At 37.9% G+C, this 121,896-nt stretch overlaps 1 protein-coding gene across 1 annotated transcript; it reads left to right on the top strand.

Annotated features, from left to right (window-relative positions):
* Positions 1 to 1,764: 1,764 nt before the first annotated feature.
* DTWD2 (DTW domain containing 2) lies at positions 1,765 to 76,519 on the top strand. Its single transcript, XM_018086137.1, has 6 exons — positions 1,765 to 1,881; positions 27,419 to 27,511; positions 33,519 to 33,613; positions 45,615 to 45,804; positions 70,283 to 70,411; positions 75,658 to 76,519. Exons 1-6 carry the CDS (start codon positions 1,798 to 1,800, stop codon positions 75,826 to 75,828), a joined length of 762 nt encoding a protein of 253 aa, XP_017941626.1. The 5' UTR covers positions 1,765 to 1,797; the 3' UTR covers positions 75,829 to 76,519.
* The last annotated feature ends 45,377 nt before the right edge of the window (positions 76,520 to 121,896 follow it).

The raw sequence follows: 121,896 nt of genomic DNA, 5'->3' as shown, positions 1-121,896 counted from the left end.
TTTTGGATGCAGAACAGAACACAGGAAACAACACAACTGGCCATCATCTGCAGTTATTAATTTCAGGAGAGAATCTGTCCTGTGGAGATTTACTGGTTACTGTATTTCAGTAGATTTCTAATGTAAACGGCAATGACTTTGAAGTTGAATTTTATTGTACTGTATAACAGACTCCAATACCTGCACCTTATTAACAGATCTACCTTAATTATCACAGTATAAACTTACATTTATGCATGTATTGCAGGGACTGTCCTAGAGCCCAAGGGAGGGTAAAAGGGATCCACGGGCATGGGAACTCTCAAACCCCTACTCTGCACCACTTGGAACAAAATACCAATTAAAACGGTCAGATAAGCACTTAACGAACAGAAGTTCGTGTTTTTTTTAATAAAAAAACGCTACTAGAATTTCAATCTCCACCTCCAGGGGCACCAGCACCAGAAGCTGGTTATCCGCGCTTGGTGGGGCGCTGGGGGCTCCAGCCCTTGGCTGATATCTCGCTCTCTCTCGGCAGCGATACCCGTGCAGGTGAGGACAGTGGTGATCCCAGACCCCCCTTCCTCGTTCCCGGCGGTTTCCGGGAAGGATCGCCACTCTCCGGGAAGGATCGCCACTCTCCGGGAAGGATCGCCACCCTCCGGGAAGGATCGCCACCCTCCGGGAAGGATCGCCACTCTCCGGGAAGGATCGCCACCCTCCGGAAGGAATCGCACTCTCGGGAAGATCGCCACCCTCCAGGGAACGATACGCCACCACTCCCGGGAAGGATCGCCACTTCCGGGAAAGGATCGCCACCTCGGGAAGGAGATCTCCACTCTCCGGGAAGGATCGCACCCATTCGGGAAGGATCGCCACTCTCCGGGGGGAACGATCGGAGCACCCTCCGGGAAGGATCGCCACCCTCCGGGAAGGATCGCCACTCTCCGGGAACGATCGCCACCCTCCGGGAGCGCCGCGCGCCCACAGCGCCCCCTGCCGGCCGCTCCGGGCATGGCGAGGCTCCCCTCGGAGCCTCCCCATTGGACGGAGCTCCGCGCGTCCCCATTGGGCAGCCCCCGGAGAATGAGGCAGAGTGCCGCCTCCCAAACACAGGTGAAGCGCGGGAGGCTGCGCGCCCCCCTTCCTCTGGCGCCCTCCTGGAAAGCCCCTAGCAGGGCGGCGGCCGCGCGGCGCGGAGGACGGCCAATGGCAGGGGAGCGGCGGGGGGGGGACCGGCCCGCCCCGGCCCACGGGAAGCAGAGAGGAGGAGAGAGGGCGGAGGGGCTGCGAGGGCTTGGGAGCTGCCGGTGGAAAGCGCTGCGAGAAGGCGGCCGAGTGCGGCGCGCTGCACGGGTACGGCGGGCCGCGGGCCGCGCCGAGGCCACGGCGCGGCGCGGTCGGGTGTACGCGGCGGGGCCGGAGCCGCCCCCGGGGACATCCCGCCACCGAAGCGGGCGGTGTCAGCGGCGGGGCCCGCCCGCCCAGCAGCGCGTGTGGCATCGCACAGTCACGGATGGGCCGGGCTGGGGGGCACCACGGAGGGCATGTGGTCCCACCTCCCCGCTCCGGCAGGGTCATCCCAGAGCACGTGGCACGGGATTGTGTCCAGATGGCCCTTGGACATCCCCAGTGAGGGAGACTCCACAGCTTCTCTGGGCAGTCTGTTCCAGTGGAGAGCAAAGAAGTTCTTTCTCATGTTCAGGTGGAACTTCCTGTGCATCAGTTTCTGCGCACTGGGCGTCGTATCCTGAGAGCATGTGCGCACCTCGTGTGTAACAAAATCGTGACATGAAGTAACTTTGTTATGGAGGGGGAATGACGGAGTGTGGCAAGGAATGTATAGAGGCTCGGCAGGGAGTGCTACACCTTTTCTCTGTACGAACACACCTGAAGAGCAAAAACTGAGGTGGGAGGGGAAAGGTGCGTCGCCCCAGTGCCACGCAGAGACTTCAGCAGGGCTGGGCAGTCCTTGGTGCTTTGTGAAAAGAAAACGAGAAACTACCCTTATCTAACAACTTTACAGCTAATTTTGAAATCGGTTCAAGCACCGGGGCATGGAGGGGTTAATATAACTTGTTGTGAATTCGGGTATCTCTCTAAAGCAGGCAGTCACTTCTGGTGTTATGGAAATATCTCATAACCTGATTTTATGTCTTTGTACATATGTCCTTTTATTAGAGTGAGTGGCAGGATGTCAGATGTTCCTTCACTGTGCATAACAGCCAAAGGAAAAGATTCCCAGCACCTACACTGATTTCTTCTGTTTCTGTTAATTGGTGAAACAAGTAGAAAGGCATGTAATTTTGCCAAAGTGTCAGAGTTCAGAAGCTTATTTTTGGTAAGATTCCTGCATATAAGTTGTCATAAAAAAAATATGTACCATGCAAGTCATAATATTTTTAAGTGTTCACTGTTGATAAAAGTAGTCATAGGCAGTAGTTGAAGCCCAAAGAACAGATGCAGGACACTTGCTTTTTGCTGCCCTTTTTTTTTTCTCCAGTGATTTGTAGCTCAAATAACTTCTTGAACTGGATGTGGTGCTGTGTGTATTTGTATGCCGCAGTAGACATAGGGTTTTTTTGGTTTTTTTTGGTGTGAATTTCTCCAATCCCCCTTGAACCCATGTAAAGTTTTTGTGTCAGCAGCATCAGGCTGGCAGGAAGACACCCCAGGCCTACAAACCCCAGAGCAGGGGGAATTACCTTTAGATTTATTTTTGTTATGATTTCTACCTTCTTCTTCTCCACATAGTATATAAGATATGAATGAGCCAGCCAGATTTATATCTTGGCTAATGTTCTGCTATAGGGCTGTTCCTCATGCTATGGCTGCTTAGCTTCCTTGTAACCTTTTGGTAAAGGACTTTGGGAAGTATTTTGGAAAGCCAAAGTTGATTTTGAGAACTACAGCACCCTCACCACTGTATTTATTGACTCTTTCAGAGATCTTAAATAGTTTTGAAAAGTAGGATTTCCTTTTGCAAAAGCCATGCCAATTCTTCTTCTACTTTTCGTAAGGGTCCACTAACCATATTTTTAATTGTAGCTTCTGTTCACACAAACAGTTTTATTTGTTGACGATTTTTATTTTTAGTTGTTTTCTGCTTTCCATTTCTAGTCCTGACACGTCAAGAAACCACCGAATGAGAGTTAACCCACTGTCATTCCTTATGGAGGTGTTTAACCTTGAGCTCTTTCAAAATGCCAATTTTGAAATTGGCATTACTGTTCATTACTGTTGAGGTTTTTTTGTCATTGTGTTTCATGACCTCTACCCTAGTTCCTTCAATTTTGGACAGATTCTCTGATCAGTCACCTTCAGAAATGGTTTCTAGAATAGACTTTTGTGGTAAATCTGATGAAAAGTATTTACTCAGCTCCTCAATACCATGTAGTAGTTGGCTTTCTGAAGAGTTGTGAATGAATTACACCTGCTGTGAAGAGCATGGGTACAACGAGCACAGACACTGAAGGAAAGGTAGGGGCAGAAAAACTAAGGAGGATGAAAAGACAACAGAGTTGCTTACTTTTTAAGAAAAAAAGGAAGTGGCATTTTTTAATTGAAGTTTTGGTGGAGATGACTACCCACGAGTAATTTGTGCACACAGTGTATTTTTGCAGTGTATCTTCTCTATTCTCTTCCTCAGGAATATAACTAAATTATGCTTTTCAATAAGCATGACATTCTGGGGCATGACTTGGAGTAGAAGTGCAGAATTGCTGAGTAGAGTAAGGCTATGACTTAGGGTACATCATGGGAAGAAAGGTTATCCTGTTGGCTGGGGCCAGGTATGTTTATCTGACTCACTCGTTTCCTGAACTATAGATTTTTACTGTTAGCACCTTAATGACTGTGACTTAGTTGTCATGATGATCTGAATTCAATGCAAAAGCATGGAAGAATGGCTTCTCTTTATGGTGGTTCCTCATGGGGACCGACTTCAGGTTCTGACTTTTTTAAAAATATGGCAAGACACCTGATTGACAATTTTTTAACCAAGTACTCTGGCAGTCAAAATGTCAATAGAAATGTGGGTGTATAGTAGATAAGTTTTCATTTTGGATAATATGAGTGACTTCAGTGTCCTGAAGGAACAGAATGTTTCTAACTATTAAGTATTTGAGACCTTCTATTGCCTGTGATGGTTGTGGAGAAAATACAACTATTTGAAATAGCTTATGGTGGAGAATTTGAGTGAAATAAGATAATGAGATTTTACATTTTGAAGGTATTTGTGTGTAAGTGCCAGTTCAAAAAAAAAAAGGTGTGAAATTACCCAGCTTGTAGTTGGTGTTTGAGATGGCAAACAGCTGATGCAAGTGAAGTATATGCAGTTGACTTTATGCTGTTTTATTCTTGAGGATACAATTTAATACATACTCTGTCTGCCAAAACCAAAAGGTCGGTGGTGATAAACTTTGAATTGATAACTTCTTAAGGCTTTCATAGCTGAATATTTGCTTTCAGAAGTTAAAGCCCCACACCCAAACATTTAAATAGGAGAATATGCTGAATATAGTTTCCTAGTTGCTCTAAACTTGAAAACCAAAATGAGGCAGGCCCCACAACTGAAGTAATGTAGGACAACAATTTGATTTTGAAACAGTGTCCTTCTGTGGGTCAGATTTCACTGTTTTCTAGATACATTGTGTGCAGTTAAGGAAAGAACCTTTTGGTAGTACAAGAGCCTTAAACAAGAACCTTAATGATTTCTTGCCACAGATCTTGATTGTGCATATGCAGAATTTTATTGTAGTAGGAGAACTTCTGGGAAATGTTTTCAGGAGAAATTAAGATTTTAAACTGAATACAATTTATGATCTCTGGGGATTCCTAGGTCTCCTGTATGCCATCACAGATCCCCACTGGAAACAGTCCTCTTTGTTTGCAGGACTGAGTTATGTTGTAAAGTTAGGATAATAAAAATTGGTGTGTTCTCAGGGTCTCTATGATATATGCTGCTGTACTGTATTTGTATTTCAAGGGGAGGGGAAGAGAAGGAATAACTTTAATCCTTTAATACAAATGTTTCCTTTGCCTATATCTAAAATATTACAGATATTCTGCTGAATCTGGGTACTGTCTGAGGGCTCTTGATAGCATTGGTAAATTGGTAATGACATAAGATGACAGAGTGCTGCTTCATACTTTGAGGAAAAATGTAGCATTCTTACATAAATGTCACATATTTGTTAATAATTCTGTTAAATCATACAAAGATTGAGTCTGAAGAAGCAATGTGGGCTTTTTTCAACACAAATATATGCAGTTGCTTTATAGCACACTGCTATGGTATTTAGGTGCAAACGTGAATTATAAATATTAATTAGCATGCATTAGCAGTGCCTGTTGCAAGAAAATAGCTTCATAGTCTTTGATTTCTTTTATGTTCTTAGAAATAAACTTTAAAGGCATTTATTTTCACTGCTCTAAGTTTATTGCAGTTTTTCAATCCCTGAAAGTATTGATTTGTAATCAATAAATAAATAAACTTCTTATGTAACTGAAACTGTATTTTCCTGTGGGTCTTTGACTTGTAAGAGGTGACTTATAGTTCTGTAGGATATTTTTCTAAAAGGTTTCATGTATTTCCTATTCTGTTTGCATTGAAAAAAAGGAAAAAAAATGCACAAGATTAGGTGACAGGCATCAGTTGATTGAGTTTTATTGTTCCAGGTTCTTAAGTGATGTATCAAGTGCAAATTTTTTAAAATGTTATTAGCCCTTTTAAAGATTGCTAAATCAGAGGAATATTTTTTCTGAATTTACTCATTTCCAGTGTAGTTAAATGCATAGAGTGGGTTTACGATTGCCTGTATCTGAGAATCTGCATATCAAACCTGCATGTTTTACGTGGATAAGTAAGGTGATTCTGCAGAGTTTAGAAGGAGCTAAATTTCTGCATCATCAGGAGACAGAAAGGATGAGGTGGAACAGATGAAACAATTCATGTCTTAATTTATCAGCAACTAAAACCAAGGTTGTGCCAGTAGTTGTTTTCCTTCACTGGGAGAGGTGGGTTCACTGTGTCACTGGAAGGAATCTTGCAGGATTTCAGGAGGGAGTGACTCTATCTCATAATTTGGTATTAAGTGGTTCCATAGAGTGTATTGGTGCCTGAGGTTGTTCTTCCTCCTATGCAGGACTTTGCTGAAATGTCATGAAATTCCTTCCAGCCTGTCAAGGTCCGTCCTGCCAGATGCCAGTATTCCCTGGTAAGGTTCTTCTGGATGTACCAATGGGGAAAGATTGAAAGTTTAATAGAAGATATCTGCTGTTACATGAATTTTAATTTAGCAGTATACTAAAATCATAATAGAATCACAATATGGCAGTTGCAGTCTACAGAGGATATTGAATCATCATAGAAATGTGATTACTGGTATCTATATGCTAGCTATCACTGTGCTTCTTAAATTACTGTAAAGGAGTGCATGGGTTGAACCCAGCTTGAGCTCATTGCTCTTTTCAGAGCTCATTTGGCATTTGCTCAGCTTTTGTACTGTGCTGAGCCACATAAATACTTTCTCCATGCTAGTCTGGCTGGGTTAGGGAGATAATAATCTCTATCGATTTTCTTAGGGGAGACCATTTAGACAAACAGTTGACCCATAGAGCAGTTTATCTAAAGCAAAGTCCCTCTTCCAGTCCCCTTCGTACTGAAATAAGTCCATCTTCCTTTGTGATAACACTGTTACACTACATTGTTTCCTGAACCACCTTTTCTTGAAGGGTTCATTTATCATTGGTTGCACCTCTGATGGCAGCACAGCTGTAAACTCACTACTCTTTTGGCTGTGATCCTGCTAAGGGTGCACTCTGTCCCATCATCCAGGTCAGTAATGAAGGGGTTAAGTAGTGTTCGCCCCAATATCAATGCCTGGAACACTCCACTAGCAGCTTGCCTCCAACTGGACTTTGTCCCTCTGGGTCCTGCCTGCAGCACCCAGCTGTTGAACCAGTTCTCCTCCCTGCCAGTTTATCTAAGAGGTACTTGATCAGCTTGTCTAGGAGGATGTTATGGGAGGCTGACACTGTCAGAAGGATTACTGCAGCTGAGGTAAACAACATCCACTGATTTCCCCTCATCCCCCAATTCCTTAATTGGAATGAGGCTTATGTAAGTTGCTTTCAACACAGATAAGCCTGATAAAATAGTTATGGGCCTTTTCACCTCTAGGTTGAATTTTTTCAAAAAATAACTAGAAGTATTTGGCAAAGATTTCTCATCTTACTGTGAATGTAAAATAAGTGTTTATTCCTGTTGTTGGGTGATTTTTATATAAATAAGTTAATATCTAAGGGTAGAGATGTAAATATGTATCCATTTTCATTAGCATAGGTGTATAGGCAGTTGAGAAAGTAAGAGAGACCTTGGTGTAGATCACATGTCTGACCCTTCTCTGGGGCTTTGTCAGCCCCATAGCAAATGCGAATGGCAAGAAGGGCTCTGTTCCCATGACTGTATTCTTTTTTGATACTTGATTTATACATTCTTAACCAGCTTGGATGCAGTAAAAAAGATTAAGATGTAACTTGTTTGAAATTGATGAACAGGATATAAATAATGTGTACCACATTTTAAGAAGAGAAGCTAAGTGGAAAAACTACCAAGCATTAGTTTTGAAGTTCAGTGCCTCTTATAATCTTAACATACTTTTATTAATGTTGCTTTAAATGATTGTTGGTTGCGCACTAAATTCTATGTTTTCTCTTGGTTAGAGTTATAAATATAAAGCTAACATTGTTAAATTTTGGTCTGCATGTAGCAGTTACTGTATGTGCAGTAGTTTCTCATGCTGCTCTTTCTTTAGCCTGTATTAACAGTAATGAGTGGTGCCAGAACTCTTGGTGAATTAAAAATTTTGTGACTTCGATGTTACTTATTTCTGTTGGGCTAAATTTCAAAGGTATTTATTAATTTCTTATTATGTTGTGTTCAGATTAATGAGTAGAGACCTTTTTAGGCCGCTTATTTTGTGCCTCAGCTGACTTGGTTAGCATGCATTTTGATCTGGCATTAAAAAAAAGAAAAAGAATATGACTGGCCACATAGTTTTGACTATAGACAACTATAGGCTAATAGAAACACAACCAGAGACAAGAACTGCAGCAGAGAATAATCTTGTTAATTAAAGCGATTCTAGTACCTTTGATTGGCTTTTCTGTAATTACACCAAGTGCAACTTTGCCTTGGGGATGGTAGTGTATTATAAGGGAAGCCAAAGATGTTTCAACATTGATCAAGCCTTCCCAATTTAATCATAAAGAATACTAAAAATACCAGTGGTTGCTTTACAAGAATTGCCATTGATTTTTATAAACATAACACAAAGCAAAAACCTAAAAAAAGGAACTTTACTTTTCACTCTGTGGGGGTTAGAAAATTAGGTGAGAGCTGAAGACTGTTACCCGTATACCCAAATAAAAGTTGGTTTAGGTGCAGCAAATCCAGTGATTTTTCATGTAGTTTCTGAGGCTTACATTTGATATTGGCATAGGTGAATTTTGCCTGCAGTGCTATCTCCTTTTGAGAAGAGCCAACTCTGACATATTTTAGCATTGTTTATGATGTAAAAGTACTACAGAGCTTGTCTTAACCTCCTGTGACTAATGTGGTCTTCAGTCAGATTATTTTCAGTTACCCTGATTTTTTTTCTTATTCTTTTGTTTTTGCCTCAGTCTGAGTTTCACTTTTTAAAAGAAACAAGCTTTCCTGTGATTTCAGGTGCACCACTCAAACCTCCTTCCCTTCTTGAAACTGTATGCCTAGAATGTCTTAGGTATTTGTTTTTTTTCCTGACTACCCTGAGGCTGAATTGTCAGGGTGATTTGACTTCATCCACCTGTTTTCTTGGTTGTCTCTCATTTACGAATTTTTTTGGTTTTCCATTTCAGCTGTGGAAAGTGGTTGTTGGAATCTTCTCTCTTCCTTATAGTGACTGTATTTCATTCCGCCATCTGATCTGCCATCCAGATTTAGCCTTTGCAATGTACTTGTGTGTCATATTCTCGTTTCTTTAAAGTCAAACAGTGTTCTGAGCAGGGGATGCAGTTTTTACTTGGCACTTTTATAGCTTTACCAGAGTGGTACTTTTGCTTTGAAAGCTCTGCTGAAATGTTTTTCATCAGTCTGTAATGCTTTTTTCTTGGAACAAATAATCCAACTTCAGACTCCTGGATGTGTCAGTGTAGTAGTTGCGTAGCTCTCCTTTGGCTTCTAGGACATAGTCCTCAGCTATTTTTTCCTCCATCTTTCTACATAGCATTTATGAGTTACACTGATGATGCCTAAAATTTATGATAAGAATTTCTTTTTAAATTCATGTCCTCAGTTCCTAAATCTATTGAGCATATCAATATTGAAGACTTGCAAACTGTCTGTAACAGGTGATTTTTATTTAATCTCAAGTTTAGCTCCTTATGAATGTCCACCTGTATTAGCTTAGTCACATGAAGGGGAATATGTCCTTGCTGTATAAAAATGCTGAGCATTTTTGTCTTACTGAGCTGTGTAAAAATGGATCAAATAAGTCCTGGCTCTTCTGACACAACAGTAGCAGATAGTAGATTATCTATGCTGTAAAATTAACATGAATTTTTCTTACCTAATGAGTAGTTGAATACTTACTGTGGCTCATCTTTATTTCTTTCTACATGTTTTTCTTAATTGTTGATATATTAATAATTGATAATACAATTTTTGAGAGTTCTTTTTGACCTTTTTTCCTTTTTAAGCAGTCAACCAAAAGGTTAGAAATGTTAAATAAAATTGAGTGTGCATGCTTCTTACATTTTGGAAGGATCACCTTTAAATGCACACTTGTATGAATTAACAGTATCTGCTTGTACACCCTTACAATATTGGGTATAAATTTTTTTTTTTCTTATGGTATCATAAAATAGGCAGTCTTCCCTATATTTCTGTTTAGTACCAGCACTTCAACATTTCTGTTTATTTCAGAAGTCCAGTTTAATGAATTTGAAAATAGCTGAATTGTGCACTAGGGAGAGAATAAATGGATCAAATTGGAATGGATGTGAAATATTCAAGAATTCTGTATTTTGATGCTCATATCAGATAGTGGAAAGAAAATACACCTTACTCAAAAAGCACCTAGAGTTTATAGGCTTGTTAAGGAAGCTAAACAGTCTCAGGAAATCCACTGCCAGAAAAGTTAATCAGAGATAAGTCTAGTTTTGTTAATACATATTTCTAATGACTATAAAATGGTAAATCAAGTGGGTGGTAGTTTATAAAGAAGAATTCTCAAAAAAGGGTGATTTGGGGGTTCTTATGGTTTGTTATGCATATGGAACAATAGTAGTGGTCCACTTCAGTTTTATAATGTATGGAATTTATTTTTCCTTATAGTTCTGAATTCAATATTACACTTGAGCAATTTGGGAATAAGCCCTTTAATTTTTTTCTCTGTGTTTATTAGAATTTGGTTCAGAAACTTTAGAAACTCTCTTTGTTAGAGTTTTCATCAAATGAAGTTTTAAGCCTGTAAAATCCTTAGAGTTTTAATGTGTTTTGCTATCTTTAATAGAAGAGCGTGTTAATTGTACCCTCTAATAGGGAATTTCTTCATTAAAATAACAAATGTGCTGATTCTCCTGGAGATCTATGTCAAATTCTTCATGAACATCTAAGTTCTTTTAACAACCATAATATGTGAGAAAGCAGGCAGCTAATGCAGTACATTAAGTAGATTTTAAGTGCCTTTTAGAATATGCCATCTTCAAGTAGGTTAAAAGAAAACCCACAGTGTACAACAAGCCTACTTATATGTATAGCCCCTTCATGCCTGACAAAACTGAAGCAGGGATGCTGGTGAATGTGTTTTAAACTCAAGTAGTTTTAAAGGGATCTAGACACCTAAATATCTTGAAGCTTAAAACTGGTTTAGTAATATTTTTGATGTTTATAATGGTACAGTGGATATAATCTGTCAAACCCTGTTAAGTTAGTTATCCTTTAATATAATTCTGCTATGAGCTACTGCTTTGATTTTGTGTTCAGTTCCTGTTTGCAAGTGCAGATTATGTAGCTGTTTGGAGAGGAGTCAGAGGAGAAATTTAGTAAGGGCAGTATCAGAGGACCGGTTAATGGATTTAACAGTATCTAACCGTGATGACAGCTTTTGGAGCAGGGGTGGTTACATTTGTCTGAGTGGATAGGAATACTAAGGGAACGTTTGGCAGTTTTCTGCAATATCCTGGTAGTCAAACTGGGAAGATACAGGCTGGATGAATAGGTCTACAAAACCAACAAAGAGAGCTGCCTGGGCTGTTGGCCTCAAACAGTTGACAGTTCAAAGTAGGAGAGGTTTTCGTGGGGGTTTATGCTGCGTGCAAAGCTGTTGGACATGTTCCTGGTGCCCAGGTTGGCAGGGTGAAGACTTACACAGCCAGCAGGTGAAGCCAGGTGGACGGAGCAATTGCTGTACTGCTGTAGGTTAGCGCTGCCACTCAGAGAGACGTTGACATCTGTCTAGTCATGAGGAAACTCAGCAGACTGAAAGCTCCGTGCCCAGGGCTGAACGAACCCATGCAGCACTGTCAGCGAAGGAACCACCCTGCCGCAAAGGTGGGCAGCGGGCTGAGCAGGGACCAGCAGCATCCCCTAGTGGGAGAAGATGTCAAGTGTATCCTGTCTGTTAACGAGAGTGTAGCTGTGTTTCAGCTTCAGAAAAAATTAATCGCGCTTTGTGAGAGGGGTTAAATGCTCATTGCCTGGTGAGCCTCTACTCTTAGAACGCTCAGATCAGGTGGTCCAAGTCCTTTCAAATTAGTCCTGCTTTCAGTCCAAATCTGTCCAATTCTGAGTTATTTTATGTGTCCGTTTATGACTTTGTACTGCTGTGTTCTGCCTAAGTTAATACCAGGGGCCTTTCAGATCAAGCAATGCTGTTTTCCTCACTGCAAAATCTTAACTGTTGCAGTCCTTCTTATTCCTGTCAGTCTCTTAATGAGGTACTTGGGTGCAGTCTAACCTTGTTTTTATTAAGTTTTACAAACATGCTTGTTAAATATACTTCATTAGTTATAAAAATAGTGTTTTCAAGTTACATAAGAAAGTTTCATCTATGCAGTGGACTTCTAGCTTTCTTATTTAAAAGCAAGCATTATTGTAAGGTATTATTCTCAAGGCATGCAGCCTGCAAAGTGCCTTGAGTGGTACAAATCAATATGGTTCTGAGGTTTGATGTGGTGACTGCTATATTCAGCATTTAAAAAGCACTTGTGCTTAATGGATTACCTACCTTATAAGCAGCATCTTCCAGTATCCCCGAAAAGCTTTAGAATGGCTTAATGAACTTGATGCCTGGTTAAATAAATTAAATATTCTGTATTCAGTAAAAATCAACATGTTTTGATGAAATATAATAACCTTTTACAGTTAAATAGCAGGTATAATATTTTAAAATACATTATTGTGTTATATTATACCAGGAAACCAATTGACTGCTTTTTAAAAATATTGGTGCTAGAGCAAAAACCAGTGTGTTCAACAAAAGTGCCGCTATTCAGAAAAAGGACACTAGAGTGTAGTGTAGCATTTATAGTGCTCTTACAGTGAAGCAGCATCATGAAGGCTTCTGAACAGAACACTGTTTGCAAACTGCCTTTTTGCATAGGGTGTTATAATGTTAAGATACACTGAAGTTTTCTGAATGTATAAACACAACTCTATTCTTCTACCATGTGTGGCAGAAGTTGATAATACACTAGAATGCTTCAACTGAAAATTTAACCATTTTCCTCATAGTTTTTAGGAAATACTGGAAGCTTTGTTAACTGTATTTTTTCTTACATTCAGTTGAAGATAAACTACAGAGAATCTATCTTTTAAGAAGAGTATGTACTCTTTAAAGATGTTTTGTCTGATAGAAGGTATCTGCTTTTATGTTAATGCTAAATATAATTTAGAATGAGCATTCTGTTGTGTATTCTGTTTTACCATAATAAATTAGAGCAATACCTTAATTTAACTGATTTTTTAAAATTATTTTTTATTTCTGAAAAAAAAAGCTAAAATTCATAGCTGTAAGTGACAGGATATGGCATTGTGGCATGGACTGAGAAACACAAGAACTTCTTCTTTTAACTTCTGAGAGATGCCTGGGTACTGAGCCTGCTTTCATTAAAAATCAATTGAAGAATTCACTTGACTTCACTTGGTGCAGAATTTAGCTTTTTTTTTAAACTCACTTTTCTCATCTGCTTGCTTCAGACTTGGATCCAGACTTGTTTTATTATTAATGAATAAAGTATACATGTCAATAGGCTCCATCTTTAAACTACTATATTAAATAAGGTGAAATTGCATAGGGAGACCTAAATTTCAGATTTTAAAAGGCCTATTGCTTTTGTGGAATTAAAAAGGCTGGTTTTCTTGAAACATGGTCAGTGTTTTTGGAACAAGAGAATTCTATGCATGTAACTTAAACTAACTTAAAATCAAAACTGAAAAAAAAAATATAAACTGGGACATGGAAATGTAGTGTTAGAAGTTTTTATTTTTGTGTAGGTTCTTGCAGTGTTACCCTTAATGACAAGCTGTAATCATGCTTTTTTTTAAATTAAGAAACCAGCAATAACAAAACAAAAATTCAGGAAGCTTTTAGGTAATTTAACTTTGGATTTTTTAGGCTGCATTTACACTACTTCTGTTGCTGTTTGAACCACTGAGTGCAGAGGACATGTACTGTCAGCATCTCCTGCTTGTGATGTCTTAATCCCTCAGTCTCTCCAGCTGCCTTTCCCCACTGCAGGGTTCATTATGAACCTTTATTGCGCAAGAAGTGTTAAGAGCCTGTATTCCCTCACATCGAGGTACCAGACTGAGAAGGAGAGGGGGAGAAGGACTGGCTAGCCACAGTTGCTGGTCTTCCATGGAGAGGCTCTTGGAGCAGGCTTGCAAGGGGCTAGCAAGTCTACCAGACCCAAGATGCTGACTCTGTATTGTTGGAAATCTTTATTTTTCTTTTTTGTTCTTGGATTGGTGGGTTCCTCTCTCCCCTGGGAAATTCTGAGCTTTTCTACAAGTCACTTTGGTTACAGAATTTTCCTGCTTTGTCTTTCCTTGTGATAGCCTCTAAACTTCTGAAACAGGTTGGGAATTATAGAGCTGGCGATGTAGGACTTCAGTTTAACTTCTTAATGTCTCAATGGCTCACTTTAAATGCCATTACTGCTTCAGTTCTTCAACAAATTTAAAGCTCTGCTAACTGTCTGGCATCAGGCTTGTCAGATTGCCAGCTATTTTGCCAGACTGTAGAGCCAAGATGCATGAAAATGTCAACAATCTCAGGCTCATTAATTTTTGGCTTTCCTGGCCTTTCTGTAATGACTGCAGTGCTGCATAAGCTAAATGCTGTTTTTTTTAACTTACTCCTTTTAGTTACAGTGGAAACCACAGCCCACTTTAATGGAAACATTTGAAATAGTTGAAAGAGTGTTCTCCTACTGATTTGTTAATTTAGGTTGTTTACAAGGAAAGCAGCCTGCCAAAGTCTCCTTACATGTAATAAGTTCAAAAGATTATACAGAGTGAATATTTTATTCCTTTCTTCTATGTACCTTTTCTCTTTTAAAGCACTAGAAGATATTTGTTGAATATGTTCTGTTTAACCTTGAAAAGCTGCCATGAACATTCCAGGCTAAAAAAATCCCCAAACTTACTTGTTTGTCCTTTATTTATGATTTAACTGGTCAGGCAAAAAGGTTATTTGCCTTGGGAAATGGACGCATGAGAACACTGCACAACTAAAATCCTTTAATAAGGTCTGTGCTGCTTTTGCCCACATTTCTGAAATATACTGATTTTTGTCTGTTTACCTTCAGCATGAAAATATGTGAAAGAAGATTCATTGAAGATAGCTCACACGTGGAGCATTCATACAGAAGCTGTGCTAATGAATCTACTAATTTTGTTGGGTAACCTGTTGCTTTGTTATAATGTCAATCTCTAAAGAAATGTCCAAACTAATTGAAAATACTCCTAGTATAATTGCTTGTCACTTTAGTGTTACCAACTTCTCCATAAAAGCCACTTCATCCCTAAATGGTAATTTTCTAGATACAACACAATACCAGTGTGCTGCTGTTACCTGCTATTACTGATGATGATGGTAATAAAATCTGTTGTACTATTTACGTAGTGTTCCAAACTACTGTGAAGAATATGGTAATGCAAAATAGAAGGGAAGTTTGGAATGATGTATAAGCTACCAAATACTTGAAGGATTTTTTTTCTTCACTAATTTTAGATATTTTTACAAATACACATTTTTTATACAGAGAAATAGATGTGTATGTATGTTTACTTACTTGCCTAATTACAGCACTAACTGATGTAATTTTCCAAAAGATAGTAGGGTTGTCGTTAACGAGAACTCAGAGCTTGTCATGAACTAAGTGACTTTCCATCCCTTACCTCTGGAGTGTTACCTCCTTTGTCCAATGTTAGTCTTAAATCTAGGAAGAATTAAATCTTGTAGTCTTTGTAAGTAAGGCTTTTCGAGTGTTTTGCTACAGTTGTTCAAAAGCTGAACTTTGACTGAAAATCATTACAAGTTGATCATTGCTTGGTGCTGAAAAAGAAATGAGTTGAGATGTAAACCCATTTCTGGTGGCTGGCTGTCAAGAACAGAAAACTCGAAGCTGAAAATCAGCAGTAATACAACATCTTCTTTGAAGGCTTACGTTGTGGATACTTCTTACGGTTTTGCTTTTTCAGACAGATGTGTCACTTTTTTTCCCAGTAAGAGCTCAGGACATAATCCCTGAAATGTATTTGGATTGCTTTGAAAGTAAATGTTAAAGTGGGACCACATATAGTCTTATGATCTTGTTTTGAACACTTATCTTGCCGAGCTTTATTTTCTCCTGCTGAGACTAGGAGCTGGATAATGGTGTATTGCCTTTTTTTAAAGTTTTTTTGTTTGGTTGGTTTTGGTTTTAGATCTGTGGCTCACCAATATGTTTGTATCGTTGTTCACTAGCAGTAAAACCTGCACTCATGCATAGAGTACTGAGGAAGACTGAAAGACCTGAGAGCTGCTTGGCATGGCCTGACAGCTTGTATTCTATTAAGTAGTGATTGTGCCAGTAAACCATGCTTAGAACAAACCCAAGGTTTGTGTGCTGAAGAGCTGAGCAATGAACAACAGGTACCTGGGAGTCAGCATAAGTACAGGGCACTTGTAGAGTGGTATTTTGTGGCTGATAGGAATAGTGGTTCTGTGATTTTCTGAACTAAAAAGCATATCTTCATGTTTTATTAACTTTTTATTGCTGTGAATTTCTCCCCCCCTCCCCTCCATCCTGTGATACATGTTCATGGAACAGATGTAAATAGCGTTTGTTTTTGAACTTGGTCTCTGCTGGTATTGCTTGATACCTCTACCAATTAACTACCTTATTCTTTGTTTGGGTTTTCTGAAGTCCAGTGGTCTGGGCAGAGGCCCAGGATTATTTCAAATTTACAAGAAGGCAATAGTTTTCAAATGGAAGGAGAAATCTTCAGTGAATATGATGGAAAACATAATCAGGTTTTTGATCAGGAGGCCATAATGCTGAGAGCAGAAAAGAAAATGACAAGGGATGTATGTTCTCACCATAGAATGTAGGAGCCGGAGAACTGCTGAGAGGTGGTGCCATGGGTATCTGAATGCTAGGAAATTTTTCTGTGATCTCTTAGCTGCTCATTAGTAGTGTATGTCTTGTTGAGAGGCAGGGAGATGGCTCTGTCTCCCTCTCCCCTTTCAGAACATCTTTCTGTACCTCTTCCTATACCTCTTCTCTGGCATATCTCTGACCCCTTACCATTGCTGCAGCCCTTGCCCATGATAGTTTCAGTGGAATACTAGATCAGTTCAAAGTCAGTCTTTGTCTAAAAATATTGTGTTGCTTTTTGGATGGCTCTGCTGTATATCATGCCTCTTTATACTGTGGCCTGGCTTGCTGTGTTGATAGTGCCTTGTGGCAAGAAGAAGTGTGCTCTGCTAACTTAGCTATGTTATGTTGACTGTACAACAACCAGGAAAGTCTCCTGGAAATGATCTTGTTGAATACAGTGGTAACCTGTATTCAATTGGTCAGTTTTATGGTCATGTTGGTTTGGAAATTTGTGCCACTGCCTTGATTATCTTCTGATCCAAAATGCTAAACCTAAACTGCTATATTTTAATGAATTTGATATTTATTGCTGCAGTGGCTTTTTCTGGAACTAGATAGAAAAGTTTTGGAACTTGTAACAGAATACATTGCAAGTTTGAATTGTAAAACGGCCAATGTCTTTAAATTGAAAGAGAGTAGGTTTATCTTAGATATTAGGAAGTAGGTTTAAATTAGATATTAGGAGGAAATTCCTTGCTATAAGGGTGGTGAGGCACTGAAACAGTTGTTCCAGAGAAGCTGTGGATGACCCATCCCTGGAAGCATTCAGGGCCAGTATGGGTCTTTGAAGAACCTGGATGGTGTCCCTTTCCAGGGCAAGAGGTATGGAATGAGATGGTCTTGAGAAACCCTTTCAACTCAGGCCATTCTGCTGTTGATCTAGTCTGATAATGCCCTAAATGCATGTTTGTAGGAGGATGCTTTTTTTTTCTGCCTGGCACTCTGAAGCAAGGAAAGGAGGAAGCTGATATTGATATGATGTTACACGGAGTCCTGACATTCAAACTCAGTACCAGTAGCTCACTAGCACAGTTCACATTCACTGTGCATTGGAAAATGATCGGCAAAATGCAGAGACACCAAGTGACTCCACAGCTCTCTCATGATACTATGAGAACCATGGTAGAAATTTTTATATGAATTAGAACAATATTCTAGATTTCTGAACAGTTGAGTTACTTTATTTCTGTGTTAGATTGCTTGAAGCTGCTGTCCCTAACTGTATTGGAAAGGTTATAAAAGCTTTTGTGCAGGATAACTGTAAAATTTCTTAAAATGGTTACCTCTTTACATCTAAAGGCAGTTTGTTTGTGAAGTAATTGATTTATATTGTCAGGTAACATGGAAACAAGTTTTCTTGTATTATGTGCGGTCTTTTCTTTGAACAGAAAATTTTACTGTGATTTGTATTTAATGCTTCTCCATTGAGATGCATTCCTGAGTATGTTTTTACTCAGGAAACTGGGATATATTCTGTGAAATTCAGGGGCTGCATTAAAAAAACTAAAACAACAAAATGAAACAAACCCATACACCTGTTTTATTTATTTAAAAGTTTTTGAGGGAAGCAAAACTTCACAATATGCCTTCTTTTTTTTCTTGTTTTTGATTTTGCTTTGCCAGGAAGCTGGTGCTATACAGATTATTAAGTGGAAAAGGAAGTGCTCTGTTGATCTTGGTACTCTCTCCACCTGTGTTTCTGATACTGTGGTTTTTATGTGACTGTTGACTCTTAATGAAGTTTGTAAGAATTTAATTTTACATTATAATACCTCATGACCATTGAGTTCCAAAGTCTTTCGAAAGAGACTGGAGGAAAGAATGGAAACTGGAAAACAATGAAGTCAGAGTAATTTTTCTATGCCTGATTTTTCTTAGGAAGCACCATTAAAACTAAGGCTTGAAAATTTTGCTTGAGCAAAGAATGTTCAAAATAAGCCTAGAAGAAATCTTGACAGTGCAGATGGCATGAGGAATTACTCCTTGTGTTTTTGACCTGGCTTCTCTAGCACTTAGAGTGCAAAACAGAGGTTTATATAGTGTCATAATAATGTTCCATGTTTAATTATTTAATCCTTTACTAGTAACACTTAACATCTGATCTGCGTTTTTGAGAACTGCCAGGCATTTTAAACTGCTATTTTCACAGAATTGTTTATCGTGAGTTCATACTGTTGAATTTTATGTCATGTAAACCATAGACGCTGTTTTTTTTTCTAATTATTGGGTTAGGATTGTTTCTTCCTAAATGCATAAATTTGTTTATCTATGTTTAACTTAATCCACTCATTCTTTTTTATGTTACCTCTATAGCTGTAGTGGTTAAGGTGGAGGATGCAAAATATAATCTTAAAGCAATTTTTAGTTTGTGTTTGTCCTGTAACATAAAACAAGCAAAAATAACATTTGTTCTCAAATTTTTTAAAAGGTATGGGCTTCTCCTTATAAACTTCCCACACAGCTTTGTAAAACTTCTGAATGTTGTTTTAATGCTTGTGTGTAATGGACTCGTGTCAGTATAAAACACATACAAAAGCATTAGTATAAAGCAAACATATGGTAACTTTGCTGTTTCTCCAGACTTCTCAGGTGGGCTTTGACCTTGAAACCCTTGGTGTTTTGACGAAAACAGTAGAGAAATCTAATTTACTTGAAGCAGCCGTTTCTATTTTGGCAGGCGTGTTTTTTTGAAAATATGGAGTCTAGGGCCTGACCTTGGCAATATGTGCTGGAACATGAAAATGTTGCTACAAGTGTTAGTAGTTTAAAAACATCAGCTTCTTCACATTGTTTCTAGAAGATGTGGTTGGCGCACTGGACCTCTTTATGTGTTTCTGTAGAAATGTCTATGTATGCTGAGCATAAAATTGTAACTTTGTTAGTCTTTGCTTACTCTGGTCTAAATCCTTGAATTTTTCTGAATATGGGTGTAAGGCTACAGCTGTTTGCATTCCCAGAATGATGCCTGTTTTCAGAAACTCTTTGGGCCTGTAACAAGGTAAAACTTAGTTCTGAAGCAAGGGAGGACTTATTTACAGGAAAATAATACAGAGACTTGGAAAGAGTTTCAGAATTAGCTCACTATTTTCCAGACTACTGCAAATTCACTTTTAGAGTATCTCTGCCCAAAAACTGGTAACCACACTAAATCTGACACCGCAGCACAATCCACTGTCCAGATTCAGTTCTCCTGGGAAGATAAACTAAATGTTGTTCTGAACATCATTAATTTAGATATGAATAATGGAAAGAAAGTTGTGAGAAGTCAGTGCATGTGCATGGCTGTCTCTTGCATATGAAGCACTTTGTGAGATGTGGAATGATTATTTTGGATGCCATTGTTACTTTGCCAAGGTTACTTTGTCATAAGTTTTTAAACTAGAAATGCTGTATTTAAAAACAATTAAGAATGCACTGAGTAGCTTTGAACTGTACTGAAATCACATACAGGTGAATGATACTATAAAAATTATACTCTTTCAAATCCTAATCCCTACCTACACACTTTTTCTTTAATGTTCTGAATGCTACTGTTCCTGCCTAGAGCTGATTGCTACTTTGATTTCCAGAAATGGGAAAAAACTGATGTTCAGCGTGGAATAGGTTCCTGGTGCTTTCCCTGCTCTTCGGTAACACCAGCTCTGTATGTAGGGCAAGAATGTAACAGAATCTTTGAACAAAAGAAAAAGACAAATAGCCTTTTCTGCCTAGGTGGCCTTTCTCAGAGCAAAGGCAGCTTTTGTGGTGGTGGAACAGAACTTCTTTTGTTCTGCAGTGCTTCCTGTCTGGCAGATGTAGGCTGGTAACGTCAGTTTCATGTAGGAATAATGTTTTTGTCTCGGCACAATAACCATTACGTTCCGAAGTAAAATCACAGAAATAAATAAGTCTTGTGCCCCAGAATGGGGTTGTAAACCTATGTATTCAACATAATTAGGAATCTAATAGGGTGCTTAAAGTTAGGTGATATATATGCATACGTAAGTAATTAAATTATATTGGAAAGTATTTTATTTGTCATAGTCTGTGCTCTGCTCCTTAGAATATAGGCAGAGTTTATTCTGCAACTATTTGTTTGCTTTCCAGGTAATTTCCTTCTTTTTGTTTACGTTTGGTGGTTTTTGTTGTGTGTATGTGGGGGGTTTTTTTGGTTTTTTTGTTTTGTTTTGTTTTGTTTTTTTGGTGAGGTTAAGAAAGCTTAAAAAACTACCTGTGAAAAATCCAAACCATTGTGGAAAATACAAAAAGTATATGTTAAAGGGAGACTTGAACATAAGTTCTGTTTAGTGAAATTTGTTGTAATTAAACACCCTGAGGTCAGAAATCACCGGAAGCTCTCTCTGTCTGCTTATAAGACCTAATGAGCAATGCAACTCATTGGATTGAAGTCACCAGCTTACTGTTGGAACTGCTTACTGGAACAGCTTTGTCATGTCCTAATACCTCCTCAGCAGAAAATGACATAATGGGAAGAACTTTAAAAACTTCTTTTGTTAGTGAAACCAACTATTGGGGAGAAACCAAGGAATCACAGTTGGTAAAAAATTGAGTTTCTGATGATCAAAAAGAGGATGAACTTCTACCTAACAATCAGGGCACAGGCAACAAATAGCCTCTGCAGTACTCGCTGCTTCCAGTTGTTAACAAAACCGTTTTCAGAAATTTCTGTTTAAATTGCTTACGCATGAGAAAATTTGGGGAAAAAGCAATGGTACAGCACTGGAGAACAACCCACTAGACCTGAAAGTGAGGTTGGTTTCAGTTCATTCATGATGAAGGTCCCAAGAGTAGCGCACTGAATAGTAAAATTGTTGAGTACTTAGTTCTAGGCTCACAGCCTGGCCTTATATAAGAGAATGTGCCAAATTTATGCAGAATTAGCAACAGGAAATTGCCAGCACCAGGAGTATGAACAAAAGACAAACATGGGCCACTGGAACAGTATCAGAGTGTATCAGAGTAATTTCCAATTTGTTATTAGACTGATTGCTTGCCTGTGGGCCTTCTAGTCTAAATATTTTAACATATTTAATTTTTATTTAATAATTTATTTTTATTTAATAATTTAAAATATTTTAAAAGTTATTAAAATATTTTCCCTGTGGAAAAGGGAATAGTCTCTCAGCCACAGTAGCTGCAGCTAGAAATAGGGAGTTTCAATTAACACAACCTGTCAGCTGATAAGGAGGAGCTTACCTGTTGTTACTACATTACTGTTTGACTAGGAAACAGTTGTACTGGCTTGGACTGCTGTAACAATACTTAGTACATCTTGTGTGAGTGTGTGCTCTTGTGGACGAACACATTCAGTGACAGGCTTGTCATGAATTTAATCTGAGCCTGTCTTTAGAATTCACTTCTGTGAATCATATCTGCTGCAGTGATTGATTGCTTACTGTCTCTGATATGTGAGCAACACGTGAACTGTTGCCAATGAAGACTACAAGGAGGATGCAGGTGGAAGAGTGCTCCAAGCCCCTATCATTGTGCTGAAAATACTGACTTTGTATTTGTTAAGCTCAAAGAGCTTTTTTTGCAGGGTTGGTGTGATTTTAGTTGGTGAAAACAGGCAATAGCTTCGCTGTTAAGGAAGTCCTTAATTTCTCTGAGCTCTTGAATAACATATGCAAGTAACCAGAGTGATATCTGTGCGTGCACGTGCACGTATGTGTGGTTTTCTGGAGTAACAACTTCAATTAGTCTATAACTTCAAACTTTGTTCTTTGCTTCTGTTTATTCTTGATCATTCAGCGTATCCATTTCATATCAAGCAATATTTAAGTTAATTTCTTTAGACACAATTCTTTAGTTAGCCATTCCAACAGCTTCATGAAGTACACTGAAGAATTATAGATATTTTTTTTCAGACTTACATTAGAAGTTCCTAATAAGTACTTCTCTGTTTTCATATTGAAAACATATTTCTGCTACGTATTTCAACATAAATGGAATTATAAAAAACTAAAATACAGTATGTCTGGGGTTTCATGTTTGGATAATTCTGAAATGTTTTATTTTAATCAATCTTATAAATATATAAATTATAGACATTGTTCTATTATAATAGTATATCAAATTGTTGAAACTAACTTGTTAGGAAAGCAGTAACAGAATTCTCTGATAGGGTTATAGATACTAGTAAGCTGCTCATCTTGAATATGACAAAAGGATTTTTAGAGTGCTTTAACTCTAACCAGCCCACAGGGAGGGTTTGTGCACTGTTCTCAAATGTTTCAATGAAAGCCTTGCTTCTTTAATTTTAGAAATGGAGGGAATTTCAAACAAAATTACATCAGGTTTATGGTCAGGTAAACCTAGAACCGAAAGGCACCTCTCGGGAGTAGGCTTCATGATCAAAAACTCTGTTGTTCCCAAACTCGAAAATCTGCCAACAGGCCATTCTGACCGCATTATCTCCCTATGTCTTCCAGTTCACAACAAGCAACACGTTGTCCTCTTTAGTGTATATGCCCCAACTCTCCAAGCTGACCCTGCCAAAAAAGATAAATTTTACACTGACCTGCGCTGCCTTATCCAAAAGGTTCCTGCAGGTGATAAGATCATTGTCCTTCATGATTTCAATGCCAGAGTAGGAAAGAACTTTGAAACCTGGAAAGGAGTATTAGGCAAGCATGGCATTGGAAACTGCAACGATAATGGTCGACTTCTGCTAGAATTCTGTGCGGAGCAACAGCTCACCATCACTAGACTATCTTTCAACGGAAAAACAGTCTGAAGACAACCTGGATGCATCCTAGATCCAAGCAGTGACACCTCATCGATTTTGTCCTGGTGCAACGAAGGGATGTCCGCAATGTCCACCATACCCACGTGATGCCCAGTGCAGAATGCCAAACAGACCATCGGCTTGTGCGCTGTAAACTCAACTTCAACCTTAAGTTCAAACCAAAAAGGGGCAATATCCCAAGGAGGAGATTCCAAGTTAACAATCTCCAATCAACCACGGTGAGAGACAGATTCCAGGCAAACCTTCAAACTAGGCTTGAAAACCATTCCATAGATTCTACAGATTCCTCTCCTGAAACAATTTGGCACCGCATTAAAAACAGCATCCTGCAGTCCTCTGAAGAATCCTTAGGGTTCTCCTTCAAGAAGAACAAGGACTGATTTGATGAAAACAATCAAGAGATCCAGGAATTGTTGAGGAAGAAGAGAACTGCTCATCAAGCACACCTTGCACTACCATCCTGTCATGTAAGAAAAACAGCCTTTCGTCTTGCCTGCAGCAAGCTCTAACAGAAACTTTGTGACATCCAGAATAAGTGGTGGATCAATCTAGCTGAGAAAACTCAATTATGCACAGATACAGGTGATCACAGAGGATTCCATGAGGCCTTGAAAACAGCATATGGGCCTGCATACCAGGTCCAAAGCCCTCTACTCAGTGCAAATGGTCAAATGCTTCTCACAGATAAAACCTCCATTCTGAATTGATGGCCCGAACACTTTCAGACTCTCTTCAGTACTAGTCGTGTAGTTCAAGACTCAACAATTCAGTCCATCCCACAACAACCAGTGAAGAATGATTTGGATACTGCCCCCACTTTGGGAGAAACCCTTAAGGCCATACAGCAGGTGAAAATTGGCAAGGCAGCTGGGGTTGATGGAATTCCAGCTAAAATCTGGAAACATGGGGGCCTTGCTCTCCATGCTAAATTTCACAAGTTTGTGGTGCGCTGTTGGGAACTACCATCAGGCCATCAGGCCAACTACCATCAGACCTTCGAGATGCAGTCATCATCACCCTTGTCATGGTTTGAGATCTCCAAAATCCTAATTCCCTAGCCCTAGCCCCCTCCCCCATCTCAATCTAATGTGAAATGGATTTTCCAGACAAAACACGCCAGACTCCAAATGGGGAAAGGGAATATATTACAATGACTGTACAAATAAATGCTATAACACATTATACACACAATCACAACTATCTCTACCATGACATATAGTATTTACAATGGATCAAATCTCTTCTCCCCTCCAAATAAAAGTCCAGGAGGGAAAAAGGATGGATCCCTTCCAGTCTCTAAGCAGGAGTATCTTCTAAGGCAGCAGGTTCTCCTCATCTCATGCATGCAGCAGCTGTGGCTGACTTTCTGCCAGCACTCATGAGGGAGGTATCCAAGCTCCCTCGGCCCCGTCGCCAACAAGCGAGGGGTCTTCCTCTGTGGGCTACGTTCACCCCAGACAAAGGTCGTTCCACCACGGTCATATCACGAGCACAGGGGGCTTCGTGAATATCTGGTATCTCCAGGAAATTCAAGCTCCTTGCAGGGCCTTGGTACCCTGCTTCAAGATGGCTGCAAGCTTCTTTGTAGCTTGCAGCAAGGAAGGGCCCCCAAGACCAAGTTCCCACACCGTCCTGGCTCAGCTCTCAGGACGACTGAGCTTCTCAGCTCCTCTCTCTCTCCAGTGCTGCTGTACTCCAAGGCTCCTCTCAAATAGGAGTCCATCTACTCCTCCTTTCTCGGAGGTCTCAAAGGAGTTTGGGGGAGGTCTGGTTCAGTTCTTACCCCCAAAAACTCTGTCTCTCAGCTGCAGGCTCTCTTTTTCCTGGCTCTCCTTCCAGGAGTCCTCTCTGCGGTGCATGCCGTTTGCTGTTTGTTTCAGTTCTTATCTGTCCTGGCTCTTAGCCAGAGTCTCTGGACGCTGCGTCTGCCGCTGCTGTCTCTGCTCACCCACAGTGGAGAAAACATCTCCAGGCATAACTACAGGCACCTAGCCCACCTTTATGCTGTTCCAGGTCCCCGCAGGCCCCCTGCTGGGGGCTGGGGGCCAAAGCCCCCTGTGGGGCTCCGAGCCCCTTCCTCGTGGCTTTACAACATGGCCACCTCTCCAACAACAACCAAACTACAACTCTTCTCTTCCATTTGCTTGTGGTATGTTTACATTTTGCAGGAGCACCCATTGGACAGAACTTCAAAACTTCCAAGGGTTTCCACCCCTTGGGGTTTTACCATTTTTCTTAGCCTCTGGGGGAAAACAAGATTCAAACTACTAGAACCCTATATAAGAAGAAAGGTACTAAATCAGACTATTCAAATTACTGTGGTATTACTCTGCTCTCCATTGCTGGCAAAATCCTGACAAGAATACTCTTGAACAGATTAATACCCGCTATAGCAGAAGGAATTCTACCTGAAAGCCAATGTGGTTTCAGGAGCACCACAGACATGGTATTTGTTCTCAGACAACTGCAAGAGAAGTGTAGGGAACAGAACAAAGGTCTCTATGTAACCTTTGTTGACCTCACCAAGGCTTTTGATACTGTGAGCAGGAAAGGTCTATGGCAGATTTTGGAACGTTTAGGATGTCCCCCAAGTTCCTTAAAATGATCATCTCACTCCATGAGGATCAGCACGGCCAAGTCAGATATGGTGATGCACTTTCTGAACCCTTTCTAATAACCAATGGTGTGAAACAAGGCTGCATTCTTGCACCAACCCTATTCACAATCTTTTTCAGCATGATGCTCCAAAGGGCCACGGCAGACCTCGGTGATCAGGATGGTATCTACATTCGATACCGTACCGATGGAAGCCTTTTCAACCTAAGGCAACTGAAAGGCCACACTAAGACCTAAATCATCTTGTCTGGGAGCTGCTTTATGCTGATGATGCTGCCCTTGTGGCCCACACAGAAGCAGCTCTGCAGCGTTTAACATCCTGCTTTGCAGATGCTGCTGAGCTCTTTGGGCTGGAAGTCAGCTTAAAGAAGACAGAAGTTCTCCATCAACCTGCATCTCAGGAAGTCTTCCATCATCCCCATATCACCATTGGTGAATCAGAGCTCACATCATTCTAGCAGTTTAATTACCTAGGCAGCCTCATCTCCTCGGATGGTAAGATTGACAGGGAGATAGACAACAGGTTAGCAAAGGCATATGGTGCTTTTGGAAAACTCCATAAAAGAGTTTGGCGTAACAAACACTTGAAGAAAAGTACCAAGATCAGTGTTTACAGAGCCATTGTGCTGTCTACTCTTTTATATGGTTCCAAATCATGGGTCATCTACTGCCATTACCTGTGTCTCTTAGAACACTTCCATCAATGCTGCCTCCGTACAATCCCAGATTTTGTGACCAATACATCTGTTCTAGAACAAGCAGCAGTCACAAGCATTGAGGCCATGTTGATGAGAACACAGCTGCATTGGGCAGGACACGTCTCAAGGATGAAGGACCACCACCTCCCTAAGATCTTGCTCTATGGTGAACTTGCCACCGGCTGTCGCATGAGAGGAACCCCGAAGCGGACATATGAGAACTTCCTGAAACAACATCTCAGCCTTGGCCATATTGATCATCATAACTGGTCTACTCTGGCCTCAAATCAAGAGATCTGGAGACACACCATCTATAACGCTGCTGCTTCCTTTGAGAAAGCACGCAGGATCACTCTCGAGGAGAAAAGACAGCGCAGAAACAACTGTGTCTTGTAGAATTTACCACCTAAGGAGTCTTTCTGCTGTGCCTTCTGCAATCAGACATGCTTGTCTCGTATTGGCCTTATTAGCCACCAGCGTGCCTGTAACAAATGTGGATAGAGCCTTCCTAAATCTTTGTTCGCGAAGCCTAGCCATGAAAAAAAAATCAGGTTTAGAACAGTGTTGTAAGAAGAAGTTCTCATTGTGCCTTCTGGGATGCAGTGTGTATTTGTGCAGTGTATTTACATCATCTTTCAGAAATTGCTGATTGCTTTTGTTGTTCTTTTGCTTCCTTTTGCCATGTAGCCGTCCTCAGAAGGTGTGTTTGTGTCCATTCCTGCCCGTACATCCGCTAAAGGTCTCCACCTGCTTGTATATAATCCAGCATCCAGCAGAGGTGAGTAAGGCTGTGCTAACTGTTGAGAGTTCATCTAGAATCTTAATGCAGCAAATGGTAGGCAAGAGGAAACAGCTATGCTGTTACCATCATTGTCATGCTTCAACCCCAGCCATCAGCTAAGTTTACTTTCCCCTGTGCCAGATAGGATGGGGAAGAGAATCAGTGAAAAAAGGGTAAAAACTTGTGGGTTTAGATAAGAACAGTTTAATAATTGAAACAAAGTAAAATATAATAGTACTAATAATTCTAATGATAATAATAACAATAATAATTGCAGTAAAAAGAAGAGAGAGAGATAAAACCCAAGAAAGACAAGTGATGCACAATACAATGCTCACCACACACTGATCAATGCCCATCCCATCCCTTAGCAGTAATTGGTGGCTCCTGGCCATCCCCAGTTTATATACTGGGCATGACATTCTTTGGTATAGAATATCCTTTTGGCCAGTTTAAGTCATCTGACCTGGACATGCTCTCTCAGGATTTCTTGTGCACCTCCTCACTGACAGGGCGTGAGACACTGAGAATTCTTTGTCTTAGGGTAAACACTACTTAGCACACTGGTGTTTTGGTTGTTGCTATCAACATTATTCTCATCCTGAATCCAAAACAGCACTGTGCAAGCTACTGGAAAAACATGGATTCTATCCCAGCCAAAACCAGGACTGTCATATCATGATTTTTCCTTTTAAATTTGATGATTGAATGCCAGTTCAGCTGAGTTACTGTATTTTTTGTTCAGTTCTTCTGAATTATTTTATCTTCTGAAATCACATCTTATTTCTGCAATTCCATGCATGCAAGACATCTCATCTTATCTGAATAGTCCTATTCGAATCTGAAATCTGCTTGCATTGGTACAAATTGTAAAAATTAATAACATTAATTAACATTAAATAACATAAAGGCACGTGGTGTGATTCTTGGGGTGTCCTGCGCAGGGCCAGGAGTTGGATTCAATGATCCTGATGGGTCCCTTCCAACTCAGCATATTCTAGGATTCTACGAACACAGTGTCTCAGAGAGGTGTTTAGAGTTGATATAGGGATGAATATGTTTCATTATGGCAGTGGTCTTTTATTGATGTTAGTGTTCTGTTAAAAATATGAATTAAGCAATTCATTGTAGTGATGACCTTAGCTATTTTAGCCAATGGAAAACTATTTAGCCTCAGAAGAGTATGTTTTGGTTTACCAATAGGAGAAAATATATTAATGTTTTTCTTGTCTGTGTATCATAAGGGTTTTGGAAATTGAACTGCAGCTACACATATCTGGGTAGATGGTGGGTCTACAGATAAGACTGTGAAGTTCAGAAAGCTGTTCTCTTGTGGTCCAGCTTGACATTTTACAGTAACTCGACCAATATGCAAAGAGTCTTTGCCTGAAGGAACTTAAACAGAATGCAAAAAAGCAAGTTTAAAAAAAGTATTCTCTCACAGGGAAACAAAACGGAGGCCATGACATATTTGGGCCCTAAATGGGAAAACTGTAATTTTTAATTCACATAATTATAATAGGAATACTCTTCTGTGTTACTTCTTATTTCAGAAGTACTTCTATATATGCTAAAGTAAGTTGAAGGGAAAAAAGGGTTTAAAAATGCGTCAGAGACTTTGAACTGGCATTTGAATTGTGTTGAATTTCCTATTCATAGCGGAAGGTATTAGAAAAAGTTGGCAGGTTTTTTTTAGATTTCATACACCATACCTGTGACAGTCTGTGACTGTCTACAATTTTATTAATCAGCAATCACAACAGTTGTCTGTTACAGTGGGATGCAAGTTTTCTGTTAGTATATATTGCATAATAATAATTCACACAGTATTGGAAGACCACTATCTGGCTATATGAGGGCACTTGGCTTACCAGAGATAAATCCAAACAAATGGTGGGAAGCTAAGAACATCTTAGAGTGGTCTTTGAAAGTGTTCACGGGTGATGCTTTTGATTCTATAACAGCAGGGGCGTACCTGACAAGAGGTAAGTTCCATTTGCTTGTAGTTGCTCATACTCAAAACAGAATCGATCTTGAATGCAGATAAGCCTTCTGATCCTTCAGACTGAAGGATCTGCGTCTGATCCTTCAGTCTGCCATTTCATTGCAGGTACACTCAGTTTCAAAAATATCTCATTGAATTAACCAGATAGTGAATGTTTTTCCCTTACTGCATGTCAGCCCCGGCTGTCATCCTTCATGTGCTTCATTATTTATTGTCTTTGGAAGTCTGCAGTGCGGTGAAGTAAGCCTTCAACTATGGTTAAATGATGCTATTGAGACTTGTATTCAGGCAAGATAGTAATGTAGAAAGTCAGGAGCAACATTCCTGGTGCCTGATTAATGTGACTAAGTCTCCACATTCATACTTTCCAGAGACCGTGCTGCCAGAAAGACCTGTGCATGTGTCACGTATTGTGAAAGAGAGAGGAACTCTGTAGAACAGTGGATCACAAGTGAGGAATTATTTACATAATAGGTACATGAATTAATTAGATTTTTATTTGTGAAGGAATCCGGAATTCAGCATTCCGTATCAAGGGGCAAATACTTGTTTTCAGATGGTACTGTTATTGTACCATTATTCGTTGTGAGAGTAATTTAAAAACTAAATATAAAGAAACCCAGCATCAGGACTAGTGCAAAAGTGAAAGATTTATATGCCTAGTAATTTATTTTTCTTCTTTGCATATAGATAAATTTATATGTAAATATATATATATGTAGAAGTAAAAAAAAAAAAAAAATTGTCATTTTTCCTGTTTCATGCCTACTCTTATGATCCGTAGGACTGATCAGTGACACAGCTAAGAGTATAAACCCCTGTACACTTTTGTCTTACTTTTGCCTTTGATCATTCTTAATGTGACTGCCAGTACAATGTAGGCCATTATGTGCTTTTCAAAAGCTGGATGATAAGTATAAGTTGGGACAGAACCCCTAAAGCATAGCAGAGGGTGTCTGTTTAAGTTGTTTTCATTCCCTGCCTTCTTTCTTTCTGTAAGAGTAAGAATTTTCGGTGTTAAGCATCTGAGAAGAAAATTTAGATTGTGCGTATTTAATGATTCTATGTATTGATCTAATGCCAGGAATTAGCTTTGACTTGCTCGTTATAGTACTTCTGCTATATAGTATTCCTTATTGAACAGCAGGAATCAAATGTAAGGGGGAAATTCTTGCTGCTTGTCCTAGCAATTCAGGAAAAAGAAATGGAAGAAATATATATCTCCTGGCTCTAATAAATGTTTTTATTAGTTTGAACTGTCCTATTCATTGTCAATGGATAATGCTATGGTAACCAAAATTACCACAAATCCCCAGAAAAGAAAAAGAACAACAAAAGTAAGTTGTTTTGAGTCCAGCTGCAATGGAATTAAGTTTCCACGTTGAAGTCACCACAGTAGCATGCCACTAGAGTTTGACTAGTGCTGAACAGTGCTCATGCAGCATCAAGGCTGTCCCTCCAAAATGCCCACAAAGGCCAGTAGCCTGGGGGTGGACAAGAGACTGTGAGGGGACATGGCCAGAACAGCTGACCCAAGCTGACCAGAGGGATGTTCCATACCATATGACACAGTAAAAGCTGGGTGTGGGTGGGTGGGGAATGGCATCTGTGATTAAGGCATTTGTCTTCTGTAGGAACTGCTACACCTGCTGAGGTTCTGCTTCTGAGGAAGTGGCTGGACTTGACCTGCTGATGGGAAATAAGAATAAAATATTTTTATTGTCTTTTGCTTCCACCCCTGGCCTTTTTTACCCAAGAGTTCATTTTCATCTTATTTTTTCCCCTCTGTCCTGCTGAGAAGGGGGAGTAATAGCGTGGCTGGTGGGCACCTTGGCTGGAGGCCAACCAAGGTCAGCCCACCACATAAGTCCCCCAGTCCTGTTTCTGTTTATATACTTTAATAGTCAAATAATTAATAAGCAAAGAGTTGCAAATAAGTGCTAGAACACTGAGAAGAACAAAGAGAGTAACTGCTCACTTTCAAACTAGTAAATGGAAAATTGTTGGTAGGATAACAAATAAGTTATCTATAGTCTAGTTAAATACAAATTCTTTAATGAAGAACGTTATAAACAAATGAAACCTTTTTTAGTGTTAGTTTGACTTAACTGTTCTTAAGCTTCTGTTCTCAATTCCTTTGAACTTTACATTTTATGTTCTATCTTCCTATAAGCACATATTGTTTTTAGATTGGAAAAATCAGTTTTCTATTTTGGTAAAAGAATGTATTTATTTGAATGAAAGGTAATTCTGAAGTAATGATGTGACATTGGACAGAATAGTTGAATAACTTTCTCCTGACTGCTGACAGCTCTTTTGGTTTTGCTTATCAGAGGCAAATAATTGATTTTCTTCCAGGTCCTTTATTGCCACTTGTTACATTCTTATGGAGAAGGGAGGCTTCTGACTAGTGAATTGGAATGTTATTTAATTATGATGAAATAAAAGCAAGTAATACTATGACACTGTTGATGGCTGATTCTGCTGTTCTGAGGTAGAAGAAATTGATGTCAATTTAAAGAATACTTCTCCCTCCCTTTGCTGGCACTTCACTCCCAAGGTACTTTGATCTTCATCTGTCCCTAGGAGACATTACGCTGCTGCTGCCATGAGAAATAGTGGTGGGTGTAGCAGAACAGCTTACTCCTTCAACTCCACGATGTTTTATTTATAGAGGATCAGTAGATAAGGATCAGAAAAAGCAAAATGAATAAAGGTTTTAGGCAACAGTAATAAAAGTTTTCACAAAACTGTTTTAACAGGAGTTTGGTAGCAAGACAATGTGAGAGTGCAGATGGCTGCACATTGATGCTTGTGAAAGTAACATCTGCCCAGAGTGAGTTAATCAGAGCCTCATGTTCACATGTTCACAAATATTGTGTTTTTGAGGTAAGGCTCTTAAATCAAAAGGCAGACCAAAAGCCCCTTGGGTTTTCGTTAATGAATCCCATAGTTTAGGGATTGATGTTTGGATTTTCATGGTCTGAGTCATGAGACATTCAGATTGTAAGATGTGCACTGTGTTGTAAGAACTCTTTCTTTTACTGGGTTTAGGGCTTTCATAATCCTCACCTGACATCTAGTGCCTTGCCCCCTGCTAGATTCAGCTATTAGCCTTCCTCTGTTCATCTTACGATAAATAAAGTAACGGAAACTTTCATTCAGTGTTTTAGTGTTGGTTTTCTGTTACTTCCATTTCCTTGATGGGAAAACAAAAATTGACATCCCACAAATGAAGCTCAGTTTGCATTAGTTCTTGTCTAGACAAAAAGTTTGTTCCCAGCTGTGTTAAATAAAGCACAGAAATAAATTGCTCTGTTTGACGAGTAGATAGTTTGTTTCAGCTGTTATTGCTTCACCCCTCCTCCACTTTCTGAAATCCTCCTTCCACGTTGCTCTCTTTAATGCTCTGAGATCTGAAGAGCCCCTGTGCCCCACTCAAGCGTGGTGGTCACCTTCCTCTCTGTGTCACAAAGATGTAGGCAGATGTCTGATCAATACAGCCTGAATGGCATAAGTTGGAAGGTTCATGGCAGCATACGTGTCATTGTCCTGATTACTGTGAAATGAAGTGACAGCGGAGTGGAGATGTTTGCATTTCACAGTGTCTGGTCTGACGCACCCAGTGCTTTTAATTTTAGCATCTGTTTGTGGAATTCGAGCTCTCCCCTCATTTTCTGGTATAGAGACATTAGCTCCCCAGACTGTTACATCATTAATGCTAAGGCTGTTTTGTTGCCTATTCTTTATTTGTCTGAGAAGTTTTGTTACTGTTTTTGATACTGTTAGCCTAGAGTTAAAATTTAAATGCTGTCATCGAAACAATACAATTTGTAGCATCAAGATTGTGTATTTTTCTTGTAGATTGTTTTTTCCTGTTATGTGGTAAGGTTCTTTTCTGTAACTGTAGTCAAAAGAATTTGATAGAAAATGAAAGCTTTAAGCATTCATAGAAGCCTTCCTTGATTTGATTCAAAAGTAAATTTTCTTTTTTTACAGGAAAGTCGAGTGTTAAGGACAGTGCCTTTGCTAGCAGCTTGTCTCCCTCCAGACAAATGTAAAATTTTGGTTGGTCGACGTTTTAGTGAAGACAGGTGAGCAGGATTGTCTGTGCATTTTCTGATTCTCTGTAAACTATAGAGATATTTTTTCAATGTCTTTATTAACAACCAACAGTGCTCCTAATTTTTATTTCAAGTGTGCTTATTCACTTTTGATACAAGCTTCTGATTTACCAAGGTAGTCAGAAACACTTGACATTCTTCCTCTAGGTTGTAGTATTTATGATCTCAGTTTTATGTTCTTGAAGGTTCGAATGGCTACTGTCAAACTCTTGGCTGTTTGCAGTTCTGTTCTTACCTGGTACTAGGTTTGTCTTGCTATTCTTGCTATTCTGTTTGGTTCTTTCTTTGATTTGCTTTGTCTGACTAACCATTTGGTGTCACTGAAGTAAAACTAATAGTTTTTACTCAAGTGTGGGAATTCGACAACCCCGTGGTAAAAAACTCTTAGTGAATGTAGTTTTTTCAAATTCTTTCCTCTTTCTCTAAAATTAATTATAAGAAAGTATAGCTCTTGGAGGTTTTTTAATTATTTTTTCTTCTAATATTCTGAGACCTTGGAAAATATTGCTCTCCCATGTAACATCTTTAATCTTCATTAGATGAAGCTAAGTCTTAGAAACCAATTCTTGGTACAAATGCCAGTGAAATTTTACTACATACATTTTCAGTAAAGCAAATAGAAATCATGAAGGAAATTGATTCTAAAATTGAGTTTAATCCTTGGAGAAAACTTTCTGTAGAGTTCAGTGAACAAAAATGTTGTGGAAGATAATTCAGAATGGTGCTTCCACATGTTTGTGCTGCCCGTATACTAATTAGAAAACATTAGAAATACGTTGCTTTTTTTTTTTAGTCTTCTATGATAATAACTCTAATAATTATCTGAAAAGTTCCAGACTACAGGGAAGTTATACTGTCTTCCTGTTAAAACTTGAAAATGAAGCAACTTTTCAAACTGATATGCGCAGGGTGGAATGCTGTCAGTACAGTCTGCTTCTAGTAAATCTCCTTTTTCTTTTTTTTTTTTAAGAAGAAGAGACAATTACAGTATTAAAGCTTCTTAAAGTTTGAATACAGGGATATTTCTCTAACCTAAAGGTTTGGCCTAACTCTTTAGGCCAAAACTGCTTGTAGGACATCTCAGCCTCAAAATAGTTTAAATTGATTCATAATTACTTAGTTCCTATTAATTTTTTTTTCCATAAAAACACACTGGAGATGGTGAAAGAAGCGAAAGTTTTCCTTGGGTTAATATGAATTTTGGTGATTTGGCTTACCCAGATGGAGTGCTAAAACTACTTAGGTGACAGTCATGGCTCCACTTTAAGCATCTGCACTATGACTACTTTACTCTGTCGATGTGAGACTGGAAAAATTGAGAGTGCTCAGTCACTGAGTTTGTGATCACCTTTTTGGAAAGAGGAAAGATGAGAAGAGGTGAAAAATTATTTTCCAGCTTTGCAGTGTGTTATTTCTACATACTTTTTTTTCTTAGCCATAAATACATTCTGTCGATGTGTTAATCAATATTCCTTCTTTATAACAGCAAAGCAACAGGCATCTGCAGATGGGTAGAAACATGTCAATGTTTTAATGTAAATGGGAAGGGCTGTAACCTGGTCCCTGGTCTTCTCTTAGGGTGAAAATCTCTGCTAATGGGATTTTTAAAACCTCATAAATTGCAGTGGTCCAGCTGAGGTTTTACGACATATTAAACTAAACAGGACTTGTTTGTTTTCTAGATTTCTTAAAAACCATGCTGTGTGTAAGCAATTTGGTAGCTGCTGTACAAGCAGCTTGATCAACCTTGCCCCATGTTCTTAGTTACTTTGAAGAAATAAATTATTAGAGAATGCTTGTTGATACATTTTAGAAGTATCATTGTTTTGAAGCACATTAAGGCCGCACTTTTGCTGTTTTTTTTTCCTGACAGCGTGCGATAGTGTTTATGTCATTTGCTGCTTCCACCATAAGTGCATGGTTTGGAAGGGAATAAATCAGTATAACTCAGAATCTCTGCTTGCGCTGATCTTGCATATGAGCAGTGCCTGCAGGTGGAGGGGTAACGTGGTGCACACATTGTTTCTCCATGTACATGTAGAAACCCTACCATGCAGCAGACCTGTGAAAGTGATGACCTTGATGGTTGCCCATATTTTTGTAAATTATCAGAATAGAATGGTAGTGCACATACTTGTATTATCATGGGATCCAGCAGCTCTTGGCATCAGATCTGTAAACTTAAAACACTTCAAGGCAGCCTTTGTGAACAGAATTAATTGTCATTATGGATTTGAGTGGAAACTAAGCTGTACACAGCAGCTGATTGTTTTTGGTCTCCATCGCAGCAGCTCCAGCAGTGGTGTGCCAACTGGCAGACTGACTGCTGTGAATCTGTAGCTGTCAGAGGAGGCTGCTTTCAGGGGAAAATGTACGTACCATCTCAGCTGGGCAGCTCTTTAGTCTTCAGTGCCCCTCTTTTGAAGGAGAAGGCAAGTTTGTTTTTCAAGTGTGTCTTGGTTATTTTTCCTATACTTTGTCATCAGCATCCAAAATGTATGAGGAGCACAGAGGGATTTTATGAGGAGCTCCACACAGAATTGCATCCTCTAGAATAAATGTCATGATTTGAATGAAAGCTTAACATTTGGACCTCTGATGTTTATGACAGTAAGACTGAAAATCAAAATTTTATTTTTTATTAAACTTATGTTTGGATGAAAGAGTAAACATAAAGCACTTTTTTTCCCCCCTTGTTTTTTAATCATTTCCTCTACTCAATTCCTCCTTGGGTACACCTTTTCTTGTGGTTGAAGCCGATAAACAAATTATGTAGATTAAATTTACCTTATTCTTGATTGACCTATATTACAGAAAAGATAAAGAACCAACTTTTAGAAGTCTTTCCAGAAGTTGATATCTTCAAGATATAATTGATAAAGAAATGGTAAAGATGAGAAGTGATTAATTTTTTAAGAGCTAATATGTCATCTTTCCCAGTCTTGTCCATTCTTCCTGTAAGCTGACATTTTAATTCTACTGAAAATATGCAATGTTTGCATGGTGACTTGGCTCATCAGATGGCTTTTCTGAAATAAAAGACCAGTTCTGTTGGTTAATTGGATTTTTTTTTTCCCCAAGTGCTGAAAAGAGTGACCTTTTTTTGGTATTGATTACATTAGTATCAGATACTTGGATGAATCTTTGATGTGCCAAAATGATTAAGCTAAAACCGAACAGTTTGGCATAAGTACTTTGCTGTGGTTTACCCCAGCCAACACCAAGCCCCAGGCAGCCACTCCCTTACTCCCCCACCAGCAGGATCGGGAGAGAATCAGGGGGCTGAAAGCCAGAAAACTCTTGGATTGAGATAGTGACAGTCTAATGGGGAAAGAAAAGGCTGTGTGCACACAAGCAAAGAAAAACAAAGATCTGATTCACTGCTTCCTATAGGCAGGCGGGTGTTCTGCCTCTCCAGGAGAGCAGGGCCCCATTATGTGTAACAGTTACTTGGGAAGACAAACACCATCACTCCAGATCTCTCCTTCCTCCTTCTTCCCTCCAGCTCTATAGACTGAGCATGATGTCATATGGTCTGGAATATCCATTGGATCATTTTGGATCACCTGTCCCAGCTGTGTCTCCTTCCAACCTCCCACCTTCCTTGCCAGCGCGACAGTATGAAAATCATATAAGCTCTGCTTATATGCTTATATAAATGTAAGCTCTGCTCAGCAATAGCAAAAACATCTCTATGTTATCAACCCTATGTTCAGCACAAATCCAGCATACAGCCCCATACCACCCACTGGGAGGAAAGTTAACATTACCATAGACAAAACCAGGACATACTTACACAATGTAAGTGGTGGTATTGTAAAAATAGCCTTTTTGTGAGTTCTTAATATTTGCTGTTTTCTTTCCTTCACTTAAAATGGAGTGTAATTGTTAGTATACATGAGCAGGGGCAGTTAATAAAAGGTTTTGGGGAGGATAGAAGAGTGGCTGGGGTATTCGTTGTCTTAATTTGTCTGGGTAATTATTCTTTCCTGGATACAGAGTTAAGAGGTAATTTATATTGCTGGATAGACGCTTGCAGTATGGTTTTCTGAAACTGCAGTTACAGAAGCATTTACATTTGAAGGATGTCTATTAAGATTCTTGCTATAAATAGAAATTTCAAAAAAGTGGAATGAACGAGGGCAGGGGAAAGAAGTGTGCTAATGCCTTTTCCTAACATTGTTCTTAGGATTGTATCTCATAATGGCAGCGTATTTCAGCAGTAGTTTTGCTATTCATTATGGAAATGTTAGGGCAAAAAACAACTTTAGTCTAATATTCATGAATAAAATATGATGTTCTTTTTAGGCTACTAATAAAATTTTGTAGGCAACTGATTTTGAATAATAATACTGTTCCACTCAACAGGAATTTTGGGCATATATTGAACAGTGATAGCAACTATTTCTGAAGTCTAACATGTAAAAAATTTGAATTATTTTAATTTGATATCATAGTTTTATAAACAACCATGGCACTATTGCTTTTGAGTTTCATTTTTTACTTTGTGACTGTTTGGTCACAAAGTAAAAAAATGAAAGTGGTTTTGCCTTATTTTATTTTGTTTATTTTTCTGAAAAGGTAATCTTATTCTCAGACCTTTCCTCCTTGCAAATATTCACACTTTGGTAATTCCGGATGCTGTGATTAAATTATGCATTCTAATGGGTGATCACTTAAAGGAAAACAGATGCAAATATCTCTGTGTCCTCCACCCCATTATTTAGGACAGTAAGAGGGCAGTTACAAATTTATCTACATTGCTCTCTGGAGTCTCTGGAGTCAAGTGTCAGATTCTGCACCTGGGATGGGACAGCCCTGGCTGTGTGTATAGACTAGGGAATGAGAGGCCGGAGAGCATTGTGGAAAGGGACCTGGGGGTCCTGGTCAATGGCAAGTCGAATATGAGTCAGCAGTGCCCTGGCAGCCAGGAGGGCCAACCGTGTCCTGGGGGGCATCAGGCAAAGCATCACCAGCCAGTTGATGGAGGGGATTGTCCCACTCTGCTCTGCAGTGGAGCAGCCTCATCTTTAATATTGTGGCAATTTGGGCACTGCAATATAGGAAAGACATTAAGCCATTAGAGAGTGTCCAAAGGGGGGCAACGAAGATGGTGAAGAGCCTTGAGGGGAGGCTGTATGAGGAACAGCTGAGGTCACTTGGTGTATTCAGCCTGGAGAAGAGGAGACTGAGGGGTGACCTCATTGTGGTCTTCAGCATCCTCAGGAGGATGTGGAGGGGCAGGTACCAATCTCTTCACTCTTGTGACCAGTGACAGGACTCAGGGAAACAGCATGAAGTTGAGTCAGGGGAGGTCTGGGTTGGATATCAGGAGAAAGTTTTTCACCCAGAAGGTGATTGAGCAGTGGAAGAGGCTCTCAAGCCTGATAGAGTTCAAGAAGCGTTTGGACAACGCTCTCAGCACCTGGTGTGATTCTTGGAGTGTCCTGTGCAGGGCCAGGAGTTGGACTCGATCCTTGTGGGTCCTTTCCAACTCAAAATATCCTGTGATTCTATGATATCTCAGTATAGTTGTGAGCTCTGCCACAGTTCAGTAGTTTGGATCAGAAATTAATTGGAGCACTTGGAAAAATTTGTAACTTCAGTTTTGGAGTAATAAAATGTAACTTATTTCTGTTGATTTTATAAAGTTGTTTATGGTAATTACATACAGTAGGTATAGCACTTTCTAGTGCTTGTTGAGAAAGAAAAATTCTTACTGTATCAAATTCTTACTGTATCAAAAAATTCGTACTGTATCAAATTCATACTGTATCAAAAATTCTTACTGTATCAAATCTTGCTACTTAACAAAAAATTTAAAGCTATTTATTCAGGTAAGCTTTTTTTCATGTGCTTTGCTGTCGTTGTGTTATCAAACTAAATTTACACATTTTTTTCTGCTTATCCCAGTCAACAATGACCAGAGATCATTGGCTTGTCACAGCTTCTCTTGGTTCTCTGTATGAGAGTAATTAATGCTGGCTAACTGAACATGTGTTGTTTTACATCTGAGACTGTACTTTACCATATCAAATTTCACATTCCTCCATATAATTTGGATAACACTCTCTCTGGCTATTTTTCCTTTGAATACTATAACCTTCAGCTTTGCAGTCAGTACATAGCAGTTGCTTTCTGCCACTCCTTCCTCCTCATACTTTTCCTCTACCTTAGTTTGTGTGCTGTCTATGGGCTGCAGCTCACTTCCAGGCATATCCACAGGGGACACTTGCAGCTTACTCTCTACCAAAACCTTGACATGAACCCAACACAGCGTATGATATATAAGGGGAGATGTTCTTGCTCTCTACAACTTCCTGAAAAGAGGTTGTACTGAGATGGGTGTTGGTTTCTTCTCCCATGTAACAATGAACAGACAGAATAAGAGGAAATGGCCTCAAGCTGTGCTTCCGTGAGAGCTTTAGATTGGGTATTAGGAAAATTTCTTCACCAAAAGAATGGTCAGGCACTGGAACAGGCTGCCCGGGAAAGTGGTTGAGTCACCATTCCCGGAGGTACTTAGAAGACCTGCAGGTGTGGAACCTGGGGATATGGTTTAGTGGTGGACTTGGCAGTGTGTCCAATTAGACTTGATTGTCTTTGAGGCCTTTTCAAATGTAAACAATTCTATGATTCCGTGATCCTTCTCCTAATGTTTCTGTTCTTAAAGGTTATGCTTCACAGTGAAGCATAGAAGGTAGAAGAGAAAGACTTGATATTATGGGCCTTTTGTTTTCAAATGTGCACTATTGCTGCACTATTTCTCTGCACTATGCAGCTAAAGAACTGTGCAAGTGAATGTAGTAACCAGGAACTGTGCTTTACCAGCTGTGTAAGATAATGTGGAGGTTCAAATTTGCCTTAGCAAGATGATGCCTCTGGGCCCATTTCAGCAACAGCTTTGTGAATTAGTGCCAAAATTTGCACTGAATTTTTTTTCTTTTTTCACCTTGAGTAAAAACGACAAGTTGCTTGGCATTAGTAATTTATTCCCCTTGTTTCACTTGGAAATAATTTGTTGTGAATGCTTTATGTTAATAGTGAAATTAATTACACTAGGCCATTAGAGATGAGAAACAGGTGCATTACTTCCTTGAAGTAAAATATGCAGCTTTTTCAGAGAAACAGTAATGGATGCTATTTATGTTAGTGATATAGCATTTCTAGATACAATAATTGCTGCTGCTGTTTCAAACACGTAGTTTATTTCCTGCACTTCGGTTTCTAATTTGCTTCAATATTTTAGCTGTTTTTAGAAGTTTTGATCTGAACTCTTTTCTCTGTAAAATTCTCTGCTTTGTTTTCTTGTTATACATCAAGCTAGAATTAAGGTGTGTGCGTATATATGTGTGTGTGTGTATATGTGTATATGTGTATATATATATATATATATATATATATATATATTTCCTACCAAGCTGGACCTGTAACTTTAGGAATTCCTTCCCCTCTTCCCCTCCTTGCCATTGCATTCATTTTCAAAACTAATCTGCCAATGTCACCAAAGATGATTGTGGACATACTGGTTGGAATAATCAGGTTTTTACATGTTGAGATTGGTTGAAAACCATTTTTTCTAGAAAAGTATGTACTTTGATAGTACAGGCAGGAAATAGTTTTCCTTTTATTACTAGCTTATGTTCTGTTTTTACTTTAGCACAGTATATGAGAAGGGAGAAGTAAATTGAAATTGAAGTAATAGAAGACAATAAAAACAACCCACTATTACCTATTATTCCTTTTTATTGTAGTTTATTAAATGTTGCAGGCCAGCTCCACTTGTCACAGTAATATCAAGCGCTAGGGTACCAGTACAAACTCACCTTTGTTTTATTTCCATGTTATGCTGTAAAAGCGAATGTTATTTGGAGGTGGTAGTAATGATGCTTTTTTTACAGGGGAACTCAGTAGAACCTTTGCTAGAAAAGTTTTTTATATACATATTTTCATAGAATAAAAAGGGTTATTTAATAAGCTGTATTTATGACCTCTTTCCCTAGTAAATGTTAAAACATTTAGTTATAAAATTACAGGTTTCAAAACCTTAAAAATATATGTCATTATTTGATCTTTTGACCAAAGATAATTTGTGTATACAATTAACGTGTTTAAAAGTGAAGAACAAAAATACAGAGTGTATTAGAGAGTAAATGTCATTTATCTACAAAAAAGTAGATAAATGATAAAAAAGTAGATAAAAAAGCAGTTGATATCTCTTGCTGGATATCTCTCATGCTTCAGTCCTGATCCTAAGGGCATCTTTCTGAATGGAGAAATGACAGAGGATAGTTACCTTTATTTTTATTCATTTTATTACTTGATGGGAATTGCTACCTTATGGGAATTATGGCAATCAGCATTCCTACATTCTCCCAAGCACGGGAGTATTGAGAAAGGCCAAGGTACCTTCTTATGACTAAGGTGAAATAGTAAAAATGACAACAAAAACTGAGAAGTTCCCATTAACGTGATAGTTTTCTACAGATAATAAATTAGCATCTGTTCTTTAATATTTGTATTGTTTGCTACCAAATGGCAGTGTTGGATTTTTAAAATTTGAATGCTTGCCTTTCACCTTGGCAAAGTTTAATACATCTCTGCGGAACTAAAACCACTTAGAGAGTTTGAGAGCAACTGACTGTGCATGTGTAATAAAAATGTTTATGATACAAAAACGGGATTATGAGATAAGATAGTGTCTAAATTACGCATCTCAAGAGCATGGATCCCAGAAATAATGAAATGCTACTTGTCTTAAGTACAATCATGAGAATGTATAAATCTGCTATGACAAAGCAGTTGGATATAATTGAGGCACGAATGAAACATCTGAATAGTTCTACTCTAGCAGAGATTGTTATCAGACTAAATGGATTATAAAGGCTTTCAATGCCTGCTGCATACCAAACCCAAAGCTGAACAGTGGTTTGTATCAGAAGCAAGTATTGCAAGTATTTCTTTTAAGAGTTCAAGTCCATAGTTGCAAATTACGGCATGTCTTTTAAATTATATCATCTTGAACTTTACATTAACTGTTGGTCATGGAAAGATGGCTAACAGATGAGAAATTCTGTGTTGCTGTATTTATAGAAAGAAAGTGGTTATCTTCAGACTGGATTACTTCAACTGTAAATGATAAAAATTGATTTCTCTTGGGAATTCCAGCATTTTCTAAAGTCTGCAAACTGCTAATGAAAGTACTGGAAATGTCGTGATATATGAACAGATGATATTTCTTAAGCATAGTCAGTATAGAGGATATTCCTTCAATTACTTGAAATCATTGTGTTTTAAGAATAAGATCAGCTAAAGAGCAACACTGGCCATTGATATTCATTATATATGTACCATAGAATTATAGAATACCAAGGTATAAGGGGATCTCAAGGATCATCTGGTCCAGACTTTCTTGGCAAAAGCAGAATGAGTTAGTTTCATCTCTCTTGTTGTTTTTGCTAGTGGACTTTCTGCAGAATTTTGGGAGGGGTTGTTGTGTGTATAGGAAAGAACATTGCATTTTAATTGCAGCAGAGGACTTTTTGAGGTGGTCTGTATTCTAATGTATGAGCTGACTTGTGGGTTGATGCTGCTGGTGTTGCCCACATTATTCCATTGAAAAAGTCGACGGTGAAATATGATTTTTGAGATTCTACTTATTGCTAATTTTATTTATTACTAATTCTTTCTCTGAATTGCAGACCAGTGTGATGGTTCTTGTAGTACTCGTTTAGTCTTGTGCTATACTTTCATAGCCATCTTTAGTGTCTTAGAGAGTCCCTGTTGGATCTGTGTTCATGTTTGCTTATACTTATTCTATTTCATACAGTTTATGACATCAGTGAAGTGTTCAGGATATGGAAAAAGTTCTCATTGCATTGCTGTATTTTGTTTTCTGATTTGTTTTTTCCTTTCATACTTATTTGTAGTATTGCCCATCAATTCTGTGAATAGCTTTTGTTTTTAAAATTCTGTTGTCTTGGTTAGAAAAGAAAAGTCCAAGCCATCTGATTCTTCATATGCCCCCACTTTAATCTTTTGTTCCTTAGTTTTTACTTGGAGACACACAGAGAAAAGAACAAATCTTGCTCTGCCTTGCAGGCTTCAGAAAAAGTAAAGCTTCCTTTTACCTGAGTGTATTTTTCAAGTAAGCTCTTTTTCTTTAACATCTAGCACATATAATTTAAAGTCCTTTTAATTCCTACCAAGTGTCACTTCCATCACTTAAATCACATTTTAGTAATTATTTTTCACATAATCACAGAATATTCTGAGTTGGAAGGGACCCTCAAGGACCATTGAATCCAACTTGTAAGTGAATGGCCCCTGTGGGAATCAAACCCACAACCTTGGCATTATTAGCACTGTGCTCTAACCAACTGAGCTAATCTCAGGGTTTGTATTGCTTAGTACTCACTTAACACTAATTAAGAGACCTAAATCATGCCTTTACAGGCAACTAAGTCACGTTCATTATCAGGTCCTTTCAGATGACATCAACTAAAAATTATTATAAACTCTTGTAGTTTATATAGTTTATGTATCATGGCCAGTCTTCGCGAACAAAGATTTGGGAAAGGTCATTACCCCTCGATCCTGCGCAGTGGATTTTTTAGGTGAGACACAGTGTGCGCTGAACTGAGCCCACCCTTTAATCCTGAGGTTCATCTGCTGGGACCGAGCAAAGTTTGGACGGTGGCAGCGAGGTCCTCAGGACGTAGGTTTGTTTAGAGTGACCTTCTCTTAGATGGATGGCCTTACAGGGCTGACGAGCTCCATCTGCCCGGAGGAGTTCCCTGACCGGGAATCGAACCCGGACCACAGCGGTGAGAGCACCACATCCTAACCACTAGACCACCAGGGGTCCTCAGTTTATGTATATGGCATATATATACATACATATATATATTTATATAGAGAATAATATTTCTGAAAGAAAAACTCATACTGTATTCTTCTTCCCCCTCCCACTCACAATTAAGAGCTCAGTCAAATGATTGCTTTGGCTAAGGGTGGAATGTTACATATCTTTTTTCTTGTTACATATGTATGAGTGAATTGGGTATATTCCTAATTTCATCAGAGATTTGCTATATTCTTTTGAGATTGTTACTTAAGGATACAGATTCATGGCTTCCAAGTCTTAATCATAACAAATCTACATGAAGCTTTTGATAAGTGTTTTTAATAGTGCATGAATACGTATAATAAGTAAATGAAGACTGTGCTTAGTTGATTGTCTTCATGGCTTTTAAGTTAACATAGGACAATTTTTGTATTTGAAATTCTTTGTGATCCACTCTTTGAATGAAAAAAGTTGTTTGTGAAGTAGCTTGAAAACAAAGTAATTCTAAAGCCTACAGAGTCTGGAAATACACTGAAGTACAGTACCTAAATTAAGAAGTAAGTTCACATTGTCACTCAGGGGAAACAGACTGTTTAAGACCTTCTTTTAATTCTCATGTGGCAATGTTCTCTCTCTTTTTTGCCCTGGCTGATACGGAATTTTAAATTCTTTAAAAGTCAACCTCTGATCTGTAGGAAGAAAAGTACTTTTTTAGAAATTCAGCTTCTCAATCTCCACTTGAAATTTGGTGGCTTCAATGAGTTTGCCATCAGCATGGCAAGTGCTTGAACAAATTTTGCTAGATACATGTTAAATTTTTGTAAACAATTCAAAACATCTTTGGTTCTAATGGACGTTAGACTTAGTGATTAAAGTGCTGGAAAATATTCCTGATATATTGCTTTATCAAGGTTTCATTGATTACTTTTGTGTGTTTTTTCCCTCTTCACAGGAGAGAGAACCAACAGCTTCTGAGTTGTTGGAAAAAGAAAGTGGTAGCTGAGAAAGGAACATTTTAAGTACAATTTGGGGAAAATGAGTGGGAGCTAGTAACTTAGAGTATCTGCAAGTATGTGTCTGTCATGAAAACCTTCAATAATTATTTTTTGTTTCTGTGCGTGAAAGGTATCCTGAATTAGCAACTGTGTGCAGGAATCCCAATACTCTAATTTTATATCCTGGAGCTGAAGCAACCAATTTGGAAGAAGTTGCAGTGATGTCTCCTAGTTCATCTATTATGATCATCATTGATGGAACATGGAGCCAGGCTAAAGATATATTTTACAAAAATTCTCTCTTCCGTCTTCCCAAGCAGGTGAGTTAAAAAATGTAAAATAAAAAAATTAATTTTGTCTGGTAGCTGCTTGCTTTGATCAGCCAGAAGGGAGTGGTTTTTTGAGGCTGTAACCAGCTGACAATAGAATGACAGCTTCAACAATTATATAAAGCAATCTGTAAGACTGTAAGAAAGATGATTGTAAATATTGAGGGTTTTCACTTCCCCACTTAAAATTTGTTCTGAGTCAGTGTATCTTACTTCATAGGGGATCATTGTTTTGCAAATTGAAAACTGATTTGTGTAGAAAATTGTAGCATGTTGTTTAAGATGTTAGAACATACAGATTGAAATAACATTTCTTGATTGAAATAAGCATTTCTTTTCCCCTGCATAAGTATTTTGCATTGCAGTAATAGGAAAGCTGAAAGTAGAATTTTGTAGCTTCTTACAAAACTGTCACACTCTTCCCCAATGTGTGGTCTCCACCATACTAAAAACTTTCTCTCTTGGCAAATGGTTGGCAAATACTGCCCTCTGGGTTGTATGAACAATAATTTTGTGTCTATTTCTTAAGTATTTCCGTAAGACTAGGATTGCTTGTCTTTATGCTATGGTATTTTCTTTGACACGGGAACTCCTGGACCATAACTGCAGAACCAGAGAATGGCCCAGGTTGGAAGCAATCTCAGAGGATCATCTGCTCCACCCTTTTGTGGGAAGGGAAGCCTGAATGAGTTTGTGCACCACTTTGTCCAACGATGGGTACTCCATCACCGCTCTGAGGAGGTTGTTCCAGCATTTGATTGTTCTCACTGTAAAAGAATAATTTATATTTCGATGAAACTCCTACCAGTGTAACTTGTGCCAACTGCCACTTGTCCTTTCCTTGAGGCTCCTTGTGAAGTGAGAATCTCTCTACTCTTTGTAGATACCCTTAAAGTACTGTAATACTGTGATGAAATCCCCCTGAGCCTTCTCTTCACCGTGGAGAAAAGACAAGAAGTATTGCAGAGCTAGATGAGATAGCAGTCAAATATTGAAGGTGATAACTGTCAAGTTTGAAGAGACTCCAGTGTTTAATTCCATTTTCAAGTGTTGACACTTGGATCCTAAAAATTATAACTGTGTTGCACTTGAGAGGGCTGTTTTCCTGATTATGGATATGTCTTCGAGACAGTTTTGAAGCAATTGATTTAAACTAGTCTCTTACTTAAATCTCAGTATCAATCTTAGCACAACAGTTATGGTAACAGCATGTGCTGTGTATGTGTATGTGTTGTTGTGATCCTGGTGAAAAGGTTACTTAAACCAGTGCTGTTAAGTACTGTCTGAATGAACCTAGCTACATAAATGCTCATGTGGTCTGAGCATTTGCTGAAAGTCAAAGGGATGTGGTCTAAAACCATTAGTATTTTGGCATTTTACCTACCTAAAATATTTTTAGGCCTTGTAGTGGAGTATAAAATGTAATTAGTATCTCTGAGGCTGTTAAAATGTTTATTTTATTAAAATAATGGACAGCAAAATTATGGGTCATTTTACATACAAATGATAATTTTAAAATTATGAAATCCTACCTAATGCAAAATGAAACTGAAAAAGACTTTGAAGTGATAGAACAAATAAAAATAATGTAATGGAAGTAAAGTAAGACACTACTCCAAAAACTCTTGGGAAAGTGAGCAGTAGTATTAACTATGGTGCATGAAACCTTGTTTAATACAGCTATTAAATATATAAATAATAAATACTTTAAAAATCTCATAAACCCCAGTGTATTACTTTACTTTAGATTTACTTTACTATTACAGGAGATTTCATCAAGATATTCAAATGTATTTGTCTACTATGGCAAATGAAAAAGCATTTCCTGTTTTCAAACAAATGTATTCCTACCATGGGAGTTTATTACACCAGAAAGATTAGGTAGGAATCACATCTACATAGGATTTTATAGACCCTTAATTTGCCCATAACTGTTTTTTGTATCCTGTTTTGTACAAGATTTCATGGCTATAGGAGCAAACGAGGTGTAGCAATGTTAAGCTATAAATCTCTGTACATGAACATGGATAAAACCATGTAACTACCGGACAGCCCTGAGAATCTGTCTTGGAGATGGAAATTGTTAACAGAGTACCGTGTGCCTTCCCTCCTTGCAGTGTAAACCTCTGTACAGGGTTTAAGGCTTTGCAGAAGTGAAATATCAGATATAGTTTGGCACTGGGTTAGTCACAGACTTGCTTTCTGAAAAAGTTCAGAGGCATTGGTTTATGAAACAGTGATGCGAAGGGTCATACTTAAAACTCTTGAGGAAAACATGAGCAGAGAGCAGGAATATCAGAAACATTGTTAGGAGATTTGCTTCTTTGTGCGTACTTGAATTCTCTATTTCAGTTGCAGTTATTAATTAACACGGTACTTTTTATCTGGTCCTTTTTTTTTTTGAGGAAAAAAAGTATTTGACTCTCCTTATCCTTCTTTTTTATTGGAATTGCATTGCAACTCTTGTTTTAAAGGGTTTAAAGTCTTAGTTAAAATGAAAAATACAGTGACTCTTGAAGTATTAGGTTAACACAAGTATTAATTTTTTAAAAATATGATGGATGGATGGCTTATTACTAAATCTATGACAGCTTAAATCAATATTTGGTTTGATTTTTATTTTTATATGCTAGTTGATACTTGCTATGATTCAAATCACATGGAGCTGTTTCAGTGACATTATTCCCATACGCAGAAATAGCTTCCTGCAGGAAAAAAAATGTTTTCCTATGATGAAGTGTGACCTGACTGGCTTTAGTCTCTTAGATCAAGTTTAAAAATTATACTTAGTGGTTTGACTGTTATTTCAGCTTTATTACTGCTGTCCTGTGCTAAGTCAGAACTTGTGCTGCAGGCACCTGTGAGACAGGTGGTGCTCAGCAGAGGCACCAGCTGAGCGTGGAGCAGTGCAAAGACTACATTTATGCGCTGTGTACACAACTGTGTATTACGCTAAGTTTGGTTATTTTGTGCTGAAATGAACTAGAGGTACTTGTGCAATCCACTTTAACTTCTAAGTAGTTAAAATTAGCAGTCAGGTGTTAAAAGGTTATAATAAAACTGCCTTCAAGCAAACACCAGCACACTTACAGACTGAATTTTGTTCACCCTGTGATAGAGTTTCACCTTTCTGATTGAGCTAAATGCCATGGCCAACACTGTAGGGTTTTACTGGCTTTTTATTGTTTATTGTTTTCTACATTATAGTTCATATTTAAATATTTTGTAAATGGTTCTCTGTTTCAATAGAGTTTTTGTTGATCATATCTTGAAACTTTGGATTTGATAATGCAGTTTTGTGAGATGAAAATGAGTAGAGTATCATTATATTTGAAATATAAGAAGGCAAACTTTGGTCCCAGAAAGAAGATAAGATGGACATGACAATAGCTAAATGAAGGGGATATTCAAGGAGAAGAGGATTGATTCCTGCAGACATTATCTGTGATTTAAAAAGAAACTAAAATTATTCAATAAATAGTGATTGGAGCTTTTAATCAATATTCTGGAGGTAGGAAAGAGCTATTTTAGTAATGAAGAGATTAGCAATTCTTAATTGCAAGATATACTACAAAGACACAATAGATTGGAAGCATTGAAAGAAACATTTAATTTTGTTCCTTCACAGCTTTGCTGATTTTGGGTAATAAAAATTGCTATGTTGAATGATTTTAAAGATACTGTAGGATATTTTAATAAACTTTGTTTCAAACTAGTACTAAAATCTCTAGATCTTCAATAAAAACTCTTTTAATTAATAGCTAGAGCAGAGCATTCTCCTTTGAAAAAAATATTTGAAGATTTTCAATAGAGCTCTTCCAGAAAGCCCCAGAGGAAATATATTTATGAACCTAAAATATTTAGCAGAGGTGATACAGAGAAAGTATTCAGTTAACTAGGAGGAGTTGACACAATTAGTTTGAGGGAATGAGTGCCTGGTTTGCACAGCAGGCATTGTAGGCACTATTGGTGTGGTGGTGTGTTGTATGAAGCAATCACAGACTGCTGTGGGTGAAGCTGCCTCTGGTTATGAGGAGATAAGTAGAGCACTGTGGGAACAGATGGCTAAAAAACTCAGTTTGTCCTTTTACTCCTTCAGCACCAAAAAAAAAGATTGAAAAAATTTACTTACTGACAGCCACACTAGACTTGCTAGTCTGGAGTGGAAAAGGATTGCTGGGACATCATAGAACCATGAGATCATTAAAGTTGCAAATGAACTCCAAGATCATCAAGTCCAGTCTTCAACTGAATACCACTGTGCCCACTAAAACATATCATGAAGTGCCATAATCTCCCTGTTTTTTGGACGCTTCCAGGGATGATGACCCCGCCACCTTCCCCATTCTTTCAGTGAATAAATTTTTCCTAATATCTAACCTGAATGTCCCTTGATGCAACTTGAGGCTGTTTCCCCTTGTCCAATCACTAGTTGCCTGGGAGAAGAGGCTTTACAAGTTGTCCAGCTGTGGCTGGATGGGTTCATAGTGTGCTGGGTGAAGAGCCAGCTGGATGGCAGGACTCAGAGGGTTCCAGTGAATGGCCACGTCTGGCCGGTGAGCCATCACCAGCAGTGCCCTCAGGGCTTCATCCTCACCCCTGTGCTGTTCAATATTTTGATCCATGATCTGGATTCAGGAGTTGAATGCCACATTAGCAAATTTTCTGATGATACTAAAGTGGAAGGTGTTGTTGACTCTCTTGAAGGACAAGAGGCTTTGCAGAGGGATCTGGATAGATTAGAGCACTGGGCCCACATCAGTGTGTGAAATTGAACCAGTGCAGCTAGGAGGGAATAACTCCTGGCACAGGTCTCAACTGGAAGAGGAGCAGCTGCAGAGCAGCCCTGCAGAAAGCAATGTGGGTATGCTGGTCAGCAGCAGGCTCAAGGAGAGTCAGTGGTGTTCCCAGGCAGCTGAGAGGGCAAACTGCATCCTGGGCACATCAAACATAGTGTGGCCATTGGGTCAAGAGAGGGCATTGTCCCAGTATGTTCAGCATTGGTGCAGCCTCATCTGGAGCTTTGCTCAGTACTGGGCCCCACCACTGGGAGAGTATATGAAGGTCCTTGAATGCCTCCAGAGGAGGGCAACCAACCTGCTGAGAGGGCTGGAAGGCATTTCCTCTGAGGAGAGGCTGAGACTTTGGACTTGTCTAATGTGGAGAAAAGGAGGCTGAGGGGTGACCTCATCACTCTCTGCAGCTTCCTGGGGACGAGGATGCAGAGAAGGAGGTACTGATTTCTTCTCTCTGGGGTCTAGTGACAGGACATGTGGGAATGGCTCAAAGCTGCACCAGTGGAGGTTCAGACTGGACATCAGGAAGGATTTCTTTACTGAGAGGGTGGTTAAACACTGGAACAGGCTTCCTCGAGAGGTCATCAATAGCCCAAGCCTCTGTGTTTAGGAGGCATTTGGACTGAGTTCTTAACAACATGTTAATGTTTGGTCAAGCTTGAAGTTTGGGTTCTTACTTTTTGCTTCTCTTTTGTTTTTGTCCTTCTATCAAACAGAATAACTTTCTTTGTCCCCTGAGGGCTACAGGCAGTAGTGGTGCAGCTCCAGATAATGGTAGTTTTGCATCAGAAACAATGCTTGGGGTGTGTCAGCGTGCCAGGCAAGACTGAGCAGCAGTGGCACCAGGAGCTGCACTGTGCCATGGTGATGCCAAAGGGACTGTGCCCACCCAGGTTCTAGAGTAGCTCCCACCACCCCAGTCAAATCAGATGTGATTTTGAGAATTTTGGGGGTGGGGCAGAATTAATGTACAGGTATCAATAAATAATTCTAAGTGAATGTAGAATTATGTATGAAAACTCTGTTTCTTTCTGTTTTTAAGCTGATATCTGTTTAGCTAACAGCCAAGAAAAATTTGATTTTAGAAAGTCAGGAATGGGGCATACAGTGTTAATTATTTTGCTTTTTCTTCCTATATTGTTATGCATAACATTTATACCTAACAATCTGTAATTCCTTGACATTTTGTAGTGACAAAATACTTTGTAAACATCTTGGAAGACTAAAGAATGTTTTCATGAAGCGGTAATTCCAATTGTAATGTTACCATTTGCAGAGATTGTGTAACTTTCTGTTTCTGGCTTAAATCATTGTTGATCTGAATGCTGTGCCTTCTTGTGGATGAGTGACCTTGGTTTGAGGCTATAGGTAGTTTCATATTCACTGTAACTCTATAATTCTTTGTTGAGGCACTCCTCTGCTAATTGATGGGCATAATAGTGTAAGCAGCATTGTGCCAACAAATCATTCTGCTTATGCATTCATCACAGTATCCCTGTTATTCATGTATTCAACACCTCATTTTTTTTTCCCATCATGCCTTCACAATTTCTGACACATCTAGTTTGTTTTCCTTATACTTTCTTTGTTATATGAAAATTGGTATCATCAGCTGAAATCTGGTTTCTCAAATTTTTAACCTTTGAGGTTTACTGTTCAATTCAGCTTGCACTGTATGCTTAAATCTGCTTGACTAGTGGTGAGTGGTTGTTAGTGTATGCTTGTACTGTTTCAAGCACTACTCCTCACACAAGTTGATATTTTCATATCCAAGATTATGTTTGAGATCTCTCTTGCTCTTGCTCTTTCTCCCTCCTCACCCTTCCATCCCTGAGGTGGAATTTATTTTCCTAACCAGCTTCATCAGAGCTCAGGATATGACTTTTAAAGATTTTTATCAGATCTGCCTGCAGTCTTGCTAGAGCTTTTAAAAAATAAGAGGTAGCTTTGAGATCAGGGAATCATCAGTAAATCTGACTTACTGTAACTAGGGCTTAAACAGTTAAAAGTGATTTGTGTATTTCTTCTTCTGAAAGAGAGGTGAGAGTTGCAAATACCATCTTGAGAATATAAGGCAGAAGCACCCAGAAATTACAAGAATGTATGTGTACAGACTTTGATTGTAATTCAGAGGTTTTGACAAACACTGTCTATTGCAGTAGAAAATCTCTATACAGAGATTTTGGATGCTGGAGTTTTTTATCAATATTGAGGTAATCTATTTGCAGTAAGCCTTGAGAAAAACAACCTTTAATAGTCAGAAATTATTTCAACTAATGCAAAGCGGGCTCTCTATATAAGCATTTTTAATGAGGGCCATGTAATTTAAAATTGTTAGTATAATTTTGTTGATGTATACATGTATCAATACTTGGCACACAAAATGTCTGTATCAGAAGAGGTGCTAATCCCCTGTGTGTTAGACTGCATGATATGTGTGTAAGGACATGCATCCTGCAAAGTCATTCCTGCCAGTGCTTTAAACTTTAAGGACACTTGATGCAAAGGAGATTCTTGAAATAAGGGTAAAGTATCCCAGAATGATCTTATGGCCACAAAGTTTATGTTCAGATCTAGGTCCATCAGTTTTCTGCAGACAGTCATGCCTCATTGCCGTCTCACCCTGTCAACACGGAGAGTGTGGGCAAGTGTGAGCACCAGGAAATCTCAACATCTCCGCAGTCTAAGATTATCACAGTCCCTGATTATTCCTCAAGTGCTGCATGTTATTGGCTGTGTTTCTGTGTATCTTTCCACATATCTAGGTAGACTGCATTAATACCTGTAGCAAATAACTTAATGTAAAATCTGATAAAGAATAGAATTAGAAGATCCAGGGTTATATATGCAGTATTGGGCTAGCTCAGTGCAGCTGTTGGAAACAGGAAACATATCTCACGAGTTTACTGGAGGCTTTACCCCCCTGCTTTGTGGTTCCTTCAGAAGCAACCTTACTGAAGCAGTGTGCAGAGGTCACTCTTGGCAGGTGCCCTCATGGAATACCCTCAATAAAACTAGGTGTTGTAAGAAGAAACACTGTCTCATAAAAAAAAATGCTAAATAAGACAACAGTAACTGGTCTGTTTTCAGAGTGGTTGTAATTTTATTTTACAGTTTGTAGAGAAAAAACCAGTGGAACCTGCAGTGAATCCATGCTGTTTAGCATATTCTGAAGTAATACTGAAGGCTTACTAGTTCAGTGATAAAATTTCATCAAGATGTTAAGTTATTTAGAGTGGTAGCGAGAAGGACCATCTGTGAAGAGTTGTAAAAGACTGTGAAGCTTAGTAACTGGACATTAACAAAGCACAGGAAATTCCCTGTAGAGAAATGTTAACCAGAGCATATTAAAAAAAGTATCTTAATTTTGTTGGTTTTTTTTTTTTTTAATACTTCTTAACTGGGCACTTCACTCATCAGCAATGAGATTTTTGGATTATAATAGCAAGTTCTGTCAAAACTTCAGTGCCCAAGAACATTGAAATATTACTTAATGTTAGATGTACATCTGCTTGCTTGAATGCATGCATGCTTTCCCTTTCAGGCCCAAAGCCCTTCTATTAAAAAATTGCACAAAAATTCACAAACAGCTATAAGAGGTTCAGAGAAAGCCTACAAATGATCAAAATATGAGGTGGGCCGCATAGAAGAAACCCCAAAGTTCTTCGCACAGGTATAAAAGCACTGGAATTTTTTACATTTGGAATTCATATATTTTTGAAATTTGGAAGTTAGCTGGACAAAATCATGAAAGAAAAATCCATCAAGGATTAAATTGTTGTTAAATGATAGGGGCTCACTTCCAGCCTATGAGACCCTGGGTTCTTGAAGGTTAGAAAAACATTCAGGGGAAGTACTTCTGTGTGTACTTTTTTATAGTCTTCTGCTGTTAATGTTGGGTTATGTTTTTGTTTTTCCCATTAAGGACAGATGTAAACCCATACTTTACAAAATAAATATTTTCTTACTCCATCCCTCTATCCATACCCCAAAAGAGGAAGTAGTGAAACTAAATTGGGTGAAAAGGTGGAATAATGTAGGTGACAATGAGCCAGGAGGAGATTGATGCCCAGGCCCTGAAATCTGATGGGGTCTTAAGTGGGTGGTGTCAGTGTAACTAAGAAGTAGCAACTGATGGTGAGAACAGATACAACCCAATCCTCAACAGAGAGACAAGAAGTAAATTTTACAAGAGCCACCAGTCACATAATTTTGGCATGTTTATACAAGTACTGTTACCTTCTTCAGTATTAAAACCTGTTAAAACTGACAACCTGTTGCCTATTTTTGTTTATTTTCTTGTGGTATTTTCTGCACAGTAGTGCCTACTTCTCTTCTGCAGAATCACTAATTTACTTTCATCTTCTCTATTCTATATGCCATTGTCTATATAAATTTTTGGTATAAATTACTTCTAACAGAAGTATTTCTTTTTTGGATTCCTATCTCTGCAGCCACTTTTTGACTTTTCTAAATCAGCCTTTCTTTTTGTTTAATCTTTTTAAAGGTCTTTTGTGCTACTTGGTCTGTCTATTGTTTTTTTCACCAACTACCGAAGTATTTGACTTCAAAAGTCACTTCTGTGATTTTCCAGATTCTGTAATTGGTCACATTCCTCTTTTTATTTGAGATTTCCACTCCAGTGCAGACAGTTTCACTAGCTCTTCCAGTATCAATTTATTTTTAGAATAACCATTTATTTTATTAAAGTCATTTATCTTCAGCTTATGAGAAAGCTGAAGCAAACTTTTTTTGACCTCACCACCTGAAAGTTCATGAGGCCAAAATCTTTTATAGAAACTATTTTGTTTCACATTTTTTTAATGAAAGTTCATGCTGTTGATAAAGACACTTTTCAACCATTCTGGAGGAGTGGTAGTTCTTCAGGGTTTATTGAGTCAAGGAGACAATTAGATGTGTTTTTTATTTTTAAAAGCGAAATTTTGAAGTGAGGTCTCACTGTGTTAGAAGAGAAATTAGGAACAGAATTTGCTTCTCTTATTCATGTAACAAATCAGTTACATTTATTTAAGTTGAATTTACTTACTATTTTACCATGCAAAAAAAGGATAGCAGAATTTGGTCCTTAGTTTTAAAAGTTCATTCCATAGTCTTTTTCATACCACTGAGCAATTCCTTAATATTCATGTAAGATACTACTTAGAAGTGTAAGTAGTGGCTTTTTTGCAGTCCTTGTGCTGGTGAACTTGGGCATTTGATAGTAATTCTTGCATTTACTTAAAAAGATAGTCTCATTTAGGGGCTGAACTCAAGCATCTAACTACATTATCTATGTATGTTTTGGATTTTACATACCCAGAAGACAATATTTCAAATTCAAGACCTGATTTGGAATTGTTAAATTGGCATGCCCCTAGGCAACACCACTGCCAACAAGATATTTCCTACTTTGAAATCTTTTCACTAAATACAACTGAAACACTTCTTTACTACAAATTAAAAAGGTATTTGTCAGTCCAGTGCAGAAATTCTTTTGAAGTTAATTGGAAGTGGGATTTCAATTAGTTGACATTCTATTTAGTAGTAGCAATCAAATATGATGGTAGATTAACTTCAAACAACACTCTCAACATGCAGCCTTTTTAGACTTATTTCCGTGACATGTAATGTAATACCTTCTGCAGCATTTATTTGTACCTGAGTCCATTCTAGCTGAGTGGTCTCTTTATCCTGTGCAAATCTTACCTGTTTGTATTTTACTGCCTTGGCAAATCATTCAAGGTCTTCTATAGTGCATACAAAAATTTGTCTTGCAAACTGTAGAACCATAGGATGATTTGGATTGGAAGGGACCTTAAAAGATGTCTAGTTCCAATCCCTGCTACAATGGAGAGACTACATCAGTGGACAGGGGAAGGGCTATGGATGTCATCTATCTGGACTTCTGTAAAACTTTTAACAGGGTCTGCCACAACATCCCTTCCTCTAAATTGGAGAGAGATGGATTTGATGGATGAGGGATTGGTTGGACAGTCACATCCAGAGGGTAGTGGTCAATGCCTCAGTGCTCCAGTGGAGATCAGTGACAAGTGGTGCCCTCAGGGTTCCATATGGGGACCAGTGTTATTTAATATCTTCACTAATTACACAGACAGAGGGATCGAATGCACCCTTAACAAGTTTTCAGATAACACCAAGCTGAGGGGTGCAGTTCACATTCCTGAAGGATGGGATGCCATCCAGATGGATCTTGACAAGCTTGAGGAGTGGACCTGTGGGAACCTCATGAGGTTCAGCAAGGACAAGTGGGGAGGGTTGGACTAAATGACCCATAAAAAGTCCCTTCTAACAAAACTATTCTATGATTCTATGCAAATAAATTAATTAAAACAAATACCAAACCCCTGAAGTTTTTGTCTTCCCACGTGTGATAGGCTTTTAGCTCAAGTATCCTAGCCAAATTTTTCCCAGAGTGGTTAAACCTTTCCTTACATTCAGTTTCTCTTCCTGATTGAATGGGTGTTCTTTGATACGCAGTTTGATGGACTTGAAATGAACTAGAAAAAAATGTGACCTGCTAGGTGAGGTAAATGCTGCCATATGTTTTCTTTCATAAATTTTTTTTTACTATCAGTTCTTCATATTTATATAAGATCTTAGGAATCCTATGGTAAAATGCATCATAATAAAGCTATTAAAATAGGTTGTACATTAGCAGGTAAACATAATGGTTTTGAGCCAAGACCTTCAGGGTGACTTATGAACTTGTTTGTGGCAATAAAGTGCAAAGTTTCAAGGTATCATGTGAATATTCTTACTCAGCACTGCATTTATCAAAGGGTTATTCCTTCCAAGTTTATTTATTTACTCCCTTCTATATGACCTTTTCGTAACATTCTCACTCCACGCATAGGATGGGCACAAGCTACTGAACATGCTTTAATTTGCAAACAGTATAATCAGGTTGTTAAGAAAATTTATTAGTAAGTTAAAATACCATAATACTCCAGAAAAGCCCTTCAAAATACTTCATTGTCTTCAATAGAAAGGAAAGGTTTACCAAAGGTGCTGCCGATGACAAGAAACTGGTCTTTGACCTCATAAACTGGTTAATTAAAAGCATTGTTGCCAGTTTATAGTTGATATGCTGTCTTCTAAAAAGGACCTAGAATTTGAAATGTCAAGGTTATCTGCTATCTAGAACTCCAGTCAGTGAAAGAGAACTTTGGCAATATGTCAGGCAGGGGAAGCTTTTTTCAGCTTCTGAGAAATGTGGTCCACATGTTTGTTACAGTTTGGAAGATGGTGTGATTAAATATTTATGAAACACTTAGGCATTTCTGTTTCTTTTCAAATGTTCACTGACCATCTTGTAATATGCCTGAGGAGTTGTCAACACAAACTGCTCTCTGAGTTTCCAGAGTTTTGGTCTTTCACCAAAGTCAGTCACATCAACATCTGCTTTAAGAATTTGTTGCCAATTTACCTTGTTGCTCATGTCAAAACTTCATGCTGTGCAAAGTGAGTGGCACTTACTGGATTATGTTTGTAGTTTCTGTGTTGCCTCTGCTGGGTGAGCATGGGTTCACAGATGGCATGGGATGCCTGAGAGTAAGTCTTATCAAGCACCTTGCTTGAAATGCTGTCATCCTAGGGACTCTTTGGGAGGGCATACTCATCCTTCCTCTGTAGGAACTGGTGAAGGGATGCTCAAACTATTCTCACCACTTCACTGAGCACTGTGTCAGTAAGAAAGGAAGGAACTCTCTTTCCATGCTCTTGGAGTATGGAAAGCAAGGTAAGGAATCTTTGTTCAAATGAGCCTGCTCAAAACACTCTTGCCACTCTATTTAAAAGAAAAGAAAAACAAAGTTAAAAAAACTGTTCCTTTAGAGATCCACTTGCTTTTCAATTCAAGTGGTGCTGCTGGAGTTTCTACGTAGGAGAAGCCCATGAGCTTCCCCTGAAGGATTAAATGCAAAATAGGAAGTCAAAAAATACCATTAAGTTTAAGGCAAACTCTGTGGCAGATGAGATAAAATGCAAAAGTGTCAAAAGGTATAAGACATTGAATTGTGGTTGGCTGTAGGGTCTTCTGTCAGCAATTCAACTTGAAACAATACCAGAATTATCAATACAAAATTGACAGCGTGCATAATCGAGCAAAAACTGAATTTAATTCTGTTATTTTTCTGGTAATGATAGGTAGAGTCATGAAGGAGTTGGTAGACAAACTGTAATGATTCACAAATTATGTAAATAGTTATATTGTGCTTTTTAACAGAAAGTAGGTTTTGTGATCTAGTCCTCTGGTGCGTTTAGGTTATAAAACTTTATTTGGGGATTTGCCATTTTCAAGCCTAGAGGGTTAAGAATGAGTAGCAGTTTGTTTCTGAAAGCATGTCCAAAAATCAGAAGAATTTTGTTGATGGGGCAAGCAGTGATTCTAAAGTGCAATCTACTATTTAGATAAATTCCTTCTAGAGGAGGTTAAAACTTCCTACTATTATATGTAGTGCTCACAGACACAGAATTTAATACAGTTTAACTTGTATAGCCAACTGTCTGAACACTTTGAGAGAGGATTACAATTAATGTAAAAGTAGAAATATAAAAAATCCATTCATCTGCACACAGAAAACACCCAGAAGAGAAGAAAAGGCAAAATAGCAAGAATCACTGTTGTCATCTGGCTGTATCTTAGTTTATTCTTTTTCTGATGTTTGCACTTTGAATTAATTTTTATTAAATCTCCTATTCAGTGAGCTCAGGAGATGCAGAGAAAAATACACTTGTTCATCTTCCACAGCTATGAGACTTGGGGAAGTGATTACATGAGGACTAAATATTAAATAGTGCCAAGTAGTAAATGCATTTTTTACTGTCCCTCTTTATCTATATTCTTTCCTATCTCTGTTTTTATTTGTTACAATTTCCAATTTGCATGATAGAGAGAGATTGAATACCAATTTTTGCCATAGAACCTAAATAAATGGACAATGCCCAGTTAAATTCTGCAAGGGAAAGAAGTATGGTTGTGAATGAGGGGTGCAGGTGGGCAGGAGGCAAATCAGAACCCAAGGCAACAAAGGTAAGCCACAATAGTTGCAGCAGGAAAACTGTAGTAAAGTTGGTCCCAGAAAGTGGTATACATTCATCCATACATCCTCATACTAATGGAAGACAAATACTCCATTTTCACTGACTTGTTTTAAACATGTTTTTATCTATATGTGTGTGACACTGGTGATTTCACTTACAATCCCACAGGACAAACCAGTTATCCTTAGAGTGGAGAAGTCTTTGTGAGCTTTGATAGTAAATTTTTGTTTGTGAGTTATGTTGTTTTTTTCCAATTGTGTAATTTTTGATGTAGTAAGAAAACTTGTTTTCATGGAGTAAGTAACGCACATCCTCTCGTGGCTATGATGACTTGTAAAATAAATATAATCACTAAAACCTGTCGCATACTGGGAAATGTTTGATGTGTTCAGTTTTTAGCTGCTGTCTCATTACAACTTAAACATTAAAAAAAATATTTTGAACTCTAGAGAACAAAGGATTGGCAGAAATTGCTGTTTGAGAAGGCTGAGATCAGATGGAGAGAACTGGGAATTATTTTGGGTCAAGATTGACTATCTCATAGTTGAGATATGATTCTGAGCAATCAACAGCAGCCTGTCCTTCTGACATTTAGGTTAATTTGAATGACATTGGTCCGTTTTGACATTTTTCTAGTCGTAAGTATGTATTTATTACCTCTCAATACAGTGACATTTTCTTTGTGACTGAAAGGTAATTTACCAGATGTCAAAAGCATATGCTTTTTTGGGGCAGAAACTTTGCTTTTATTTTTTTGCTATTTCTTTCATAATTGCTGTCAAACTCTTTGACAAATATCTGAATATCAAGTTGCTAAAAAAACTCAGTATCAGTTGCATATTGTGTACCATTGTACCCATGTTGAAATTCTCATGGGATATGAACATTTTTTGAAAAGTAAACTAGAAATATGTTTCATTTTGATTGAGTTTGCTTTAAAATAGCTAAGTAATTGAAGGCTTTTTTCTCGTTTTAGTCTTTCTTTTTATGTCCTCTTGTGCCCTTGCCAAAATTCTTCTCAGGAGCTTCTTCCACTGCTTTTTCCCCATCCAAGAAAGTGCCTACTACTATTCACGTATAATAAGAAAGAAAGAAATCACAGAAAGCAAAAGTAATTAGTAGATTCCAAAGAACAGTGTCATTGCATTGATACTACATTCTGACACTGAGGTATTTAATTTTCCTTTTCAATTTTCTGATATTTGCAGGTAATTAAAGTTAAATGGCTGTGACAATGCACATAATTAATTTTTCTTCCTTCATTTCATGACCCCATTCTCTAGATCCATACTCTGTTCACTGACTGAATTTATTCGCAGCACTTTCCTGTTTTATTAATTATTAAAAGAATAGTGCTGCATAAAATATTAAACTGTTGGCTGACATTAATTTTTTAAATGTAAGCAGAACAAGAGAGGTATTACCAGAATAATTTCTGGATTTTCCCTTCTTTAAGTACAAAAGAATTGCAAGACATGCAAATTAGCTGGAAATGCATAGTCATTTTACAAAGTACCAGGTATACCCTATATGACTTGCACTTAAATGTAATTATTTTCATATAACATAGAATTATTTCATTCCTTAGTTATAGATAAAACCATGCACTATCAGAACTGGAGACCATAATCAGACGGTATTTCAGTTATTTGTGCAAAATGCATAGTCCAGACATTACTGGGTCAGTCCTATCTTCTGTAATGCCTTAGCTGTGAGGGTTTTCCTCTCCTTACAGTTTCATTGTCTGTTAGCTGTTAATTTTTAGGATATTTGAGTCAACCTTGTGCTGCCTTCTCTTACAGGAATTAGAACTATTACTTTTAGATTAGAACTACAGCTTGTCTTCATTGGGCTTTATTTCAGTTAGCTATTTTAACTGAAGGCAAATCTATTTTGCTTTTTGTAAGGATAGTAGAGCCTGCTGGTTTGGTTTTTTTTTTTTTTTTGGTTTTTTTTTGGTTTTTTTTTTTTTGTTTGTTTGTTTTTTTTTAAAATGCCTCTTGTACTTGGAAATATTCATACAAGAAACAAGGGGGAATGTATGTATCCCTCAGGGATTGGTACTGGGGCTGATACTGTTCAACACCCTTGTCAGTGATGTGGACAGTGGGATCGAGGGCACCCTCAGCACGTTCAGTGACAACTTCAAGTTGTGTGGTGCAATTGACACACTGGAGAGAAGGGATGCCATCCAGAGGGATGTGGATAGGCTTGAGAGGTGTGCATGGGCCTGTGTAAACTTCATGAAGTTCAACAAAACAAAGTGCTATGCCTGTGGCAATCCCAGACAGACCTGCGGGTTGGTTGGAGAAGTGATTGAGAGCAGCCCTGTGGAGAAAGACTTGGGGGTGGTGGTTGGTGGAAAACTGTACATGAGCTGGCAGTGTGTGCTCACAGCCCAGAAAGACCTTGAGAAACCTGGTCTAATGGGAGGGAGGGTTGGGACTAGATGATCTTTAAGGTGCCTTCCAACCCTTAACATTCTATGATTCTGTGGTTAAGGATCAAAGTATACAGATGGGCATAAGCATCTGAAGTAACTTTCAAAAGCATTGTTTACTTTGGTGATGTTCCTAAACTACTGAAGTTTGCTGGTGTTTCTGCTGCCTTATTTGACAATTGAAAGAGAAGACAATTGAATTTGACTTTACAAGACGTGACAAGTGCTAAACTGTTGAATTCTCTTAGCATCTTTGAGAAGATGCCAAAAATTTGAATTCTTACAAAAACTTTAATGTGGGATTCCTGGTTAAAACACTTCAGAAATTATTGCATAAACAGAAAGAAGAAGGGCCCATTGTAAATAGTTTCGTAGAAGAAAAGTACCAAGAAGGTCACTGAAAACTATCTTGTGTTTTTGTTTAGACCTTTGATTTCATAGTGCATTTAAACCAGAACTATGTAGCCTAAGGAATGATTAAGTAGTTGTTGGACTTTGTCAAAACAGTCTGCATACATGGTACTAAGTATTTTGAATTACCAGATTCTCTTTCAAGCAGAATTGGGCTTTGGAACCTGAATTTTCACTTAACTTCATATAGTATCATGTGTAAAGATGATCAATGTAGATATATAGATTAGATTAAAGATATATTTGGAAAAGTGAGGTATCTATTTTGGTTGCCATTTTTTAACTTTAGTAAATATTTAGCTTGCAGTTCTTTGAACTGTTTAATAAATGGAAGTTTCATGTTCATGTATCAAATTTTCTGGTCTTTACACAGAATAAATTACAAAGTAGGAAGCTTGCTAGGTGAGAAACTTGTCTTCCTTAGATAAATTATCCTATTAGTAATGGGTTTTTATCGGTGTTTTTTCTGTCTTGGTTAATTTACCACAATTTTTTACATGTAGAAAATGTAATGTTATCATATCATACATGATCATAAAAGCTTTGTATTTATTCTGATTTACTTTTAAAGGCAGTATTTCCTTTTTACATTCATCGCTTCCTTGCCCAGCCCAAGAAATTGGCTGAAGCAGAGTAGGAACAATCTAAAAACTCAGCCTGGCAACGGTGGGGTGGATAAAGTGCATGTGCTTATGTTTGGGTTTTTTTCCCCCCAAATTTCTCTTCTTTTGCTTTGTTTTGTTTTAAAAAAATAAAAATTCTTAGGAGTGTGATGTAAGAATCTCTGTTTGTGAAGGACACGTTCCTTTTGCAATTTACTTTATCTTCTTGTCAATCAGCTGCATCTGAGAGTGAAAGCAAGGAACACAGTAGAAAAATACTCTGTGCAATCTGAGTTATTCTCATTGAAAAAGATGTTTTAAGAAGGGTCAGAGTATCTGGAAACACTAAAACTGATTTTTTCCCAGGATTTACTTGTGGCGTTCTCAAATATTTTTCTATATGTCAAATTACAGGATACTTATGTTATTTTGAACTTGTTTATACAGGAAAGAGACATAATGAAGTACTAGAGGTGATTTTTAAAAAATATTTGTCATTTGACATAGTCATGGACAGAGAGACATTGTGTAGGATTATATTCAGATTATGAACATTAAGTCATTCAGTGAGTAGTTCTACTGATTTTTTCTGGACCATTTATCTTTATCATATAATAGCCCCCAGCAATGAAGTATGGTTCTTAAATTGTTTTGGTTCCAGAAGCAAAGAAAGGGCATTCTTGAAAGCACATAGAGGTTTAATGTATTTTCATACATGAACAACATACTTGATGAAAGAAAATCTGGGCACTGATCTTACAGAGATGTGTTTTATAAGGGTGTAAGAAGGCTTCTGATTTTGACCTGCAAAAGAACTAATTTGAATGGCAACTCTGCATAGGTTGAAAGGAGTGTAAGTAGGCAGAACCTACACACAGCCACTGTTCAGCAAAAGTCATTATGCTTCTCTTCCACACAGAGAATATTATATACTTACCACAGAATCCCACCATAGCAGCAGTGAGATATCCTGAGGCTTGTTGTAGTAATGAGACTCTGGAGTCTAACCTGACACCATAAATTGCCTGAGAGAAAGGGTTTATGGGATACCTAAAGAAATTGTCAAAGACAGTCTGCAAAATATTTCCTAGAAATTGAACAGATTGCTTCAGGTTTACCTGAAAGTCACCATATAATCTATGACATGTTTCACCATTTTACATGGATATTCCTAAATATTCAATCAAAATAGAATCATAAAATCATAGAATGTCAAGGATTGGAAGGGGCCTTAAAAATCATCTAGTTCCCACGCACTCTCCCATGGGCAAGAACACCTCCCACTAGACCAGGTTGCTCAAGGCTTTATCCAGCCTGGCCTTGAACACTGCCAGAGTTGCTGCATCCACAACCTTCTTGGGCAACCTGTTCCAGTGTCTCACCACCCTCACAGTAAAGAGTTTCTTCCTAATATCTAAATTAAATTTCCCCTCTTTCAATTTGAACCCATTACTCCTTGTCCTATCACTACATTTTCCTGACAAAGAGTCCTTTTCCAGCTTCCCTATAGGCCCCCTTCAAATACTGAAAGGCTGCTGTGAGGTCTGCACACAACTGTCTCTTCTCCAGGCTGAACAGCCCTAATTTTATCAGACTGTCTTTGTAGGGGACATGCTCCAGTCCCCTAATCAACCTTGTGGCCTCCTCTGGACTTGTTCCAACAGTTCCATGTCCTTATGTTGGGGACACCAGAAGTGGATGCAGTACTCCAAGAGCAGAGTAGAAGGGAAGAATCACCTCCCTTGCCCTGCTGGCCACATTCCTTTTGATGCAGCCCAGGACAGGGTTGGTTTTCTGGGCTGTGAGCACACACTGCCAGCTCATGTTGAGTTTTTCATCTACCATCAACCCCAAATGTTTTGCCACAGGGCTGCTCTCAAATCACTTCTCCAACCAACCTGTAGGTATGTCTGGGGATTGCCACGACCCAGGTGTAGGACCTTCCACTTCACTTTGTTGAACTTCATGAGGATTACACAGACCAGGTCCCTCTGGATGGCGTCCCTTCCCTCCACGGTGTCAGCTGCACCACACAACTTGAAGTTGTCACTGAACTTGCTGAGGGTGCTCTCGATCCCACTGTCCATGAAGCTGACAAAGGTGTTGAACAGTACTGGTCCCAGTACCAGCCCCTGAGGGACACCACTCATCACTGTTCTCCACAGGGACAAAGAACTGTTGACCACAACTCTTTCTGTGCATCAATACAGCCAGTTCTTTATCCACCATCTGGCCCATCCATCAAATCTATGTCTCTCCAGCAGCACAGTGTCAAATGCTTTGGATAAGTCTAGATGGGCGATGTCAGTTGCTCTGCCCCAGTCCACCAGAGCTGTAGCACCGTCATACACAGTTTTCAAGAGTATCCACTTCATGATCTTGCCTGGCACAGAGGTGAGACTGACTGGTCTGTAGATCACCAGGTCTTCTGCATTCCCCTTTTTAATAATGGGGTCTATATTTCTCTTTTTCCAGTCATCAAAGTCGTGCAAGGTGGATAGAGGGTTTTGTGACAGCTTCGTATGCTTTTCCCAGCTGTCCATTTGTGACAGTTGCATGGCAGTTATTCCCTCCAGTATTTTAGAAACAGAGTGCTCTTAAGATGTCACTTTAAATTAAAGCCAAGATTTTGAACAAAATAATTTATTTATATTCTTGATTTAAATTTCAGTAGCATGCTGAGACTCAATTTACTCAGGCTGTCTTCTCTGGCAGAAAGGTAATTTTATTTAACTGTATGAAATTTCGTCAAAAAGAGAAATTTGTTTTAGCTTACAGGTAAAAGGTGCTTGTATCAACTGGATACTGAGTGAAAAATCTTTCCATACCTGACACCCATCATCTGTCTGAGTTTGTTTGTGCTGTAGAACACAGAAAATGCTCTTCCCCCTCAGCACCTTAAAAGCAATTTTTTTCTTAGTTTCTAGAAGGACAGGGAAGATGGCAGGATATGGTTGTACTCTTTCTGGGATTTTTTTGTGCCTTTTGTTTAAAAAAATTCTGAAAGATACTTATTAAAGTAATAGAACGTATGAACAATAACTACTGCCTATGTAGTAGGACAGATGGTGCTTGCTTGCTTCATTCTTGGAGAGTTTAGCAGATTAATTCCCAAATAGAAATTCCGGTTTTGTAAAGACATGTAAGTAAAAAAGAGGGAATCTTAAGTACTAGGTTTTTCGTAGAAGCCACAGAAGAATATGTTGTGCTTCTGCCTGTTTTGAGATGCCTGTAGTGTTATTGCAGACAACAGGACAGGCAAAAATTGTTTAGTGTGCCCTGTGAGACAGGTGTACTAACTTTGTAGCCTTTTTGAGTTCTTGGTGATGCATGTTTTCCAAATATAATTTTGGATAATGCTGGATTCTATTTGGAAAGTAAAGCTAGTAAGAATAATGATGAAAAAATTGGCATAGAAAAGGTAGAAAGTTAAGTATATTGCCATTAAGGAGGGGACTGAGAAAAGCACTTAGAGCTTTCTGTGAGAGCTCCAGTTCTGTTATTTAAAATAAAAGCAGAAATCAATTTCCTGTTTTTACTGGCTTAAATTTTTAAAATTTCAAGCAGTGGGTTTTCGACCCCATCAAGGCAACACTTTTTCTTCTGTCAGCTTTGAACAGCTGAATGGGATCAGCTGGGATCGTTACTTGCCTGGGGTATGTCCAAAGAAGGCCCGTGAAGAAAAACTCAGCCCTGAGAAACACTGAAGGGTCCCTGTTTTTACTGTGGTTCAAATCCTTTGTAAATGCTCAAAGTCTGTAGCATTTGCTAATTGAGTGGTGCACTGGCAGATAAACCAGTGTTTATTAAGTTAATGTAACAGTTTGTGAGAATTACTGAAATTCAGGCTTTTGGAAACCACAGGTGTTGAGTTACAGTAGAAATAAAATTTGATTTTATGTGTTGCTTCATATTTCTGATGGCTTGGAAACTTAAGTCCCCAAACTCCCCTGAACTTACAGAGAATAGATACACTCATTTCAGTGTCTTGGCTAAATTCCAGAAGTAATTGCATTCAGTTTATCTAAATTACACTCTAGTTTGAATTGGTTGAGATAGTTTCCATCTTCTGTGTTATGTTATTGTTTATTTAGATGTGTGGTGTTAAATCAGCTGCTGTTTTTCCAACTTGACATTGCTATATTTTGTTAGAAACTAATACTATTTCAGAGTGTACATATGATTTGCAAATTTCTTTGAAGCAAAAGAAGAAAAGTAAATTGTTGTGTTGTGGTATTTGTTATTTAATGGAGAAGTGCTTGTAAAATATCATGATTGTTGTTTTGAAATGTTCTTGAATAGGATATTTATGTATGCGCATTCTGAGTTTTTAAAGTCTAATGTCAGAGGTAAGTAATGTGATTTTGTTTAAATTAACTGGAGATGAACATTTCTCTAAATCTGAATTAAACTTTTTCACCTGGATTTGAGATATGCAAGTGACAGACAAGGAATCCATATGTCCTTTGCATGAGGCTGTTGCAATACCCTACCTGAAATTATTAACTCCACGAAAGACAAGACAAGTTTTAGACCTGTTGGCTGAAAATGACAGAAGTCATCCTCCTACCCAGTCAAGTTTGAGAACAGTAAATGTTTCCTATATCTAGGCATTTTTTTTTTAAGAAGATATTCATCTCATGTCTGAAATAAGTATTAACTATACTAATTTGTTTTAGTTTCTGTATTGTTTTGTCTTTGTCTTAGCATTCAGTTTATACTGTGAGTTAGCAGCGCATTGTCGGTTTTATTGGTTCAGTGAATGTCCCTAGTTTCAGATAGAAACTTTGGTGAATCTGTGCAATTTGTGATAGATAAAGGCTACCCTGACTGTATTTCAGATGACTAAGTATCACTTATGTAGATACTGGGCTGCTCTGGATTAAAGACTAGGGTACAGTGTATACTGAAAGAAACCAAAGAGACAAACTGTAGCAGAAAGTTGTCCTGATCGGGTATTCTTCCTCTATCTCCACCACTGTCTGTGGTATTTTAATCTTATCCCAGGGAATATGTAATATTTCAGAAAAATGGATGGGCACCACTTGTTTCCATCCTTTCACATTCTTCCCAGGAAAGAAGGAATTTGGTTGCTGCTGCTGTTGCTATTAGAACTAGAAAGTTGCCCTTCTATACATTGTCTGTTGTTTGAGAGCTGAACTTACAGACCTTTGAGCTCCACAGTGTGTGGCATAGTGCAGGCAGCTTTTCTTCTGCTTTTCTTATCTGTAGAAGTTGTCTTGCAATCATGAATAATTTTTCTTTCTCTGGAGACAGCATGACACCCAAGAAATGAAGTATAGAAACCAGCAGACACAACTACTTCCAAACTCTACAAAAAAAGTGCCTTAAGGCACTGCCCAAGGAGGGGGAAGCCCGTGTGCTGCAGGTAGTCCATCAGGCGGTTTCGACCTCTGTAGAGATACTCTGTGAAGAATGTGGCTGTTGAGAAAAGGTGTGGGTATATGTCTGCTTTGCTGCTCAGGTTACATGTTGGAGAAATGGTGGACTGAGTTCACCCTGGTTTTTGATACCTGTCTGTAAGTTTCTAAGTAGGGACTATAAGCTTCCAGCAGCATAGATTTCTGTATACTTCAGATAACTAGTGTTCCTACTCTGTTGTGATGAAGATCTATACATGGTGCCAGGAGAGGAAGCATAAAACCAAAGAAAACCTTGAGGAATAACAAATGAAAATCTTAATTTAATTTAATTTTTAGTTTTCTTTTTAATTTCATTACATATACTGATGTCCAAATTCTACATTTTGTCTTCTAAATTCGTTTATTCTTTTCTTGTTTTTCAATACCAAATTAAAGAAGGTAGTTGATAAAGGCTAAAGTTTTCTGGTTTTTCTTGTATTTTAGTATATTGAGGTTTTAGAGCAAACTTACTTGTACTTTCCAGAGTGCATTTTCTCTTGTCTTGTTGCTTTCTTTTTATTTTCTTATTTTTTATTTCCATTAAATTGAGATCAGGTAAAGCAGTGGAATTTGATCTTATTCATTCATGTTTCTTCAGCAGCTTGGAGTTTTCCTTTTATAAATGAGCCACTTTGAACTTTAGAGAATGGGTAATTGCATGTAAAAGAGATGAAGGAAAATGAAACATTACAAATAAAAACAAAAATGAGAAAGTGAAGGGGGAAAGTGTTGAATGAAGTGAGGAATGTTGACAGACTTCTGGCAAACAAAATGGGAGCAATATGATGATGGCCATGGGAATCAGTCACTCGGTTTTTCAGGAAGAATCAAAAGGCAATTTTTTGGATGAGATTAAAAAAAAACCCTTGCTCTTTTAGAATAATTCATCAGGCTTTATGGTTCTGTACTAGAATTTTTTTGGAAAAGGAACTGAGAATTTTTGGTTAGGAATATTGCTAAAACATTACTTGTTTTGCAAATTACATTTTAGGTGTATGTGGAGATGGAAATCTTTGGAATAAAGGAATAATATCTGAATTTTCACATAGAGTCTAATAGTGTAAATTCTGTGGTGTTTCAACCACTGCTTATAAACTTAGTAAAAGCTTTTGGAGCTGATAAAACAGGCCATGGAGTAGTTGAATTAAGTTTCTTTTTTTTAAAAAACCTTTAACTTGCAAGGTGTAAAGTGTTTATTGCTTGAGGCAGAGCTGTTAAATAATTTTCAAACATGATTTAGGTAAGCAAATAGCCCTAATCAGTGACCTAGTACATTATATGAATAAGTGTAGTTTCTAGAAATCTTTAATCCAGAACTTGACAAATAATATTTAGCCAAGGTATATAGTGTTAGTGACTATATGGCCATTGTACATTACACGGGATTATGTATCTGTTTAGAGTGTGCAATAAAACAAGCATGAGTGAATAATTTTATTTTTGTTATAGCATATCTGTGGTTGCTAAAATTTAACTTAATCTTTCTGTAGGAAACAGTCGTATTTCCTTTACGTGTTTGTACAGTAACAAATGTGCAGTTTTTGTTTCCGATGGTGACTCACATGTGTTACAGTATTACACTTAACAGTAGCATAAGTTCATTGTCTACTGGGAGGCAAAACAGCAAAAAAAGGGCAAGTGACCACAAAGGGAAAGGGGATGTGTTTTGCTTGGTGTGGAGAATAGGTTTGCTATCCTGACCTGTTTATTTTACTAGAGTTTACTGTTTTTCAGGTGCAGTTAAAAACAAATCATTCAAGTCAATATGTAATTCGTACACAGCCAACAAACACCTGTCTGTCTACACTTGAATGTGCAGCTATTGCTCTTACTATCATGGAAAAGAATAAGAGCATACAAGAGGTATGTAACTTCAAACACCTGGGTTTTTCTTCTATGAATGGTAGAGGAGCAGCAAAGGTACTTTGCTATTAGTGTAACACATTTGACAGTTAAAATCTTAATGACATTGCAATGGTTTTGTTGAATAGGAAACTAAACAAGAGTGTACCAATGGAAACCATTTTTCTTCAATGTGTTCAGACTACTGTGATTCCTTCATGTTTGTCCATAAAGGCTCTGCGGTTTTCCTGTTCTTTACCCAACATAGCTGTGAGATTGCTAAGGAAACTTGTTAGGTACAAGCTGAATGTTTGTTAGCTTTGTAGCTCCACAGGCTAATGAGGCAACACCTGACACAGAGGGAGCTAACTGGGGCAGCCCAACCTGCTCCACAAATAAAGAAATTAGCAACTATTTCAACCAAGGCAGTGGGTGATAGTAGTGGGTGACTCTGCTTTATGAGATGCTCATCTCTTAAGGGCCTGACGTGCTCTCAAGAGAGGTGTGTTGCCTTCAGGGAGCCCAGATAAGGAATGTCACTGAGAAGCTGCCAAGCCTAGTTAAACCCACTGATTATTACCCACTATTAGTGTTCCATGTGAGAGCTTGCAGCAGTCTGGGGAATTACAGAGTCAGTAAAGGGCTCTGGAGCTCGAGTAGTTTTTTCATCAGTCCTTCAGGTTAAAGGAGAGGGTCTCGAAATGGCCAGCTGAATCTGACAGGTCAGCAAATGTTTAAAGTGATGGGACTGTAGTCAGGATTTTTTACTCAGACCATGGGACTTGCTTTCCTAAGCTTAATTTCTTGGGGAGGTAGTGGGGTCGGTCTGACAAGGGAGGGAAAATGTGTCTTTGGTTGGAGACTTGCCAATCTGGTGAATGGGGCTTTAAACTAGATTTTTCAGGAGAGGGCACCTATCTGTCCCAATGCTGCCAGTCAAGGAGGGGATGTAGCCTTCTCTGTCAAGGACCAGCTGGAGAGTATGGAACTCTGCCTGAGGAAGGATGAGCAACCAGCTGAGAGCTTCTGGGTGAAGTTTAAAGGGAGGACAGGGGATGTTATATTGGGGTCTGCTACAGGCCACCTGATCAGGAGGATGGTGTGGATGAAGCCCTCTCTGGGCAGATAGAAGCAGCCTTGGTTCTCATGGGGCTCACAAGCCCTGGTTCTCATGGGGGATTTCAACCACCCTGATATCTGTTGGAGGGACAGCACAGCAGGGCACAAGCAATCCCAGAGGTTCCTCGAATGTGTCAAGGACAACTTCCTTATACAAGTGATTGAGGAGCTAACAAGGACAGGTGTCATGCTGGACCTTGTGCTCACCAACAGGGTGAGGAATTCAGTGCTCTGAGGCAGCCTTGGCTGCAGGGACCATGAGATGGTGGAGTTTGAGATCCTCAGGCGCTCAGCAAGCTCACTACCCTGGACTTCAGGAGGAGCAGCCTGTGGCCTCTTCAAGGAACTACTTGGTAGAGTCCCAGGGGATGGAGCCCTGGAGGGCAGAGGGGCCCAAGAATGCTGGCTGAATTTCAAGGATCACCTCCTCCAAGCTCAGGAATGATGCATCCCAGCATTGGAGGAAATCAGGCAAAAATGCCAGGAGGCCCCCATGGATGGATAAGGAGCTGCTGAGCAAACTCAGACCAAAAAAGAAGCTTTCAGAAAGTGGAAATGAGGACAGGTGGCCTGGAAGGAACATGGGGAAATTGTACAGGAAGCTAGGGGTAAGCTTAGGGAAGACACGTTAGAATTGAGTCTGGCCAGTGATATCAAGGATAACAGGAAGGACTTCTGTAGATCTATTACAAGGAAAAGAAAGACTAGGAATACTGTTGACCCTCTCTACAGGGAAATGGGAGACCTGGCTACTTTGGACAAAGAGAAGGCTGATGTTCTCAACAACTGTATGCCTCAGTCTTCAACAGCAAGTGCTCCAGCCACGCCACCCAAGTCGGGAAAGGCAAATGCAGGGACTGGGAGAATGACAGTGTTGTAGTGTCTTCCAGTTCCTTCTTTCCTTCTATCTCATTCTTCTTTCCCATCACATTTTCTTATCCTGTAATACTCTCTTCCACACTTCTTCCTGTCCCTCTGAATATAATGAGAAGAGTGACTCAGATTCTCATCCCATATATATTACTTCTTTAAAAAGTTGATTTCAAGGTGCCAAATACATGCTGTGATTGCTGCAATACAAAATAAAAATCTGTAGAGAAGGCAGCTGGAGACTTAGACCCAAGCAAATAGAAGTACTGCTATGTATATTGCAGGGAAAGTTGTGTGGAGATGCAGTGTTGTAGTTATCTCTTCATGTGATGTTTTTCTAAGTTCACTTGACATTTTTTAGTACAAAACTTCAAAACATAGACCATGTACCAGGCATGTGTAATATACAAAATTGTACAAATGTAAGGTGCTAGACTGATTTTTTTAAAAAACACAGCTTTCTTTTGGGTATTTCTTAACTATAGTGTATAGAAAATTACTTTATTTTGTGTACTCTGTTAAGTAGCTGTTAACAACTGTTCACTTGTACTAATATGTGGAATGTACGTGTTGAACTCTTTATGTTACCCAAGTTATGCTCGCTCTAAAGTACGATTGGTATTTGTAGCAAAGGAGTATATTAGCAAGCTTGTCAGAAGTTATAGTCTAAAATCACTCCGATGTCTTAATTTTCATGAAGCCAGAAAAACATGATGATTATTTAGTTGATTTATGTTTCTTTGATACTGAACAATATGGCAAGCAGTGACTTTGACTTTCTTGTGTTTTTTCCTAGTGGTAGCTAAAATGTGAAGCCACTTAAAGTCAGGAGAGTTTATAATTTTAATTTGCACATCCTACAATAAATGTTGGGATATGATATGTATGTGTACACACTTTAAAATGTTTATTTACTTCAGTTGACAACAAAACTGTCATAGAAAAATTCACATATATCCCCCAATTTCTTCATATTCTACTAGTGAGGAACAGTATTACTTCAGGTACTACCAGATGAGGCTGTTGGGAATTTGTAAAATACCTTTGGATACAACTTGTTTAAAATTGAGCATTTTCAAGATAGGAGAAACTTGAGAAAATTTGAAGATAGTAAAGTTCCTGTCTCCCTTACATAGGACATTAAATTGTTCAACTCCCTTAAATTTAAGGTTAACTTCACTTAAGATCTGAATTCAAAATTACTGAGCTGACAGATGTTTGGAGTAGCTGGTGCTAGACTGAAAAGTTTCATTTAGTTAGCAGTCAGATAGGATTAATTTCCTTTTTAGCATGTGTTGATCTCAGAATATTTATTGAAGTCAAATAACCATTATCATTTTTAATAGATTGATAATTTTTAATTATCCTTTGAAGTTGAAGCACAGCAAGGTGGTCTTTGACTCTCAAAAACCTGATAACAGGTTGTGACAGGAGACTGAGTATAGTACTGCATGGAAAATAGTAAGGTTTTCTCTGCAAAAACTAGACAGCAGAGATGATCTGAATACCCACTCACAGCTATCTTGAAGATTAAATGCTGTTGTAAGACAGGGCCACTGACCTCCAGCAGTCCTGCAGGCATGGAATGCAACCCACTGGGTTATGTCTTCCTAGCAGCCAACTCACAACTCTTATATGTCATTGGAGGAATTTGGGACTTAATAGTTCTTGAGTTTAAGTTTATCCCAGGTCAAAGAATACTAAATCAACGTTAGCCTTTCCTTGTAAGTTGTGATCCCACTAGTCTGTGATGGAAGAGGTCATTAAGATAATGTCCTTCTTAATCTTTTGTTGCTGACATTAGTAATATAATTTTAAAAAGCCTTCTGAAAAACACCTATGAGTAGTTTTGCACCATAGGCCCTGGTCTGCAATCTGATCGTGTGCTCAGGATGTAGTACAGAAGGATCTGTGAAAAGCGATTTAAAGCTCATCCATGTACCCACTACTTGCTGCTGTTCACCCTTCATTGCTCATATATCTTTGCATCAGCTAATTAATATTTTGATACTCAACCTCTGTCTACTATAAAAGGTTCTCAGGTCAAAAACTACTCCTACCACTTGCATAGTGTATAGTGTGCCACCTCCATATCTGCCTCTGTGACAGTAGAGAGTTTCCTTAGCATTAAATCAATTGCATTTAAAACTAGACTTGGATAAAGTCTGTAGACACACAAGAAATTGGAACTCTGTGTAAAGAGGCTTTTCAAGAAACTTGTGTATATATGTGGGGGGTTATATTTATTTTTTCTTTGTTGTGCTACAACAACATATTTTTTCTTCATTAGGACTTCTGTCTTATTGAGGGTTTAGTTCATGTCCACAGTTACCCATCTGGTATTCTGGTACCTGTATTCCTTCATCCTTATCAGTCAGAACTGGCTCAGCCTACTTTTCAAAGACAAAATTACCTGTTTCTCAAAGTGTTGAGAAGTGTTGAAATGTAGCCAAGAGCTACATTCATGAAAGCTCTCTGAATTGAGTGCTATTCCCAGCATATAAGATGGTGAATTGAAGTTGAAAGCTATGGAAGTTAAAAACGGGCACTTAGTTTGATGCCTAGTATAAGTCACTTGATTTTCCTCTGTGCTCGTAAGAGTCATGTTTTTCTCATTAGAATCTTAGCTCCTGCTGACTGCAGTTACATTTGTGATTGTTGTACACATCTGCACATGAGGTTGTGTGATACTGAGTCAGGCAACCAGAAAATGAAGAATCTACGGTTAGGAACCTCTTGAGATAAAATTGGTTTGTGTGGCATCATTAGGTATAAATATTGCTGGAAACATGGATACAGTCCAGGATAGCAGTCCCGCTGCCTCGACCATGAGTCCCTCCTCTCTTTCTAAAACCCTGCCTCAAGGGACTTTTGTGCAAGCACAAACAGCTTAGTTATTGTGGCTTATTTTATTACCGCTTGTTGACCGAGCCACAGTAATTGATTGTAGTCCATTACTAAGGTCAAGTCAAAGCCATAACTTACAGTAATGTAGCTGGGGCTGAAGTCAGGATTGAGTGGATTTGAGGAAGGAGTGAGGGATGGCAGCAGGTAGGTGAATATATGACTGCTGTCTGGTTCTTTTCAGTACATCTCTTATTCAGCTGTGCTTTCTGTGTCTCCAAAGGTTATATTTTATCAGCATTTATCATCCAAATTATATTTTATCAGCATTTTTAAGTAGTCATTGAATAAAAATTGATGGAATAATTGATGTCTTTAAAATATCTTACTAAAAGGCTGGGTTTTTTGTCCCCCACCCCTTCATCTTTTTGCAGACTATACTCCATCCACTTCAAGCTTTATGCTCTTTCCAGCTTCAGCATGGTGCCCAGATCCATCACAGCAAGGAACATCTTCTCAAAAATGGCTTATATGACAAGCCAATGCCAAAGAATAAACGCAAACTCAGAAGAATGGAGCTTTTGGTGAATAATGTTAAAATATAAGAAAACTGTACTGACTGTGCAGTGGAATTTATTTGCAGCTCACAAATGAATAGGACTCTGGATTTTATCCAAATGGTTGACTGTACTATAATAAAACAACTTTTAGACCTTCATAGGAAAGAGTTTATCTACCAACATGACAAACAGTAATGGACAAGCTTTTTCATTTTTGCAGTAGGCCAGGTGCCTTTTTTCAGATGATGGAAGATCATTCTCACTTCCTGGAAAGAAGAGAAAGAAAACTCTGAACATAATTTAGAGTTACGCTATCACTTGAGTGTCAAATACGATCCTCAAAATGACTGGATAAATTTATTTTCGGGAGGCTTTTATCAGTACAAAAAGACAAGAAATATGAATATGAATGTGATGGGACAGTAAGGCTTCAGCATTTAGAATTATATTGAATTTCTGCTGAGCTTTTTAGCTTCAGTATCTAATTACAGTAGGCTTTCAAACTGTAATTCCTTATATTACTTGTTTCAGATGAACATAAGGCATGGTATTTGGATAGTTCTTTTTAACTTTGAGATTTTTATTTCTTATATTGTTAGAACTCCTTTTTGTAAATTTACATATATTTTACAATGCAGTCAGGTTTTGTTTCTCTCAGACTTAATTTTTAAATTAAGCCTGCAGATGTTTTTACCAGAAACTGAACAACTCCTACTTAAAAAAAAAAAAAAAAAAAGGCAATGTAGAAAAATGATTTTTGGAATTTTAACTGAGGTGCTTCACTCTTGAGTAAAAACTAGTCTTTTGCAAATGGGGAGATCTTGTAGATATGAATGTATCATACCCGTATCTTGACATGCAATGGTTATGCTACTAAAGGAATTAAACAAGTCCAATGTAAATGGCTCTGTAAGAAGTATGATGCAATGACAAATGATTATGTCTGGTTACAGCCTACTAACAGGATTACAGATCTTAGATTTCATGTGTTCTGTAGGTTTTCACTTCTAATGGTGATAGATAACTGTACCTCTTTCTAATGGGAATTGCTGGAAGCAGAAGAATTGGGTATTTTCACAAGTTTTCTGAAATAATATTCTATGATCTGGAGGAAAAAACAGAGTAAAATAAAGGGTCTGTTGATCCTTTCTTCTTATACATAAATGCCTCCTTCGTATAACAGATTAAAATGCTTAATGTTTGTCTTTACTGTCAGTCCCACTCTAGGTAACAACATGGAGCTAATTGGCTACTAATTAACCTTAAAAAAAGATGTTTTGTCTTTAATTTATGAGATGCAAGGCAAGAAACTACAGAATTGGGGGATGTAAACACAACTAATCAATATATTAACTGAAAGTTTTTCTGCGATTAACAGGAGAGGTCAAAATTAGGTCAGAGATTAGCTAAGAAGTTTTAGTTAACCCTGAGCTAATAGTGACCTTTTGTTTAGGCATGGATAAACAATATAATTTGTCTGGCTATGTTAGCAAAGTTTATATAACCTTTTTCTCTTCTCCCGGTCTAGATAAATCCGGTATCTGTCGCTATATTCAGCAAAGCTGAATTAGTTTTGACAAATCTGAAGCAAACCAGTCTCATATGATTAATGATAGTGTAGTTGCACTTTCGTTCACATTGGAACAGAGAAAGGGCATGTTTATTCCTGTAACACACCAATCTCCAGGCTAACTTGGAGTCTGAAGTTGCAATCTCATGCAATTTGCTTGCGCAGCCTTGTGTGTGATGCTGCCTCCAGTTCTGGGATTGGCATGACTCCTGCTGGGCTGGGAATCTTCTTTCCCTGTGCTGTGGGATGTGCTCAATAACTCCTTAAGGAAACAAGGGTATCAGTTAAGCTTTATTGTTAATACCATATTTGCATATATGGATGATGTTCACATTTAATGTGTGTGTTAATTTGATTTACCTTATTTTAGATTCATCTAGAACAGTAGTGTATCCTTTGACCTACATCGTGAAGATTATTTTCCTAAACAGAAGATTAAATGTGTCTTTACATAATATGTGAGTTTATATTATAGAAAACAGAAAGAAATTTGTATTACAGCCTGGAATTCAGAGCCATCTGCAAAATGCCTTAGAATTACAGGATCAGAGAAATAGTTGTCTTAATTGAGTTATAATCCTACATTAAATGCTCCCATGTGTGCAGTCTGTGCAGAGTTTTCATGTTTTTCACCAAAGGACAAATTCTGCACAGCTTACAATATGCACTTTTTAGCTTTGTTGATTCCTCTTGCTCTTTTAATTTTGCTCCCGTGGATAACAGGATTTGTAGGATCTCATGCTGGATGCATGGAAGCCTTTAATTGCTAATTTCCTGTGTTGTACGATACTAGATCAATCACTATGCAGCAGTTGCTGAAGAAATTAAAACCAATTCATTGCAAACCTCCAGGCATTTTATTTTTGGAGCTTTTTTTGTGTGTCCTGGCTCAGCTATAATATAGTGAACATTTAGATGCAACAGAGCAGTCACATGAAGTTCAGTTTTAGGTTTGTTTGAAGCTATTAAACACAAAACACAATACTTTTAAAAACTTTTTTTGGTGGAACTTTCATGATTTTAAAAATGTGCACAGTATAAGAAAAAGAGTTTAGAAAGTTTGTTTTCAGGTCTCTTGGATTCAAAATTTACCTATAAATACATTACCTCAAAGAAATGAGTACTCTGAAGTCCAAACTCTTTTGACTAAGTTGTGTGTGATGAACCAGCACTCTTTGTAAGCAATTCCAATAGAATGAATTTAATTTTCAGTTTTATTTTTGCTGTTATGGTAGATCTGTTTCATTTTTCACTTTCCGAAAGATTAATGAATGAAACCCACCAGTCTAACAAGATATTGATTAAAAAAGAAGGAATGTGTTTGGTTCTAATGTTTGGTCCTTTGTCCTTGTCCACTTTGTACTTCCAAATATTGCTACCAAGATGAAAACTGCCTTCTGTGTGCCCCAGTGTTGTGCTTTAGAAAACTGGTGACATGGATATTAGGCTTTTGAACAGGTATATATATTTTTCAAAGATGGGCGTTGTTAAGTTGCCATATTTCTATAATCTGTGAGACACAGTCTAAGAAAAAATACAAAGCTAGAAATCTTTTCAAGTAAGAACACACACCACATCTCCTCTTTCGTTTAGAAAGCTTTCGTATTAAGGAGGCGCTCCGGACAAATGTAAATGTATTTTTCTTCAACATTTTACTTTCATTGCCTCATAACCCCATACTACCAATAAATTACTATTTTATTAGGTTTTTTTTTGAAATAAAAAACAACCTGACTTCAAAAAGGGGAAACATTATTTTAAGATTAAGGAATTTTTTCTCAACTGCTCCATTAGATAAAAAATTGCTTATGCTGCATTATTTTGTACAACTTCCCTGCTTGTTTTGAAATATAATTAAAAACTGAATGGTTTAAAAGGGATAGTGTTTTGTGCTTTTCTCTTGGTGTTTTTGTTTTTTATATCTATGTACATGAATGCACATAAATTATATATTTGTTTCTGCCTCAGAGCAGTAAAAGATATAATTTACTGTGATGATGTGCCACTACATCTCTACAGAACTGAATTTGTTTGCATGTGCCAGTAATACAAAGTGGTATTACAAAGCCTAGTCCTTTTTTTGTGCCTTTTTAACACCATTCAGTCAGTTAATGAAGAGAGATGGCTTTGCCTACGCTGTTTGAAGGAAAAGGATTCCTTTGTTATCCATTGAAACCTCCATGAAGACTAAATTGCTTTGGCCCTTACTCAAGCGTTTCAGTTTTAGAGCTCTCTTCTTTATTTCTGCCGTGGTGGCTAACTCCCGTTTGCTGCCCCAAAAGCATGCACGTCTCCCTACGCTCTCTCTGCATCTCCAGCCAGTGTCCTAGCAGGAGTAATGAGCTGAATATTCTGTACCTCACCCACAGTTTTTCCTTCCCCAAATTGTTACACTCATGTTAAAAAAAAAAAACAAAACCAGAACTCCTTCCTTTCTTAATGCAGCCATTCCTCACCTTTCTGCTATAAAACCTGCATTTTAGGAGCTTCCATACTGCCTTGGTTACCAGGCTTGTTCCTTTTATCCCATTCTGCAAACCTTCCAAAGTTCTGGCCCTGAGAGCTGCTGCTTTTGCAGTGAAAGGACATATGACAGATGGAAGTAAAGAGGAGAGAAAAAGAGAAAGGTTTGTGTTTTAAGAAGTTGAATAAGAAACTGTCATGGTTTAACCCCAGCCAGAGCCAAGCCCCACACAGCTGCTTGTTCACTCCCTCACCAGCAAGATCAGGGAGAGAATCAGAAGGGTGAAAGCCAGAAAACTCCTGGGTTTTGATGAAGACAGTTTAGTAAGAAAAGCAAAAGCCGCATGTGCAAGTAAAGCGAAACAGGAATTAATTCACTGCTTCCCATGGGCAGGCAGGTGTTCAGCCTCTCCAGGAGAGCAGGGCCCCATCACACGTAATGGTGGCTTGGGAAGGCAGACACCATCACTCTGAACATCCCTCTTTTCCTTCTTCCACCAGCTTTATATGTTGAGCATGATGCCATATAGTCTGGAGTATCCCTTTGGTCAGCTGGGATAACCTGTCCCAGCTGTGCCTTCTCCCAACCTCCCACACACCCCCATCACCTCACCAACCTGGCAGTATGAAAAGCAAAAAAGGCTCTGTGCAAGTGCTACTCAGCAATAACAAAACCTCCTCTGTATTATCAACCAAAACACAAACCCATACCAACCACTGTGAAGAAAACTAACTTACCCCAGCCAAAACAAGTACAGAGGCTTAAGGGAAAAGTTGTTTCTTTTGCTAGGGTATGTCTGCTAAAAACCTTGGTACTCATCACTGTGGCTTCGTGTTCACTTAATACCAAGATTGTCCTAACAGTTTGACTTACTTGTGGAGTAGGGTACCTGCATTGTTTTTTTGGTTTAAGATTCATGCAATATTTCTTTCGATCCCTTTGTATTTCCTGAAAGATGCTAACTAGTTTTCTATGTGAGGAGGTACTTCTATCACTAAGCAACAAAAGATTGCTATACCTATGGGACAGCAATGCTCACAGCACAGTTAGGGCTTAAATTGATGTTTATACACCACTTGGTCTGGTTGGACCATGCATACTGCACTTTTTATGTCCTGGATGTAAGAGGCAGCAGATGCTCAGTTGGAAGTGGCTTTGAACTGTTCTCTCTGCCCATGGAAGTAGTAATTAAAAACCTCAGTAGCTGTAATAGACCATATGCTACTCTGTGGCCTACTGTGTCTATAAGGACAGGTAACATATTTTAGCTTTTATAGCTTTTTTAGCTGAACCGAAACTGGAACTTTATGTTACATATGCAAGATGCTTTTGGGCTTGAATACTAGAATTTGCTCTCAATGAGGAGATAATATCAGAGTATGTACAAAATATTTAAAGCACCTTAAGACAGACCTACTTAATGTGTTAGTGTAAGAAAGCAACAGAATATTTGGCAAATTAATAACATATAAACCATTTGCTGCTTATATATACATGCATGTAAATATAGATCATGTGTTTATAAAATACATAAGTTATTAGAAGTTATTGCCAATTAAAAAAAAAAAAAAGCTTTAAAAGGAAAATTAAATTTCTATGAAACAAAAGCCAGTGCTTCTAGTTACCTGTTTTCCTTTTGTTGCTGAATGACTCATATATATACATATATAAAATGTGTAGATAAAAATTTCTATTGGTATTTTTATGTGCTCTTTTTTTAAATACATTTTTAGGTGGATATGTTGAGAAACGGGTCATATACTTGTTGTGATTAAGCATTTGCAGAATTGAGGTCACATACACTGCCTTTGATTTTTTTTCATAATTACCAGCAGAAGGCAATGAGGAAAAAATTACACTGTACTATATTAATATATCAGCTTATGGTGCTTTATTATATTTAAAGCAATCCTCTAAGGAATTTAACTTTACCCAAAATCAAGCTCCTTATTCTTTTCAGGTATTAGATAGGATGTCTTCAGTCAGTGCTAGATGTGCTGGCGTATGCCAAATGTGGAATCAGTATTGTGAGGAATACTAGATTTAGATGAGAAGATTATTCATATAAGTTTCCCTAGAAAGATTATGTTAATTTTCACTGAAAATGAAAGTCCATGGACTAGTTTCTGTGCCTGGTTTGTTTGTTTGATTGTTACCATAGAGGTGTAATAGAATTGCACATAACTGGAATCTTACTGGTCATTCTCTTTCATTCTGAAATCTATCAACAAATGGATTTGGTAATGGAAAGTACTGGTAGTCAGGTATTTGCCAAAAAAAAAAAAAAAAAAAAGAAGAGCTGTGGTTTGTGACCCTTGCCTTATTTAAAGACTTTTTCTTTCTGTTCTTCTTTGAGCAGGCATTGGTAGTACACAAGATACACACTTCAGCTGATCTTGAAGCAGTTGTGAGATTCTTGTTCTCCTTGGCTCTGTTCGCCTATCTCCCCAGACAGCAGTTCTCCCCTCTGGGATTCGTGGCACTTGCAATGTTGTGATCAGTGAGAGCTTCACACTCTTTAGCCAAGCAGGCTGAACCTACATCTCTGCCTGCAAAACTAAATCCTCCTTGCCTATCTGTTCAGACAGCGGTCGTGTTTCCTTTTGACTCAGTTGTCACTGTGGAGTTGCAGATGATATTTTGCAGAGCTGTTGTGGCACTGTTGGGGCATTATGTGCTTTTGATAAGAGAAGGGAGAACACACCAGTTTCTGTTGCAGTTACTGTTTACTAGGGGTTTATCTGAAATGGAAAAAATAAAATGTCGGTATTGTCCAATGATAAAGGACAAATTATGAAAGCAAACTTTTAAGGATCAGATTTTACACTTTACCTAGGAGCTCATAACAGCAGGTCCTTGCTTATGTGACCTTCACAAGATGCAAGGAAAATCGCAGCCCTTCTGTTCAAGGGAATAGAAGAACAATTTTGTCTTTCTATCTCTAGAGGCATGTATCACTTCAAAGACAGAGAGAAAGGGGCATGACTGTTGTGCAGCTCAAAACTGTAATACTGAGTATGACTGCTATAAAAGGAAATCTGTGGATGGATGCAGCCTCTTCTTTAGGATATGTCCTCTTTAAAGTTTTTAAGGACTTTACATCAAGAGAAATTTAAATGTATTTAAAAATCAAATGAGAAGCGTTCACTTACCTGAAGTCAGCATTGTTGATCTCAGTCACCTCTGAATTATTTTTGTTGTTGTTTTCACAGTGTGTATAAGAGAAGTTGATACTAATTCAAAGTGATAACAAAGTGTGGGGACAGGGAATTGGATGTTTGTGGTTTTGTTTTGTTTTTAAAGATAGTTCTAAAATTCAGGAGCACGGGAGAAGTTGTTACCAAAGTTGAATTGGTTGTAAAGAGCAGTGTGAGTTACAGAATCAGAGAGTTTTCAACCCTGTAGTTTGCATCTGCTCTGACTTCCCAATACTTTGAAGAAAAATTGTAATGTGAATTTGATAAACTTTCAGAGAACTAAATCAGTCTTCATCTTTATATTCTGTTGAAATAAATAATTTTTTTTTAAAAAGGAACTTTGCTGCCCTTTCTAGAGGAACTCTGCCTTTGTGAAGCTTTGGATTAAATTTTAGTGATTTGGATTAAATTCAAGTTTTACAGTTAGCTTTGATTTTTTGCCTGTAAAATACTGAGTATATTCTGCCTCCAAAATTACTGAAGCAGCCATAGAAAATGGAAACCTAGTTGCACTCTGTATATGTTTTCAGCTTTCATGATGAAACGTCATCCTCCTGAAATAATTCTATAGATTGTGTCTATTCAATGTCAACAGGTAATTTTCATTTCCTTTATAAGTTCCTCTAAAGTTACAGTCATATCAGTGCCTTTGAGATAATTAGTATCTCCTAGAAGTAGATGTTTGGCAACTAGTTACTTATATTAAATTTTATTTATATCACAATGTTTTTAATATCTACCTCTTTGTATTTATTCAATTATTTTTAGGAACTTTGCCATGTGCACAACAGATTTCCCACCTTTCAGCCCAGGGTGCTATTTCTGATATGTGGCAGGTAACAGATGACCATGAATAAATGCTTCATACACTGTTTCTTTCTTGGGGGTAGAAATGCAGTGCTTTTGATTAACAATGAAACCTAAAAAAGAGGAAAAAATAAAATATGACAGAAGTGTTCTGTTGAGTGATTCTTCTAGTTCAATTGATGATTTCTACAGGGAAATGCCCCATGAATAATTCAGGTAAGATGGAAGCAAGTGCCTTGCTGACCAGTGACTCAATGAAGAAATCATGTTGAAACCAAAGTATCCTATGTAAAATGCATTATAGTCTTAATGCTGATCTTTAAGTATTAATAAGTTTTGTCCTGTAGGATAACCAGGATGCAGTATGGTTGAACCCCAAACAGGATTCATGTATATCGCTTGTGAAGCTGTCACAAATGCTGTCACGAATGTTTTAAAATGAAATGGAATGCAGGTTCACTGTTGCCTAACGTCGCTCCAGTTCTCAGACAGGCTGAACTGGTTTTTAAGAAAGAGTGTGGTGACAAAATTTTACAGATGGCTGTGGAAATTATAGCAAAGAAACCGGTACTCCACTTTATGTAGCTCTGCTTCCTGAAGAGAACAGGAACTCTTCCTGAAGAGTTAAATTTCCTTGAGTAAATAATCTGAGCAGCAACACAAGCAAGCTCGAATAGAAATATCTTTTTAAAATGATCTATGATAGCTCATATAAGAAATGCACAGTAAATACCAACTCTTGTGTTTTAATTTCCATATTTATTAAACAAATATATTTGTTGTGCAAGTATTCCCTGTTGTGAATGCAGCCTTTAGATGCTTGAGTTATACAGAGGATAATGACTTTTATCTGAGACACTTTGAGGGGTTTAAAAGATTTCTTAGTTTCTGCATTTTCACTGTGGTGCCAAAACCTGCTAACCTGCTAACATGTTTGCTTTATGCTTAAAATGAGATTTTGAAAAGTTAATGGGTTGATTGTGCTATTCCTATTTACCTGTTTTGTTAGGCCAGAGTTAATGCTGCAGTGATGGTGGCTATTGAAGGCCTCTCTGAGGTATGTGCAGCTGGAGACTGCTCCTTTTGCTTCCACCTTACCATTGTCATGGCATTGTGCATGGGCATAAGGACTTCACTGCAGCATGTAGAATTTGTTTCAGCATCCCAGAGCTGAAAATGTGTTTTAATGCGCAGTGACATTCAAAAAGTCATTGCAGTATCTGCAGAAGTTTTTTCCCTTTCTTAGTTGTGTTATCCCAGGAGTCTTACCAATACCACTGACAGGCTCAGCCTTGGCCAGCAGCAGGTCGATCTTGAAGCTGGCTGGAACTGACTCTGACATGGGAGAAGCTTCTGGCACCTTCCCACAGAAACCTCTCCCCTGTTCCCCCCACAAACTTGCCACAACAGCCCAGTACCATGAACATGCACTGCTGACAGCACAGCTGCAGGACAAGGTTCCCAGGCCCAGACCAGCACACACGTGACACAAACAACAGATCAGAGACAAAATTGCAGCTTTACTGAGTGCAGGGATGGCTGAAAAGTGGCAGCTCTGGGGATTCAGGGCACCTCTGGTGTCTATGCTGCAAGAACAGTGGGCAGGCTCTTACCCAAAATGGCCTAGAGATGTCCTGGCGAAGGTCTGTACCCAGTACTGCAGAGGAAGAAAAAACCCCCCAAATTTAGGACCAATGTCAATCTGACCCAAGGAAAAAGACCTTTCTGACTGGAAACTGGATTTCAGAAAAAGGTTCTTCACTGAGAGCGTGGTTGGTCACTGGAACATGTTCCCCAGGGAAGTGGTCATCATGGCACCAAGCCTATCAGAGTTCATGGGGTGTGTGGATGACACTCTGAGTTACAGGGTTTAGTTTTAGGTAGTCCTGTGAGGAGCAGGGGTTTGGACCCGATGACTGTTAGGGTCACTTCCAACTTGAGATATTCTATAATTCCATTATTCTACTACACGTCTAAGGTAATTGGTTGAAATACCACTCTACATTCTTTCCCCATCACCTGAAGACTTAACAGCTCTCTGTTTTTAAACAAGATGACAATTTCTACTTCACGGCATTTGTTAGAACTGATTGTGTATAGCTCTTGCATACTCTCTATGTTTTTTGCAGTGTGCCTTCTAGGGTAAAATAGGTTTTAATTAAACCTACTCAATTTGACAAAACGGATTTTAATGAATCTCTGTAATGCCAGAGATCTTACATTTAATGGCACTTAGAGCATATTGACACAGAAAACTGCCATGACATGTTTATGTTTCAGTGTTCCTTGAAGCAAAAGTCTGTTTTAATAAAACATGACACAGTATTTGTGATGCTGTGATACATAGGTCATTGATTCTTAAGGAACAGTATGACATCATTTTAGGAAAGTGGATGTGATCCTACTGAAGTGTAATGACAGCTTTAGAAAGAGTGTCAGTACTTCAGGCTCCCCATGGCTTTTGATTTCCTTTTAGCTAATTAATTTAAAAAATAGTAATTCCAGATAGCATGTCAGAGTCAACTTCTGCAAATAAAACCCAGGAAACAAGGGCTAAACCAACATAGATCACCATCTTTTAGTGGTGTACATGATTGTACATGATTGAGTATGATTTTTAGTTAGTGATATGACCAAAAATATTTCAGGTAATATGGTATAGTAGTGTTTCTTGATGGGTGAGATGTGGTAACTGGTCATGTGTATACAAGCTGCAATGTAGAGTAGTTAATGTTCAACATGGTTACAGGGTTAGAATCTTGTGATTATGTTTTTCAAGTCAGTGAGCTATCCAGTTAGCCTCAAATGCTCAGTGGAACAGCCTTTAAGTTTGTTCCTGCAAAAGTAAAACTAGCTAATTTCAGAACCATTAAAACATGTGATAGACTTTTGACTCCCTGTGAAACAGAAATCAGGTCTGCAGTCTTGACAGAGGTTTCTCACTCAAGCTGCAATTTATCCATAGCAAAATTGTAATTCTCGTAAATTGCAAGTAGAAACATAATTTGTACTTTAAAAAACATGAGATACTGCAGATATCCCTTCAGGACTGCTTGGATTTTCCAAGCCTTTAGAATTCCTTTGTTGTCTTTTCCTTGATTTTCAACATGTCCTTTATGCTAGGAATTATATTCTAACCTCCTTGGTGTCTCTTGAAACGTCTGCTTCCCAGTGTAGAGCATGTGTCAACCCACCTCTCTGAAACCCTATGTTTAAATATATTTCCTTTGGCTTCTGTCTGACAAGTTGCCACAAAACAGAGTACCAGTTTTCCCCAACTAATAAATTAACAGATTCTTTCTCTTATTTTTTATATGTCTAGTTTTTGTTTGGCCAGACTTAAGAATTGCTTCTCTGAGTCTCTGGAGTTTAATTGCATGTAAATTAGTTCTTTCGTTTGCCTTACTGTGCTAACTGATTTCTATTAACATTCCTTTCCGAGATCCATTTTCTTTACTCCACAGACCTCATATCTCAGTATAAGATTACAACATTTTCTGGTTCATATGCCTGTATCTTAAACTAAAACTGCAACATAGAATTGGTGCTGCTATGGCATCTGTTTTGTATAACCTGTTATGTTTTGAATTTGCTTTTCAGGAAGCTCTCACTAATGTACCTATTTGGGACCTCTTTGGCCTTCATGTATGTTAACTGACAATTTACCAGATCATAACTTCTATAAAAGTGCTATAAAATGCAAGAACCAGCTCAAAATTTGTGCAGTGTATTATAGGAGATGTCTGTGGATGAGTTTATAAGGTTATGTTGGTGCTCTTTTTTCTTCTTATGTAAATTCTGCCCTTGGTTGTCTATATATTCATACACAATAGGCCTTGGCTTTGGTTTGTGTCTACTTCCCTTTTTGAGGAAGCTATAGCTTTGGACATAAGCTCTACATAAACTGGAAACAAGCTTTTCTTTTTCCATTATGACAAAAACTGATGCATTCTAAAGGGGCCCAAGTGTACCGTAGTAGAGATGTAACTGGTATGCACAACACTCAGTGAATTTAGGTATAGAGGTGTAGATATTTACCAAGGTCTTTTCAGAGGTTGTTTTTGTGTCTATTCAGTGTGGTCACAGAAAGCCTAAGCCCTCCTAGTATTGTCTTTCTGAGCTCCACATGCAGAGCACACCCAGTACAGTAGGAAATGTACTTGATCCTGCTGACATGTGCAACAGGACCCAGCTACCACGAGGCACAAATGATGTGTGAGAACAGTAATTTTTCCTATCCCCCTAATTTTCCTCCTGTATCTTTGTAAAGCCTCTTTGGACAATGAGACAAAGATTGTGATGGCCAGAGGAAAGATATGTTAAGGCATTCCCTTTTTTTTTTAAGATGCAATTTTACTGCATCAGAAGTGACTGTAGTCTCACCAAAGCGATGTTATTCCTTCCTTGCTGAGGAGTTTAAACACAGTTTAGTAATGAATGAAGCTGTATTTTTTAAAAAATTTGCCTTACTGTTTGCTAACGTGGTCTAGTACAAAAGCATATCTTTCATTTAAAAGGAAAATTTGGGCTGTGATTTCTCAAAGATCTCAAGGGAATCTTATACATTTGAGCACTAATCCTGCTAAAAGTAATTTATACTACTAATTTGTTTTAATTTGTAGCGTGGGTATAAGATATGCAGGCTTCTGGTGTTTGCTCAGGTTTTTTTTTTGTGTTATCCTGTAAGTAATTTTTCAGTGGAATGGAAATATTTATGTAAAAGTTGACTATGCATGACAATGCTAATGTTGTCAGACCAGTGCCTGTTGTGAATTCCCTTGAACTAAATAAGAGTTAATTCAAGAGAATCTTTAAAGCTTTTGAAAGGTTTCTAAGACCTGTCTGTGGAACTGTCTAAAACTGAATGGACCTGCAGAATGTACTAAATCTGATTAACACAAGATGTAAAGTCTACTTATTTTTCCTTTTTCTGCTTTTAAAATGTTTCTCTGTGACAGTTCATGAATGTAGTAGGCTCCTGGCAGTGACTAAAGGAATTCCAGTTTTCCTGGCCTTTTATTGTAGATCTAGATAGCCTTATGCAGCAGCGTGAAGTATTGTCTTAATACTCTTTGGAGGCCATGGCTGCTCACTTCTGAATGTATGTTAGCACTTGAAGTATTGTTAAAAAAACTTGAGTTCATGGTGTGTATTTTAGGTGTGCTGCTCTTAGGAATGTTGAAAACAAATTTTGATTTTTCAAATAAGAGCCCCTTGCTAAAAGGAATGAGAAATAGCAAATAAATTGATTTGCCTCTTAGGGAATGACTCTTGTGTGGTGATAGAATGCATTGTTTAGTCCAGAAATAGCAGTATGACACTGGGGAACATAGAGATGGTTGAGAAGCAAAATCAGTTCAAGGGAAATGTGTTAGTGAGACATCAGTAAATGTGCAGCTGGGAGGGAAGGAAAATAGCTAGTAAATTTCCCAGGGAAAAGAAAGGAACTATTGAAAAAATGTGTTAGAGGTTTAGAGAGAGAGAGAGTACTAATAGAACAGTGGGAAACTGAATTAATTTAGAAGTTGAATTTCTAAATTGTATGCTGTATTTGCGCATGTAAAATGTGTAAACAATTTTGTGTTTGTGTAAAATATTGTGTGTGATTAGAGAGAGACAGAGAATACATGTACTTTGTCACTAAACTGTACATAAATGAAGGCTAAAATTTTGCTTTGAGTTCTTTTCTGCCTCTTGGTCTATAGTTTCTGGTGTTAGAAAAATCCCTTTTCAGGGCCTGTTGGAGGAACTTTATTCTTAATATATTTTCAAGCAGAATTTATAATTGGAAACCCTAGGCAATTGTTTTGTCCAAAGCAGAAACTCCCTGATGGTTGTTGTGAATGCACAGGGAGTTGTACACAGAAAGTACAATTTTGGAGTTTGTTTCAATTTTTTCCTCTCTTTTTTAAAAATCATTATTTTTAATTATTCCTCTCATACTGAAAATGATGTAATAGTGGAGTTTAACAGCTACTTTTGAATTTCTAATCTCAATGAGTCTATTTGGAGGAAAAGAGAGTCATAGAGCCCCAAGTAAAAGTAAACCTACTCGGCCTTTCATGTCCAACTACTTTTTCGCTGAGACATGGCCAAAACACAGTGAAGTATGTTCTGGTTTGGGTTAAGATTTTGCTAGACACTAACACTTGCAGTGGGATTTGGGTGTGCTAGATTCCTTAGAAAATCCAGCTGTCAAATAGTGCTTGCAACCAGTGTCGAACTTTGTTTCAGTTAAAGCTCAGCAGTGGTGTCTAAGCTAAGGAACACACACAAGTGGCTAAAGGAGAAGCAGCAACAGCAGTTGCAGCTACTTATGACTAGGGAGCAAGAGACATTTCCTCTGAAGGCTATTTTAAGTTAAGCTAAAAATATATAGGAAATATGTGGAAAAAACCCCAACCCTTTAAGATCTTGAAGCAGTATATAGCTTTTTAAAGGGTCTGAATAGTTATGTAGATAATCCACAGAGATAATGGGGGAAAACCAGAGCTGTAAGGCTATTTAGGATTTTGAATTACTTATTCTGGGGAATGAATCAGGAAAATTTTTACACCTTGCTATTTCAAGGAAACTAACGTGATGATTTTCTTCATCTCCGAAAGGAAGAACACATTTTGTCTAAGCAAAGTGTTAGGATTTGGGGTTTTTTTGGTGTTGTTTTTTTTCTGTCTATAATTCAATCCTTGTTCTTCACACAAGAACTGTTTTGCTATAGCAACTTTACTAGCACCCAGTAGAGTTCATACATAGCTCGTAAACAATTTTTTTTGTCTTGTAAACACCTTCAAAGCAAAGATTTAGTCATGGTTGGATAGAACTGCACATCACAGGATCAGCCATTAGACCTGAAGACAGACTAATTAGATGTCTGTCTTTTGCTGCATGATATTAAGACTTAAATTCTAGCACACCTAAAGTTCATGCAATTCTAAGCATCAGTCAATTAGACAAAGGAAAAACAGGTCAATTTTATTAGACCTCATGACTGAGACAGTTGATTACACTGAGAAAACACAGGACTTGGTACTTCAGCAGAAGATTTGCTTTTGTAATTGACTAACTGCTGCCTCCTGCTCTGTTGACCTTCACTAATTTGTAATATTGTCTGTCATTCTTTATCTGCAGTGGAGTGGGAAGGTTCATATGTAAACATCAACACTGTTAAGGTCAGGGAGGACTGCATCTGTCTCTGTAGCCTGTTCCTTTTAATTGTGTGTACAGCCAGACTGCAGGCTTTATGCCACTTAGTTCTGCAGATCTGTCTGCAAATATGCAGTTTTTGTCAGACTGTCACTGTTTTAATAATAATGAAACGAATAACATAACTAGCTATGGATCATTTAAAACCCTCAAAAGTATCTTCTGGTACAGTCCCTGTGCTGCCACAGTGCTGCAGGGGAGTGACATCTCCTGGGAAATGGGTCTGTTTAAGCATGTAGGATACACTAGTTTGCCTTGTGTGATGTGGTGGTATATTCCAAAGGGTCCTGTTGTGGATGTTGGGACACTCTCTTCCTTTGGGGTATCATTGTAGGGGCTGAAACAGAAAAAACTGCCCAAACTTTTACTCTCCAAGGTTGCATAAATACTCTCATGTTGTATTTCCCAGTGTTTTATATATGAAGTGGAAAAGTGTGTCAATGATTACAATGGCCTGAAAAGGCTCCAATGTTATTAGAAAAATGTCTGTTTAGTCTTATTACCAATGCAGCACTTGAATGTTTGCAGTTTTTCAACACATGGGCAGTCCTGCTTTGGCAGGACATGGCAACTAAAGTGCTATAGGATCACTGTTGTTCAGTACTTTCTATAACATCACATTTCTGCTGCAGAATTCTTAAAAGAAAAAATTTCTTTTTTTCTTCCTCTAAATAGTTATGAAGTTTCAGTTCTGTTCATGATATATCCCATATCCTGATGTTTTTTAGCACAAGCTATTTTTTGTAATAACCGTATTAAATGGCCTTATTTTAATTTCATCTCTTTGTTCAACATAGCTTTCTATTTCAGCAATTGATTCTTCTTCCTTTGATGTTTCTTCCTTTCAGATGTTTGCATCCACTTACTTTCTTTTCTCCTTACTTCACCTTGGCTAGGCTGATGTACATGATAGTCTTTTAAGAGTTTTTCCAAAATTCAATTTGTCCTCAGATTCGTCCTCTAGACTCTTATGCTGATACTGCTTAGCCTAAAGCCTATTTTTTATTTTTTAATTGTCTAGTTAAGTATCAGAAGTCTTAGTGCTTTCACTTTACTAGCAAACGACTGTTCCTTCTTTGCCCTGTTATGAAATGGGCAACCCAAACATAATTTTTTACTTCCTTGCTCTATATCCTAGTGAGCTGTCCAATCATGAGCTTCGTTCAAGTATTAGTATTCTGAATTATTTTGTGTGCAGAAGTTCTAGTTTGACTTTTTTTCAGGTTGATTTGCAATGTAATTTGTTTGTATCCCAAAGCTTCCTTGTTTTTGAAACAGTATATGTATGCATTCATAACCCCTACTGACATCATATCAGTCAGGAATAAAACTGACATATATTCATCCTAGTAAAGATTGTGAATGAGAATACTAAATAAGTGTGTTTTACCTAACTCTGTTTTCAGCAAGAATTACAAAAACAAAGGCAATGGATGCTTCAAGGTCTAGTTGTGAAGCAGTCTTGAATGTATGGAAAGATGAGTGTGCTAATGGACAATCAGCAGTTTCACTTTGCCAAAATTCAGTGAAAGTGTTTTTAATGACAGTGACCTACCTGATCCTCCCTCCAGCCTTGCTGCCTCAAAATGATCTTCAGAAAGCAGTGCTAACATGTATAGAATGCTGAGAAGCATTAAAACCCATTCTGCATGTCATGATGACTAATTGAAAGAAACAGCTTGATGAATTTTCTAGTTCAGTAGTCCAGCTTTTGCAGAGAAACAGCATTTCTGAAACAAGGCAAGCTGAGACCAAAAAGTTATTGCCTCTAGCAGTGGATCTTTGATCTGGCTCTGACTGATGTTGCATAGCTGTGAATTCCTCAAGGTGATGAAACATCAGTTCTGAGCTGTATTACTTGTAGATCTGGATGATGAAGCAGAAGAATAATCTGTGTACATATTTAACCCAGCAACTGTCTTACACTGCATTTCCTTGAGCACAAGCTCATGTTTATTCCTTGCATTGTTTTCTTCAGAGCAGTGCTGTTTGTGTATTTGCGAGCCCTAATGGCGATATGTCTTCTTCAGTGTGACCAAGCATCACTCCTGCCTGCTAAGGAAGTGTAGATGAAAGGAAACTAATTGATGCCCTTGGGAAACTACAGTAAAATATTGTCCTTTTGTGTCAAATTTGTGCATTGTTAAGAGTGCTAAAAGGGAGCAAGCATTCCACAGTTCTCTGTGAGCGGAGGAGATGGTGGTAAGATCAGCAATGAAAGATACTGTAAATCCCTCCTGCAGCTAGTGGAGAGAAGGAAATCCTTGAAAAGTTCATGTCCTAATAGTTGTGTATAAATTGCTTGTACTTTCTTGGGTGTTATTTCCTGCAATAGCCAGATGATATTTATCTCCCTGCCATAGTAACATTGCTGTAGTGATGTGCAGATTAAGAGTGAAAGGAAATGAAAGCAAGGTTAGCCCCCAAATGAAAAAGCATTCTGTTTCAAGAAGCCCTTTGTTCCCAGACAGAAGGGAAAGCTTTTTCCCTTTAAACTATGCTTCTTCTTAGTGACAAGTGACTGAAACACAGAGTGAAGCAGAGAGAGAGGTGGGTAATGGGGTTAGTTCAGCTTTTCCTGTATTTCCAAGATTTGATCAAAAACTGATTAAATTATTTGAGGGGAACCAGTTTGTTGTTTTATTTTGTTTTGTTTAATTTTTAACAAATAGTAATTACAATTGATAAGAACCTTGTCACAACTCCCTAAACTTATGAAACGTTGTGTGAGATCTGGGTACAGCATCGGTACAGATTGTAAATAAATATTACATTATTTATACAGTTAGGGCCCCCTGGTGGTTTAGTGGTTAGGATGCGGCGCTCTCACCACCGTGGCCTGGATTCGATTCCCGGTCAGGGAACTCCCGCGGGCAGATGGAGCTCGTCAGCCCTGTAAGGCCATCCATCTAAGAGAAGGGCACTCTAAACAAACCTACGTCCTGAGGACCTCGCTGCCACTGTCCGAGCTCGCTCGGCCCCGGCAGATGAACCTCAGGATTAAAGGGTGGGCTCAGTTCAGCGCACACTGTGTCTCACCTAAAAAATCCACTGCGCAGGCTCGAGGGGTAATGACCTTTCCCAAATCTTCGCTCGCGAAGACTGGCCACGACGATTTATACAGTTCATGTCATCAAGAATAGCTTCAGAGTGTTTTGGAAATGACTGTGGCTTATGTATAAACCTACACAATGCATGGCAGAGGCCAAAAGAGCGTAATGCCATCTTTAAAAATTACTTTGAACTTGCTGATAAACAAGAATGCTTTTATTAGATCATGGTGCAAAGGTGGCACTGGCTAGGGGAAGAGCTCAGCTGGAATTGGAGAGTCAGGAGGTTCTTGGGAGACTGACATTGGGACTGGGAGAAAGGAATCTATGAATGAGGTCTAGTGGGGAAAAAATACTGGATGAAAATCAACAGCTGATATTTAGTGTTATAAACCTCAGAGCATGTGCTGTTAGTGTAAGCGATTAGATTTTCTCAGATAAATCTCCTAAACCCACTTTACTGATTCTTAACATGTTGATTCATTGATTTCCCCATTTGATGTTAATTGTTGATTCTGATTTCCTCACCTTTTTGTCTAAGTTACTAGGAATTTAAGGAGAGAATGTTAGTATTTTAACAATCTTTACACTTTTAGGCCAGAAATCCGCAGCCTCTTTTACATAGAGACAAACACTGATGCAGAGCACTGGACAAGTCATAATTCAGAAAAGAGAAAAACCCACAACAACTGAAAATTTGCAGGGAGATTATGAGAGTAAAAGGGAAACTTCAAATGTACAAGCAATTTTTGTTGTAGTGTGCTGTTTTTATGTAAGTGTTGTCTTGCTCGGCTGCAAGTAAATGTGATACGTTATGGTAAAATGAAATAGTGCTGCTTCTTTATAAATCCAGGGATTAAGTCTGCTGCTCTGCTTCTCTGGCCTTCTCATCCATGAACAGAGGTTTTGAATAGAGGATGCAGCCATGGCCTTGTCTGAGCTACTTGCATTTCCTGAGAGTGTGATATGTTTGTTTCACAGTGTCAGAATACCCCAAGCTGCTGAAGACTCATATTGAGGAGATACTAGATAGTACTGATGGCTGCAGTTATATGGGTAGTTGTACCTGTGATTTTCCACACTTTATGAGCCTGTTTTTAACTAAGTATGACACTTTAGGTCAAATGTTCAACTATGACCCAGGCCTTGTCCAACAGAGTCGAATGGGACTGATGAGTAGGGAGATCTGTTGTCATCATCTCGGTTTCTGTTGACTTTTTTAGTGCAAGGGTGCCTTGAGACATAATATCTAAGAGGTCCAGGATGTGGTTTTTTCTATTTATTTCAGTTTTCTAAGTAGAATCCTACACTTCTTCATTTTAGTGAGTCACCAGTGTGAAACACCCGTATTTGTCATAAGCATTTTCTCTGTAGTTCAATTTGGGCATTGCAGTTCAATTTGGGCATTGCAGATAGATAGATAGATGTAGCCTCCTTACAAATTCTTATTCAAAGAAGCTAAAAATCCTCTTCTTTTCCTTCTACTTTAGTGTCATAGCCCCATGTAAACAAGATGCAGAATTTCAAAGGCTCCATCTTCTTTGATGTAATGCACTGGTCATCCAAAGACTTTTACTTCATTCTTGCCATTGTTAGGGTATCACTCATGACTAACCTACACTGGCTTACCTGGAAGCTGGTGTCACGATAGCAATCAAATGAAAAAATACATATGTAAATATCCTTCTCCTCCTTACCACAAACCTGTATTTAAGCTGTTAATTTAATGACCAGTTTTACTTTATCACGTTGATAAAATCATCAAGGATTTCTCCTTTTATTTTCCCTGTGAAGGCTAGACTTGGCAGGTCTTGGGAGATCTTAGTATAACAGAGATCCCTCTAGTTCAGTACTGCCATCTTATTGGGGGGCTGCAATAGCTGTTCCATCCTCCACTGGACCCACCACTCTCCTTCTGTGTTATATCCAAGTTCCTAGTTTTTCTGGTCTCTTGCAGTCAAACTTGAGACCAAGGATGAAAATACAGTGTTGTTTGTCAGTCTGCTGTTGAAAGATACAGGAAATAAAATACTTGTTTGGATTAGGGTAAGTGTACACTTAAAGGAGAACTTGTTTCATCTGTATTTACAAGACTGAGGAAGGCAGATGGGAAAGAATTCTGGTGCAGTGCAGTAGGCTTGATTATCCAGAAGGTGGCAGCTGAAGTACTCCTTTGCAGTTAGAGCAAAAACCAGCACTTAGAGCAAAAACCAGCCTGTAACCAGTGCAGACCCTGCCTCTCTGCAAGGGAAAAGGCTGTACTTCATTAACACTGTGCTAAACAGAAAAGTGGTAATGAATGTGTGCTTTTATGCTACCACCTCAAGCACCCCTCTCAGCCTTTGCATTAATTCTGAGTATTGCTGTGCAGTGGTATTCAGAATTCAAAGCTTGGAAAAAAGGTGCTTGTTTGCCATTTCATGGCTGTGCCTTTTCTTTTTTGACTGACTTGAAAATCTCTAGATAAATTTTGAGCTTTGAAAGGTAGGGAGCATGGTTTTGGTTTCTTTGGTACGTTTTGGTTTGAGTTCTTCCCAGAGGCTAATGTCCAAATTTGTTGCACTTATAGCACGATAGGAAGTCAGAATATAATGTTCCTCATGACAACAATTTTAATGTTGCCAGTTGGGTTTAAGTGGAGTGAACACAGCTTCCACATGACTAACAATCTAGTCTATACATAAATAAATAGACTTGAAACGTTTATTAAATTTAGAAGTTAACGAGTAAAGAGAAATCAAAACTCAACTCCTGGGGATTCATAGTTTTGATTAAATGTTTGGAGCAGCCAACCCTTCAACTGTACAATTTTCAAAAAGGCAGGTGTTGCAGCAAGTGAAAATACAATTGTATTCTGTATTAAACTCAAACTGACCAAAACCAACCAACTGAACAAACCAAAAACAAACCAACCAAACAAAACCCAACCAAAACCCAAACACCAAACCAAACAAACCCAAATTCTGCTGTTTGAAGTCGAATCTGTACTTCTCCACCAGTCTGGAGGATATCACACTGCTTCTAGGGTAAAGGACTTGTGTCCTGTAAGGTTCTGAGCACTTGCAGCTTCAAGGCCTGCACTTGCACATAGACCTGAAGATGTGTTTAAATCTTTTATATGTTGGAGTAAGACCTCTTTCTGATATACTTGCATACCACTGACACACCCGTGCTATCTCATTGTACAGAATAATAAGTCCACTGAAATGGATGCAACAATAGCAATGCACACTTGGAGAGCTGTAGTATTCAATCAGGCATCTTTTGATAGCCTTGGAAGTGACAACAGGAGTATTTAAGTTCTCTAACAAAGAGGTGGATGCACAGTAAATGTGGTCTTCACACTAAGTTTCTTCATCAGTTATGAGCAGGGTGTGCTTGTCTTGACTTCAGTTATTTGTGAGTGTCCTTAGAGATACCTATAGGAATTAACTGGGACTTACCCGTGGTCCAGAACAGGTGGTTTGAAAGAAGAACTTCTATTGAAGTTTCATGGTTCTTTATAGATGATTTTTAGAGAACAATGTCTATATTTGGGAGAATAGTAGTCATTAAATCCCACCTGATTTCAATTTGTCTTACAGTGAAAGATACATGCTGGTTACACCTGAGCCATCAGCAATGTAAATGGAATTTAAGTGAGACTCCTGAGGCCAGTTCAGGAGAGACAGCATGGATGTATGACATGCATGTTGGCCTCCCTAGACTTCAGGTATATAGTTAGGTCAGGTTTGGGAGACCACTATACTATATGAATTCAAATCTACCTTCAAGGGTAGATTTGTGGGGAAACTGAGGGATTATATCTTCTGCACTACTTCCTGATAGCGCTGCTCAAGAGTGGACATATTTGGCTTTAAGCGGTGGAGCCAGGAACATTGTATATTACTCCAGCCCTAGATTAAACTTTTCTTTGGGCTAAAAGAGATGTCTGGCTCTTCTCCAGTTAATGCAAGATCTCAGAATAAGGTCCAAGAAATTACTGTTCAATTACTGAATGGTTTTTCATCCTGGTGGCCTGGTTTATCTAGCTCACTTGCAAATTCCCATTGGCTTCTCAGCACACTTTTGTAAAGTATGTTTCTACTTGGCAAATATTGGTATCAGATTAAATGCTTTTATGTGAAATATTTGTTGAAGGTCTACAGAACGGCACCTGTGTAGCAAATTCATGAAACTCACTGTCAGTATATCTTTCTTTGAAGTATCCTCTCCACTAAGCTCATCCCCTTTTTCCTCCACTCTCCAGTCTAATGGGAAAAAAACCCCAGAAAAGTCTCCTCCAAAACCACCCTCCTTGTCCCTTATCCTAGTTCAGAATGCCTGATGTCCCAGCAGGATGAAACTTCAGTGCAGCATCCATCAGCTGTGCTTTGCACAGAAGCTGATTTTTTTGCAATCAAGACCTGTTCAAGTACTGGTTAGGAGACAAATCTAGACGAATCCTACATGCCCTGTAGTCTACTCTTTTCTGGGGCTCAGATGGAAATTGTACGTGTATCACAGACTTCCCAGAGGATGAACTGCAGCTCCAAAGCACTGCTCCTAAACCTCCTGACACGGTCCCTTTCAGTGCACACAAAAAACTAAGTGAAACAAGGGCGTCACCTGGGGGCACTATTGTAGCCAGATACTCATATCTTGTGTCATTTGCATTTGAAAATTTATAGAGCAGAATATATTTCTGGTAAAGCTGCTCTTTATGAGAAGATTTCTTTTAGCTCAACTACTGGTTATAATTTTAAATGCTATGTGCCACTGCGTAGCTGCCACAACAGCAAAAAATACTAATAAAGAAACTTGATTTCCTAGGTTACTTGCTGTTGAAGTTTAGTTAACTTTTTTTTTGACGAGCTAAACCTTATTTTATCTTTAAAAATTTTCGACAAATCAGTAATCATTTCCCTGTGAGTTTTGCCAAAGCAAATATTCACATCATTTTTTCTTGTGAGGTAAGCTGATGTTCCATATACTTTGTTTCTAAATATGATTTCTATGGCAAAAAGACAGTCTGTATCTTAGATGAGTTTCCAATATCCATACCTTGTTGCAAGAGACAAGAGAATGCTTTGAGAGCATTTATTGCACTCATTTCTGGAGTTAACCCTTACATGACACAGGTCTATTTCTGTTTTTATTTTTTAGTAGATAAGGGGAAATAACAGAGAAGAAAAACAGTTTCAGTTGTTTTTGTGACATTACATGTGCTGCAATAGGATTGCAGTGAAATAGTAAATAGGTAAATTAAAACTGTTGACAAAACAGAAGTCATGCTGTTTGTGATATCCTATATGCTGAGAATATTGTGAGAGTCACAGGAAATTGTGTCACTGGTACCTTATGCACATCTTATATTTGGAAAAACCAGGTAATTACCATGCTAAGATGGACCTATATAACACTGTGCAAAGTCTCATTCTCTTTCCTTCTATAGTTTTAATGTACCAAGTGGTATGTCAGAGTAGAACACTTGAAAAAGGAAGGTACTGAAAATATTAGCTAGACAGGGACATCCACTGTTCCTGCAAACAATTTTGCCTTTCTGCAAGGGTTTTAAGATTTGTGAGTAAATTTTTCCTGTGTGACTTATTACTTGTGGCCTTTTGTAGTATCCCTTTAGCAACTGCTGCATGACATGACCTTTTCAGTATATTTATCAGCCTCAGCCTTATGGATGATGCAGAGTTATGAATGTGGTTGCTGAGGGAGGAATGAACAATTTAAGAAGACTGTTCCAAAATCAGGATTTTTTAAGGGTGCTTTGAAACTTATTTGATAATTGAGCAGCTATTTTACTTGAGGGTTGTGCTGACTTATTAAATTGGTTTTCTGATACTTCCCCGTGGCATACCTTGCATGCATCTGTGAAGCTTCAGATAGTACAGTATACCTACATATCCTTGAAGTCAGTGACAAAACTTCTGTTGATCGACAGGAGGTACAGGGTGAAGACCTGGGTACCTGGGTGAATTGCCGTACTGGTTCAGCATTCTGCTTTTTACCCTTGAAAAATCACATGCACACACAGAGAGACACGCAAAATCTTTCTGCATTAATTCATTTACAGAAAAACTAATAATGTGTCTGTTTGAGTTCATGTGTTCACCTGTTACATTCCTGGCACTGATTGGTGGATTTTACACTCCCTCCCAAAACTTTCAGGTATTTCACTGACAGATATAAGAAAAGAAAAATTGTAACCTAAAGGCAGATTGTGATGAGACAGGAGAATGCCATGATCCAGTGTTTGTGATACTGGAATAAGGAAGAATAAGATGCTTAATCAACCACCTCACTTTAACCTCTAATTTCTAATAGAACAAGAGTTGTATATAGTGTCAGTGACCTAAGTGTTGCTATTTGAACCTGTTTTAAGTAGTTTTTCTGATAAAGTTGGTAAAGTTCTGATAAATTGTATACTTTCTTAGTGTATTTTATGTCTTTTTTCCCCCTCATTTTCTGTTTTATGGCTACACTGCAGGACTTAAGATTTCCACTGTGACTCAGTTACTGTCATTAGCACCTGTTTTAGAGCCTGGAACCTGTCCAGGACAGGATTTTATTTCATAGCAGGTGCTTCATCACATGGCTGTGAAATCTGGGATGTGAACAGGGAAGAAATTCTCATTGTTTATGTTCCTAAAGCTTTGATTTTGACATTTGTGTAGATAAAAAACACCCTTTACTCACTGGCTTCAAATCACTTAAATTGTCTCAGAGGTTTTTTAAGGCTTCTCCTGACCAACAAGATGGTTCCTGAGCTGGGGCCTGTCCCTGCTTACTGCTGAGACTTGCACTTTTGGGAAATAAGACACTCTAACATATGGAGTCGGGTACCTTGAGGTGCACAGTCTGATATTTGCTCATATTGATCACTGTTGAGTCACCTGTGACTGACTCATTGCTTACTGAAGGGAATTCCCAGTTATTGTTAGTTCCTTCTATGTTGCGTTCTCTAAATGAATATAAAATTGAGCAAACCTACTTTTGTTTTGTTTATGTACTATGCCATCAATGTGAAAAGGAGACCCCCAATGAGTCTGTGTTCTGCTGCCCAAAATACCTGAGACTCCCCAGTCCCAAATTGCAAGAGAAGATCAAGTGAAAAAAAAAAATCCATGGAGCCCTGACAAATTTCTAGCTTTATGAAGCAAGTGCCACAGAGGAGGAGTTGTGCATTACTGAAAATCTACCAAATGATCAAATATGGCCTAGGATATGTTTAAAGAATGTTTAAAGAATGACTTCTTGCAAACTTTATGAACAATTCCTCTACTTGTCTAGAACTGCCCCCTGAGGTAACTTTCAAAAGTCTTGCCAGAAGTAGCAGATTTGAATAGCAGACCTCAGATTCAAACGTTTTGCAGCTCATAAACAGAGCTATCTCCTTGAGAAGCAAATCATTTCCATAGAGACCTGCCATAGCTTGTGACATTATTTGAATTGTGGCAATACTGAGATTCTTGATAGTTTGAGGTTCTCCCCTGTTTAAGTTATGCATATAGAGCAATTAATTCTAGAGCAATCATCAACACTTCGATCATCACTTCAATAGGCAGTGATAGATATGTACCAGAAGTCTAGAAGGCTACATCTAGTTGAAATCCCCAAACTTTTTGAGAACCTCCACTCTAGTTTATCTTATAGTGAGGTTGTTTCTTGCCCCTTTTCTCCACCTTTTATTATAATTAAATGAGTTCTTCGCTTCTGGTAGATGCTGATCTGGACTGAGGACAGAAACACTGCTGAGTCCAGCAAAGAGGGGTGGGGATGGTCAGGAAGGTGCTGTATTAAAGACACAAAAACAGGTAAAGCAAGTTGATATGTGAACTTCTAACATGGTGGCAAGACTGGATTCAAACAGTCTATTTAAAAAAACCAAGAGTAAACAACTCTGCTATTCTTTTAATTTATTTTTTCCTTAGTTTTCTTTGTTTTTTTCTTCCTTTTTCATTCAGTTCTGTTCAGAGAGAATGTATCCTCAAATTTTGGATTTTAAGATTCTAATCCTGCAAATATATGTCTCAGCTAAGCTTTAAGTACTCAACAAATTATCTTTAGAGAAATCCACAGAGGTATACAAGACTGTAAAAAAATCTCCAGAAAAAAAAAGATTTCAATAGGATAAAATGTTATACTCTCTAGATCATGTTATGTAGGAAAGAAAATCAAGCCCTTGGACAAAATTAGAATTTATATTGGATTTTAAAACACTGGTAGTAGTTTGTTCTGAGCTTTTCATTTTTTTCCCATATAACACACCAAAGAATAGAATCATAGGATTGTTGAGTCCAGCTCCTGGTTCTACACAGGACAGCCCCAAAAATCACAGCATGTGCCCATGAGTGTTGTCCAAACAGTTCTTGAACTCTGTCAGGCTTGGTGCTGTGACCACTTCTCTGGGGAGTGTGTTCCAGTGCCCAGCCACCCTCTGGGGGAAGAATCTTTTCCTGGTATCTAATCTAAGCCTCTCCTGACACAACTTCGGGCCATTCCCTTGTGTTCTACCACTAGTCACTAGAGAGAAGAGACCAGTGCCTGCCCCTTGTGAAGAATTGTAGACTACAATAAGATCTCCCCTCAGTCTCCTTTCTCCAGGCTGAACAGACCAAGTGACCTCAGCAGCTTCTCATAAGGCTTCCCCTCAAAACCCTTCACCATCATCACAGCTCTCCTTTGGACACTTCCTAATATCTTTATATCCTTCTTATATTGCAGTGACCACAATATTCTAGGTGAGGATGCCTCAGTGCAGAGCAGAGCAGGACAATTCCCTCCCTGGCGCTGACTTTGCCTGATGCCCCCCAGGACATGGTTGGTCCCCCTGGCTGTCCTGGCACTGCTGACTCATATTCAACTTGCCATCGACCAGGACCCCCAGGTCCCCCATACAGTTTAAAGTCCTTTAAAATAAAGAGTGTCATTGCTTTAAGGAATGTGAAAAATAATGTTATACTTATTCACTAATCAGAAAAAATTGTAGTTTCTGTTTGATTGCGAAACCTGTCTGAGACCAGCTGTCAGAGTGGTCAGATTTAAAATTTCAGGTAGCATTTTTTCTCCTCCCATGAGATTGAGAAAGAAGAAGGGAAATGAATATAAATTGTAACATGTGCTGTTGAAAACAAATGCCCTAACTGTGGAAAGAGTACCAATCAAAAAGCCTCATGCTTACTCCATACTCTAAGGCTTCAAAGAAGAATGTACACCTGGAACTTCTGTAAATATAGATGAAGCTGAAAATGTGATAAGTGGAAGTAATAAAATTACTCTATCATATTCTATATGGCCATTGGTATTTTTATTGAAATGTTTTTGAATTCTGGTTTCAGTCCATTCTTGCTAACAAATATGGTTTAGGATCTATACTTTTAAAGACAGTACAAAGGATAGAAAAGGAACGTAACTGAGTTTGAAATGCTCGTGGATATGCTTGCTCAGTGCTTCTGACAGGTAGAGAAGATTGCATACCATTCTTTTATTTAAAAACATGGAGAAGCCACAACATAAAAACTTCAGTGATTTATGTAAGTATTTTGAGGAATGTATGAAATTGAATAGCATTTAGTCCTGACTTTAGTCTGTTCCAGTGAAGCTCCAGTGAATTCCAGTCCAACTTCAGGAATGAGGCAATAGAGCTCAATTTAATTGAGCGATTGAGTTACTTTCTATTTGAAAAAGGGTTTTTCCAGTATCAGTCTTTTTGATCTAAGACAACATCCAATCCAAGCAGTTTCCAAGTACCTGAGGATTCTCTTTTAGTAATAGTACTATTAATGGCTGTACTACTAGGCAACTCTGGCTGCTTTATGTCTTTACTTAAAATACAGGAATTCTGAGCAGCTCAACACTAAATGATTGTAATTTCCTGGTTAGAGATACTGTAGGAATACAACCATCCTTTTCCCACAGGGAAAGAAAGTCATATCAAACAGATATGAAGGATCCTCACCAAAATCTATGGTACCAAATGTGTGTCACAAAATTCTGAATTTTGTGTCCACCTGCTATTACTTAGTATTTGCACTGTGGTAGTGCTGGGGATGCCACCTTGTGAGCTCTAAAAGACTGATGTTCAGTGTTACTTACATCTGAAGTTAGTATATGTTCCAGAATGCCTGCAGACTAAGTTGCCTGCACTAAGTTGCAACCAAGCACACACACCCAAGCTTAGCCCAAGCCAGTGATTACTGCTTTGTCCTGCAGAGACTTGAGAGAGCCTGGGCATGGAAGAATCCTAATTGACAGAATACTTTGCTGATTGTGATACAAGTTCTGTCCCATGGGTAGCATTGCTTTTTTAGCAGAACTACCTGAAATTTGTCTGGACATTTTCACAGGCTCTTGCTCCTGGAGTGGTAATATTTAAAATGGTGTATCAGAGCAAAATTTTGTTTATTTCTTGACACCTACCTGTGGGAAATGCTATGAATGCAGCTCATTATACTGAAATAATTTTTCCTGCCCCTATTGAAGTTCTTTGGTAGGTTGTGTCTAATTTGCATTGTGAATACTGCCTCTACTCACATTTCTTTTCAGGTTTCACCCACATTTCTTTTAATGTTTCCCCTTTATACCACCCTTTCTTCATTGTCTTTTTAGGCTTGATAACCTTTTTCATTCTTACTGCAACCTGGATAGAAAGAATGATTTCTGACTCTGAGTCCCTAGAAAAACAATTTCTGACCTTTTCAGCATGAATGTGAGGAAGTGGAATAGAAGCATATGAAACCCTTTATGGGCTAGATCTTGACAGATAGTATTATCTTTCAGAAAGAAATGAGTATGCTCGCTGCCAGAATGTGCTGCTGTCTCTGCCCCAAATTCTATTTTTATTTCTGTTCTCCTTAGGAGAACAGAACAATAATAAAACATTCATTTTACTCTTTTCCCCTCCTTTATTATTTTTTTTGAATTATTTTCTAGCCTAACTCCAAAGAACAGGCTTCAAGTAGAGATGAGGTCTTTGTAGAACAGCACCTCCTGATCCTCTATGAGGCAGCCTTATCTGGCCTTAGTCTCCTGTTGGCTAGCCCAAGTTTTTATTTCATTAAATCTTCAGTTTTCTTGATTAAGCTTGACTCAGAAATTAGTTTTTTTGAAGCTGAATCAGAGCTGAATTTTAATGCCCAAAGCATTAAAGGGGTTGCACCTGGCTGGGCCATGGCCACAGAGGAGATGGGAGCAGAGCACATGGGAACACTCCTGCTGCTTCCAGACTGGAAAGGGAAACAGAAGGAGCAGAGGATGTCCCTCCATGAGCATGGCAATACTCATTATATTGGTGCCTAGGCTACCACAGCTGGCCACTTCCCTTCTGTAGGATAGCTGTCTCTATCCTCAATACACCAAAGAGTGATTACTGTTGACTCTTTTTTTTTTCAGCAGAGTGAAAATGTTTGGAATGACAAAAGATATCTTTCCATAGATAGATCAAGCATAGGTCACACAGGCATCTACACCCACATCCTTCACAAAACCACAGGATGGGTCAGGTTGGAATGGACCACAACAGGTCATCTGGCCCAACCTACCTGCTCAAGCAGGGTCACCCCAGAACATATGGCACAGGTTCTGTGTCCAGAAGGTTGTTGGACATCTCAAGTGAGGGAGACTCCACAACTTCTCCTGGCAACTTGTTCCAGTGTGCAGTTATCCTCATAGTAAAGCCCTTGAACTCTTTAATAAGGTTCTGAGCACCAATGGGTCAAATACTACTGAACTCCTACTCAGTTAAACAAAGTTCATATTCTTGCACAAATGGTTTAAGCTTCTTGGCCTACCTTAAGTTGCAGAAATTACAATAATGTTATGATTATACGAGATGAAAACCATGAGGAAAATAGGTGGAAAAGGAGAAGTATTTTTGTACTAAAACAGATATGTGGAGATAAATTTCAGTTGAATGCTGTTCTACTTTATATCCACAAGGGAATGAATAGGATAAATTGCATCTGAAATTTTTTTTTCCATAAGGATAATCATTGAATTTTAGCATCAGATATCACCATATTATATGCATTAAAGAAAAGTTTTGTTCCAGCACCAAAGTAATGATTTAATTAGAATTGCATTTTAATGGAGAATGCATTAGGTCATTATCAGGTACTTTTTTCCTGGTTTGTATATCCTAAAGGCACTGTTACCCTAGAGAGTTTTTTTCAGGCAAGCTTTTCAGACAACTTTGTGCTAAAGATGCTCTCTTTTATTACTTTAATCTGTCCCTATTTCTGTCATCTAGCTAGCAACCTTTATTGAGGAGGCCATAGTGTGCAAAGGGATCTCTTATAGTCAAATATCTGGAGTCTAATATTGACAAATGTAGAAAAGGAGGAGAAAGGTTTTTTTGTTGTTTTGGTTTGGTTGTGTGGTTTGCTTTTTTTTTTTTTTTTGGCAGCTAGCAAGTGATAAATAGTCACTCTAGGAGTAGTAGAACAGAATAGGAATTTTGTTTGTAATGGCAAAAGGCTCAGGAGGCCTTGGGATGTTTTTATGATTAGTGGATGCAATTGCTTTTAAGGAAGGACTTTATCAGAAGACTTTAATGTGTACATAACCGGTATGTGAGAAAAAGCAGAGCTAAATACACTGAGACTTATCTTTAACTGAACTTCTACTACTTTTAATTCTTAACCGAGGTGGTTATGAGATTTATCAACTCTGCATCTTAAATAAAACTCTATGTATTTCAGCTCTTGTCCATTCCAACTGTTGTCCTTCTTTATGTCCTACTATTTAGCCTCAAATTTACAGATTGAATTTGTTGATTTGTCCATACAGTCATCTACAATTTGCTTTTTATCACTGAAGTTTTGCAGGTCAATGTAGCAACTGCAGGATATCTGCAAATGAATAAAAAATAATACAATACACCAGCTGTTAAGGATCTTTAGCAGCTAGTTAGGCCAAAGCGTGATCAGGAAAAGTAACTGACTTAGTTTTACTGTTAAGGGTAGTGAGGTAGGGAGAATATAATTATTTAGTCTGAATTATATATATATATATATGTATATATATACACACATATACATATATATACATATATATATATATATGTATATATCTTGCAAAGATTTTCCCAGCTCAGGATATGGATCAGAACAATAAAGGCACTATCCTTTAGTCATTCTTTCAGTAAAACACTGGTTGCAGTTGATCAGAGATGATTTTCATCCAAAATTGTGTTAGAAAATAATCGAGCATCCAAAAAGCTACATTTACGTATTCCTAATCTCTTTCATTGAGTTTGATTTAAGAGCTGTTTAATTTATTGACTGATGTCTTCATATTGTAGTTTTGTTTCCTTCTTATTTAGGCAGCTTTCATCCAAGTCATTTGCCTATTCCTCTCCGCTTGCTCTGTGAGGATTTAAAAAAAAGAAGTGAGAAAGAAAGAAGAACTGGTCACTGGTATGGACTTCCTAGCTTTACTGAGAGCAGTAGGTGTTAGTGTTACCAATGGAAAAAAAGAGTGCTCATCTACAAATCCTATGGGTTTCAAGCAAGAACCTGCAGTACAGTGAACATGTATCCTTGTTTGGAGACAAATACACCCCTGCCTCTGCTGCCCTGCTGAAGGTCATAGGATCAGTCTGCGTGGAAAAGCACCTGTTAATCTCTTTGATGTGATGGGTGGGTGTTCTGAAATGAAATAAAATGGTTTTACAGGAAAAGAAAGTGAAAACTATAATAATTACCTCAATTGAAGAGTTTAAATGAGCCCTGGGGCACTATTACTCCTTTTGTTTATAGAAAAAGAGAGGATAGTATTGTCTGGAGAGCTATGCTGTTCACCTCTGAAGGATCTGGCCTCATGATCTGAAAGATGAAAGTCCTGTGGTTTACTTTCTACCTCTGATTTTCTGGCAGCTGAAGGTAGCAGGGAGTAAAGCTTTCTGAAGAAGGCTGTTCTCCTCTTCAAGAGAGAGACTTGTAATTATTTCTAATGAATGGATCTTAAAAGTTTACGTCATTGTGGGACTACAGAATGGTTCTATTATTCTCTGGTGTTTTTCTTACCTTTTCCCAGTTTTATTCTGTTGTGTTAAGCTGTTGAAATGCTGTTCCTTTATAGACTTCTGATTTTTTTTTTTATTATTTGTCTTATTTGGCAAACCTCAAATAGTGTGACCCTAAGAGGAGGAAAGAGGAAGCACTGGCTCACAGGCCAGTACTTTCTTTTGAAATAGTTATGTATAAATACAGGAGAAGGACTTTGGGAACTTCTGCCTTCAGAGAGAGATAGGTGAGGATGGAGGAGCAATCTTTGTGACATAAATATTACTGAGGAGTAATTATTAGCAGTGTGCCCATAAAACTGAAACTGATGCTGGACTTTCATGTCTAGTATAAATCTGCTATTACTATCTAGTTAGTATAGACTGAGTATGTCTAATAAAATGTTGGTGTTGTTTAATTCCTATCAAAGATAAATTTTCAGACAAACATGTTCTCTTTGAGGAGAAGACAGGGGATGAATTATGTTTTACTCAGCAGATAAAATCTTTAAGTTCTCCTAAGAGAAAATATCTGTGTCTATAGCAAGAATAGAAGATAACTTACCTTTCTCTGTTGTGAAGTGCCTGTAGAGCAAGCAGAAACAAGTTTGTCCAGCACAGATCAGCTTGGACACAGAAGGCTGTGGTGACTTTAAAAAAAAAAACAAACAAACCACAAACCAAAATCATCATGCTTTTGGGAAAGAAATAAGATATTGCCCAGTGCAAATGTTCATCATTAACCATAACTGATTTGCACATCACCATGGCTGGGCTTCGGGAACAAAGATTTGGGAAAGGTCTCTACCCACGTTTGTCACAAGGGCACTGGTGGCTAAAAAGGCCGATACGAGACAGGCATGTCTGGTTGCAAAAGGCACAGCAGAAAGACTCATAATTCTCTTTTAAATAAGTCTCAAATATATTTTCCTCACTTGTCCAATTCACTGTTTTGTGACATAAGATAATTCTTTGGGAGTGACCGCCTGTTTGTATGGCTATACTGACAATATCATTCAGAATTTGGATTCTATAATACAGTATCTTGACCTGAAATTTTTAGAAGCATGTGACAGTAATTATGTGATAGTTTTGGATGACTACAGAGGTAAAATAATTAAAGAGTTGGTATTAGAAAACTAGTCAATTTAACACTTTTTCAGCACTCCATCTTTGCGTTTATTCTAATTAAAATAATAGAAATATTAAACATGTCAGGGCAAATCCCCATCTTGGATACTACTGACACCCTAAAAGTAAGAGAAGATTCTTTTGATTTGTACCAATGTTACTGAAACTAGAGCTTGGCTTTGACTGAGTCTTCTTGTTTGTCAAGATTTATAACTTCCTACTGGAGAGATAAAAGAAAATGGATTTTTTATTCTGATGTCAGACAGAAAGTACTTTCATCCTGGTCACAAAGGATTTGGTTTCCCCACAGAATTCAGGATGCTTTGTGAGTTGGAAGGAAGCTTCACATTCCCAATAATCAGCAACTGTGTATTTGGGAGCCAGGGTCCTCAGAACTCCCAGATCTGTCATCTCCGGCAGCAAAGTGTGTTGTCCAAATAGAAGATACATTCATACATATAAAGTAAGACATATGGGAAAGATAAAAAGAAATAAAATCATAAATGATCAAGAGAAATGAATTTCTGTTTTTTTTGTAAGATCTTGCATTTAATGATGAAATCAAGGTCAATAATTAAATATATTTATCTGCTTCACAATGGTTTAAAGAAATAAGCTAGGATTTTTCATGTCTTAGTTTAAAGCAGCAGAAAAGACTCAAAAATTTCAGCCAGTGTAACACTTGGTTTAATAGTAAATGTAGCTTTTTGCTGGAGAGAATATAAAATTCTCTTTGAGACAGTTTCAACAGGTTGTTCTCTTAGTTGTTCTCTGAAGTATTTTTGGTATCCATGAAGATTATTATGAACCAGAAGACCAACATTTTAATATTTTTCTGTTACTGCACCCATGAGACAAAATGCCATAGCAACAAGGAGAATGGAAGTAAGGTCATATGCTCATACCGTGCTTGGCTGTGGGCCATTGTAGTACACCAGTATTCATGACTAGAGCTCACTATTATTTATCTCTGGCATGTGTAGTTCTCTGAGGCCTTGAAACTGAAAAAACCCCTGCTTTTGGCAAGTGGCAAGTCTAGTCACTTCACACCTAAGATATGGTGTTAATAAAGAACTAACAATTCTTTTTAAAACTTTGTGCAAATCATTCAAATTAGATTTATTTATAATTATGAAGGAGAACAGTGAAATTTTAATAAGCAGCTATGCTGTGCGTTATCTGTGCACAAAGCAGATGTAATGATGCATTATAAATGCTGAGAAAATTTAATCAGTGTGGAAAAAATATAATGAAATGGTTGTTTAAACACTGCAAAGCTAATGTTATAGTAATTACTTCCCATTGAGCAAGACATGGTGCACATTATCTAGGCTGTGTTTCATTAGTGATCCTGCATATGACTTTTTGACTTTTCTTAATTTTACTTCAATATCATTTAAAAAATCTTCAGTCCAAACCCCAGTTAAAAATACAAAAGTAAGCATGACATCAAATTTAGTTCTCTTTCCCTTTCTAACACAATCTGCATAAAAGCCTGCTTTGATTTACTGTAGCTATATACGAGGAGGCTGAACACTTGTGCTTGCAGAAAACATGATTCTGTGGAGTTTGAGGGGATTTTTTTCCCTACAGAGTAATACCAGCAGTATTACTTGTAACGATACTCATATTTTTCAGAATGTCCTTGTAGAAGGTGGGTTGGAATATATTGAAGTTTTGCTATGCATTTTTTCTAACATTTCTTTTAGAAGAAAAAGACATGGATTTCACCACCAGGTTTTCTCAGTTTTTCAGAGCCTGTAGGGGTCCTATTTTACTAATAGCTTAGCCGGCCCCTAAAATGAAGCATATGAAAAATTCTAATAATCAGTTCTCTTACAAAATTAAAGCTTGGGATTAATAAAAAAGGGATTCTTATTCATCTTGTCTACTCACAATTATTTGTAGGAGCTGGTTAAGGACTTTGCATAAGGAACTGTCTTAAAGTCACACATGCTTTGAATCGTGGCTGGTCTATTAGTCATGTTGCATCATAAATGATAGATGGAAATTGAATTATTTTTGTAACCTTCAGTCAATAAGACTTATTCCAGGTTTTAAGATGTGTTCAATGAGAACTGTAAGTAAGGACTGAGGAGAACTAAATTAAAAGCCATTGATGAAAGGTTTAGAACTCACCATCTCCTATTACTGAAGATCAGATCAGGAGAGAAGTGTTTTGCAAATTGAAATAACAACCATGTGTGGGGAAAACAGATCTCGAGAAGAAAGAGTAGACACTTAAAAAAATATTTTTTTTAACTTTCCCAGTAAATATAATTGAAAATATAAAAACACAAGTGGACTAAGTACAGCTATGTTGTAAATGCTGAATGCTCTGGTCTTCACAAATATTAGAAGAGTAAATAAAAGATTTATTTTCTACCTTTCAGTTTGAAGCATGCAAACTATGTATCTGCCTTCTTTCTTACTGAAAAAGGAATTTAATTGTTATAAAACATGAACCTTAACTGTAATTTTAAATAATAATTTGGGTATAAGTCCTAAATTGATGTTGTCAAGGTAAAGTTTATAGATGGTTTTAGAGTCAGTAAGAACTTAACATGATAAACAAGGTTAAAAAGAGAAAAGGTTTTCAGTGAAATATTCCAGTTTTCACTTGCATGTGGACTTGACAGCATTAACAACTTTCTAAGTTCAGTCTTACTGAGGATTTTGGAGTCAGACCATTTCTAATTAATCTAATCACAATTTTCTGTGTTTTTATTTGATTGCTTAGTTCCTCGCAGCTTACATTATATACTTCTTTATTCCTGAGATACATGATAGTGTAAGTTTGGACACTTGTATGCATATTGCTCAGGAAAAAAATCCATTCTTTTTGAATTCTTGGGAAAAGTTTGTAAACCTTTGATTGCATTCAAAGAAATTAAGAATACAATTTCAGAAGTGAGTGGCCCACTGATCTCAGGCCTAGGTACCAGTTGGCACAGTTATTATCATTGGCATAAGTCTAGAAATGAAAAATGATTTGAGGCTAATTTGAGAAAAGAACAGGTGAAGCTGAAATAATTTAGGAGCAAGGAGAAAAAGAACAAGTGTCAGATGCTCCAGGAAACATTGGCTTGTATCACTGCAGCATATGGAAGGGCAAACCATAAGCACATGATTTCATCATCTTTGTGATGAAGGCTTTGCCTTTAGATCAACATGACAAAATTTTCCTTGGTTTTTTTTTGGTTAATAAAGAAGATTGTGTTATGATTCCTTCAGGAGAATCCTGCAGAGTCAGAAAAGAAGCCAAGAGATGGCTTCTCTCCAGAAATGCTCTTTATGCTGTGAAGAGTCTTAAATCAATAGCCTCAATGCTAAACTGAGCTGACGGTGCATCTAACTAGTATTTATTTAAAGAAAAAAAAAAAGAAGAAAAGAACCCCTCTGTATTCACTTACCTAGAAAATCTGTATACACTTACCTAGTTAGGTGGTTTTGTTTTCCTTAAACACTTCTCATGTTCTGTTTAAAAATTTTTCTAAAATCTTTAAGTTGCTTGATGCCTGCTATGTTTGTGAAAGTAAATAGTGTCACTGTGATGCACCCTGCTTTGTTCAGAGACTACACTCTGAACTCACATCTGTAATTGCAGCCATGGCAGGGCAAACCTTACAGCCTGATTTGTCTTTGTCAGAGCGGTAGCAATGCTCAGTACTGAAATCCAGGATGTACGTGACTCTAAATAGAGCAATTTGTCAAGTATTTCATTGACACAAATTGAAATGAAACTAGTTCTCAGACTCTAGAGGTCACTTTGCAACAGGAAGAATTCATTATCTACATATACACAGAGGAAAACTATTTCACAATTGAAGTTGACTTGTGAGAGATGGATGTACACACATAAAACTAAAAACTCATAGGTCACAGTTGCAAAGTAAACTAAAAGAACCTACAGGTTCCAGTATTCCCTGGCTAATAGCCCACCAATTCCTCTGAGAAAAACAGAGCAGCTGTTGTCATATTGAGGTTTATCAAGTATTTCATACTGTTTTTTGCATAAAGAACCACAGAAATTACCTGCTTCAAATCTTGGATGAGGCAAAAGTCTTTTCATCATGAGTGCATATTAGAGTGCTATAGACACACATACATGGCATCCCAACCTAAAAAGAAAGATCTTTTTTAAAATTTGTATATTTTATTTCACCTATGGCCTACTTTCAACATTTTTTAGAGATATATAGAATTTTATGTGTGCCTGTGTTTTATGGCAGAGGACCATAACACTGCTGGCAGGCTAAAGTTGTCAGAATGGGTGTCACTGATCAGCAGTAACATCAGCATGGTCCCAAGGGTGGAGATCTTCCAGAGAGGAAGAATATTTCTTTCCATTGCAGAGTTTCAGCGGTACCTAGGTTCTCTTCTTTCAAAGGCTGCAAGCTTGTGTCTGTTTTCAGTTGTGTGGCCACTCTATCTGGTTGAGGATTACAGTACTTCACATCCACTTTGCACATGTGTGAAAGATCCCAGGTTGTGGTAAAGGAAGCCCAATATGCAGGATTTTATTTCCTGTGGTGGCATCTCTTAAAAACATGTTTTGCCACTGCAATGAATGTCGAGGTTTGAATCTCTTATGGGGTGAAAAACAAAAAGATTAAGAAATGAATAATTTGAAAGGAATGAATGCGGAAGCCCAAAATTCACATTTAAAGGTGGAAATATGTTTACTGCCTTCTCCATTTAGAAAATATTTGGTTCAGGCATCCAGCAGAGAGATAACTACAGATGTGTGGTACCCATATGTTTTAGATAAATTGAAAGACCTCAAAATATTGGTACTCCCATGTATCCTTTCTGTGCCTTTTTTGTCCTTTTTTTTTATTTTTTCTTTTTCCTTTTTCTTTTTTTTTTTTTTTTTAATAAGCTTTAGAGAAGGTAATATTTTTGGGAGTTTTATTTTCAAATCATACTTCTATAAATATTAGTCCAATGGATTTGGGAAACTGAGAATCAGCACAGGATAATGATTCACTGCTCTTAAAAAGAGTATTTTCAAGAAGAAGAGCCAAATTGTCTGTTCTAGTATGTTTTTAGCTGGCAGAATTTCACTGATGTCAGAGACACTATTCCTGCAACCTTATTGTTTGTCCAGATGAAAGGTGCTATGCTCTGGACACCATAGTCCCCTGGAAAACAAAGGCAGGCCCAACTGATAGCTGTTCTTTCTTACAAGTGTTCACAGTAGTTTTAGTGAACTACTAAATAGCAGGTATTGGTCAGGACTATTTCTTTGTGTTTGATATCTGTATGGTATATAACCTGGTATCTCATACTTTATCTCGAAGACATTTTCCTACTAATTCTTTGTTTGCAGAGAACCTGTTTAACTGAAGTCTTTTCTAGCAGAAACTTGCTTTCTGATTGATGCTTGCCACCGGGAAGAAAGGTTCCTTTGAATTCCCTCATCCTGTTCTGATCGTGCAAATGTCTCTTAATGTGCTCCTAGTGGGTGTCCTAAAGTTTTTATGATGTTCTTTGTTCTGAAACACAGACAGACCAGAGCTCTGGTTTGCAAAGAGCAAGTTGTGCCATAAGCTGCAGGAGAACGTGTTTATTTTGGAAATTCAGATTCCAATGCTATGCAATATTCAAGAAAACAAAGGTTAAGGAGAGATTACCATGGGCGGCTTGAAAGAAACAAAATTGTATTAACATGACTGTAAATAGTTAAGATTAAATAAATAGGTGAGAGATTTCTGGCTAGAGAAGAATGGCAATAATAACTTGCTCAGCTTGGCTAGGAATATTTATTCTGGTAAATACACCATATCTTTGAGAAAAATAAATACTTGATAAAACAACAAACTTATTGAGATGCCTGATGATTTGTTGTTAAAAATACTGAAAATTCAGAAGAAGACATAATTGCAGTAGGAATATGAATTTCTCTTCAAGGAAAGGCTTAAATTATACTTGCACAATTAGGCCAGATTATGGAGTCTTCAATTGATTATGTAAATGGGAATAAATTAGATGACAGTTGAACACTACTGTCTGTAGATAGTTTTGAAATTACAAAGGAAAGCACAGGAAAAAGTGGTCAATTTTCTTCTCTGAGATAGAGAGAAGGTAGGAAATAGTGAAGAGTTTAGATATTTAATCTGACAAGTGTTCTTGAACATTTGGGGTTATGGCCTGCATTTTATAGATATTGTTTTGTGTCTGGAAACTACCTAAAACAGCCCTGGTGCTCTAGTTAGAAGAAAGAGTGCTAGGGTGGCAAGTCTAACATGAACTAGATGGCAAACCAATTTGTGGAATGAAAAAGATTTCAATTCATTAAAAAAATATTGTCCATAAATTTTTAATCAATTTTAACTAATTGCAATTAATGAAAAAAGTCAATGTAAAAAATAGAAATAAAAAAACAATAATAACAGACAAGAGGAAGCTGTAAATCCAACTGGTGAGAAATTTTTTTCTAATATCTGATTGGAGCAATTTGTTAGTACTGAGACATTACAAGCCAGACAAATTTGTTGCCTAATTCTACTTAGGACACTCAGTGTAGTTTAGAGATACTTAAGGGACATGGTGTTCTGATGAAATACCATTGCTTGATTTTATGTGATCAATGTACCAATAAAAATACAGAGTTGTAATAATGATCCTCGAATATTATGGTCTAAATTCTGGAATGCTGGACTTAAGAATTGTTGAATCAGAAAAAAGGAAAAGAGTACTGTTTTGAATACATAAAAATGAGACTTCTTTTGCTACTATGAAATTTCAATTTGGAGGAAATGTGCAAGCAGTCATTGTATAAAGTCATTGAAGTCTCTAACAATTACAGATGATGTTTTTCTACCTCTAATGATATTACATGGATGTGTTTGTCACATTTAGAGCTCTATATTGATGGATTAAGATAATGTTATGACTGGGTTGGAATTTGGTCGATAGTTTATAAATCAGCAATTATTATCTGTTTGCTTTTATTATAAGGAAAAGGGAAGATGCCAAGCAGTCAAATATTTACTTTAAGTCATAAAAAACTTTATTCAGCAAAGATAAATACAACTATAAATAAAACTCTGATGGAAAATGTGAATAAAAATTTGGATCTTACATTTTAAGGGGAAATTAAAAACCTGCAATAATGTGTTTGAGGAAGAGCACAGTTTCAGTGAAGGCCTTCTGTCTTAGTGGAGAAATAAAGTTTTCAATTGAAACAATCAAAACAATGTTTAAAAAAAAGGGAAAATATGAATTACTACAAAACTTTAAAAATTAGGATGGTATAGAACATTCTTAGTGGAGTCTAGAATCAGTGTGCTAAGAAGGACAAGAGCAGCAAAATATTTAAAATTTCTTGTATAAAATAGAGAAAGAATGGTAAAGTCCATTTACAGATGGAGGTCCTAAAAAGATGATGCAGGGAAGAGGCAAGTATTCATAACCATTTCTCCCCTGTATCTGAAAATAAATTAGATGATGTGCCACTATCCCGTGAGGATGACATACTGCCTTCTCATTCACTAAGGAGAATAATAATTAACAATGTTTAAAGATAAACACTTTAGACAGAAAGCCTGAACAATTTGCACAGTCTAATACCACTGGTTAAAATGTCTTTCATGCTAACATTAATATTTAATAAATGTGGAAGATTATAACACTTCTGAGAGATATCTGAAGTAGACAAGCGTAGCATAAGTAACTTGTTAAACTAAGCTTAGCCTTAGGCACTGTAACAGAAGGGTCTGATATCGGATTTGATTAAACAAAACTGTAATGCAAAAAGTTTCACATTTTTCTCTGAAAAACAGGTCTTGTTCAGTCAGATTATAGTTTTGGTTCCTCAAGGTAGCTGCAAAATAACTATCTGAAGGTGTTCATTCCAATGATATTCCATTTTTAAAAGAACACTAAAATAATATCAGTAAATCAAGTGTGTATTAAATAAATTCAAAGTCAGATATTGGATATCTCATAAAATCACCTTGAATAGTGGTATTTCTAGTTGATTTATTGGATTATGCACTAGACTGATGGAAGCATTATGGATTTTATTACCTGCAAATAAATAAACTTATGGTTGTTAAAAATTATAAGACTATAAGATTAGAAAGACTGTAAGAAGAGTAAAAATTGGCTATAGTGACCCTACTTTGTATTATTCCAGCATATTTGGTCTAAATACAGATAATTTCTGTATTCCAAAGGAAAAAGAGGAATGAAAAACCAAGCTGAACTTGTTTCAAAATAAATCTGGATGTCGCAGCCAACAAGAAATGAGAAGAAACTATCAGTGGATGATTCCATCCCTAAAACATCTGTAGATGCTTTTCTGAAATAAGTAAGCTCAAATAGGAGAAAATGGGAAGTGTATGTCCAGTTATATAATAATGTGTATTGTACACAGTTCTGTAGTTGTTTTGAAAAAGAAATTAAGGAATAAGGAACAATAGAACAAAAATCCACCTGGTGAACTGTGTAATATGAAATGTGTTGGTGTGAGAGGCCTTTATCTTAATACATCTAGATCATCAAGGAAAGCAATTTAATAAGACGGAACAACAACTTTCTGGAATGAACCAGAAGAAAAAGCAAATGTCTGGGACCTAAAATCAGACAAAGTAGGAAGTAAAAGGAATTTGTGTCTTCTTTGAGGGAGAGGGATGAGTCACTGGGGGAAGATGTCTAAGGAAATGGTGTTTTTCTTCCAGTACTCCCTGTCCTGCTGTTCTTGCTCAATACTGAAAGACTGTTTAGAAAATGTAGTTTAGTCAGACACAGTTTAAACTTTAGCACCCCTAATTATTAGACTCTATACAGGATCTGTCAATTTAATGGTCTGTCATATAAAGGGAGTAGGGTGTATATTGAAACTGTCATCGATACCTGAAACAGAAAGAACACCTTATGCTATTAACTTATCTGTTCTTACAAAAATAACAGAAGATACTATCAATACTCCAAAAATTAGAAGAACTGGGTGTAATAGTTCCTTGGGGTTCTCACAAAACATACTCTTCTTTCATTGTTACTAGTATTGTTCAAAATCCTCTTGTATGGAGTCAAGAGCACACAGGTTACAAGCCAGCCTGAGGGACATGCTATAAAATGTATTTGTTTCTGAGCATTGCTGTCAATTCCTTCTGCTTGATTGTAGTTTAATGTCTTGCACATAATTGCTAAAGGTATTGTGGACAATTTCTTCTTTCTATTCTGCTTGAAGGAACACATGAGCACAAAAAATTCTATAGTGGTGAATGACTCATACTTTAGGCAGAGTTAACTTAATCAGCAATGACTAAATAGTGAAGATGCTGCGCACTGATTTCAGTAAAAGCAGAGCTTTCAAAATAACCTTCCCATTACCTATTAAAAAAGGAGTAAAGAAAATTGCTCTCCTGCTTTGACTAAAATGGTAAAACACTAAACAAGAATTTGCATTTATTATATTTATTATCTTGAAATGTAAGAAAAATTTGTAACTTTCCTGAATTATCTAATTTGTTAGCTCTATGCTAGCTACAGCTTACTCATTACTACCAATGGTAGGCAGGAAAATTAAATGCTTGTGTAAATTTTAAGTCATCAGAAATTCAAGGTTCAGACGGTCAATAATAGAATCCTACGAGTTTTGAAACCATCAATATAGCAAATCAGCTAATGTAAATTTCTTCATGTTAACAATAAGTGTAATATTTCTTCTTGCAGTCCTACTGTTTTGCAAATACCTTTTCTAAATTGCTTCAATGATGAAAGTAATTGTTTTTTTTAAGATATAGGAGGTGTATGTTGAAAATGCATAGGAAATAGTGGGGGGCCCACATTACTAGTTTAACTGCAGACATTTTAGAGTTGATTTTTTTCGCTTGCTTGCTTTGCAAGCTAAGAGTAATTTAGCAAGTGCATTGAGTGACACTGGTGTCAAGAGGTACTATATGCTTATTCATGGTGTTCAGTATTTCAGCATTTAGTGTGGTAGGCACTCTTCAGAGTGTTTAAAATGTGTGCTTGCGTAACTGAAATGGTAGAAACCAAAACAGAGAAATGAGATTTGGACAACTGGAAAGCAAATGATCTAGGTAATGTGAGCAGGGCTTCACACTGGCTAGTGTCTTACTAATTCCACTTTTATCTTTTTATTGAATATCTATAGATCTTGAGGAAAGATTGGAATTTTGTAGATGAAGAGTTAGATTCATTGTGATTGAGGTACTAGTGTGAAAAAAATTATACATAATTCTCTTTCTAAATGGAATTCTACTTGTATAATCGCATATTCACCAAGAACAAGAAAAGCAGAAGTAACAAAGAGCTCTGAACACCATAGCAATCAGAGATAAGATTTCTTATTCTTTGGTAACTGGTTTGTATTACGGGCTTTCACTTTTGCATCACTGTCATGAACTGACCCCATTTTTATCTTGGGCACAGTTACTCCACAGATGTTGGGTGGGTGCTACTGATCTTATGTCTATGGTCTGTATCACTTTATAATACATTACTTGGCGCAGAAATCACAAGGCAATGCTTTCATTAATAAACAACTAATTTTCCTGGAATGCAGTTGGAAACTTGTTTGAAATCAGAATGAAAAAAGTATACATTCTTAGAGGAAAAAATGCCAGGAGACGAAATCACTTTGAGGCTCTTTTGATATGTATGGAGGTATTGCTCCAGCAACCCTACGGAGGCTTGAACTCAAATTGTGGTGCAGACTCAGAGATATAAAGACTTCCTAAATAAATTGGAGGCTGATTTTATCTGCTCTATCTTGGAATTAATAATTTTACACAGCTCTGCTTTCGACATCCATTTCCAATCTCTGGAATGATTGATTTGTCATTGTTCCATTCCTACAAGATTGTTCTTGTAGGAAGCATATTTCCCAGTAGTAAACACAGCTTCAGGCATGTATGAAATGAAGGACCTATCCCTTTGGAACATGAGAGAAGAGAACTCCCATCAGTACTGTAAGCTAGAAAGAAAACAATTGGCCCAAATAAAAAGTCTATGTTACAAATTCTCATAAAAACAGTGAGCATTCCTGGTTTAGTGCTACTGAAGTGTTCCACCACACCACGCCAATGAGGGCAAAATAAGTAAAATGGTAGCATGTGCGGTAGATGTCCCTTATAGGGAAAATAGTAGGAATACTGAAAATTTCTTTGAAATGCTATCAGGTATTTCAAAGAAATGGTGGTTGCATCCATAGTTATAACTTTGGGTATTGCACCAAAGTGGCCCACTGCCTGCTGACATTTTGGATGCTTCTTTTTATCAGATGCTCTGCTTTCTTGCAGTAACTTAAAACACAATACTGTATTCAGGCTCTGACTTTTGCTTTAGGGTGTTAAGATGGAAAGCTCTGTGTTGAATATGGGAACAATAAAAGACCTTCTTTCTTATTCTTGTCTTTCCTGTAATGTCTATATGAATACTTTTACATTCCTCTTTGTGGGTGAAGAGAATTTGTACTAAGGAGGTGTGGAGTGATTCCTCATATCACTGCTTCTAGTTCAACCCAAACGCTCTTTAAGAATTTGGAAAAAAATTAGTTTAAGATTGATGTCCTCTTATTGCCAGTATGTGGTAGTAAATATGAAAAGATCAGGATAACGGGTGAAATGAAAATGCATGGTTCTTTTGAAATCTTCAGGGTAGGGAGGTGATCCAGCTGCACTGTGGAGCCAAGTGGTACGATGACAGAAGGAGGGGGGAAGGTGCTCATAACAAGAATGAGAGGAGTCATGGACAATGTACCAATCACCTATTGGTACAGTTACAGATGTGTGTCTGTCAAAGTGATGTTTTCTTCAGGTGTGTGCTTTTGGTGCTTCAATACAAGGATTAAGATCAGGCTGTCAAAATGCAGTAAGCAATGGCATGTGACACAAAGGATGTTTAGGTTGCACTCTTGTTCAGACCACATCAGAAGTTGAAAAGCTGAAAAATTATAAGCTGCAGGTAGGACTTTAAATGAATGATTTAGTTAAGATAAGCCCGTGTACAGAGAGTAGGTAGCTAAAAAATTTGTTTAATACAGGAGCCATATGTCCTCTGCTGCAGAGTCTGGACAGGCTGTACGATGAGGAAAGGGAAGGGAAAGGAGCTTCTCACAGGAAGCACTGCAACAGGGATGTGGCTAATTCAGCCTTTACCATGGGGACCTAGATTACATTTTTCACAAATGATTGGTACCTGTTCCTTGTGCTTGACAGAGACCTTTAAATTGCAAGAGGATCCCTGAGCTGTGCTTTCAAAATGAAGCTCTATAGAACACTAAGTGCCTTCTGAAATGAGGTTTCAGTCCTCCTATATTGAGCATTCACACAAAGTGGAACATTTTGACCTTGTTATTACAGTAAAAGGAGAAAGGCAGTACCAGTCATCTCAGTGTACTGAGGTGTTTCAGAGATGTACTGATTACTGTTTGCAAACTATTTGGCAACCTAAAAAATCTGGACAATAAATGCAGATATGTTGTACTGTGTTTTGCTGTATATCTGTAACTGTTATGTAGTGAGTCTGTGGCTGTTTTTGAGCATTCAGAATGCTCACACAAAATCATCTAAAAGGAATCCTTTCTTTCGAAACACTAATTTTATATAACACATAGATCAGGACTTTGCTATAAAAGATTTTGCTCTTAATAGACTATAAAATCAGCTATTCCCAGAGACTTCTGACTCTTCTCATTACCTTGTTTAAATCAAGCATTC

This window comes from Manacus vitellinus, unplaced genomic scaffold (assembly GCF_001715985.3).
Source record: "Manacus vitellinus isolate BGI_N305 unplaced genomic scaffold, ASM171598v3 scaffold_9_pilon, whole genome shotgun sequence".
NCBI lineage: Eukaryota > Metazoa > Chordata > Aves > Passeriformes > Pipridae > Manacus > Manacus vitellinus.
The sequence above is the reverse complement of the archived record's forward strand: the minus strand, read 5'-3'. Positions and strand labels throughout refer to the sequence as shown.

Excerpts from the sequence above, each read along its gene's own strand:
- DTWD2 (XM_018086137.1), top strand. The coding sequence starts at position 1,798 with ATGACGGAGTGTGGCAAGGAATGTATAGAGGCTCGGCAGGGAGTGCTA. Across the intron at positions 33,614-45,614 it reads CGACGTTTTAGTGAAGACAG|GTATCCTGAATTAGCAACTG; the intron begins GTGAGCAGGATT and ends TGTGCGTGAAAG. Across the intron at positions 45,805-70,282 it reads TCTTCCGTCTTCCCAAGCAG|GTGCAGTTAAAAACAAATCA; the intron begins GTGAGTTAAAAA and ends ACTGTTTTTCAG.